This window comes from Phyllostomus discolor, chromosome 3, assembly GCF_004126475.2.
Source record: "Phyllostomus discolor isolate MPI-MPIP mPhyDis1 chromosome 3, mPhyDis1.pri.v3, whole genome shotgun sequence".
Classification (NCBI taxonomy): Eukaryota; Metazoa; Chordata; class Mammalia; order Chiroptera; family Phyllostomidae; genus Phyllostomus; species Phyllostomus discolor.
In genome coordinates, this window is record NC_040905.2 from 121,647,857 (window position 1) to 121,792,035 (window position 144,179).

The 144,179-nt window shown below is 38.9% G+C and overlaps 2 protein-coding genes and 1 long non-coding RNA gene across 3 annotated transcripts; 2 read left to right on the forward strand and 1 right to left on the reverse strand.

Moving 5' to 3' along the window:
* Positions 1-6,601: 6,601 nt before the first annotated feature.
* TNRC6A (trinucleotide repeat containing adaptor 6A) lies at positions 6,602-105,997 on the reverse strand. Its single transcript, XM_036021371.1, is given in 31 exon segments — positions 6,602-8,877; positions 8,880-9,142; positions 9,550-9,689; positions 10,457-10,527; positions 12,136-12,357; positions 13,154-13,261; positions 14,810-14,920; positions 14,923-14,952; positions 15,504-15,555; positions 15,557-15,595; positions 15,597-15,667; positions 20,661-20,729; positions 20,732-20,791; positions 24,030-24,240; positions 24,498-24,575; positions 24,917-25,045; positions 25,499-25,636; positions 25,789-25,935; positions 26,322-26,464; positions 29,237-29,288; positions 29,598-29,667; positions 31,233-31,270; positions 32,424-32,599; positions 33,506-33,682; positions 34,951-35,473; positions 35,475-37,540; positions 51,652-52,047; positions 72,201-72,222; positions 82,119-82,206; positions 105,179-105,226; positions 105,558-105,997. Coding segments are annotated over 31 exon segments (5,853 nt in total). The 5' UTR covers positions 105,563-105,997; the 3' UTR covers positions 6,602-8,767.
* Positions 54,626-56,204, forward strand: LOC118499623. Its single transcript, XR_004902127.1, has 2 exons — positions 54,626-55,064; positions 55,300-56,204. It is a non-coding gene; the product is annotated as an uncharacterized LOC118499623 (long non-coding RNA).
* Positions 105,998-124,599: 18,602 nt separating the features above from the next.
* LOC114505396 (serine/threonine-protein kinase PAK 1-like) lies at positions 124,600-128,226 on the forward strand. The gene is made up of 2 exons (XM_036021372.1): positions 124,600-125,274; positions 126,462-128,226. Exons 1-2 carry the CDS (start codon positions 124,639-124,641, stop codon positions 127,440-127,442), a joined length of 1,617 nt encoding a protein of 538 aa, XP_035877265.1. The 5' UTR covers positions 124,600-124,638; the 3' UTR covers positions 127,443-128,226.
* The last annotated feature ends 15,953 nt before the right edge of the window (positions 128,227-144,179 follow it).

Below are 144,179 nucleotides of genomic sequence, written 5' to 3' on the forward strand. Positions count from 1 at the left end.
AACTTATCATCTGACAGTTACCAAGTTCAGTTATTAGGACATAAAATGTTTATTTAGGATATCTTAAAGTAAGCTTTTTGCCACTCCTTCTCTTTCATTTACCTTCTTTAGTGCAGGACACTTGTGTTTCCAATATCCTGATACATGTTTTTTTTAACAGTATCTGCAAAAGTCTCTCTTGTCACTGGCTAGGATGTGACTGTGAGAGGGAGCTATCTTGGCCCACACAGATGAAGAGACAATTCAGGGATGGAAGGAGCCTGAGGTACCAGCCCCGGACTGTTGCAGCCAGATGGCTCAGTGAGAGAGCAGCCACAGCCACGTGGTTCTCTGTGGTTGAAGCTACTGCTCTTTGGTGTCTGGTCTAGCTGGTACACATGTTGTACTCCAACCAGCAGCAGCAGCCACACCCCAGACCTGGGAGAGCTGCCTCTGCATTTTAACAAGATCCCCAGGAGATTCCATGTACCTTCAAGTTTGAGGAGAGCTGCTTTGACACAACAATGAAAAGTATTCAGTTGTTTTCAGGTTTTCAATGACAAGCAAGGCTGCAGTGCACATGGCAGTCAGTGCACTCTCCTGCACTACAGCTTCTCCAGGTCACATCCTAGGTGGGGATTACTACCCCACGGAAGAGAGACCAAAGTTTCTGATGGTGGTTTGCTTGGCTGTTTTCAGTTTTGTTTTTTAAAACAAGTACAGTCCTGCAGGAAAGTCTGCTAATCTCATTCCTAGGTGACTTCTCCACACTTCTTCCAGAAAAAGGGAGTCACTGTGCGCCCTCAAGTGGTTGCTTTCTCCACTTACAAGCAAGTGAATCCAGAGCTAGCTCATCCATTCTCACCAGGGCTCACTGGGTGGTTTCAAGGCCACTTCCCACCAGAAATGGTACAACAAAGAGCTGTTTCCAAGAATACTTTTGTGGCAGGAAAAGAAACTGCTCTCTGTAACACTTGCAAGTTTTGTCAGGACAAAAGCTGAGTAAAACTTATTTTTAGGTAAGGAGCTGGCTAGTGGGGTTGCCAGGTAACGCTATCTCAAGGCCAAAATGCTGACCTTCGTTCCTGCTTCTGAATGCTTGCTTTCAGCAGCTGGTCCCCCTCCCTTTCTGCCTGTATAACTGGTATATAAAAAGGACCCCTAACCCAGCCTTTTCGGCTCAGGATTTGGGAATTGACTCCCTTGAGCCCCGTGCGCATAATAAAGTTTGTGCTTCATTATCTCCCCATGTGTGGGTGGATTTTCCACAACACTTTAACATTATAATGCAAGATTGACCAAAGGGATGGGACCTCATCAAATTAAAAAGCTTCTGCATGGCTAAAGGAAAGAGCATTAAAATGAAAAGAGAACCAACTCTATGGGAAAACATATTTGCCAATGATACCTCAGACAAGGGTTTGATCTCAAAAATATATAAAGAACTCACATGACTCCACTCCAGGAAGACAAACAACCCAATTAAAAATGGGCAAAGGACTTGAACAGACGCTTCTCCAAGGAAGACATACAGAGGGCCCAGTGACATATGAAAAGATGCTCAGCATCACTAGCCACCAGAGAGATGCAAATAAAACCACAGTGAGTTACCACTTCACACTGGTGAGAATGGCTATTATAAACGAATCAACAAACAACAAGTGTTGGAGAGGTTGTGGAGAAAAGGGAACCCTAGTGCACTGTTGGTGAGAATGCAGACTCATGCAGCCACTGTGGAAAACAGTATGGAATTTCCTCAGAAAACTAAAAATGGAACTGTCTTTTGACCTGGCAATTACACTGCTAGGATTATACCCTAAGACCCCTGGAACACCAATCCATAAGAACCTATACACCCCAATGTTCACAGCAACACAATTTACAATATCCAAGTGCTAGAAGCAACCTAAGTGCCCATCAGTAAATGAATGGATAAAAATACCATGGTACATTTACACAATGGAGGTCTATGCAGCAGAGAGAAAGAAGGATCTTCCACCCTTTGCATGGATGGAACTGGAGAGCATTATGCTAGGTGAAATAAGCCAGGCAGTGAGGGACAAATACCATATGGATCTCACTGTTCTGGAACCTAATCAACAAAAACACACAAACAAGAAAACTATAACCAGAGACATGGAAATGAAGAACAATCTGGCAGTAACCAGAGGGGAGGTGGGAGGGGATAATGAGGGAAGTGGGGAAGGGTTATCAGGAGCAACTATAAAGGACACATGGACGAAACCAATAGTGGGCAGCGTGGGAGCAGGGGAGGGATGTGGGGATGGCTGGGGTGGCAGGGGAGTGGTGGGGGTAAATACAGACAACTATAATTGAACAATAAAAAAAATATTGACCAAAGGTAGTTTTATGTTTCTTTTGAAAAATGGCAATATGGAATGACTGATGCACAACAAACCATGCTTATGAAAGCCTCAGCTTGCTTGTCTTATTTGTGGCTTTGTGTTGGGAACTCTAGTCCTAAACTCTTGCTGAGGCTCCCTGCCTGTGACTGACAGGAGCTTCTTTCACTCACAAGCGCTCACTGATTACAATAACGTCCACTCAAATTTTTTTTAATCCTCACCTGAAGACAATTTTTTCATTGCTTTCAGGGAAGAGGAAAAGAGAGAGAAAAATTGGTATGAGAGAAAAGCATCAATAGGTTGCTTCCCATACCCGCCCAGACCAGAGATTGTTATGTGTCCCGGCTGTGGATCAAACTTGAAACCTAGGTATGTGCCCTGACCAGAAATTGAACCTGAAATCTTTGATTACAGGATGATGTCCCAACCAACTGAGCCACACCAGCCAGGGCCAACAATGGCCACTCTACACAAGTGCTGCCTCCATGTCACTACATTGCCACCTCAGAGGTGGGCTTCATCCTTCTCCTAGACTCTTGGGGCTGGATCTGGAGAACTCAGCTTCATCTCCAGTCTGGAAAGATAATGTCTTTATCATTGGTGGTGGTGGCAGTGAGAATGCCACCCTAATTATTCTTCCTGTGTTTTACACAACACTCCAGTGGGGACTGGGACAGCTGTTGGCCACCAAACACATTTCTGTTTCCACAGTGAGGCCTGGAACTTTCCACATGGTGAATAAGACCTGTGAAGAATCTCAAGTCAGTTTTGTACCAGCCTGCTCTGCCACAAACTGACTAAAAAGTCAGTTTGGTTCTTTGAACTGTTTGGACTTTAGAACTGTAGACAAGGAGTGGTGGACTCTGGAGGTATCTCTGTTTCATAGCTGAGGAAGCAGACTTGGAACCAATAAATATCCTTTCAAGGCCACCCAGCTGTGCCTTCATTCAGATGAAGCCAGAGATCAATGGGTCCAATCATACAGGGTTTCACAGGCCACAGGAAACAAGGAACATGGGGTTTATGCTGAGTGCTATTGGAACCACTGAAAGCCTGGAAGCTGGAGGTGACCTGATGTGACTTCACAGCAGAAGGTGGGAGAACAACCCATTTACTCTGGTAGGAGATGAATGTGCTTGGGTGTGTTTGCATGAGGGATGCTGTGAACAGTGCACCATGTGCTAGATGCTAGAACAGGGTTTGTGCCTGGCACTGCTGGCACTTGGAGCTGGACAACTCTTTACTGCAACTGTCCTGTGCATCTAGGATGTCTACTAGCTGGCTTTTCTCTACGCATTAGATGCCAGGGGCAGTCGCCATCCTCCCAGCTGTAACAGCCAAAAACGGCTCCAGACATTGCCTGTGGTAGGGACCAAAATTGCTCCCAGCTGAGAACCACTGTCCAGAACAAAGTGGCTGTAGGTGAGAAGAGACTTTTGAAAGAGGGCTGGGAGTCTTTGTCCTGGAGGAGTGATAAAAGAGCAATTGGGGAAGAATGGCAGAGGGGCCAGGGGAGACCAGACTTGACAGCCTTGGGCATGCCAGTAAGGCAGGCAGTGTTAGGAAGGGTTTGGTTTTTGCCCAAGTGCTACAGAAAACCATTGCACAGTGGTCAAGACGGCAGTGCATTAGAGTTCAGGGGCACAATGGGTGAAGGACATGTGCTATATGCTCACAGCAGGAGGTCAGACAAAAAGTGGGAAGGTGAAAGAACGCTAGCGTATAACTTGTACAATAAAAAAATAAATGGTTTTAAAATATGCGGGTGTCCAGTGGAATTCAGCTCTGTGGTGGGGTCTTCTTAGGACTCCCAGGAATCCCAGCAGGTAGTCACTGTCCTACCTCCCTCACTGGCTGGTCCCCTGGATTGTGCCCTGGCCCGCCACATCCCAGACACCCTGATCCCCTTCAGCCTTTGGAATTGCTGTCTCCAGGTCTAGCTGTTGCTCTTCACTGAGGGTCTGCTCAATGCCACCTCCTCGGAAGGGTGCCTGGGCTTTATCCCATTGCTCAGGGTCATCGTGGGTGGCTAGCACTTGTCATTGATGCTTCTCTATGGAGACAGGGAGCCGTAGTTAAGAGAGGTACTTCCTGCCAAAGCCTCATAGCAGGACACATTTGGGGGGTGACCTCATTTCCCTGCACACACCTCGAGTCCCCTACAGGAGCAATTTCTAAAGTGTGGGTCCTGGACCTCTTGGAGTGGGGTGGCCTGACAGGGCGTTTAGCTGAAGGATGAGACACTGAGTCACAAGTGAAGACCATTTCCCTTGCAGTGCGATGTCCTACCCCCTCCAATGGTGTCTAATCTCCCCTCTTTAATTTCAACAGAGGTCTCCTCCACCCAGAATTGCATTTTGGTTTGTGTTTTATAGCTCTTTAATTTATGGCAAACAGGACTGATTTTCTGTATACCCTCAACTTTCATTTGTCAATAATTGATTTAAATTGACTTTAAACACCATGAAATCAATGAAAACCTAGATGGTTAGTGATGTTATATGTAACAGGGGCCTGTGAATTGGATTCCTGTGGACTGTTTAGGTCCTGGTATTACGAGTCTGTCCTCTTCCAGAAGTTGCATGGACTGTGGATATAACCACCCAAAGCCAGGTCCTGCTCTATCAGCAAGTTGGGTGACTCTATCTCATGGGTCAACAGCCAACTGGAGAGGAGCACCCTGGTCCCCAAGAGCCTAGACAGGGCCTGCTGATTTGGGGGGTGGTCAGCAAACTGAGGTCCCTATTTGGCTTTTCATTGGAGTTCAGTCCCCACAACAGAGGGAAGTTCCACAGCCCTGCTCCTTAAGGGGACGTAAGCTTTCTCACAACTTATTTTCGTGGAGCACCAGACTTCATGAAGAGCAGTTTAACTGGCTATTTCAACTATTTCGGGATGAAAACAGATGTGATAGAACAGAATGCAACATACTTCATCTTAACCTAAAATGCAAAGCTTAAAATTCTGCCCTGACATCCCAAGGGAGGCACAACACTTTATCCCTTAAACTTAGGGGTGTGTGTTGTACAATGTGAGAAAGAGCACTGTGAGAGTTTCCTGCCCTGGGGCTAAGTTAAGCAAGGAAACATGTACAAAACACTTGGTGTGTAAGCCCTTAACATGCCATCACTGTCACTCCTCCTTCCCCATGATTTTGGAAGTGCCTCCTCAGAGGAAGTTCCACCAGGGCCACATGCCTGGTCTCTGCAAGGGGCTCAAGACTCATTTGGGCTGCAGTTCTGGCTCTTCTTATTCAGCAACCCTGCTACTCACATCTGAAAACAAAGGATCCAAGGGAAAGATTTGAACTTTAGAGAAGAGGGTAAACTAGTCAAGTCCCAATGACAAATGATTTTTTAACCAGATATTAAGCCAACTTGCTCTGCAACCCCAATTTGTAGTTCTTGTCTTAATCAAAACATCTCCCTGTGCTATCTCAAACCCTATCTTCACAGTATTGAGGCTGAATTTGACTCCACCTGTCAAGAACTTCACCTGAACCTCTCCTTGTTCATCCACCCTCAGTTTAACAGTGGCACTACCACAATTTTTGGCAGCTTATTTTTTCTAGTATTTAGCAACTGCCATGCATCTGACCACGTGGATCACACAAATGAGGATAAGCTTACTTATCACCTGGTACAGGACCTCAAGATAATGAGACAGGACATTTTTGTAGTAAGCAGCAATGGGGGGAAACACCTCCTGCAAATGGGGAGAACACAATGATTGTGTCTCAGTGGGTGAGGGGTGTTGGACAGGCCTGCCGGAGAGAATAGAGCCAGAGCAACTCAAGGTATCCAGAATATGTCCAAGGCAGCAGAAGCCACATGGCCACTGTGAGCTCTCTTTGGAAATGCATGACTGGATGTGTTAAAACATTTAGGTTAGACTGATTCCTGCAGGCTCTCAGTGACTTGAAGCTATTATGCCAGGGAAATGTCAGTCAGACTAACAGCCTGAAGTAAGGGGCAGTTGGGAGAAATGAAGGTACACTTTGGTGAAACAGTGGCTTAGGGAATAGAGCTGTATTATTGAAGGACCAGGCAAAAATCAAACCACTTGTTAATTTTTAAAAATCAAACACTTTATTTCCACATAACGAGCGCAAAAAACTCCCAAACACTTGAATACAATTAACGCAGTTATGAAGTCAATTATATACTATTCAAAGCTCCAAAAGGTCAATCAGCTTAACGTTCCAAACATTTCCAAACGTGGTTTTTCAAAGCTACCTTTGGTTTTTGGAAAAACCAGTATGGAAGTCAATATACATCAAATGCACTGAACATTAGCTTACACCTGGCAAGGTGGAGCATGATTTAAGTCACACACTGAAATACACACACAGGTTTTGCCCCAGAGCTCCTGCAGTGAGAAAGTGGGGCACTGTGACGGGAGAAGGCGGCCAGTCCAGATGGCGGCATTTCTTGTTCTGTAACAGAGGTATGAGTTTAACACTAGAACACTGTCAAGTCATTAAGCTTCATGTTCCAAATGGTCTCTTGCTGAGGCTTGAGATGGGCACAAATGGTAAGGAAGATGAAGTCATAGAAGTTTTGAGCAACAAGATCCCAAAGGTGCTCAAAGAGGGCAGGAAGGAGCAAGTTACAGTTTCCCATTGTTCTCACATTATTTCAGGGCGAAATTGTGAATAAGTTCAGATAAAATGTTCAAATATTTGCTTAGATTTTTTATCGGTTGCTCTATGAGAACCCTCATAACAAGCAACCTGAAAACTTCCATTATAAAAAAGAGCGTACAAATAAATTCACAAAAAAGAGACAATTAATGTTGAGCAGCCAAAGAGTCATGGTTTATTATATTTGAAGAAATTTCATAATTAAACACAATGAAACTGTACATTTTACAATCACATTCTATTTGTAAACAGTTAAAAGCCACTGACTTCTTTTGCATCGTAGGACACAAACAGTTAAAATCAAGGCAATGAAATGATGGCAAATTCTGTACTGTTAAAATTTTTACCCTTGTTTAGTCTGTTCTTTGACTAAACAAGCTTTATAATATCATTTGTGGGCAAAAAAAGGGGGGAGAGAGAAAGAAATTGTAAAAACGGTGTAACTCGTTAGTTTGCAACAACATTTAAAATTCTCTATACAATGAACGATTCTGTAAGCCCAATATCTTGCTTACAGGATGCATAGTTACTGATTTCGGCTTTAAGGTACAACAGTTAAACATTAACACACTCACGAGAGCAGAAACATAGCCACTTTGATGGAATTACAAAAAGTATTACCTATTGATCATTAGCAAACCATCATCACTCGCTAATAAAAAGAGCATCTGAAAGCAGAATGTCAAACTCCAGCTTGAAGCGTTTTTTTTTGTTGTTGTTTTTTTCTTTTTCTTTTTTTTTGGCAGAGAAATTTCTTTAACAGAGCAATATGTAGTAGTATCAGTGCTAAAAGTTGGGGGTTTTCTTTTTTCCTATAAGAAACTACAAGGAAATTTTTTTTTTTAAACTGGGGAACTGGTTTTCCTGAGAACCATGCTCTTTGATTTAGGACAGGAATAGAAAACGAAAGAACATGGCCAAATGCTGCTCCTTTTTCCCAGAGATAGAAAGCATCTTTTAAATCATCCTCCATTTTTTTTGTCTTTTAAATTTTTTTTAAATGATGGAAGAGTAAACATTTTTTTCTCAAAAAACAAAAAAAAAAATCTGTAAACAAGAAGGTTCAACGTGGGAGCCTTCAAAACAAAATGGAAAGCCTATTCAAAGTGCAGGGCCCGTCCTGGGTGGCAGGTGGGCTGCAAGTCACAGCTGTGGCCACAGTTTTTCAAACTGCAGAGTGAATTCTTTAGTTTTATAACATGAAGAAACGGTGCAATACTTTCACTTATAGTCCTAAGTCAGCATCATAACGTGATCTCAAACTCCATGACACCACAGTAAGGTAGGCGTACATCAAGGCATAGTAGAGAGCGCACACCTTAAGAACATCCTTGAGTAAACATTACACCGGAACAGCTGCCCCCCCATATTGCCGATTAGACGGAGAGAACATCATTCAGTGCAAAGGTAAAAAGCTCATACATCATCAGCCCAAACAATGGTTTAGGGGGAGAAAAAGGTGAGAATAGGAAAAAAAAAAAACCAAAACAAACAAAGAAAAAACACCCAAAGGCTAAACATGATGAATACGTACAAGTGAGCTCACTATGTGGGTCAACACATACGGCGCCAGTGGGAGTGTAACTAGAGACACCTTCACATTATAAAATTGGCCTGCATGATTCAAGTATTCAAACTGATATGTTTTGGGGAAAACAAAGTGGAAAATGTGCAGAGAAGAGCTGTTCCCACAGGTGGCCCCGGCTGCAGGCGGCGAGCTCAACTTAGTGCCCCTTTCCTTCGCATCTTGAGGTCACGGTTGCAAGTCTACATCTACCTGTCACATGGACTCTCCAGCCCCACCCAGGTGATCAACAGAAAGAAAAGCATTAATGGGGGATGGGCTGCTCATTCCACGGGGGTCACTGCTGCTTGGAGGACCCCACAGCTTGTGGAATAGTGTGGGGTCCCCCAGAGGGAAGTGCCATGAAGGTCTCCACAGTTAGTTCCCGCCAGCCCAGCACCATTCCAGTGATTGAGATCAGTCCGGCTGGAGAACGAGTGGGAACAGTCAAGAGAGCCCAGCCGGCTCTGGGCAGACCCGAGGGACTGCCAGCCGGGAGAAGGGGTCAGAGACTGACTTTGTGCAAAGAAACGACTGATCTCCTCTTCACTGGCAAACTCAGCAAGAATAGTAGTGTTCCCCAATACACACCTGGGGAGAGAAGCAGGCATGATGAGGACTCAGTGACCTGAGGTTGTGATTCAAAAGTGAGGGTAACACTGGACTGTCCAGGACACACCAGATACCTGGCATGCCCTCCCACCCTCTCCTCTGTGAGAGCGTGCCTATAGAACGTCCCACTCCCCACCCCATGCAACTGTGCCTTGCATAGTCTCTTTGTCCCCTTTGGACAACTTAAGGGATTTTCTAGGGCCATCTGATCAGGGTGATACTTTCCCTTATGAGTATTAGCAACAAAATCCAAGGTACAGTGAAGCCACAGCTGTGAGGAAACACCCTCACTGGGAGACCGTGCTGCCTGCAGGTGATGCTCTCACATAAGTTCTCCCAATTGTGAGGGCACTTCCATTTGTCACACACACAACAACTTGACTTACATGTGCAGAGACTTCTGTGCCTTCACTACCTCTTCTTTTGAACTGTAACGGACCAAAGCATTTCCATGTGGGAGGTTCAGGTGGAATGTTATCAGTGGGCCATGCTGCATGCACAGGGTACGCAGAGTTGAGCCATCAATCTAGGACAGAGGAGGGAACAGTCAGTTAGATGTGCTGTCACAAGGACCACCCAGGGAGGTCGTCCCAGGGTGGGACTCTCGTACTCTCTCTCGTCCAAGGTTCTTCACTCCTGATGCCACTTTTCACTGGGACTCACTGCTATGATGGGGTACAGTGCCCCCCGCCCCACTTCCACTGGTCCCAGAGCCATACCTCTGTGGCCTCTAGACTCCTGGACATTCCCCAGATCCCCAATTCCTTAGTTAGCCATTGCCCCTGCTGTGGCTTCAAGTCTTCTCTCTTCCCTGCCCTGAGGACAGGATCCATCAAGGCACTGCTCCCTGGGGGAGGAGGAGTGGGCTCTTAACATCCAGCCTCCAAAGGGTTTGGTTCAGGGACTGAGAAAATGTTCTACCTAGAAAGGGCAGCCCAGGGCTTCTCAGAGTGCAATACGAGGGCTGCCTGCACCAAATTCATCTTAATGCCCCTAGTGAAAATGCAGAGCCCCAAGCCTACCCGCATCCACTACACCAGAGTCTTAGATCAGGGAATCTGTATTTTTGGTCAGCTCCCACGCAAATTATATAGGTAAGAATGGCTGGACCAGACTGTAGCCTGCCTGAGGATCTGAAGACCGTCTTCTTCCATCTCCTCTGCCCAGCTTTGACTTCTATTTAGCATGTCAGCAGGCCTGAGGAGCCTTCACTTCAACTCAAGCAAGTCTGGAAACCTTTGCTCCCATGCCACCTAGCGTATCTGTATGAACCAGGATACTTGGTATTCTTACCTGAGGTGTAAGGTTTTTTAGAACAAGCCAATTTGTTATTCTCCCTGAGCTGCTCTCACCCCAGCTGGACCCTAAACAAGGAAGAAAAAGGGCAAATCAGTTTTCTGAGACTGTGGCCTGAAAGATGGTGTTGGACAAACATATCCCAAATTACAGGTATGTGGGAGGGTCATGGGGCTCCTGGCTGATGACCTGATCCACAAAAGAAAGGTAGCCTTTGGAGCCTTTTCATTTATAAAGCTAAAATTATCTCACAATAGTACCATCTGGGGGAAGGCTTCGGCTGTGATTCTCTCAGGTGTCATTTGATGAATTGTCATGCATGTCCCACAGGGGTGAGACTTGGAGGGGACATTAAGAGCTGGCAATTATGCAGACACCCACAGGAGCTTGCCACCTGGCCTTCCTGCCTTCTCTCCCCACAGCAGATCTTGAGAATGTGGTAAGTCAGCCCCGTTTACAACTATTTAAAGGTGCTTCACATACACTTCAGTGTAGCTTAGGGAGGCAGCTCCATGACATAGCTCATGCCTATTCATTTCTCCCTGAACACTGGCCTCACCCCCAAAACCTCTTTTAAGTCAAACAGGGAGCCCTAGTGCTTCTCTAGGTTCTGTGCCTTGGCATGTACAGTTTCCTCATTTTGCTTGGCTACTCTTTCAGGCTTCCAGATACCACTCGACCCCACCAACCCTCCCTTATGGTGGGGGCTCTCAGGACATTTTTATTATATCCCCTTACTCTATACTACCAAGTCACCTGCACCCACCGTCTGTGGCTTGATAAAATGATTTATATGTAGCACTTGTGCATTCATTTAGTATTAGTAGCTAAAACAACTCAAGCATTTTTTTTCATGGAATTGGAAACTTCCCCACTAAAGGACACTCTTAAGTTTATTTCAGCCAATCACCTGTCTAAAAATCATAAATTGTTTAATGAGATGTTTACCTGGAGATAACCAAGTTTGGTACAGTTTGGGGGCAGGGCATAATGAAAATAAGACTGTATTTACTGGAAGAACTGGCAGACAGCTCTGAGTCAAACCTTGTGTGTTAGGAAGGTAGACAGGGACATGATACCTGTGCAAGTCCAGTGCCATAATTACAGGAGTAGAGGTAAGGGAACAACTGTCCCAGTTTCCTGAGACAGTCTACTATATACCAGATGGCCCTGCAGGGTTAACAGCACCTGTCACTCTCAAATATCCCTGTTTAAACAATGTTTTATGTTGCCCTATGTCTAGGCCAAGGGTTCACCCAAACAGGCCTTGCTCTTCAAGGCCCAGATAAGTTATTCACACCTTTCCTGTCATCACGTAACAGCTTCCACTCTGTGTGATGTGGTATATTCTGAAAATCTGCCATGAGCAGGAAGTGACTACACATTTTAAAATGAGCAGTTGTGGAACTTCTGAAAGAAAGGAGATTCTATTCCATTCATTTACAACTGCGGAGTATCTTTTAGGTAAGTATTCTTAGAAAAACTGGGCAAAGTGTAAAATAAAACTCAAGACTGTCATAGACATTAAGGCAATGCACTAGGAGTAGCATGTTTATTTAAGTTCTAATCCTACTTTATAGTGGGTACTGCTTAAGTCTCTGTTACACCAGACTGCTGGTGCTGGTCAGCAGTTAACAAAGAAACCGTAAGAAACCATCTCACATCCCTCATCTTACCTGGGGTATACCTGGCATCAGAATTTCCCCATCCTCCACCTACACGAAGGGGAGAATTATCCCACGTAGACAAGGGTGGCTTCTGACCAGTGAGCCCCGGGGGTGGGCGGGACGGAGCAGTGATGTTTTTAGGTGGCAGAGGGACCTTCCACAGCTCATGGGCCAGAGAGGTGTTTGTGACTGAACCCGGAGACCACGTCAATTTGGAATCACTATTTCTGGCTACTTGGAGGGGAAAAAAAAGTGGGAGGGGGAGACAGTGCTTTAGAAAACAGAAATTTAAATAATGGTAACACCTACTCTCCCACTGAAACCAAATCAAACTAACAAAAAACTCTACTATAAATCCCTAAATCAAACCAAAGTGCCAAAGGAAGGCAAAAAGCTGAAAGGAAAGTGCTCTTTCACCTCAAAACTCTCAGACCACTTGTCTATTATGCAGTTTTAAGATCTGTGAGATTCTTCTTAGCCCAGTGTACAAAGCTTACTTTAACTGAAATCAAAACAAAGCAAAAAACACTGCTTTGAATTGCTCTAAAATAGCAATTGGGGTGTTACTCAAGATTGTCACATAGGCCATTAAACAGATCTCAGAGCTTTGTTGTTTACCCATGGAAAAATGGACTACAAAGGTAGCCCCTACTCATGAAGCCATCACAGCAGGTATCATTAGGTGGCCCCCTGTGCCAAGGGAACCTGGCATCTACTCTCTACCAAGTAGAATGGTTAAACCACATACTGAGGGTCAGAATAGGACCCACTTGCTTATGGGTTCAGAGCCAGGATTCAAACCTAGGCCTGTCTTTAAACAAACAAACAAACAAACAGACAGACAGCCAGCAAGCACGAGAGAGGGAGTGTGCCAGTCCATTTCCTGATGTGTGCTGTCACACAGAAACAGGTAGGGGTGATCAGGCACACAGTAAGCACTTAACAGTGGAGCTGAGAGCTCTCAGTAAAAGCTGGTTATTTTAGCAGATAAGGAAGATGAATTATGCAACTGCCCAGCTCAGCCCACCTGAAGTGCTTTGTGCTGTACTGCTGAGGGGAACGTTGTAGTTGGAGGCACGAATGGATGACCAGGCACTAGTTGAAGGCAGCGTGGTGTTCAAGGATGAGGATGACCCTATGTGGGGGAAGAGCCCGATTAGTCATCCCCAGAACAAGAGACATGGCATTTGAGGATAAGCAAAAGCATCCAGTAAAACTGCAACTTCACAGCACGCCACAAGAAAGGAAAGAGGTAAGCTCAGGGTCACAGACAGTGTCCAAGACTATACCTTCTTTCTTGCCCTCAAAATTGCATGCTAAGAGCTGGCTCACTGTTCTCACCATGACTCAGAGAGGTGCTTTCTCTTGTACTCCTGTTTTCTCACAACAGTCTGTGAGAATGTGCTCCAACAGTTGAGTATGGCCCGAGACACCCCTGGCTTTACCCCCTCAGAATTGGGCTCCAAAAAGAAGGCCATTCTGACCGCTCCCACCTCCTGTCTTTAGACCCCAATGACTTCTTACTGGACAGTTCACCAAGGCTCCGAGGCACTACCAGTTAACCAGGCCTTTTCCTCCTCTACCATGCCCCATATTCAGCCTCTAAAACCTAGCCTCTTTCCCTGTTCTTTCTAGTTTAGCTCCAGACTTGACCATTATCTGATCACTCTAAAAGATCCTAACTGGTCTCCCACTTCAATTCATCTGTTCACCACTGTCAGGTTACCCACCTTAAATGTCAATTCTTCTACTCAAAACCTTCGGTGGTTTGTTTCTCTTAATATGAAAACTGAATTCCTCTCCTGACTTTGAGAATTTTCTACTGACAAGAAACCCACATCCTGCGAGCACTAGAATCTTTCATGAACTACCAGGACGTGAGTGAGAGTGTCTGCTGGGTTCTGTCCCCCACTCCTTTCTCCTGTGACAGTAGTGGATTTCCCTACTTCTACATAGCTGTCTGCTAAACCCAGTCATGTTAGAATGATGGCAATTCTTTCATACCCACTGTGATATGACAGACACTAACTGGTGGACATTTTATTATAACTTGTTTTAAAGGATAGATGGAAGTATAGATGTTACAGAAACAGAAAATTCTCATTCATCTCACTCTCCTTTCTTACACTGCACATATGAAATATTTGCAAATGCCTGCAGTGAAATATAACCACATGGTAGATAGTAGGATGATTTTATTTGATAATCCATTAAGAAGTGCATCTGGAGTACAGGGACCCTTAAAATTTGTATTATTTTCACTCTCTGAGAGACAGAGAAAGCCAAATTGATTTTCCAGAGTATAAACAAATAATAACAAAACATCTCTTACAAAAAACACCCATGTCTTAATAACCTCAATATTGCAAGTTGTTATAAAGTAGGAAACAAGCTACAGTTGCTAATACAATTACTATAAAGCAAATTTTGTTGGTCCTCTGTTAACTTTATTAAGTTAATATGCATGTTTACCATATCAAGTGATAATAATCTTCTATCATTTAAAAGGTAGCTAAGTCACCGATGGGGGAAATTAACAATTCTGTTCTCACTGTTATGACTCGTTTTAGATGTCAGGTGCCATGAGGTGCTAGAAATGACTTTTGCTGCTGAAGGTTTCACACCTACTTTGAGCCACTCTTAAACCAGGTTGTCCAGAAATTGTGTGTACCCGCCTACATACCACTGTTCCTGTCCCTGAGGTGGTCAACTTCCCCGCACAGTATTAATTGAAAGATTTGTTTATTGACACTGCCAGGAGTGACGTAAGGGTCAGTTTCAGGGTCAATGTTTGATAACCTTTCCATGGTTCACCAGGGCGAAATTCTGGAAATGAAATTTAAAATCAGTTAAGGCTTAATCACATTTAAAATTCAGTATTAAACATGTAAAATTTCAGTACTAAAGTCTGTAATTCTCAACTATTTTGATTCATAATGACTATACATAAGCTGTTTATTATGAATAACTCCCAAGTTTTTACAATAGAAATCAATGCTTTAGTTTATGTATTTTGAACAATAACAGCTTAAATACTTTCTAACAAGTCCACAAAGACAACAGCAACTTAAGTAGAATAAGACAGACATGGGAGCATCTCTGCTAATTCCTCAGCACAACTGACACACTCTCAAGGTGGTTCCCTGACACAGCTGAAGAGGGACAATGAATGAAGGGTTTCACATTATCCTTCACACCAGTCCATGGGGCCAGTCCCACTTTCACTGCTGGGAGCATAGAAATAAGAGGGCAGACTGATGCTCAATTTTCATTGTCCCCTCTGCATCCTTCGTATCCTGAGCGCAGTCAGACCAATCAGATAGGACTGGGTTAAATGCACTACTAAGTCATGAAGGGAAAGCTGTGCATGTTACCACCCCCTGTTGGCCAATTAACACTGCTAGAGCCATTGGGCGATTTGGCACGTGGGCCAGCCATCTCCCACTGAACCTGGAGGACTGGCTGGTGATAGTACTGCTGTTCATGAAGTCATAGAGGAACAAACGGAGACTCTTCCAGCCTAAACCACTTGAAATAGCACCTACAAGGGAAAAAATGACCATGAGATGGGAGCAAATATATATGATCAGTGCACTCCGCTGTCTCGGTGGTTGTGAGAAGATGCAGAGAGGAAGAAAGGCCTCTTTTCTCTTGCAGACCTTCACTACCACTTGACTCTCTTATGTTGCGACCTGATATTATCATGGCTCATTTAACTTCAGAAGGATGTAGAGTGACCAGAATAAGAGTACAAATTATTTCCAAATCATGAAGACACTTGTATTGTGGCCTAAATTGAAAACAAGCACAGTGTGCACCCTTTTGGTGGGCAGATTCACTGAAGAGCACTGGGTTTAGGAAGCAAGAGCTGTGAGTGAGAACATCCTGAGAAGTGCCTGGAAACTGAAGATGCTGCTACGCCCACAAGATAAATGTGCAAGAAATGAGACAATGAAAATCTTTCCCATCAGAACATTTACATTTCTACTCCTATAACCTCACTTTATGGGACTACAACAGTATTGATAAAGAATATCTGTTAACAGAATTGATGAGAAAGCCCATAAAAAATGCAACTTACACTTAGAAGTGATCATCTGTTGTGATTTATTCTCTGTACCCATCACTGAGTGCATCTTAGAATAACGCACGCTTTACATAAGTGGTAAAAACAAGCATGTTCTTATTGGCACAGTCCAGCCACTGTGTTAAATGCTGGACACAGAAACCTGAATGAGATGAATGGGGTCCTTGCCCTTAATGATATTATATCCTAACAAAAAGGTCACAGATGGACAGAGATGGAACAGACCGAGTGTAAGGCAAGGAGGGGCCAAGCTAGCACACAAAGAAAGGGTTGGGGAAGGATTCTCGGTGGTGCTCATGGCCTCCAAAGACCTAAGGGAGAGAAACAGTTTGGCATGTCTGAGAAAATGAAACACACCATTTGTGAACAACATGAAGGATGGCGTCCTGATCTTGAAAGGAGGAATAACCAAGTATGTTTTCTTTTAAATGTTTGGAATCAAAGGCTGAAGGTATGGTGTGTATACTCTAGCTGCCCCAGGTCTCGCTGCTGCAGACCAGCCAATTCCTAGAAAGCACCAGAATCTGGCAACACTCTCAGGCAGGACTCTGTAGGACACAGCAAGGAAGACTTTATATCAAAGGGTTTTTAAGAGAAGTAATACTGCTGGATTTTTTTTGAGATCACTTTGCTGTGTTGTAAAATTGAAACAAAGGTGAGTGTGGAAGCAGGGGAGACACTAGAAGGCTATACAGGCAATAAAACACAATGGATACATGCACCATGCATTGGGAAATGGAAGGGGCACTAATCTCAGGGGGGGACTGGATATGGGAGGTAGGAGAAAGGAAGAACTCAAGAATATCTTCCAGACTTGAACTGCCATCAACTGCTGAATGGATAAACAATAAATAGTAAAAAGGAATGAAGTGCTAAGGAATATTATAACATGGTGAACCTTGAAACACTATGCTAAGCCAAAATGCTAGTCACAAAGGACCAAATAATACCTGTTGCCATTTATATAGAACAGCTAGTACAGATGAATCTACTGAACACAGAAAGATGAGCTCTTATGGCCAAGAGAGATGGAAAAGTGGAGACAGGCGGACTGTGCAACATTTTGAATAAGAAAATGTTTAAAAATTGATTGTTGTGACAGATACATAACTCTGAGAATATACTAAAAGCCACTGAATTATACTTTAAAAAGAAGTTACATTATATATCTAAAAATCATCTCAAAAAATCTTATTACACAGAGAATGCCTCTAAGTTTCCAGCTTCAATAACTTAATGGAAGGAAGTACAATTAATTGAAATGGGAGGATATGAAAAGAAGAACCAAGTATTTAGTCCACTCACATCAAATTTAAAATAGGTAGGGAAAAGTCTTGGCTCATGGACTCAAGGCCACTCTAGCTTGAGTCTAGTAAAAGAAAGCAGGACTGCCCGGCCTGGTGTGACACAGTGGATTGAGCACTGGCCTGCAAACCAAAGGGTCCCCAGAGGGGGCGCTCAAGAGGCAACCACATATTGAAGTTTCTCTCCCTTTCTCTCTCTAAAAATAAATAAATAAAATCTTAAAAAAGAAAGAAAGAAAAAAAAAAAGGCAGCAGAATCATGAATGTTCCTTTAGTCTTGTGAACCTATAACACAGGTTCTCCTACAGACAGGTCACAATTATCTAAACTTTTGTATCAGTCACTCAGGGATGGCAGAGCAAGATCACAACAGACCCTCATGCTATTTGCCAGTGGGCACTTACCTACCCCTGACCTGATGTAGCGATTCCACCAAATCCTTTCCCTCTCTTCTCTGGCTTCCTCATCTAGCTACTTTTATCTGAGTAAACCATGTTTCTTCTTTGCAAGCAGAATTAAAACCATTTGGGAGTGAAGTGGGATATAAATAAAGTAGCAGGTACAAGTAACATAGCAAGTAAGCATAGCTGCCAAATTTCAAGTAATTAATTCATATGCAGGAACTTAGATGATAGCAGGTTCAATTCCTGGTCAGCACACATATGAGAATCAACCAGTGAATGCATAAATAAGCGGAACAAACAAACTGATGTATCTCTCTCTCTCTAATCCTCCCTTCCTATCTCTCAAATCAATAAATAAAAATCTAATAATAAAGCAACTGCAGTCCAATTATATTCTACTACTCACTGAATGAGAGAACACCAGAAAAATGAAATGTAAAATGTATGCATGAGGTTTAGCTTAAGCAAACAGAGCTGGGTTTACCCTGGAAAAATACCACTGTGTTAGAGGCATGCATCTCCTGAGGTAGCAATTAAGCCAGTAACAAGAACGAGACTGTCCCAGGTAAGTGTACTGAACACCTGAGAATATAGCTGACACTGGAACATGAATTTGAACTGTGAGGGTCCACTTACATGGGGATATTTTTCAAATAAATAATGTGAAATGTATTTTCCCCTCCTTATGATTTTATTAATAACGTTTTCTTTTCACTAGCTTACTTCATTTTAAGAATACAGTAACACACAAAATATGTGTTAATCAACTGTTACTGGTAAGGCTTCCAGTTAACTGCAGCCTATCAGTAATCTTGGAGGAGTCAAAAGTTATAAGTGGATTTTCAAATGCACTGGCAGAGGGAGGCACAGGGTTGGGGTTGGAGAACCATGGAGAACAACCCCATGTTGTTCAAGGGTCAACAGTAGGTGATATACATTACATCTGCAACAGTAGTTAAAGGAAGGAATTACTTCTTTCTTATAAAGAAGCTAAGGTTCAGATATACAAAATAGGCATGGAAAATTATTTTAACCTGAGAAGACAGAAAACCATATGATAGAAACATTGTCTGGGTCTCTACATCCTATTTTCCTAGACATTGCCTTTCAGGTTTCTTCAGTTACCTCTAAGGTTGTCCTAGTTATTTTCTCCCTATGCTCCCTCCTTCTGGGCAACCTCATCCATGGTCATAACCTGAATATTCTGATGAACGCCAAATCTTATTTAGCCCAGATTTCCCTTCTGAGTAATAGGTCACTACTTCAACCTCTTACTGGGCTTTTCCATACTGAGCTCTCCCCCTAAACACCACACTCAACAAGTCTCACATCAATTCGTTATCTGTTACACCAGACCTACTTTCCTTTCTGCATTTACTCTGCCATTAAATGCACTACCATCCACTCACCCTCTCACCAGCAAATGTCCACGAGTGCTGAACTGTGCTCAGTGGGGCTACAGAATAAGCAAAGTTAGGCACTCTCCCCCAGGAATTAATGTCCTGTGAAGGAGACAGGCCTAAATGGACACATACAAGATAGAGACATATAAGGAGCACAGAGCCTGGAGGAGGCTTCCTGAAAATGACTTTTGAGCCGCGTCTTAAAGATCCAGGGGTTACACTGAAGGGGTCTAGATGCATAAGAGGCACATTATAGACACATTAATGTGTGCAGAAGGAGTTCAGTTAGTCCTGAATTCTAACACTTTCTTTGATGCACTCCCTTGTGCCCATCACCCCCTTCCTCTCACTTAGACTTCATTAAATCATATATGCCTCTAGACAAGCCACCCTTTTCATGTTTACAATGATCTGTGGCATAAAAGTTCCCCATTATTTGTTCTATACCTGCTATAATTCCATCTTTATCTTCCTTCTTTCTCTCACTGATCTTCACCTCCAGATGCACCCACATAGAACACTTACCACACTGCCCTGCCTGTCTTTGACCTTTTCATGTGATATACTTTCTTTATTGTCTTCTCTCTCCTCATTCATTTGGTAAACTTGAAGCCTCTACTCATGATTGCTCATTATGAATCTCTCTAAAGCCTCTGCATACCTGCCACACCCATCGTTGTTATTCCCAACTCAATCCTCCAATGGGTTTCACATTATTATACTATTTATACTATTACATGCATTGACTTTTTTACTTGTTTACATACACTTAATTGTGTGTATATACACATACACCTATGCATTCCAGGTACTTAGAACAGTCCTGGGAAAGCAGAAGATACTCCATTAACACTGCCTAGATGAATGGACAATATTAAGTAAAATTAAAACATTTTAAAATGTAACTGATGAAAATATTGAATCTATGTGATTTACATATATCAACCAAGTATATAAAGAAAATGTATCGCTATATAAGAAACTGATAGGAATCAACTGTGGTGAAAGTTTTGAATACCCTACATCAGATTAAATTGCATAAATATTAACAAGTAAAAACATTAGAACAATAAATCAATTGCAAAACCCTGGAAGGCCATCAAAAGGGAAATGTTTTTTTTAAATATATAATCTGATATATATTTTGTACAATAACATAAGAAAGGTTAATTTTGCTTTTTGGGGGTTTAACTTTTACTAATAAAGCATTTTTAAAAATGAGAAAAAGGTGCTAAGAGAATTTGGCTTTTTAAAACATATATTTAAAATAAAAGCCTAAATTGGGTATTCCCACAGTTTTTTGTGTTTTTTTTTAAATAAAGAATGTATTTTATACCATGTTTGCTGGAGTTTTGATCCAAAGATGTGTTCACTGAAATGCTGTCCACTGTAGTCCACTTCCTTATCTTGACTGTGGCTCTTTAATACTGTTCATATCCATATTTACATTCAAGTTTGAGTTGAAGCCTTAAAAATAAAATAATTTTAAAAACTTTATAAAATATAGCACATTCTTCTTCAGATATAACTGCCACTTCCTAGAAAAATGTATGTAATAATCTAACATCTTCAGTCCTGCCTAAGTCCCTTAATAAATGTGGCCCAGCCAAATGAACAGACACCTGAGACTCTTCCATGCAAGCTTATGCAGAAAGAGAGTGGGGAGAAACAGTCATAGCTTGGTTACCAGACAGCAACACAGAGAAATCCCAAGTAGCTACTCTGATACTCATATGATGTTTTCAAACCACAAAACTGTTACTATTATAAAACTGCCTTAACTGTGGGAAACTATTTCTCCACATAATTTTATTTTTAAATTCCTTGGAAAAGTAAGAGAAAAAGTTTAAGAAGGCTAAATATTAAAGTTTGTAAGTTCATCTCTAATAAGATATATCTCTTCACCTATTTCCTAAGAATATCATTCATGAAGAATTATCTTTTGGTCACTTCCAGTTGCTATCTTTTGCTTGCAAACCAAACCATTTTCAACTGGCTGGCCAGCCAATGAAGACTGTCATTTAAAAGTAAAACTGTCCTGCTCTAACAATTGTACCTTAGGATCAGACTCACATACCCTAAGGTACAACTTATTCCAATTCTGATGACATGTCAGACTTAGATATTCCCATGGAACAAAAATGGAAATTTCTATCTTCAGTACTATGGTGAGAAAACTGACCCATTACTCCAGTGTTTCTTGAAATGTGATCCAGGGAAAATCAACATCAGAATCATTTGGCATGCTTGTTAAAAATAAAGCCAAAATCTTCTAAAGTTTAAAAAAAATGGTTTTAAATATTTTAATCTGACAACAGTCCACAGGATATTAAGTCCAACTTAAGAATTTTAAAAATACAAACTCTCTAATATCAAACCTATTAAAAAATGTTTATTGATTTTAAAGAGAGAGGAAGGGGGAGAGAGAGATGGAGAAAATATCTATGTGAGAGAAACATTGACTGGTGCCTCCCATACACACCCCAACTGGGAATCCAACTTACAACTTAGGTAGGTGCCCTGACTGGGAACTCAAACCCCCAAACTTGCAGGGGTGTCCAAACTGAGACGTGCAGGCTGCATGTAAGCCAGGATGGCTGTGAATGTGGCCCAATGCAAAATTGTAATATACTTAAAACATTATGAGATTTTTTTGTGTGATTACGTGTCACAATGTATTTAATGTGTGGCCCAAGACAACTCTTCTCCCAATGTGGCGCAGAGACGTTAAAAGGGTGGAAACCCCTAGATGAAGCTCCAAATAAGCCACACCAGCCAGAGTTCCTACCTATTTTTGAAGAGATCAATTACAGTTGCTAGTCTCTGGACCCACCATTAAATCCAAGAGTTGACAAATCTTTTCTTTAATGGTTCAGAGAATAAATATCTTAGGCTCTGCAGACCATAAGGTCTCAGTGTTTCTATGTGCCTCTATTTTTAGAAGACAGAAGCATGCATAGAAAATACATTAACAAAAGATCATGGCTAGCCCTGGCCAATGTGACTCAGTTGGTTGGAGTGTCATCTTGTTGTGGGTTCAGTTCCCAGACACAGCACATGCCTGGGTCTCGAGTTTGATTCCCTGGGTTGATTCCCTGTCCAGGCGTGTACAATTCCCAGTCTGGGCGTGTACAGGAGGCAACTGATCAATGCTTCTCTTTCACATTGATGTCTCTCCCCATTCCTCTCTCTAAAAACAATAAAAAAAAATGCCCTACTGTGAGGATTAAAAAGAGCGTGGCTATATTCCAATACATCTTTATTTACAAAAATCAGGCAGCTGGCCAAATTCGGGCAACAGGCTGTAGTTTTCCAATGGCTAACTTAGAGAATACTGGTGTTTGCACAGATTAAAATTTATTTTGATCAGGAAAAAGTAGCTATTGCTGTAAAGCCATCCCAGATAGGAAATCCATATACAGAAAATTATCTCATTGGGTCCTATATACATGTTAGGCATGCAATCAACCAGTGAATCATTTCTCTTCACTAGTGAGACCAAAAACTCTCAATGTCCTTGGGTATTATTCTCTTGCTACTACTACATATACTGCTGTCTCTGGGATCACCTAGTCCAGGGGTGTCAAACTCATTTCCACCAGGGGCCACATAAGCCTTGCAGTTGCCTTCAAAGAGCCGAATGTAATTTCAGCTCCTTAACTGTTAAGGAGTAGTTACATTTATACAGTCCTAAAATTATTTCAGCCCTTTGAAGGCAACCACAAGCTAATGTGGCCCTGGTGAAAATGAGTTTGACACCCTTGATCTAGTCACTACCAAATGGCTTCTACAATATTCACCTGTAGTGGTAATTGACAAGGAAACTGATTCTGGGACTGTAAAAAGATAGCTAAAGTCCCAAGGACTCAAAATGCAATTTAGGTCCCAGCTGAGAGTCCATGGCAGTACCAGCCTGGCCAGAGTCAAACAGCAGCAGGGCCCATGGCAGGTTCCAGTCTTGCCCATAGCCAGGACACGCTAGGTAGCTAACCATCTTCAACACAGCTGGGCTAGCAACAAACAGAGCTGCTTTACAAGAAACATTGTAAGGGAAAAGGGAAAGAAAAAGCAAAATGAACAGGATGTGAACAAACAAGGTCAGATAGGATCAAAAGGCACTACAAGAAAAGGGATCTAAGGAAGGGGAACACATATAAGCCTCAAATTTCCAGAAGGAATCAAATTCTGAAGACACAGTGAAAAAAGGGCAAGGGAAAACTATAGCAAATGTGATAAAGGCAACCCCTTCTCCCATCCCCATTATCTACATTTATTTCAATAATCATTTATAAATATTTAGATAATAATCAAATTTTCAGGTTCTGAAAATTATAATGTTACTGTTCTCAGTTGTTTCACCAGAGTAGTGCTGTTCAAAATTTCTCTGGTGTGCTTTTAAAATAATAGTAACTTTGGCCTGCCCCTTCATATCCTATCATTAAAATATCTGGATCTTAAAAAGAAATAATATCTTTATTCTAACCCACTTTAAATATGAGTGTGGGATTTTTGAAATAGTATGGTTTTCTTGAATGGAAAGCATGAAGCATGTTCCCTGAAGCACAAAGACAGGCTAAACCTAGGAGAGAGAAAAGCTAAAGGGCCACTGTAGCCTTCACAGGAGAACAGACCTGTCATGTAGGAGAAGGATTTAAGCTTGTGAGACACACAGATCGGCTGAGTGACTGGCCAAAGAGACACCAACCTATAGGAAAGTTGCTGAAAGCATTTATTGGTGATGGCCCTTTTTGCAGCTCAGGTGTAGTGTGGGGCATGACATTTTCAAGGAAAGATTTCATGGCTGGCTGATGGAGTGACTGCTGCTGAGATGGTGGCGTCTGCTGCTTCACCAACAGGTTTGGATCAAGTTGACGAGACTGTTGCATCATCTGCTGCTGTACACTAAGAGGCCGACCCTTAAAATGACAAAACAATTGGGAAAAATTGTGAAGAGTCTTTCCAGATACCCACATATTCTTCTTCATTTTTTCATTCCCCTTCCTCTGCTCAGCAAGGTGAACAGTCACCATGTACCAGTTGGTATAACTTCAGGCAAACAGGACTTAATAAACAACATATTTCATTGTTCTGATAAAGGCACTTTGAGTCTTGTTACAAGGGAAGTGATATGTGAGATGAGTTTCAGCACAGCAAGGAGAAGGTTCTGTTCTACCTGCTGGTCTTGCTGCTGCCGGTTCCCAGAAGGCACGCTTCTCTGACTCTGCGTCCTCTGCTGCTGTGCTAACAACCGCTGTAGGAAGATTGCAGAAAGGTTGTCAGTGTCATGCCACAGCAGATTAGCAATCTTCAGAGTGCCTATGGTAAATGTGCCTCCGACCAGTCTGTTGAATTCAGGCTTTTATTCAACCCAAACTTCCAGGGAAACTGTTCCTGACCATCCTACCATCAATGCAACCCCACACTCAGCTGGGCTTGCTCTCATAGCCTCCTGCCCTCTGGGTTCACCACCTTCTTCACTGACAAGACTGGAAGTTCCATGAGGGTCATGACTGCAATACTTCCTGTACAGCTCAGCAAACCAGTGGACACTCACTGAATGTATACCAAATAAGAGGCTATCAGTCTACTTACCTGTAACTGGGAGATCTGAGAAAGCTGGTTTAGTTGGGATAGCTGGTTCAGCACGGCTACCTGTTGAGGGCCAAAGAGCGGATTCAGGCCACCGTTGTTTGGTGCATACTTCAGCAATGAAACTGGAACCTTAGGATCACAATGGTTAAGTTAACAGTGTGGTAAGATAACTCAAACTAGCTAAATGCACTGTGTATTTTAAATTATCAACAGAGTCATTAAACCTGTGGGCTATTATTTGGGAAGTTATGTACCTTCTGTTTTATTTACTTTACTAATTTATTGTTCACAAATTCTTTCATGAGTTAATTAAAACATGAATCTTTTAACCAGGAAATGTACTTTGGTATTACTCTCCTCAAGATGCTTTATGAAAGATAATGGTAAATTTTAAATTACCTCTGACTCATTTTCTTCCCTTCCTCTACATCCTTTTGTAATAACAGTGAATTCTGAATTAGGTGCAGTTTAAAGATGCCAATACAAATTATAATGACCAACCAGTCATCTCATTCAAATATAAAATTATTCATGGTTCTTTTTTAGGTAAATAGAAGGTAATTATCATGGAAGTTTATTAACCTGAGGGGAAAGTAATGGAGGAGGCACTTGAGCACGGAGATTAGGCTGCGATGAACTGAGAGGTTGTGCTGGAGGCTGCTGCAGGCCCCGGGGTTGTGCTGCTGTGTTTCCAACACCAAACATACTGGGATTGCCATTCTATAAAAACAAAGAGCCAGGTGTTCTTCAGGGACCAACAGCTCATTACCACATCACACTACTGATTTAAACACAGTTACTACACGTGAGAGAGAGTTTACTGCTTCTACAAATCATTCAACAGAGAGCCTAAAATATACATGTGGACTTACCTGTCTAACAGAATTCAAGTTTTGCATACCCAGCCCTGCTATGGAGCCGAGGGCCTGGTTAGGTAGTGCACTATTTGAAGGGGGGAGCTTCATGCTCTGACTGGACATAAACTGCAAGTTTTGGGATTCATCTGCTACAATGCCATCCTGATTGGACAGACAGAAAGATGCGCAACACCAGCCAAGCAAACAAGTGGAAGGGAGAAATCATTGCAGGAACAGAAGAGAAGTCACATGACATTCCAGCATCAACAGGAAACAGGTAGAAAACAGAAGAGATCAGATTAGTGTTAATTCTAGAGCACATAAAAAGAAACCAAACATATTTTATGGGATTAAGAAGAAAATATAAATGCAATCCCTATGATAAACTAACACATTGAGAGGACAAAGAACTACAAATCCCATACGAGGATTAGGCATGGATTATAACACTTTGTATTATATTAACATTTTAAAACAGTAATGAGAAAATTATGCTATTACATGTATTGGTTTATTAGCCAAAGGGGTAAAACAAACAAACAAATTACCTTATCAAAATAAGGACTGCGCTCCATGGAAGACTCTTTGGAAATCTGAGGCCGAGAACCAGGGCCTTTCCCGACCGTTCGATTGTAATCACCAATATTTAGGCTATGTTTGTCTATGTCCATTCGTTTGTCTTGTAACATTCCTAATAAATGCAAGAAACTATGTCATCAAGTAGGAAGATAATTAACCTATTTGGTTTCACATAAATTTGCAATAGAAATCAAAATACTCCCTTCCTAGACTTAAATGACTTTTGCCTTGACAAGGACACAAGAAACGCACTTGCCTCTAGTCCATCTTCAATTCCTCAAAACTAAAGCTGGGCTTAGCAAATACTGTCTTTTTTACTGAACCTATGAACTTGAAAATAGACCAGTAAAGAGCAGGTTAAGTCATCTTTGGTCATCTATAATCTGGCTAATTTTACAATAACACAGTTTCCAGTAACCAGTAAGAACAGCAGTGGCACAAATGACTACTACACTACCTAGTGTGCCAGACACCCCTCCATGTGCTCCATGCATTCCAGTGTAGTGCCTGCAACTCCTACTATCACCCCTGCCAGCATATGTTGAGGCTGGAGGCCAAATAGGCCTTGCTTTGTCCATTAATTTCCTCATTCTGATTTCTCTGCAACAAATATGACCTCCTCTTATGGAAACCCCATCCTGCAAAAATCACCTTTGCTTGAAACAGCCAGCCCCCCGGCTACCATCATACTTCAACAAATTTTTAAACATGGACACTACTCTCTGCCTCCAGGCCCTTACCATATGCCCATCCTGGTTTCTTTCCTCCTCTCCACAGCTGGGTCTACTTCCATCTGTTTCTTCAATGCTGGGATATATCAAGGCTGACTCAGTCAAAACAGAGACACTGAGTATACTCTCTCCCTAAAAACGTACTTCCTTAGACTTAGACTACCAAGGTGTTGACAGTCACTCCCATTCACATGCTCATCAAATACAAACATTGCTTTGACTTCATGCAGGAGCTCAGTCCATCATCTTTGCCTGCCTGCTAATAAGCACAGCCATTTGAATGCCGCACTGTCACTCTAACAGGTGACACCAAGCACCCTTCCCCATAGGATCTGATCTTCCTTCACGGGACCTGAGAGTGGCATCTTTCTTCTTCTAGTCACATAGACTTGAAAATCTTTCTCCATCTCCATGGCCCTCGTTTTCCATATTTTCTGTTCTCCAGCTTCGTCTATCACTTTGTGGCAATTGCTGTCCTTTGAGATGTCTGTTACTGCCATCACCATCACAATACTTATTACCCTTATTCCAGGCAAGTGCAAAAGAAAAACTTTCAACAAAATGAAAATATTCTTAGAATAGGTTCATTTTAGAAATGTGATTGGTTTCCTGAATGAAGTACTTTATATATTTTTTCCTTTCCCAGGTGATATGAACCTCTGTCAGTAGAGGGTACAAGAGAAACACTGTAGGAAAAAAGTTTGTCTCCTGGTTCCAGTGCTCTCTCCTACAGCATAGGCAGTGCTCCTGGCACCTGGGGCTCCTGCCATACTTGCTCACCATGGGCTAGCAGCTCCCATCAGCAGCCCTAGGTAGTTCTGTAGCAGAACGGCTCCAGTGAGGTATCTCTCCTAGAAGGTGGATTTTCTATAATCCCATGGGTGGCACCTCAGTGAATTCTCTGTCATGCACTGAGCTGAGGCCATGTCCAAGAGTCTAGATCACAGCTCTGGGATGAGGTGGGGTAGGGGCAGGGGCTCTTCCTTGGGCATGCTATCACAGGCCTAAGATAGTGACTTCTCCTTTTATCTGCGCTTCATATATTCTGTAGAATATCCACATATTCTTTCCCTTACCTCTTATTGACCAAACCATCATTACTCTAATACTACTCAATAATTCTTAATACATTTTTTTAAGTCATCACCCAAGGATATGTTTACTGATTTTAGAGAGATGGGGGTGGGGGGGCATCAATTGGCTGCTGCCTATACGTGCCCTGACCAGGGACTGAACCCACAACCTGGGCATGTGCCTTGACCAGGAATCAAACCTGTAACCTTTAGGTGTACAGGACAATGCTCTCAACCAACTGAGCCACTGGGTCAGGGTTCTAATACTAATTCTTTATATTTATATTAAACTTTTCCTGTTCACATTACTCTGTAGTTTCTCTCTCTTGCCTAGACTCAGACTAAATACAACAATTGCTAAACTGCCCAGGCAAGCACACATGGTACGACCTTTTATCAAATTTACTCCCTCACCTCCACAATAAACTGGTTCAACTTTTGTTGATTCTAATCGCCACATCTCCACTGAATTAGATTTTTTAAAAGATTTTATTTATTTATTTTTTAGAGAGGGAAGGGAGGAAGAAAGAGAGAAACATCAATGTGTGGTTGCTGGGGGCCGTGGCCTGCAACCCAGGCATGTGTCCTGACTGGGACGAACCTGCGACACTTCGGTTCGTAGCCTGCACTCAATCCACTGAGCTACGCCAGCCAGGGCGATGAATTAGATTCTTGACACCTACTGTCTTCACTTGGAGTTCAGAAAATTCTTACTGGCTATTGCAACAAATCTCTAACTGGTTTTGCTATGTGTAGTATCTTTCTGTCTGTTCTCTGCTTCCAATGTTTTCTGTCCTAAAATACCTTCAATCTACAGCCAAGATTATTTTTCTAAAACACAAATCCAAATGATGTCATTTTCCTGCCTAAAATTCTTAATTCCATGCTTCAGACTAATGTTACCACTACCTTAGCTTTTACAGTGATTCATACTTTAAAGGCACACCAATTCTGCAGCGGGAACCTAGTTTCCTCTTTCATGGCCTAGGTAGATAGGTACTCTTTCAGTAGAATCATGTCACAGACATGTCCATGCATCAAGGACAAATATAAATTCAAACTGATCTATTTTCTTTTTACCTCCAGGAAGGTCCATCTTATTGCTCTGCACATTCTCTTCTGGTGAGTCTCTCTGAAGTTAAGAAAAAGCAGCAGGTTAGCAGACTTTAATTTATCAATGGAAATAAATAAAAAATGAAGAATTTTACTTTTATTTCATTGTGAAAATTCAAGTGAAATGTAAAACCTCATTTTCACTGTCTAATAAAATTCTTTTTAAATAAGATATGTGCTCATATTTTTTTTAGCTCAAACTAGAACAGCAAAGGCTTGGTGGCCAATTTTACTCTAATTTGAAAACAAACAAACAAACAAAAAAGAAATTAGGGTAAATTTACAGACCATTATTAAAGGAGGAGGAGGCTGTTAGGAAAACACTTAACGAAAAACTGATATTTGAAAACTGTTTAACAAATGGGTTTATCCATGCTTCTTCTTGTTTGTTTCCCACCCTTCATCATTCCCTTTGCAAAATAAAAGAGTAGAAAGATGCCATAGCTATTTCTATTTATCTGGTATAGTGACGGATTAATAAACTTTAAGACAATTCCCAACTCTCATTTTAGCCAATTTCTTTTCCAATCAACTCTTAACAGAGCTGTTAATAATTTAAAATCAACTTATTTGACTTTCAACTTCCTTTGCTCCAGTCCTCTGGTATAGCTGTAATGTACAGAGAAATCCCTAAAGGCAAGCAGTCAGAAGGAAAAGACAGAAGCAAAGGGCTTCAGTGACCCATTAAAAAGGTCTTCTGAATAGAGAACTGTTCATTAGACAGTTTCCAATTTACAAATGGACTGTGTTCTGAAGGAAAAATTATAATTTGGATTTGTAGAACTCTCATACCAAACCAAAGTTAAAAGAGTCATTAGGTTCTCAGGTTAGTCCAAAGAATTTAACTTAATTCATAAGTTAATTATACTATGTGCTCTATACTAAAAAAATTACATTTCCATATAATATTTTAAAATTTCAATTTGTGTTGCTAATAACACACTATCCTCAGCAGCAGCTAAAGCTGGGTTTCCTCCCACTTGGTGTTGGCTTTCTGAGGCTAGTTGGGCTAGTAGTTCATACAGAACTACACTGGAACATTAGTTGAGAGAATGGTCCATGATTAGCAGGGCAGTATACAGGGAGGCTGAAAGCCACAGAGACCAACATCTCCCACTTATGTGAAGCTCACAGGACCATTCTCAGTCTGCTACCTTAATTTCCCTTCCTCATTGCTACCCACCTGTTCCTTCTGACTGTGGAATAGAACATAGCTTAATCTCCCCTCTAAAGGCAGGTCTCTGAAGCAAGCACCTAACTCTTTATGAGGTTCTGAAGTTGTCTTTGATTCCTTTCCTCTTTTATACCCACCCCCACACTAACTGGTTGCCAAGGCCTTCTGTCCTTCTATTATAAATGTCTCTCAAATCAGTCCTTTCTGCTATGGATCCATTCTTGTTTCTCAATCCAGGTCCTCCTCTCTAAACAGTGAATGTGGAAGCTTCTCAACTTAGATCCCTAACTCTGATCTTTTCCTCTCTTCCAATTTAATCTTTCATTCTATCACTGGTTAACATTCTTTAAAGAAATTAATCTTAAAAATCAAACCTGATGTTACCTTCTATTCAATTTCATTGGCTCCATATTTATACAACCTAAAAGTGCAAATTCTTGGGCATGGTACTGAAAACCCCTTTACAATCTGCCCTTAATCTAACTACAGAGCCTGATCTCCTGACTTTCCAGAAACTCTCTATTTCAGTGATATCAGGGTACTATTTTGCTTAACATGTCCCAACCCCCAGGCATGTTCCTAATTAAAGCCGACAGTGCTTAGAGTGCTTCTAAGACCCGAACTAGGTAAACTCAGAGCTCCTTGAAGGTGCTGCTCGTATCTTAGTGTTTTGAACCCCCAGCACCAAGCACAGTACCTGGCACACAGCAGAAGCTAAAGAAATGTTTGCAGTTGCTTTCTAAAAGATTTTTACTAGCAGAAACAAAGGAGAAAGAGTAAAAAGGCTACACACCCTTTCCCTTCTCCTTTTTTTTGCCACTCAGACCCTGTAAGGAAAGACAAAGTCACAAAACAGCATGGTCCAGTGGGAAGAACACGGGGTTTGGACTTGGAAGACCTAAACTAAGTCCTTGCTCTATCTTTACTAGTTATGCAACTTTGGCAAGGTCACCCACTTTTTCCAGTCTCGAATTCATCCAGTATTGTACCTCAGAAGGTTAAAAAGATCAAATGATTTATGTAAAAATATGGGAAAGCACTTCATAAACCACATGGTGAGGCAATAGGCAAATTCAGCCAAATAAAAAAAAATTTTTTAAATGAAATGGCAGGTCCTAGACTTAGAATCTCCAGGATTACGGAGAGGTACCCTGGCATCAGCTGATCTTAAGGCTTCTCAGGAAGGAACAGTTTTCAAACAGTGTGGAGAGGATGCATTAGAATCACCTGGGAGACTGGCACATATTTTGAAAATGGTCTCCAGGAGAGGAAGACACCAGCATCCAACACTACCTTGTAATAACCAGTACCCCACAAACTTGTGGTTCTTCAGCCTAGCTCTGCAGCAGAAGCATTGGGAAGCTTGTCTAGGACAAGAAATGTGGTTCAATTTCCCAACTACAGCAGATTCTGGGATGTAGAAAGCTGTACTTTTAACAAATCCCACATGATTCTGAATGTACAGTCAGGTCTGGGAATAAGATTATCCACATATAAAAGCAAAACGAGCTTGGCTCATTCCTAGGAATTTTTGTCACAGGACCTTTGGGGATGGGAAACGGGACAAAGATAATGGGTGGATAAGGAGGATAATGACTCTGGGTACAGGGGAGGTTGGGACTCCAGGTGAGATGGAATGGGAGATGAACTGGCAGTGGGATGGCAAGAGTCAACATGGAGATTTGCCCTCTTCTCTTCCTCTTCACGACTGCAGGCACCACCCTAGAGTGAAGGGTTGTCCCAGGCAGCACTGGTGGAGGGGAGGAGGAGAGAAATCCCAAGCTGTAGCAGTGGGGAGAAAGGAAGTTCCTGTGGTCTTATGTTTTCCTAGGTGGCTGCCCATACAAGAGGCTATACCTAAGTTGGGGACTGCCCTGGACTATACTGAATGCCATAAATGGCAAGCAGAACATTAAATTTCTGTGGGCAAACTACCTTTGGAATTTAAAGTTTCAAGGGCAATGCCCCTTGAATGTTTACCTTTGATGACATCTTCTTTGTATATGGTGGCCAATTTAAAGATGAGTTAAGCTCTTGAGAAGCATTACTATTCCACATTCCAATCTCCACATCCTCTTCCTCTTCCCAGCCAGTGGGGCGATTTCCAGGCAGTGGCATATCTTCACCACACCAGCCATCTTGCATAGATTTTGGCCCTGGTTATGGATTTGTAATACAAAGAAAAACATGCTTTAATAAAACAATTCTTTCTGGAGGATGAGCATACATTAACAGGGTAAGGTGCAGGAACAACCTAAAAACCCCACTTGTTTTTCCCTTCCCAGATTTGCATAGCAGGAATGTATGTTATATACCAAGTTGAAAGTTTCATTAAACAAGAATTTATTTTTGTTTAAAATTCCAAAAAAATATCTTCCATGCTTCACGAATCAGTGTGTTCCTAAACACAGGTCGATGGTGGCATTCTTGTTCCCAATCACTTAATCTGGATGGTGATGCACAGGGCAAAGAGAATGGATGAAATTTAGAAGAGTTCTTTTCATACATATTTTCAGGAAGAGTGATCAAAAGTGTTACAAGCATTATGCACAAAGTATCCTGTGTCTACACTCAGCCTTTGGAATTTCTATGGGATGTTTCATACACAATCTATGGCACAGTGACAATGTTCATCTGAATGATGAGCTACTTCCTGAACTTTGCTCATTTTCTGTATAATGTTCAGGGAATCGTCTGGAATCTGAGCCAGACAGTTTGCATGTGTGTCCCCATAACTACTATATTCGGTTTCTCACGTTGGATAGCCTGAAAGCTGCTTGACTATTTCCAGAGAATCTAATTTGGTAAAATATAATTGAGATTTGGTGAAGTATTATACAAATCATTAATAGTTGCAGTTCTAAGGAAAATTAGAAAAGATAGGGAAATTCGGAAAGATAAAAGAGCAAACCATGTTACACATTCAAAGAGTCAAATAGTATCATCTAGTATACTAGATACATGGATATCTTAACAATGACATAAACATTATCCAATTAATTACATTCAATGAGAGTTCGCCACTGCTACAAAAGAGCTACCAGGGGTTATCAATAACTTACCAGATTTGCTTAACGCTTGTGGACCAACAGAGCTGGAGCCCCACGTGGATGTGTTGGATGCCACAGCAATGGGTTCCCCCCAGCTGGGACCACTGTCTATGGGTTTACCCCATGCTGAAGTACCATTATCCACAGTTGTGGCTGGAGTAGAAGGCTCCCCCCAGGGCTCACCCCAGCCTTTAGAAAGTGTGGGAAAAGAAGTCATCAGCACATGGTAGGGAGGTACAGTGGAATCAGAGGCAATAAGGAATACTTTGGGAACAAAAGATGAAGAACTTCACATTTATGTACTAAATAGTGATGTTGTGATGGGCAAAAAGATGGCATCTGTTTTACATAAAGATGACAAATCATTTCCCCTTGTTTAATTTAACTGTAATGTGTGAATATTTTTTTCACCTTTTCTTTCATATCTGCCCTCTGGATATAGAACAGATTCTTTTGAATAACCCTTAATTATGGCAAGTCATCCTCCTTTGAAGATAAATAGAATTTCCTGGAAAGTCAAGTAAATCTGAACCAAACGCAGTGAATTAAAGCAGATGATCAAGCTGGGGAATAGTGAGTGTACAAAATTTTTACTGTGAGTGCAACCTTTCAACATCACCAGCCTGGATATCTTATATTTATAGGTGCTGAACAATGCTTCTTGAAAATTTTGCAGTACTATTAAGTTGTCCAAAGCAAAGACAAAGCCATAAACATGTTTTAAAAAAACCCAAACAGCTTTCCTCTTAGATATGCAGCTGTTTCTTCAAAAAATTAAACTAATTAATAAACTATACTCAGGGAAAAAAATAGGCGCTGAAAGGTTAGTTCATGAAAACACTCCTACTCCACATCCAGTTAACTAAGACAACACATTCCAATGACACTTAATGAAAATGTCATTATCCAGATCATCACAGGGACAGAAATCAGTTCCTTGTGATAAGGGGAAGGTGGGAATATATTCAAAAGGTACTGTCAAATGTGTTAGGCACACACATACACACTGTATCTAAGACTTGGATTTCATGCCTACTCAAATAAATCCTTTCTGAGGCCAAATACAGTACAATACTTCATATTTAGAGTATTATTGTTAATACCTGTTTTATTTCTGAGGATACTTTAGTCAAATAAAAAACAGAAAGTTCAGCTTGACTGAAAAACTGAGAAGAGTGTCCAGCACCCCCACTTGACACCATCTTCCCTACTCTACCTTCTGTAGCTTTCCTAATAGAGAACAGAGTATGCAGGATTCACACCTAATACTGCTGAAGGCAGAGCTGCTCCCTGATGGTGAACACCTTCCCTTTAATGTATAAGCTTCTCCTGGATTAGAGTAAAACAGGCCCCTGTATGCAGAGCAAATACTCTGTTTAAACACATTTTATTATAAAGTAAACTGAAACAAGGCTCACAGTTCTGTGAAATAACAACTCCACAAAGTAACAACTCACCAGAGCCACTGCCTGTCTCTGGGGTTGAGATGGCACTTGCAGACGGCAGCAGCTGGTGCACCTGTGCTTGCTGGTCTGAGCGGCTGCCTCCACTTGGGACATTTTTGTTCCACATGTTCACATTCTTGTAGTTGTATTTGCTGGGATCTCCCCAAGCTGAGGTTCCATCATCAATTTCCATTTTGCGCCGTATGGATTCTGGAGATGGTTCCTCCCAGCCTGTGGGTTCTTCTTCTTTTGTTGGGGCTGGAATAGGTCCTCCCAGCCAGCCTGTACCAGAGGGTTTGCCTGAAGCTGAAGGGACTCCCCAAGACCCAACAATGTCTGGTTGCTTGTTCCAGTCTGGAGAGCTGACTGGCTTTGCCAAATCTCCCCAACCCAGCGAATGACTAGCCTTTGGAGGATCTCCCCATCCCTGGGAAGAGTTAGGTTTAGAAGATTCATCCCATCCTGATGAATTATTTGGATTTATATTATTTCCCCAAGTAAAAGAACTAGTTTTACCAAGTTCATTCCAACCAGAAAACAGACCTGTCACTGTCACTACCTCCTGAGCTAGACTTCTTATTAGCCTCACCCCAATGGTCACTCCTTGATGTATCTCCCCAGTTATCACTGGCAGAAACAGACCACCCTTGGTTTGACTTTTGTCCATCACCCCAGCCTTGTTTGTTCTTTTGCGACTCATTCCACATGGACTTTTCTTCTTTGCAATTCCCCCATAGATTGCTCTTGACCATTCCTGTAGCAGCAGAATCATCTTCCCATCCCCCCTGGCAGTTTGAGCCTTTGGAATCTCCCCACCTCAGAGCAGGCTTGGGATCTCCCCACCCCGATACAGATGAGGTATCATTACTGTTAGGGCTAGTCTTGTCTATGCATGCCCCTGAGTTAAAAGTCTGTGTTGCAGAGCTCCCCCAGGCCTCTGTCCCATTGTCAGTCTTTCTTTCCCCTCTAGGTGACATCTCGGTATCCCAGGCAGTATTCTGCTTAATAGGAGTCTGTCCCCAACCAGAATTGGATAGGACACGTGGATCTAAGTCAGTTCTGTTAACAATGCTTTGGAGTAATGTGTGCTGATCAATTTTTCTTCTATCTCTATTCTGAGTCTCCCCAGTGACTTTTTCCTCGAGGCGTCCAGTGCTTTCTGTACTACCTTCACTGTCCACTGTACCTCCTGTTTTGGCCCACACACTGTTTTGCTCATTTGTCTGAGATGTGGCAGAACCCTGATCCTCTTCCTCAGTAGAATTCCATCCATTTGTAAACTTCTTACCATTGCCATTTGCACTGTCACTGGAATGCTGATTGCCAGGCAGTTTGCTCCACTCCACGCTGGGTACATTAGTGCCAGTGTTTTGTGCAGGAGTTCCCCAGCCTCTTCGACTTCCTCCAGAGTTTGCACCATTTCCACTTCCCCAGGATGGACTCCGGGAATTTGTGGCCCCAGACTCCCACACACCTCCTCCTTTATTTGTGTTAACTTGAAAATTAGTGCCCACAGGTCCATTTATGCCAGGCTGCATTAGAGTTGCATTCACAGTGTCACCATTAGCTTGGCCGTTAGGACTTGAACATTTGTCTCCAGAGTAGTTAGAACCATAGGCACCCCATGTAGTACCATAAGAGCCTGCACTTTTTGACTCCCCATTGCTAAGGTGAGAAAGGGAAGTGCCATTCATAACCGATGGAGCCTGTATCTGAGGATGATTCATTGTGCTCACACGCCAGGCCCCCGCGTTACTAGGCAGTTCATTATTCTGTACTGAACCGGAGTTTGGTAAACTAGAGGTCATAAAGTTAGTAGTGTTATTTGGTCCAGTTATTTCAGTGGTGATATTCTGAGGTTGACCACTGAATGAAATCTTCTGTGTACCACTTACTTCAGATTCACAAGTTTCCTGAAGGCTTGCCCAGGTACCATGGGTAGAAGAACCACCCACTTTAGAGTTAATACTCTGATTGTTAGACATCTGGCCTATGGTACTGCACTGAGTATTGATGCTAGAGCTACCACTCCCTACAGGCCCTTTTAGGGCAAGTCCGCTGTTCTCTAATACTGGCCAGGCACCATGGTTGCTAACTGAAGTCAAAGTGCTTGGATTTACCCCTCCATTTGATGAAGAGCTTACAGTGCCCCAAGCATTCACTCTATTGTTGCTACTTTCTGACTTGTTTTCAGGAGCATCCACAGAGACCTGACATGTGCTTGTTACAACTCCATGGGAGAAACCCCAGGGCCCAGTACTGCTTCCACGGCCCACACTATTGCTGCTGCCACCACCAACCACAAATTTGTTTTGGGAGCCAAGTCCAATACTGTTCCGAAGACCATCTTTTTCACCACCTGTGCTCCCTGAAGCCATGATAGTGATGTTTCTTTCTGATTCAGAAATGGAGGCGGAATCAGCATCCATACATTCTGAAGCCAACTCTGGATCACTGCCAGGGACCAAGGGCCATGCTTCTTTTTCAGGGGAGTCGTTTACAACAGCATCCTGACAGTCTGTGCTAGAGTCACTTGTAGAAGACACAGGTCCCTGCTGCGAATTTTCATAATGAGATCCGCAAGTATTATTATGGTTTGTATCTAGAATAAAAGAAAAACACAAAATTTTATGAAGTGTTTGCAAAACTGATGACTACATGATAAATGTGTGTGGCTACTCAACGTCAACAAGAATATTTGGGAGTATGGTTGCAAGTGTACCGGTTACATCCCAGCCACTTTCCACATCCAATAATCAGTTCCGCACAGGGAGGGAGTTCTACACTTTGTTCAAGCCTACAGCATTACATGGAACTTAAGAGTTCCTCAATAAATATTTGCTAAATAAATGAACTGCTAACTTATCAGCAAGTAAAAGAATGTGGGAGTCAGGAAGGAGGAAGTGATAGTAATGTATTAGTATGTATGTATAAAGTAACCCAGGCTTAGAGACCTGACATGGGAAAAAGGGGCTGAGATGTTGAAGAGTAAGGACAAGTGAACAGGACAAACTTGTAGAAATACAGAAATGGGCAAAGTAGATTTACAGTTGTAATACAAATAAATAATACAATAATTAATAAATAATAATACAAGAATAAACTCCGTGCTTTGTATACTCACAACTGTAAAACCTACTTTTGCCCACCCTCTGTATATTAGGAATCCTTTTCTAGCCTTTCTTTCTTAGAATAGCTTTTTCACATATCTCTTTGGGTACTATGACAAGTTTATAAAAACTACAAAGTCTTTTCCATATGTTCCCATTTATTAGTGTTCATATACAAATATGAAATGCTACAGACAAGTTTACAAAGTCTTTGCTATTATATTACATATCATTAGTGTTCATAGTCACCCTGGGATAGTAGACATAAGAATATTTTTAATTCTTCCCTTTTTCATAAAAATTTCTTAATTTACCTACATGTTTATTGAAAGACAATAGAAAAATTGTTAATTGCTATATTCAAGATCACAGGATTACTGTAATTAAAATTTAACTGCTGACACTGAAGGCAATTAATGACCAATCTTATAATTTTAGACTTACTACTATATATTATCATATCGTTATTTTACAGCAGACAGAGCAGGCAGTAGTGCTTCTGATTCAGTTTAAGGATCTGGTATACTTAGAAATTCTCACAGGTATTAAGCTACAGAAGATGGTTGCATTTAGACTGTCCTTAGTGGTTGCCTATATTGTCGATTGCTTTGGAGGGATAATCAGAATTATGTGCAGTGCTTTTAAATAACATACACACTCAAGTCATGCCCCAGACCTAAGGAACCCACAACTGGGTTGTAGGCCTAGAAAACGAATGTAATTCACTATTAGAGTATTGCTAACAGGAAAATACAGGTTCATCTCACATCATTTTCTTTCAAAGCAAAATTGTTAAGCAGCAAAAGGTAATGGAACTAGGAAGAATAGCAGGAAAAAGGACTGGAGAGACACCAAAAATGTATATATAATTCAAATATAAGTATTTTAAAGTATAGTAACTATTTTCAATCCCTGTTTAAGAACCATTTTTTTAGGCTGACACAAAGTTAGTCATCTTTCAGTGCCCAGAAGGAAATAAAAGAATATCAAAAAGCAGTTAATCTTACTGGATAAAAACAAATCAATATGCCAGCACCTAAACTACCAGCAACATGTATGGGCCATGTACTTCATGTGTACTTTGTCACTGAAACCTTGGAACAATCATAGGGTACAGGTATATCCTCAAAAGTACCTCCTGCCAAAGGGAAAAACAATCCCACTTATTTGTTAATTTTTCTCATCTCAGTAAACTTCTTAAAACCTAAGATTTATCCCTGATTCCTTCCTGTACATACATACACACACAAAATCCAAACATTATAAGCCCCAAATCCATCCACTTTCCTCCATATCTAAAACAATGAAGCTACGTTGCCATTATTTTCTTGTTCATGTGTGTGTGTGCACACTGCCACCTCCACACAGCAGAAATAAGATTTTAAGATTGGGAATGTTAGACTAAATTAGCTGAGTTGAAAACAAAAAGAAGAACTTGGAATTTAACAATGAAACATCAGAAGTATTACCATAACAGGAAAAAGGTGGGATATTTGTCATCAACAACCTTGTGCTGAAAGTATTAACCAATGAAATATGACCTTGAAATGAGGTAAAGATAGCAGGTAAGAAACAGAAAAGGGTAACATGTAATAAGCAATAGTTTTCTATACTACAGGAAAAAACAAGTGCAAGGGAAAAAAGATTCTCACTACAACAGCCACAAAAAAACTAAAAAGCAACTTGGAAAAAAGCTATATACAAACCCTAAAGTCATATATGATTAAACTTTTATTTGTAGGCCATAGAAGAGAAATTATGTATGGAAATTTTCTGAATAGGAAACCATGACAATGTTTGAAGTTTAATCCAATTACAGGAAATTGCTAACAAGAGTCTATAAATTGATTAAAGTGTTTTAAAAAATTCATATAAAATAAATGAAAATTTTAAAAATCTCATAAAGAGAAGTGGACAGCATGTAAAGGGGAAGGAAGAACTGCATTATCATGCAGTTAATAGCACTGTACTAACAGAGTATATAAGCATTTCAGTTGAGCAGAAAAAGTAATACAAAAATAGACCTAAGTATATGTCAAAGGCTGTATGTTAAAAGTTAGCATTTTAAATCAGTAGGAGAAAAAGAATATATGATACTTTTTAAAATGTATTTTTTAGTCAGATAATTGTCACCCTGACCACTGTGGATTAGTGGTTAGGCATCACCCTGCAAAGCATAGGCTGCCAGTTCAATTCCCGGTCAGGGCACATCCCTGGGTTGCAGATTTGGTCCCTGGTTGAAGAGTGGACGAGAGGCAAATGAATCGATGTTTCTCTCACATCATTATTCTCTCCTTCTTTCTCCTTCCTTCCCCTCTCTCAAAAATTAATTAATTAAGTGTAAATAAGACAATTTTCCAAATAATTCCAACTGTTAAAAGATGAAAATATGAAGTTATCAGTGAATGAGACCTTTTTATACACAAAGCAAAGAAAGACACCATTAAAAAAAGACAGACTTGACCACAAAAAAAGTGAAGTTTTTTATGTCAGAATACACACATATACAAAAGCCAGCAAAACCAACACATTTTGCAAACTAACTCTATCACCTTTAACATTAGTGAAAATTTCTCTCAGAATCTTGTCTGAACCTCATTTGGAGATGGTTGGTGGTCTAAATTTGTCTTCTGCTATATATTCCTATTTTTAGAAAAATAAGGAGAAATGCCCACAGTAATTATTTGATAAAATTCCATTTTTAATCTGGTACTTGATACTTCCAAAAAAAACTAAAATTAAAAGGCTATTTCTTTTTCTAAAAGATTTCATTTATTTTTAGAGAGAGGGGAAGGGGGGAAGAAAGAAAGGGAGAGAAACATGGATGGGGAGAGAAAACACTGATCAGTTGCCACTCACAACCTGGGACCTGACCTGCAACCCAGACATGTGCCCTGACTGGTAATTGAACTGGTGACCTTCCGGTATGTGGAATGATGCCCAAACCAACCAAGCCACACCAGTCAGGACAAAAAAGACTATTCCAAAATTGCATTTACCAAGGGTGGATCACAAAGACCTTTTTAGTTATGAAAAACATTATAGCTTAGAAAAATGAGGGGTTGTGGTGTGTGTGTAGATATTAGTCTAACAAAAGGTGTAAAAGAATGAGACTCCTCAACAATGACAGCTAAAAAGTTTCATAGCCTATTTCAGAATTGAAAAAGAAGACAGATCATCTATTTCCCTTACAGACAAGGAAGCCAAAACCATCATTACAAATGATCTGGAGAATAAACACATGGAAAAAATGATTAAGTAGAAGATGATCGTTGAGCTTTTACAGGAAATAGTAAGAAAACACTTAAGATTGTAAGTCCTTGAGCAGGTGGGAGCAAAGGGACAGTTGGGTTTTATTGAGTGTACGCAAAATACAAATTTTTATACACTTGCACTGTTGACAGTTTGGATGACTGCACTTCACTGAGAATTATCTGAAGTCCAAAGCATCAGCAGCATCCTGCTTTCATACATAATTACCTTAGGAGAGCAGGAACAGCTCAAGCATCACACCTGAGAAGGGATATAATAGTGCATTACACTATTAGGGATGTAACAGCACCTGCTCAGGAAGACCAAAGAGCATGTGTGGGGGTAGAACAAAGACTGGTCAGAAGTCAAGTTGATTTATTCAGGAAGAATTTAAATCCAGGAAAATTCATATATTTTTCATATTAAATTTTAGCACATAACAAATAGTGAACATGTGCTGTCTGCCTTAAAGACTTTCATCTCTCCAGAAAGGAAAAGACCTTCAGAAATAAACAATACTTGGGTTTTATAGTATTTCCAGAAAGTATGAAATGGTACCATTGGAAATGAGAGAATCTTAGACGCACAATTTCAAATATCACCTAATTGAGAAAAATACAAAATGTTTCTTTCAGTTATTCTAGCTTCTAGCCCAGGGGTTGGTAAACTTCTATAAAAGTCCAATTAATAAACAATTTAGGTTTTGCTTGCAAGATGGTCATTGTGGCAACTACTCTGTCAATGGATACCTATCAATGTAACTTGAAAGCAGCCACAGACAACATGCAAAGGAATGAGAGTGGTGACCAGCAGGCTACAAGCCAATCTGTTCTAGATATAAGACAATGGCAATAAATACCACAATCAAATGTAACACATGGATCATGACTGGTTTCTGGTTTGAGAGCTGGGGTGAGGGTGGTGGGAAACAGCTATAAGACATTCTGGGCTGTTGCTCTAGACTAGATGGTGAGTGACTCAGCCAAGTCAAGTGATGGTGGCAGCAGTGCAGATGAGAAAGAAAAGCTCAAAGATATTTTAGAGTTAAAATCAGCACAGCATGGTAAACCAGTGGCCTGAGGTAGTAGGAAGAAAAGGGGAGAGGTTAAGCATGATTTAAAGATTTTCAGATGGCTGTTTGGATGAATGGGGGTGCCAACCTTTTAAGCAATGGAATCCAGAAGGAGAGATGGCATTTGGCAAGATAATGAGTTAAATTTTGGACATGGTGAGTTATGAGGGGCCCAAAATCATCTGAAGACATCCAGACCAAACACATGATCCTAAAAATGGGGAGTGATTTGAAACAAAACCATGGGAGGGAATAAAATCTGAAAACTGATGAAAAGGAAAATGAAAAAAACGAGAGCTTTAAGAAGGAGAAAGTGATCAACAATAGAACATGCAGACATCTATTAAGATAAAACAGAAAAGTCTGTTTTTGCTGTATTTAAAAATAAAACTGTTTGTGCTTGACATTCACAAGACCAGTGACCTAGTAAGAGCTATGTTAGTCAAGTGAGTAGGATTTAGATTACAGAGAACTGAATGAAGTAAGGTATTAGAGATTGCAAGTATAGACTATTCCTTTAAGAATTCAGAGACAAAGTGGAGGAAAGAAATTCTATAATAGCCTAAAGAGAATGGGGGCTGAAAGGAATGTAAAGGATGGTAAAGATTTGATTGAGCATGTTTACAGATTAAGGGGGAAGGTACAAGCTGAGAGCCTGCAGATGTTACAGGGCAGCAAGGATGTATACCACACTGAAAAGACAGTGAAGCGCACAGGTGGAAGGAGAGTACTTTAATCAATAGAAATTTTAATGTTAATTTTTTGTTCCATTAAAATAGCCCTAATTCTCAGTGTTTTACCATTATAGCTCAAAGGTACCTGAAGCTTCTTTTTAAAAAATTCTAAAGTAAGGCTGAATTCCTGGTCAAGATGGAGGCAAAGGTAGATATACACTTCACCTTCTCATACAACCTTAAGAAGGATCACAAGTAACCTCAAAACAAAAACCACCAAGAACTGCCAGAAAAATCACACTGTATGGAAGTCTGACAACAAAGGATTTAAAAAAATATTCATTCAGATGGGTAAGAGGAATGGAAAAGGAAAGCCAGGGCAGAGGACTGGTGTGGCAACAGTGAGGTGGCAGCAGCAAGGCGGTGGTCTCAACAGCCAACGGAATGGGCAGTCCCACATTCACATGTGATAAAATAAAAATTGGGGAGACTTCCGGCAAGATGGAGGAATAGGTGGACGCACCGTACCTCCTCGTACAACCAAGATTAGAAAACCAATAATTTACAACAATAATTTACTATCAGAATAACACCCAGATCCGGCAGAGGATTTATCTGAATGGAAGTCGGGCAGCCAAGAAGTTGAAGTAGATGCGTTCATCCGGACTGGTAGGAGAAGACAAGCCGGGCGGGCGCGAGGCTGGCTCGGGTCGGCAGCGCACGGAGGTCGGGGGAAGGTTTGGCGTGAAATCGGCGCAAAAGCCATCCGGGGGCGCAAGAAGGCAGCGGTGATCCCTGAGTACGAAAGCTGTGGCTGGCAGACCCAGAGGGGTAGCGATAGTAGACCAGGGCAGAACTCGCGGCCCAGAAGCCCAGACAAGGGTCTGAGTCCAGGGGAACGGAACTACCGCCATTGTTTTCTCCCGCCCTGCTCCCGCTCCCGCCCCCACCCCACCCCCACATATAACGTCACAATCTAGCGACTGGGGTGCCCAGCCCTGGTGAGCACCTAAGGCTCCGCCCCCCACCGTAACAAGAGCAACCAGACCGGAAAAAAAAAAGGAGAGACAGGGGAAAAAAATAATGTTTTCAACAGAGCAGATCAGTCCCCCAGGACTCATCCTTTTGAGCGACCAAGAATTAGCCAATCTATCAGATGCGCAGTTCAAAACACTGGTAATCAGAAAGCTCACGGAACTGGTTGATTTTGGACGAAATTTAGATGAAAGAATGCAGATTACCATAAAACAGATGCAGGAAGACACGCGGAGGAGAGCCAATAGTGAAAGGAAGGAATATGAGTCTCAAAACAATACAGTGGACCAGAAGGAAGATAGAATCAACCAAGCAGGAAAGCATGATGAAATAAGAATTCAAAAATTGAGGAAAAGATTAAGAGCATCCAAGACACCTTTAAACGTTCCAATATCCGAATTATAGGGGTACCAGAATCGGAAGGGGAAAAGCAACAGACTGAGCACGTATTTGAACAAATAATAAAGGAGAACTTCCCCAATCTGGCAAAGGGAACAGTCTTCCAAGAAATCCAAGAAGCTCAGAGAGCCCCAAAGAAGTTGGACCCAAGAAGAAACACACCAAGGCACATCATAATTACATTAGCCAAGGTAAAAACGAAGGAGAGAATCCTAGAAGCAGCAAGAGATAAGGAGACAGTAACCTACAAAGGAGTTCCCATCAGACTGTCAGCTGATTTCTCAAAAGAGACCTTACAGGCAAGAAGGGGCTGGAAAGAAATATTCCAAGTCATGAAAGACAAGGACCTACATCCCAGATTGCTCTATCCAGCAAAGCTCTCATTTAGAATGGAAGGGCAGATAAAGTGCTTCTCAGATAAGGTCAAGTTAAAGGAGTTCATCATCACCAAGCCCTTATTTTATGAAATGCTAAAGGGACTTATCTAAGAAAAGAAGATAAAGAAAAGACATGTATAGTAAAAGGACAGCAAACTCACAAATATTAACAACCACACCTAAAGCAAAACTAAAAGAAACTAAGTAAACAATTAGAACAGGAACAGAACCACAGAAATGGTGGGCACATGGAGGGTTAGCAGCAGGGGGGTTGGAGGAGGAGAGAGGGGGAAAAGGTATAGAGAATAAGTAGCATAGAATGTAGGTTGAAAATAGATAGGGGGAGGGCAAGAATAGTACGGGAAATGTAGAAGCTAAAGAACTCATAAGTATGACACATGGACATGAACTAAAGGGGGAAATGGGGGGGGGGAGGGGGGTACAGGGTGGAGGGGAGAGAAGGGGGGAAATCGGACAACTGTAATAGCATCATCAATAAAATATATTAAAAGTAAATAAAAATAAATAAAAATTGGGAAGGACACATTGGGAGCAAGCCATCCTAGACCCAGGCCATACTACACAGCCCAGGGTTCCAGTGCCAGGAAATAAAGCCTCATAACTTCAGGCTGTAAAAAACAGTGGAGGTTGGGACTGCAGAAGAAACTGCTCATCTCTCAGGAGAATCCATTTTAAGGGCCTGCACAGTCCTAAAGTGTACATAAACCACTCACTCTGGGAATCACCACTGGGGCAGCAGCTAGGGGAGCACCAGTTGTATATGGGAGGGGGGTGAAGTGACTGGAAACAGAGCAAGCTTCCAATAGCAAGGCAGTGGCAATGTCCCCTCTCCCAGCCCTCCTCCTACATAGAGCCACAAAGTGATGGGTTGCCCTGCTCTGATGAACATCCAAGGTTCTACCCCATACAATTTAACATGTGCACTAAGACAGAGAGTCAAAGCAGCTCTACCTAATACACAGAAGAACAAACAGAGGCAGGCTGCCAAATTGAGGAGACAAAGAAATATGGCTCAAATGAAAGAAACAGAACAAAATCCCAGAAAAGAACTAAGTGAAACAGAGATAGCCAACCCTAACAGATGCAGAGTTCTAAACACTAGTAAGGATGCTTCAAGATCTCACTGAGTATGGCAAAAGTTTAAGGGGAGAAATGAAGGCTACACTAAGTAAAATAAAGAAAAATCTGCAGGGAACTAATAGTGAAGGGAAGGAAGCTGGGGCTCAAATCTATTTGGAACATAAGGAATAAATAAACAATCAACCAAAACAGAATGAAGAAACAAGAATTAAAAAAAAACAAAAAAAGGAGGAGAGGTTAGGAAGCCTCTGGGGCATCTCCAAAACCACCAACATATGAATCATTGGGATGCCAGAAGAAGAAGAGGAAGAACAAGAAATTGAAAATTCGAAAAATAATGAAAGAAGGTTTCCCTAATTTGGTGAAGGAAATAGACATACAAGTCCAAGAAGCACACAGAGTCCCAAACAAGTTGGACACAAAGAGGACCACACCAAGACACATCATAATTAAAATGCCAAAGGTTAAAGATACAGAGAGAATCTTAAAAGCAGCAAGAAAAAGCTGAGTTACCTACAAGGGAGTTCCCAGAAGACTATCAGCAGATTACTCAAAAGAAACTTTGCAGGCTAGAAGGGACTGGCAAGAAGTGGTATTCAAAGTGATGAAACACAAGGACCTACATCCAAGATTACTCTATCCAGCAAAACTGTAATTTAGAATGGAAGGGCAGATAAAGTGCTTCCCAGAAAAGGTAAAGCTAATCAATAAAATAAGCTTAAAAAAAGTTTAAAAGAAAGGCTATAAATAGTAGTATGAAAAACACCCACATACTGATCACCTCAAGAAATATACTATTAATTATAGTATAAAACTGTAGCATAACCCTTCTGATTACATCTCCTCCTTTCCCCACTGGGTGACTGAGTGGTAACTTCCCAAAATGGGCTATTTTAACTCATCCCTAAGCAATACATAATGTTGTTTTGCATGTTTTATAGTTTCTACAAATGATACCATACTGTAAACAAAACGACATTCTTGGAACAATCAGTGGAACTGTGAGCACAAACTACATATTAGCAGGTATTGTTAAGTTATACCCCCTTTTGAGTGATCACAGTACCATGGTTGTATTGGAGACTGTTCTTATTAATATTACCTGTGGAAGTACTGAAGGTGAAGAAAAATAAATGTTTGTATATGTGTGCAAATGTATTGGCCTGGTGAAAAGGTTGGTTTGCTTTTTTCCATAAGATGGCTCTAGTAGCACTTAGATGTCCTTAACTTTATTTGAAACAATTTTGTTAGATTATACTGTGAGAGATGTCATATCAGCATGCATTTAAAAACATTTATCAAAATTGGTAAATTTTTGTGCAGCCATTTTAATATTGAAGAGGAAAAAAACACACAACTTTTTTTGGCATATTTTACTTTATTATTTCAAGAAAGGTAAAAATGTACCTGAAAACACACAAAAATATTCATGCAGTGTATGGAGAAGGTGCCGTGACTGATCGAACGTGTCAAAAGTGGTTTGGAAAGTTTCATGCTAGAGATTTCTAACTAGATGATGCTCTACAGTCAGGTAGAGCACCTGAGGTTGATAGCCATCAAACTGAGACATCGAGAACAATCAACATTATACCATGTGGGAGATGGCCGACATACTGAAAATATCCAAATGAATAGTTATTGGCAAAAATGAAAAAAAAATGTATCTTTTATTTTACAGAAAATACCACATGGATTTTTGACCAACTGTCACATTGAAAATGTTGCACCTACTCTTTCATCTTCAATATTAAAATGGCTGCACAAAAATTCACCACTTTTGGTAATTTTTTTAAATGCACACTGATATGACAGCCATCACCATACAATCTAACAAAATTGTATTGAATGACGTTAAAGACAACTAAGCACTAGAGCCATCGTACAGAAAAAATGTAACAGCTCTTTTGGCCAAGCCAATATGATGGAGGAAGGGCACTGTGCATGCGAAACAAGATGGGTAAGTATTAATAACCAATGGATTTGGGTTGGCTGGTAGTTGCTGTCCTATTTATGTGTCTATTTATTTATAATTGGATATAAAATGTGCATTGGAACCATTTGGCCCAACACATTTGGCTTAGAACAATATTGTTGCCAGCCCTGTTAAACATCAGTCTCTTCCAAATTTTAGTGTTATTTGTGCAGTAGCAGAGTCTGATACCTTATGGATCTAAAGAATCAACTGCAAGAGGATGTGGAACACCGACTAAAATCATCACTGAGTGTTTGAACTCATCCTGCAGAGTTGTCTGGTTTGACCAGCATGGGGTTCTAAAAAACCTTAACACACAAATGTGAAGGTATCTTAGGCAGGGTACAAAATCAATACATCTACTCCTGTTCCCATCACTCCTTTTCATCTTTTACTTCACTTACCTGCCGGCCCATGAAAGCATTCTAGTTTGTGACCTTTGGTTTCTAAAGTACCCAATCTTATGTAGGTACTATCCTTACTTCCTGGCTGCACTGAATAAATGAGGAATGTACTATAACGGGAAAAGGGAGACACATCCAGCATTCCTCATTATTACCACAAAAACTTTAAATACATTTCTATGTATGTATTGTATATATTAATTCAAATGTCAAGTCTACGCCATTAACAAGCTCTATTCAGGAATCAAAAAGCCAAATGTAAATACAAATAGAGAAAAATAAAAACAGATCTGTCCCCACAGTTTAAACTGCATGTAGTTCACAACAACAGAAGTCTATGTCTCTGGACTACTGCTCATGCTGTTGATGCTGGGCACAACCCTGCTCCTCAATGACCACCAGGCTAATCTCTTAATCTGTGAGGTGAAGGTAATTTCTCTAATCTGCAAAATGAGGATTAAAGGGATTAATACAGTAAGTGGGTCATAGTAAGCACCCCAAAAGAGTTAGTCACTATATTGTTGTATGAACTGTTCAGGAGCTGAGAAAGATGAACTGTTTAAGAAGTCTTCCCTGATTCACAGACACCCAGTGGTTATTCTGTGGCTAAAGTTTCTATTATCATTCCTAGTAGCATCTATGAAGAAATTTTAATGCAAATATGCGACATAGGCTGGTAGGTAGAAATTCATAAATGTTTAAAAAAAAGACAAAAGAACAAATCTGGTTCTTCTGCATAATACATTCCTTCAGTATCTATACTCTAGTTGTTTGAGGACTTAATTATAGACCTCAGACTGCTGCACTCTCCTGACTTCCATCTTACCCTCCACATTAATGCTGCTCTCCCTCATAATGTCCTTTTAGAACAGGTAGAATATTTTTTCCTTCTCAAACTTTTTTGAAGACTTCTTTTATGCCCACACCTTAGGCCTTCTTGTCATCTGACTGTACACCTGTAACACTTAAGGATTTTTGGACCTATATTCATTTTTGAGAAATAAGATTCTTACACTCCTGTTGTTTTCCATTTCAAAAATGGCTTTGGTCTTTCATTTCCCAAGTTGAAAAGCATATTCAACATATATAATTTCTAAATTTACCACCCACTTCCCTGTTTAATTAAAATACCTCCATTGCTTAGCTTATAGTGGGCACTCAAGCATTTGTTGTATGATAACCTCTTCTAAGGGTTTAGCTGCATATTTTATTATGCAGTATTCAATACAACTGCTTCAATCTGACTTCCCAGATGAACTTCAAACCACATTATTAGTTGTTTGGCATAAGATGGATTATGTCTAAAGCAGACTCATTCCTGAAAAGTAGAGGTTCTCTGTACAACTTTCAGGAAATCATTCAGTGCCAAAATGTTCGGCATTAAGCTATCTGCTTGAACATGTCACATAATTTAATCCCCTATAATCAACCATATAGGTTGGGTACTACTGTCCACACTTTACAGATTAGGAAAGAGGCTCAGGTAAATTGAGCTATTTGGCCAAACTCAATTAGCAATACGTGCCTGGAGGGGAGGGAGAATTAAATCAGGATAATAATCCAGGTCTTTATTCTTTTGAATAATAACATGCTGTTCTAATTACCTATGCTAGAAAAAGCACATTTCTATTCTTCTTTACCTATCACATCCAGTATGTTGCTACAGCACAGCAAGGTTGCTATGAGCATAGCTCTGGAGTCAGACAGATTTTGATGTAAGTCCAGGCTCTACCAGTTATTAGCTATGAAATATCACAATATGTACAGAGTAGCTCCTGCTTAATATAGAGAGCGTAGAGGTAGAAAGTGAGTAACTCTACCTGGGCTTTCTAACTCTGCCTGAGTTAGAATGGGCTGCTTGGATGAGAATCAGACACATTGAGCTAGGATTTAAAAACCAGGTCCATTTGGCTCCAGAGACTTTATTCATTACCAGTATACTAGTGTTTTCATGTGAAGAAACCTTAATTCTCCTCAATTCTCTGTCTGGCTTGTGATAAAAGCTTCAAAATATTGGGTTGGCCAAAATGTCTGTTATGTTTTTTCTATACGATGGCTCTAGTAGTGCTTACGCTTACTTGTCTTTAACTTCATTTGAAACAATTCTGTTAGATTGTATTATGATAGCCATCATATCAGTGCACACTTAAAAGAAACTTATTGAAACTGGTGAATTTTTCTGCAGCCATTTTAATACTGAAGATGGAAGAAAATGTAATATTTTCAGTATGCTTTCTTATTTCAAAAAGTTAAAACGCTACTGAAACACACACAAAAAGATTTCTGCAATGTTTCAAGATGCTCATCAAATGTGTCAAAAGTGGTTTAGTTTCTAGCCCTGGCTGGTGTAGCTCAGTGTATTGAGCGCGGGCTGCGAACCAAAGTGTTGCAAGTTCGATTCCCAGTCAGGGTACATGCCTGGGTTGCAGGCCATGACCCCCAGCAACCACACATTGATGTTTCTCTCTCTCTCTCTTTCTCCCTCCCTTCCCCCTCTAAAAACAAATAAATAAAATCTTAAATAAAAAAGTGGTTTAGTTTCTTGGCACTACTGACATTTTGCATTTTGGCCAAAAAAATTCTTTGCTATGGGGCTGTTTCATGAACTAAAAGATGTTTAGCAGCACCCCTGGCCTCCACCCACCAAAAGCCAATAGTGGGAGATAGTGGACATACACATAATATGCAAATCAATGAAGGTATTGGTGAAAATGTGTCCTTTACAGAAAAAATATGATGGACTTTTTGGCCAATCCAATATTTTGCTGAAGAATGGACAAACCAACCAACCATCAGAACCTATTAGAACACGTCAAAACACACTGGGCTCCGAGAAAATTGTAATCACATACTAGATGTACTTTCTGCCTCACAATCATTACTGAACTGAGAAAAGCCATTCTGAGGCAACAACTGAATGTACATGCTAACTGAATATAATTTTCTTGACTAGTAATCTTTTTATGGGTGATCTGTGCAAGTTATTTCATGTCGGTGCCTCAGTTTCCTCTATGAAATGTAGAGACAAGAACATCTTACACCCCACAGAGTTGTTCAATTTTAGCTATAAGCTGCTTATTAAAATAGGTGGAACCTGGAGAGAGCGAGTGATTAAAACGATCATTTTAAATGTAGGATGGCAGTGACCTTACAAGCAACATTTCAAGACTCCCTATTCATAACTCCCTGCACAGATTCTTATTTTTTAATCCAGATACTAATGAATACACATATATCACCCCAAAGCCATGGATTTATAAACCTGCTACACCGCTAGTGACAACAGCTCAAGTCTCATAAGAAATGCCTTCTCTCACCTGACTGGTTTTTGCTGTTCTGCACCTCTCCGTTATTTTGTGGCTGTTGATTTGTTAAAGCACTGCTTTCTGACTGGCTGCTTAACACTTTAATAGCAGATCCCAGGTTTGCTGCTATGACAGGAAAATGCTGACCCCTCTTTAGAAGCTGTTTATGTTCCTGGTGGCGAAACCGTGGTGGTACTTCACGAGGATACCGAGGCAAGGCCTGTGGTGGCTGCGGCTGCGGCTGCTGTAGCTGTGGCTGCTGTGGCTGCTGCTGTGGTGGCTGCGGCTGCTGCTGACTGTTGGCTGTGGCTCGCTTGGCATTATTATTAGTGCTGGTTGCTGTGGAAGTGCCGTTATTAGAGTTGGCAGGCTGAGGCTGGCTTACACTGGGCTTTATCTGTTCTGGCACTGATCCCAACAAAAGAAAAGGGGTGGAAAAGATTAGCCAGTAAAGTGTACCTCCATAGTTAGCTATCAAGTAAAAAGGCACTAAGAAAAACAATCCTAAAGGAAGAGAATTTTAAGTGTGTGGGGACACCCTCATTTATAGGCTCCTGTTTTCCTAGGAGAGATCATTGCCAAGAGTGAATTTGCCTTCTGCTAACTCCCTATCCAGTGAGGTCATGGAGACCACCAGCATACCAGGGCTCACGTGACAAATCACGTTCACCATCCCTATCCCATATTATTCCCTTACCAGAGAACAAGCACTGATTATACAACTATGGAAATCATAGTAACTAAAGAACAAATGTGGCAAATCAAGTTTTGGTAATCCTAAAATAATCCTCAATCCCTGGTAACTGTTCTTAATCTGCCTCATTTTTAATGTATTTGGTCCCTATTTTTCATCTTTGAAGGACAACACAAAAACAAGGGCAGAAAACAATCTGCCAGAAAAAAAGACCAAGTTAACAATGTTTTGTTGTTAAAATGTAAAATCTGAATTAAAAAAAACTAAGAGCAGGGAAGTAAATACAAAGATAACAGAATGAAATTGATGAGATGGATCAAAATTGGAGAAATAAATCTCAGAAATAGCTACTTTTGTATGAACAACCAGAAATTACAGATAGCAAGGGAATGTTTGAATTCCCAAAAGAGATTAAATACGTAAATAAACTGATAGAAATGCCTTAAATCAGTTAAGATATATCCAATCTCTAAGGCTACAGAGAGGCAAGCAGGTTTATCTGAATTTCTAGTACCATGTGGACCCAGGTTTCCAGCCCAGGTTTGCCTTTCCTAAGCTTTGTGTCTTTGGGCAAGTTGTATAAATCTAACTGAGCCTGTAGTCTCTTCTGTGAAATGGGGTAACGCTGAGCAGAGCTGTCCTAAGGTAAAAACAGATCAATGTTCACAGAGCAGCAAACACAATGCTATATAGATAGTGGCTATTTTTTAAATGAGTAGCACAATACCACCTTAAACTTCTGTAGCACATTAATGTTTCTAAGAGAGTTTGACTTCTCTTCACAGATGCCATTGTTACTTTCTCTTTGTCTATACAGTACAGTCTTATTCTAGTACTCAGCATGATATAAACACTCAGTAAACAGAAGCTATTACTGTGGCCCAAATAAAAAAAGTGTTTATTAAATGCTTACAATATATGTGATACTGTGATGAAGTGTTGATCACCTGTGTGATTTCTAATAGTCACACAATTTGCACTTAACACACCCTCAGTTCTACGGCCTCCTCACATTAAACAGTCTAGCCCCACTACTATTTCCTTTCTCTGAACTGATGGATTTAGATTATATCACTAATACTAATCATTTTTAACATATGATTTTAGATTCTTAATTTTGTATTGTAACTTTGATTTTTCTAGAGCAATACAAGCAAATTGTAGTTCAGGAAAAATGACAATGAAATTTACATTCTATTTCTCGGAATCCTTTCCATTCTTTTTAGAGGCAACTGAAAAGTTATTTTCATTAGTCATTTGAGCCAAGTACATTCTAGGTCTAATATCATTATGTATGAAAATTTTGTCTCCCGGGAAATTTAATGCTCCCAGAATGCAACAATAACATATATTCCTTTGTCATGAGGAAAACAGGGCGTCAGATATTTCCAAAGCACCTCTAACAGCGACCCCCCAAAAAAACCCAAACCAAAATGAAACAAAAAAATCTCCAAAGAAAACAAAACTTTAACTCAGTTCTTACATGCTTAGTACTGAGCTCAGCATGATACCTGGCACTTGCATACACCTTAAAGTAGTAAAGCTGCCCGCTGCTGAAGAACAGCCTTGTCTGATACTTTATTAAAAGAAAATGATAGTGACAGTACTTTAATTCCCACACAAGATGTTATTTGTGTGAGATAGTAACAGAATAATGTTCTTTAATGCATTCAAGGAATCAGATGACTATACAGTCATCTACATGAAACACTGAATGACCTACATGAAGACATGTATGAGAACACTAACACTACATCAAAAGTGACTAGAAATTCAAAAGCAGGATTTATATGCCACCCAGCAACCCACTCTTACTTTAAACAACTGCTTTTCTTATCAGGAAAGTGCCACAAGGAAAATAAGGCTGAGACAGGTACTCATTTCTGGAGCCTGAAAACTTTGCTAAAATCAGTAAAAAAAAAAAAAAAAACATTAAGATAATGTACTAATTAATTAATAAATGAAAATAAATAATCTGAACTAAAAACTCTGGTGTAAACATGGGACGCAGTAGCAGAGAGTAAAAAAGCTAACATAACAGTGCATGCAGGTGGAGGGCAAGGGTGGAATTGCTGACCAACAAATATAAATACTATATAATATTGGCCATTCTGCAATGTAGTTAATTTAGGTTAGTTATATCAATAAATACCCAAACCATTGGAAGAAGAAAAAAAATATGAAAACTTGATCCATTCAATGGATACATAAAATGCAATAAAAATTATTCCAAAATTGTGGTTAATATGTGCCACAAGATGAGATGCTGAACATAAATCTCAAAACATCTTAAGCACAATAAATGTTCATGAATTAAACTCACTTGTTTATAAAAACTCTTAAAATGGGTTAGGAAAAGAGAAATCAAACTTAAGGACCATACTTTGCAAAAACTGCTCCTGAAACAAAACAATACAGGAAAATTGGGGTGGGGTGGGGGGGAGGAATATAGAGACAGACACCAACAAGAAATGCTAATAAAATTTAAAGAAAGCAGTAGATTTTAAAAACAAGGAAAAAAGTATTTTAAAGGATAAGATATAGTCATATTCATAAAAGAAACCAATTAAAAAGACAGTTAAGAACCTTTATATACCAAATCTTAGACTGAAAACATGTAGAACCAAATGGAGAACAAAAGAGAAAACCTGAAAAAAAGCAAACAATATATTCTGATAACAAATACAACACCCTTTTAATAAGTACCCATGAAATGGTCATTAAAAATATAGTTTTTCTTTCCTTTTTTTTTAAAAGATTTTATTTATTTATTTTTAGAGAGGGGAGGGAGGGAGGGAGGGAGGGAGGGAGGGAGGGAGAGAGAGAGAGAGAGGGAGAGGGAGAGGGAGAGGGAGAGGGAGAGGGAGAGGGAGAGAAACATCAATGTGTGGTTGCTGGGGGTTACGGCCTGCAACCCAGGAATGTACCCTGGCTGGGAATTGAACCTGGGACACTTTGGTTCCCAGAAAAATATAGTCTTTCTGAAGAGAGCATCCACCAATTGCAAAAAGTAGAAATGCAAATATTTCTGGTCATAATCCAATCACACTAGAAACAACAAAACTAGCAAGTAAAATTGCTTTAAATTTTGAGTTGAGTAAATACATGCCAAAATGTCAGGGTTATCAAGAAAATAATAGTCAAAACAATATACATAATAAATTTTAAGATATGGCTAAGAGAAAAAGTTATAGCTTTAATTATTTTCAGGAAACAAGATTGAATATAATGCATCCAACTCAAGTTAAAAACAAACCCAAGAAGCAGAAAGAAGGAATTAATAAAGATAAAAGTAGAAATAAATGACTTTAAAAGTGAATCAATAAATCCAAGGCATGGTTCTATGAAAAAATAACAAACTACTAGTTAATCTAATTTTAAAAAATTTAAAATGGAAAAGAGAGATAATTTTCTAAAAAAATATTTCTTCAGGCTCAACTCTATAAATAATTTGGAAATCCAGAGGGAATTATTTAACACTGATCCCAGAAGAGGAAGGAAAAACACACAGATTAATTAGCACAGAAGAAATTTATAAAACCACCAATCAGGAATAGATAGTTTCAATGATCAATACAACCCATACATTCTTTTTTCTTACTAGTGTATTTTTAAGAAACACCATAAGATGGAACACTGACACTGTTACCAATAAGTCAGACAAAATTTTAGTGTTCCCAAATTATGGGGGTGGGGGGTAGAGGGGAAAAAAATAGAAATAGTACTAGGGATTTAAAAAAGACAATTTCAAATGCAGAGATCCTGGAAAGATAAGAAAATACAATGTACAATCTATGTCAATAAAACAAAGCCCAGATACACTGAACAGTGTTCTGTGACATGGCTGGGGAAATCTTTTTCGTAAAGAGCCTGATAGTAAACATTTTGGGCTTTGCAGGTCATACAGTCTGTGATGCAACTACTCAACTCTGCTGTTGTAGCACAAAAAACAGCTATAGACAACATGTAAAGGAATGGAAATGACTGTGTTCCAATAAAACTTCATATGAAAAAACAGGCAGTGGACTAGATTTGGCCTTCTTTAGGCTGTAGTTTTCTAGCCTCTGCTCTATAAAATATAATTTACCAAAGTGAGCTCACAGGAGTAGAAGATCCTATAGTAAAATAACAGAAGAAGACACTGAAAAAGTTCTCCAAGACTTACCTCTCTAAAAAGCACCAGGCCCAGATGACTTTATAGAGTATGAATATAAAATCCTTAAGAAACAAGTAATATAAATCTTACATAAACTGTTCCAGAACAAAGTACAGATCAAAACACTGGATGGATTCAAATCTTGGCTCTGTAACTTACTAGTTGCACGATCATGGGCAAGGTACCTAAACTGCTCTGTATCTTTGCCCCCTCACCTATAAAACTGGGGGTGGGGATAATTAGTACTTACACCATGTAGGGTTGCTGTGAGGTTTTAACAAGATAATTGATATAAAGCCCTAAGAATGGTACCTAACACAGTCAGTACTTAATAAATGTTAGTGATTACTATTACCATCTAGGTTAAGGAAAGAAGAGGAAACAAGGATGACCTCCAAGTTGCTGGCCTAGAATCTGGACAGACAGTGTGGTACTATTTACCAAGATATGAAACAGAAAACAAAAATTAAGTTTGAGAAGTATGTGAGAGACAATGAGTTTAGTTTTTAATGTTAGGTTTGTTGTTATTGAGAACACCAAAGATCTTTTATGTGGCTTACATCTATAGATATTTACCATACCAGAAATTTTAACAGAAACTTCAAAGTATTTATTTCATTTAAAAATAAACCCTTTACATATTAAAATAAATGCATTAAAAATAACTATTTCTTAAAACAAGAAGTTACTGAGAAGCTTGCACTGTTTTACATTTTGCAATCTTTTTCAATCTTCAACTGAGGATATGTTTCTTGATTTTACAGAGCAAGGCAGGGAAAGAGAAACATTGATGTGAGAGAGAAACACTGATTAGATGCCTTCCATACACACTCCAACCAGGGATTGAACCCGCCATTGAGGTATGTGCCCTGCCTGACTAGGAATCAAGCCAGCAACATTTTTTGGTGTATGGGATGATGCTTCAACCAACTGAGCCACCCAGCCAGGTCTGTATTTTTGCAGTCTCTTTAATATCTAGCTTAACAAAAGGCAGGTGGATTTCCATACTTCCTTCTGCATCCAGTTTATTGTGATATCCATATATCACAAGCCTCTAGAAAACTCCACTGTACACTGATGAAAGAATAAGAGTGAACAGAATAGCTTTCCTATTATGAAAATAATTTTAACCATGTAGATCTCGGGAAAGTTTAAAGCAGCCTCTCAGGGGGTCTCAAAACTGAAAAACATGCTATAGGTTACCATGTGTACAATGCAATTAAATAGACAGTGCTCGAGTTCAGTAAAAATGTGAACTAAAAGTATGGGTTTAGGATTCAGCATGTAGGTGGAAAAGAAGTTATTGGGTTGGGCAAAAAGTCTGTTACATTTTTCCCCGTACGATGGCTCTAGTAGTGCTTAGTTGTCTTTAACTTCATTCAAAACAATTTTGTTAGATTGTATTGTGACACCTGTCACATCAACATGCATTTAAAATGAATTTACCAAAATTGGTGAATTTTTGTGCAGCCATGTTAATACTGGAGATGGAAGAAGATATGCAACATTTTCGGGGTATTATGCTTTATTATTTCAAGAAAGGTAAAAACACAACTGAAACACAAAGATTTATGCAGTGTATGAAGAAGGTACTGCAACTGATCGAACATGTCAAAAGTGGTTTGTGAAGTTTCTTGGTACTACTGACATTTTGGCCAAATAATTCTTTGCTGTGGGGCTGTCTTATGCATTGGAAGATGTTGAGCAGCACCCCTGGCCTCTACCCACTAGAAGCCAATGGCAGGAGACGGTTGACATACTCAAAATATCCAAATCAATAAAGTTATTGGTGAAAATGAAAAATGTGTCTTTTATTTTACAGAAAAAACATAATGGACTTTTTGGCCAACCACATTACAGAAGAAGAAGAAATGACAAGACCTAAAGAACAGGTTTGTGTAATGAACAGAAGAAAAGAAATAAAGGCAAGAATACGCCACAATTGCCAGAGGGGTAGGAAAGAAGTTATTTATTTTGGTATATAGCCTTGTTACTCAAGCAGAGATATCTTCCTCCAATTCTCTCTATCCCACTAGATCTAGTCAGTCAACAGTCCAGTAGATACCTCCTTGAGATAATTCAAATGCATACTTCTATCTCCAATGGCACTGCTGTGATTTATGCCCAGAACAATTTACCCTTGCAAAAACCTAAGTGGTCTCCCTGGCTTATGGCTTGATTCCCACCAACTACTCCCTTCCCCCCCAACACACACACTTTCACCTTTCCCCACCATCTACCATCTCTCAGCCCCAAGTTATCTATATCACTTAAAAGTGCTTTCAGAATTTAATCTACAGTCCATGGCCTGCTACCTACCACTTTTCCCAGATTCATATCCAGCTACATTCATCACTACATTTCCTTCTCTTCCACACAAACACATGCAATTCTCTAAAAGGTTATCAGCTCTGTTCATTATATTCCCTTTTGCCTAAAATGCCCCCAATATCTTCATTGCAAATCTTATCCCGGCTTTCCTAGGAAAACAACTAATCACCCACCTCCCAGATTCAGCTACTCTTACAAGCATTTTATAGATCTTCAACTCTCTTAAAATTCTCATGCATTCCTTTAAACTGCATACCCTTCTAGCTCCTAAATGCCGGTGTCATATTTCTCCTCCCCTTTATTGTAGGAATTTCCAATCCTAAGCACAGCAAAATGCTGCAGAACTTTTGGATGAATGAAAAAAGGTAAGAATATATGAGGTGACTGAAATCCAAGATAACAAACAGGAAGGATGATTATTGAGGGTGAAACACTGTAGAAACACTAGACAATCAAGAATAAGTGCGAGTGAGGAAGATGTTAGAAGTAGAAAGGGTATAGGCAACTAATGGTAGGTGGATGTATGCTGAATAATAAATCTCTGCTCTAAAATAAGCCAGTCAAGAGAAAACACAGTTCAGTCAATGTGATCATTACTGTGAAAAGGTACCCTAAAATAGCCACAACACTGTACTGTCTATAATATCAGATGAATATTTTTGCAGGAATTTCCATTCAGCTACTATAAAATATATAAAGATCCAGTAAACTCTTTTCTATTATATGTTTCTTGCTCTACTGTGATTTAACTTGTCTTTGTAGAGTTTTTAAAGGAGGTAAGCAAATGTTATTCTCACATAAGAACATATAAGATTTGCCTCAGTACCTTTATTTTTATTTAGAAAAAAACTCCTACTTTCTCAAATGAGGATTAGGCATAATCAATAAGAAAAGGCAAAATTCTACACTGTTAATAATTAGGTCAAGCCCAAATATTCAACATTTAAAATGTCTTTATAATTGTTCAAGTGCTGTTTTAAAAACAAGGTGTCATCTATAAATAGTCTATAAAATCTTTATTATCTGGGAATTATTTTATGCTCTTAGCCACCAAAAAATAAATTGCAAGTTAACATGTAACAAACTAGTATATTTAAATTTTAACTGTTAATCAGGCCATACCACATATATTATTTATCTTTCTTCACTAGTGTTGATATTTCTATAATGTACTTATAACCTCTTAAGCCTAAACTTTCAAATCAATTATTTTAGCTACTGCACTAAAATAAGGTAGCTTTCCCATACTATTTCTTTTAAAGAATCTACTCAGGTCAGAAGAGGAGCAAACAAGAACGGGTGAAGTCAATTTTTCCAGCTTTTCTGAGGAATAGAAGCGGCATTATCACACTGGGACACAGATTTTTAAAAGGCACAAAACCTGATGAAAACTTTAAAATACATTAGAAAATTCTCTATGCCAAGAAATTCCAAAGAAGGTGTTTCCAACTTGGTTGGCTTTCCCACTCTGTGGCTTTCATTAAAAAATGGAGAAAAAGGCCAGTGTATTTTATTGCTATCAAGTACTGCTTGCCACCTTGCCTGTATTTGAGGCCTAATAACTTACTTGAATTTTGTTTCCTTATATTTTAAGGAAGGCAGGAGCAGAAGGAAGCCAACTGTTGAAACAATGTAAAAAGCAGTTCTATTCAATTAAAATTAGCTTATAAATAATATTTATTTTAAATAGGACCAAACATTATACCATTATAAAAATCCTCTCCTTACTCATCAATAGCATACTGGATGGTTTATAATATATTGTACTTCCCCTGTATACTATTCATTCCCTGCCCTGTACTAACTTCAATGATTTCTAGTATGCTGAAGGGCACAGAGGGGAAAATCTGGCTTTCAAGTTGATACATACAGATGCAGCACTAGAATTTCTGTCGTGGATAAATGGTTGAAGTTTAAGTGCCACTAGTCAACCTGAAACATACTGAAATGCTTGCCAATCCATTAACTTCTGCTAATCTTTAGGAAGGGATTGAACTATCTGTTTGAAAACATAAAAATTAAGACTTAAAACCCCAATAGAAAATATAAGAAACTATAAAGTCAACCTTCCATATCCTTGGGTTCCAACTCCATGGAGGTCAAACAAATTAGTTGCTGATGTGTTAGCAAATTAACAATTAGACCTATGATAGCTGAGTCTGTACTGCACTTTTTTGGGTCATTATTCCCTAAACAATAGAGTAAACAACTGTTTACACAGCACTTACACAGTATTAGGCATTATAAGTTATCTATGATATGATTTTAAGTCTATAAGAGGGCCTCTTTTCCTTCCTGGCTATCAGAGATTGGCTACCATTGTAAACAACCACATTCGCCATCCCGACCAGCAAGTTCATGACCAACCAACTACTTCCGCAGGAAACAACAGTCACTAACATCCTTCACAGATAGGCTATACCTAAGATAGAATTTGGGGAAAACTTGCAAAATGTTCAAGATCACACCAGATGTCATCTTGTATTTGGAATCAAAACGCATTTTGAGGTGGCCAGACAACTGGCTTTTGGGATGAGCTGTGATTCCTTGGATGATACAAAGGAACCAAACATGGCCGGTATTAGAAGGAAAAACACCTTAGGAAAATAGTGAAAGAAACACGAGAACGGAATGAAGAAAGTCAGGGGGACTGGAAAGGTCCATGCTGGTGCTGACAAAAAGGAGTAAAGATTCTTCAGTGACTTTACCCATCATGGTTGTGCAGATTTTTCATGAAAGGGTTAATAAACTAAAAACTTTTATGTGAAAAAAATAAAACAAAGTATATGGAAGGATGCATGTAGATTATATGCACACACTGTGCCATTTTATCTAAGAGACTTAAGCATCTGTGAACTTTAGTATCTGAGAGGGTCCTGGGAACCAATCCCCAAGTACACTGAGAAATGACTGTCTTTCTATTTTATACATGTACAAGCAAATCTTAACATTTCTGTTAAAAAGTCCCTAATGTATGGAATAACATCAAATAACAAGACATCACAAATAATCACTCAAAATTAGGAATCAAATTTAAAATAAGTATTAAGGTGAATTTATTAATTTTAATTCACTTCACAAATCCTAGAGAAATGCTCTCTCCTACTCAAACATCTTCACCTGAAATTCCCACACAGAGAAACAGTCAATTTGTCTCATATAACCCTCCAGGTTTACATCGAGTGAGTTATTTCCCTGCGCTTCATAACTGAAATTCAGGATGAAACCAATTAACAAATTCTAACTCTTCAGCAAAATATCTGAGTGAGGAACATCTGTTCTACAGTACAGAACTGTAAGAGCTGGAGGATACTGCGTAATATTCACAATAGTTAACCTGCACATCAAATACTGTCCAAACATGTGAGATTCAGACATGTGGATAATGAAAGAATTTTCAGGCAGAGGCACACGCTTTAAAAGAAAAAAAAAAGTCCAGGACTGCCCTTAAGTCTCTGTTTCATAACTTACAATTTTAGAAATGACCCCAAATTTATTTAATCAGACAGAACTGTATGGGTACTTATTAACAAAAATACATTCTACAATCTCATAGATTTAATAAATCAGAATCTGTATTTTTTTTAAAACAAGTATATCATGTGGTTCTCATGTCTGAGTAGACTTGGGAAACTCTTCTACTAGATTCTGTGGTATCATGGAGAGAGCTCCTGATAAGACCTAACAATCAACTACAAGTTTGTAACAGGACAAAAAAAAGTTCCAAACTTTTAAAAATTAAAAAAAAAGTTTTAGGAAGGGTCACAAAAGTTACCCAATAAAGGAACTGTCATAAATCACTAAAGATACAAGTTATTTAACAAATACACATGGTGATTTCTTAATAGAAAAAAGTCCCAAATATTTAGAAATAAAGTTTGGCTAAATTAAATACTTAATACTATAAAACTGCTTAAATTTTTAAGTTTTAGAATCAGGAAAAAATTCTTCTAGACCTGGAAAACATGGTAGGGTTTTAAGAGTTGAAAAATTAAGTTTGAACAAATAAAATTATGTGGTATATTTTATTTATTTTTAAAAGATTTTATTTATTTTTAGAGAAAGGGGAAGGGAAGGAGAAAGACAGGGAGAGAAACATCAGTGTGTAGTTGCCTCTCATGTGCTCCCCACTGGGGACCTGGCTCGTAACCCAGGCATGTGCCCCAAACTGGTAACCGAACCAGTGATCCTCTGATGCGCAGGCCAATACTCAATCCACTGGGCCACACTAGCCAGGGCCAGTATATTTTTTTTTCCCCAAGGGCAGTATATGTGGTTATTTCAAAGTAAAAGGCAAACTGAAAAATACTTGTTCTTTGGAACAAGTTAAAGGGATGCATTCTCTCCCTTCCATTGCCCAGCTATTTTCCCTAACTAAAGGAAATTAGGGACTGTTTTGGTTAAGGTGCTAAGCCTAACACAAGGGAAGCATTCAACAGTCACTAGAGTTCAGGAGTGGAGTTCAAACTAAGATTACAACATTAATTCTGCTTTATTTCTTCTGAACATATTTTTGCATCTTCTGTGCAGGTACTCCTTATGATGTCTTGTACTGGGCAAAAGTTAGATGTTTCTACCTGGTATCTCATCCTTAGAACAACTTCAAGCATATAATATAGACCATAGTTTAAAAATATTTGCACCATATACATCAGATGGAATGCTAATAAGCTTCTTATAACAAGAAACTCATATAAACTGGTAACAAGAACTCTAGGCCCAAGATGTAAATGGGGTAAAGAACAAGAATGGGTAATTCAAAAAGGAAAAAAGTATAAATAATTAAACATATAATATTCCATTTTACCAATATATAAACAGATATAAATCAAAGCAACAGGATACCACTTTGGGTCTACCAAAATCATAAAGATGATATATCCTATTCTCATGGTGTCATACTCCTTGCACTATGACAGAGACACTGCACTGTGATTCACTCATGCTAGAATGGGTTCTGCTTTAATGAGAGGAAAAGGCAAATCATTGTCTGGATGAGGAGAAACTCTGAAATAACTGGGAAAACTGCTAGTATGTTGTTTCAAGAGGATGAAAGGTTGCTAGGAGACTGTGAATCATAGTGGTAGAAATTAAAATGTACCCAGTATCAGTTCATTGTCAGAACAATATAACTAATATCTCTTTATCCTCATCATGATTCCATAAATTTGAAATATTATTTCCATTTTACAGATGGGGCAGCTAAGGCTCAGAAGACTACCCATGATCAAACATCTAGTAAATGGCAGAGATGAATGTAACACCAAACCTGACCATCAACCCAATGTTCCTTCTAGTAAAAATTAAGTTTCATCTTACTTGTAACAGCAAAATTAAACTCTTCAATAGGGGAATGACTATACATCTTAGTCACTTAGTATCTGTGAGATTAGATCTATCACATACTTAGCATCTACTACCCTCTGGGTCCTGTGATTTATGTTCTGTGTTATTTCATTCCCATAACTCTAACAGCCCAGATTATCTCCTTTTAACAAAATCAAAGTGAGGCTAAGAGGTTAAGGAATTTGCCCAAGTCATAGAAATAAGAACTACAAAGACAATATTCAAATTCAAGTCTGACTCAGAAACCTGGGCTTTAACTACTAGGCTAAATTTGTGCTAAAATTCCATGATGATCTTTAGTAGATAATTCAATGTTTTTTGCTTCTGGCCAAGTGCTGCCTTTGAGTACAGTAATCCCCTTCTCCCCTCCATCTTATCTGCAGTTTTGCTTTCCGTGGTTTCAGTTGCCTGCAATCAACCATAGTCCTAATAATATTAAATGGGAAATTCAAACATATTAGTAAGTTTTAAATTGTGTGTCGTCCTGAGTACCTTACTTCTCAACACGCAGGTATTGTATTATCTCATAACATGACAAGAAGCATGAATACAGTGAAATAAGATAGTTTGAGAGAAATCATATTTCACCTAACTTTTATTATGGTATATTGCTACAAAACTGTTCTATTTTATTGTTGTGGTTAATCTCTTACTATATCTAATTTATAAATTAAACTTTATCACAGGTACATATGTATAGGAACAAACATAGCGTATGAGGTCTGTCCAGAAAAAGTCCAGCCATTGTTAACATGATGAGAACAGTTTGTGAGACATCAATGTAACCTGGCAGCCAAATAAGAGTGAACTGGAATGTGCATGCGTGAATAATGACAACTTCACTGTGCTAGTCAGTGGGGGCGGTAGACGCCGTTGAGTGAGCATGTGTACTATGTGAGCATGTGTACTGTGTAGCCATAGCATTCAAAATGACCGAGCAAATAGAGTAACAAATCTGCATCAAATTTTGCATTAAGCTTGAACCTGCCTCTATGGAAACTATTCAGATGACTCAGAAGACCACAGCTATGGGCAACTGGTGATTGGAAGCTTTGTCAGAACAATGTGCCTGGCTCATGAATTGTGTCTCGGGCAGAGTTTTTTAGAGAAACATCAAATCACCCAGGTGACTCAGCCCCGCTGCAGCCCAGATTTAGTGTCCTGAGACCTATGGATTTTCCCTAAAACTAAAGTTACCTTTGAAAAGGAAGAGATTTCAGACCACCAATGAGATTCAGGAAGATACAATGGGGCAGCTGATGGTGATTGGTCCCAAGGTGCACTTACTTTGAAGGGGACTAAGGCACCACTGTCCTATGTACAATGTTTCTTGCATCTTCTTCAATAGATGCCTCTATTTTTAATAGTGCATGGCTGGATAGTTTCTGAACAGACTTCCTATACAGGGTTCAGTACTATCTGTCGTTTCAGGCATCCACTAGGGGTCTTGGAAAAAGCCTCCCCACCCCACCCCGCAGATAAGGGGGGATGACTGTACTGTTTTTAACAGGCACATTTTTGCTAAGGATACAGCCCTGACAGCTCTCAGGATGCATTCTGAGGCACAACTATTATTCTTGTTAGAACTAAACGAAAGTACAAATTATAACATATATAAGTGTTTTTTCCTAGTCTCGAGCTTTCTCTTACCTGGTTATAACTGATAAAGCTATTCTTGCTATTCTATCCTGTTTTGTACTCCAATATTTAAACTAGAAGACTCCTGACCTGTTTTCTTTGAAAGTGAAGACCTACTATGGTCAAGGTAGACTCTCAGGGCTCAGGACACAGCCCCAGGATGCTCCTACAAGCCTCCAACAACTGTGACATCTTTAATCCCTAGATCAGCGTTTAAACAATAATTTAAAACTATTTCTCATACCCTAACAGTCTCACAAACACCATTTTTTACACATGCCATGACGAGAACAAGATTAGGCAATGTGCTGCAAGTCACAACCAACCTGGGCCTTAGGTATCTCCTCTGAAAATCTATGTAGTACAGTAATCCTTTGTCAAGCTACCCAAGTTCCTGAATTTCCTTACTGTGAGAGGCTTTGTGATTAAGAAACTTAAGACTTTGTGGAGAAAATGGAGTGATAAGCTGAGATACATATATTTACCTTTACTAAACTAAAACAAAGGTAAGAAGTGGGGCAGTGGGGGCAAGGGCACACAATAAATACTTCATAAATGTTGAATGAAGAAAACAATGGCACATTCTGCATCATAAGTTCAGGATAATGTATTACTACAGAATAATTTTTCATTTTTCTTTGCTTCCCAAGATGACCTCATAAAATTATAAAACACAGCTGATACTGGCAGTGACTATTAAAAGAAAAAGTAAGTAAAGAAGCACATTTTTTTATTAGTAAGAGGGGGCAAATTAAACACTTTTCTTCCTTGACCTTCAATGGAGTCATCTCAGTAGTATTCTAAGAGTTACACTGTGTCCTATAACTTTTATGAAATTTATGTCAATAAGCATCTAGAAAGGGACTATTGCCCAAGCCCATTAGAAGGTGTTTTCTATTTTTTTTTTAATCATCACCAGAGGATACTTTTTCATTGCTTTCAGAGAGAGAGGAAGGGCAAGAAACATCAATGCAACCAACAGAGAGGTACAGACTGGTTGCCTCCCATATGCACCTGGACCAGCAATCATACACACTCCTCCTGTACTGGCGCCAGAGAATGAACCTGCAACCCAGACATGTGCCCTGACCAGGAATCAAACCCTCAACCCTTCAGTTTTAGGTTGACACTCCAACCAAGTGAGCCACATTGGCCAAAGCACAAGGTATTTTCCTATCCTTCTGAAGAATGCATGAAACTGAGGCTATGTGACTTTTTTTGTCAAAAGTCTTTTTACATCTTTCTTGAAGAGTTGGAGCAAGGATTTCACACTTAACTAGTAGTCAGGTTTTTTGCTCTACATGGTATCAATTTTTAGAGGAGGGGTCTGAAGCATGGAGGAAGCTTTTAGAATCAGCTTTTTGCTTGGTTCTCAAAACTCCAATTTTTTTTCATGAATATTCAAAGATAAAAGAAACAATTTAAAAGCTTGCTCTCATGATTCCTGAAAAGCCAATCACTTCACACATGGCAAAGATGTCAAATCCTCCCTGGTTCATAAAATTATGCTTGTGACAAGTTTTATTTATCTGTGCTTAATCAGAAGGGAAATACTACAAAATCTAAGATCTTTCTGAACTGTTTTTAAAAAACACATTATTTATTTCATTCCTTGAATATTATGAAAGCATGGGCAATAGTGTAACTTTCTTATTTTGCCTTTCATAAAACTACAGGGTTGTTTTCAAAGGTGAAGAAACAGTAGATCCCAGTTGAGTTAGTGACTTAACTTTTTCTTGACCTTGATTTTACCAATAAATGATGATGCTATTTCCAGGGGGCTACTGAAGGGGTTAAATGCAGACTTATATTGTGCTAGTATACGCTGATAAAGCCCCACTCGCACATGAGTTTTTGAATTATCAACTGCACAACATCTCAAGAATTCCTAGCCTGCTGCCATGGTCCTTCCCCTGGGTCCCAAACATTTCTCCAAATTCAATAAAAAGGGTTACTCTTAGGATGTTAAGCTTTTAGGACCCTGCTCCAGTAGTTGTTCGGGATCACTGTATACTCATCTGTTATTAGTAGTTAAATATTTAGAGTATTTTCCTTGACTAAATGGAGTATATAAAGCATAGTGGAAGGCATACGGTTAAGTATGAAGTTAGCTGTCAGTATGTCTCCAATATGATTTAACATGGAGCTAATTTAATAGTTCTCTAGTATTTTGATCACTCCCTAGATCAATGGATTTAAGCAATGAAATTGTGTTTAAAAAAAAATAAAGTAAGAATAATGGTTTCCAACTGTGACAGAAACAAAAATGTGTTTTAAATGTTGATTCAATTTTCATGAGTTTTTAATCCAGAACGAGAACAGCAGTAATAAACTATACTTTCCCATATAACCAGCAGAAAACAAAAAATTTTTTGTTTTCCTTTATTCTTGCTTCTATCCCTGGCTCCTCTCCCCTTCAGGGGCTCTGGGGTTTGTTAGTCTCTGGAAAATAGCTTGCTTATGAAGTCACCTGAAGAAAGTACTGGAATGATAAATAAATAGATACAAAGACAGACAGACAGAAAGATAAATATTACCTGTCAAAAATTATCAGTGCATATTCTTTTGCAAGGAATGTACAATTAGCATGCTTCCAAAATAAGCCAGTGTCAGAGCTAAACAGCTGTTTTTAAAAAAACGACCTTTATTCTTAACCAAGTTTCCAAGGACATTCTGAAGAGGGGACATTAATTCCTTCCCTGCCTTTACATTATACAGGCAATAGGGTACCTTAAAATTTATCCACCTATTCCTAAACTTCACAGTATATTTTTCAGCACTTCACTCCACTGCTATTTCAAGTAAACACATATTTCTAAAAAATATTTCAAATATTCAAACATACAACTATTCAAGTTTTTTACAGTTTTTCAAAGCTCAAGTCACAAGGTAAGAATAGAACCTTCAAAAATTTCATTGTCACTCATTATACTAGACCATGTTTTTATTAGGTGAATCATGCATCCATTGCATCAATAAACATCTAATCATCTGCACATAAGAGATCAAGAATTTAATTTATGATACTTTACAAAAACCCGAGCTTTCATATAAACAGTTGTAACACTGAGAGGCAGCAACATTAGTGGGTGTTACTTAACCGGAAATAGCAGCCTTAGAAACAGCTCATTAACACAGAATTCCACAAGGGTGCTACAGCCTAACTAGTTATGCTCAGTTTGAGCACTAAAATCTTGACTCTCAACAATCAAGAAGGCTCTAAGAGCTATGTGGTCCAATAAAATTAAAATTCTGCTATTGAATCACATTTCAAGGACTTGATAGCCACATGTGACTAAACTTTAGTTTAGTGTGTGTGTATACACACACACACACATATATATATATGGACTCTCTAATACGGAAAGACCAAAATAAGTTAACAGTACAAACTGCAAAAGAAACTGCAATTCTGGATTAGGTGGGTTCTCTTGATTTTTAAATCCTGACAATCAAAAATTTAAAGGATAATAATAATAAAAATACCATGTAGAGACCAGAGAAGACTGGGGAGATATTACAACTAAGAGCATCACATATCTTGTAGTGGAGCCTAAAACAGAAAGGTGTTAATGGAAGAGATGGTGAAATCTAAACAAAGTCTGGAGTTCAGTTAGTATCACTGTTGGCTTCTTAGTTTTGACAAATGTACCACAGAAATGTAAGATGTTAATAATAGAAAAACTGGGTGAGATATACATAGGAAACTCTCTGTAGTATCTTTTTAACTTTTCTATAAATCATTAAGTATTCCGAAATACAGAGTTTAGTAAACATAATCAACTGTGGGCTAAACCTGTCCCAGGAGCCACCAGTTTGTAATTTCTAATTCCTGTTAATCCAAACAAAGGCACCACACAGATATTACACACAGCACAAAGATAAGCGATATGCTTTCATGAATCAGAACAAACATGACCAATTATGAATGCAGCTGCCACCAAAGTAAGGATGGAGTGAGTGAAGTGCTGGCAAAACATATCATAATGCATTTTGAAGCGATTTTTGTATACTCAGCCTAACATTCTCAGAAGACTCAAATCTGTTCATATTTGATGTATGGATCTTAAAGGATGACATTTTTGGAAAGGATATAAGCCAACAGGTACTCAAAGGTTGTGTTGGAGAAACAAATATCCATTGGATACTCAGTCAAAACTCTATAAAAGAATATAATCAAGTACCCCAAATTAAGACATATCATCACATCCGAAGAAATCGAAGAGGGTGGGGTCAATGGCAGTTGGGGTGATCCATTAGAAGATAAGCTCTAAGAGGGTTGGAAATGCTGAAAGGCATCCTTGGCTGAGAAGTTGAATTGGAAAAAAAAAAACAACAAAAAACAAAAACAGAAACAGAAGTGAACATGAAAGAGAGAAGACTCTGAAAAGTATAAGGGAGTGATGGAAAAAAGGTTGGTTAGACCATGGGAGCCAACTAGAGGAATCTGGTCTTGAAGCATAAAGCAAGGGACAACTTAACATTCTTATATAGGGGAGTGGTATGAGGAAAGTAGAGTTTTAAGAAAATTTGCTCACACTCCTACTAAATTAATGTGACAACATTCTTTCAGACATCATTTCACATCCCTGTAACATTCTTAGACATCCAAGGTCAAATGCATATATATATGACCTTCAATCCCTCTTCTAATCTCACCCGTTCTTGATTATCTCATGTATCTGTCATCCATCTTCTACCTTTACATGACCAATTATGAAGACAGCTGCCACCAAAGGAAGGATGAAGTGAGTAAAGGAGCTGGCAAAACAACATAATGCATTTTGAAGTGACTTCTGTATATGTAACTCAAATCTTAATCACCCTCTCTACTCCTTCTCTACTGTCTCTGGTACTGCTTCTATTGGTGACACTGATAACTACTGACAAAGAAATGTTCCTAAAGCACAGCTTATAACTACCTCTAAGTGCAGTAACCTTTGCTGGCTCTCTACTCTCTCATCAGAATAAGTCCTCCAATCTGTCTACCTTCAGGCCTATATTCTGCCACTTTCCCCAATACCTCTATAGTCACTCTAAATATTCCCTCATCTCATCTACCTGACTCCTATGCTCAGAGTGCCTTGCTTTTCTCAGCTCCATCTTTCAGCCATATACACTGATTGATAGTTTTAAAAAAGGAATAAAAACCAAACCACACCACTCCTCTACTTACACTCTTCAGTGGCTCCTAATTGTCTATAAAAATAAAAGTCCCATCTCCTTAGTACATACAGGATATGAGGCCTTCTTTGACCTGACTGCTACCTATCTCATCAGAGAAACCCTTCTACCTGTCTACCTGTCAATGAGTATTTAATGTTCTAGAAATTCCACCAGCACATACAACATCACATTATTTCCCATCTCTGTGCCTTCACCATGCTGATCCCTCTGCCATTGCATTCTCTTTTTGGGGGGACTGGCTGTTTCACCATTTAAGATTCATAATCTCAAGGTTTTCCTCAAGAGGCCTTCTTTACCTCGTGTTAATGTAATTATCACCCCTCTAGTCTCCAACACAATGTCTTGACAATTTTTACTTTAACTAAATCACATCATATTATACTGTGCTTGGGCATGTCCTTCTATTGCCGTTTTCTCTAGTAAAACATAAGTTACAAATGTTCTTGTTCATTCTTATACAATTGTTACCTTTGCCAATGCTGACCAAATTAAAATAGGCACAAATGACTATTTTTATCAAGCCAGTGCAGAGATTGCACTTTTGATACAGCTCAAAATAAAAATCTTTAGGTCTAACAAGTTCAGCATCTGAGAGCCCTACACGTTTCATTACCAGGTAGTGAACTCCTAGAAGGGTGAATAATTCCTGATTTAGGATCTGAGAGGAATTCAGTTCCTCCTACCTTACCTCCCTGAAGTCTTTTGCTTGCTATGTAGTGGGAGCTATTCAACCTGGTGCAATGACTATAGGTTAGTAATCTACTATCTTCAGTGATAATATAGAGTGGTTGTCACTCTCTGCCTACAGGAAAGAGTGGGGGAGTAACAGTATACAGAGAACAAGGAATAAAGCAAGGAATGGGATGAATCCTAGAGGTAACCCCAGATAAGACTTTTGATGGAAGACTGAAGGAAAGGTACCTATGCTCAAACATTTAAATCAAGGGAGTTTGTTAAGGGGTGGTGTTCCTCTTCAGAGACAACAGTTGTAAAATAGGTCCTGAGGCAGTATATTCTAAAAGTGTAATATACACCACGGTAAGAGCATGAACCCCAAAGGATGACTCCAATGTGGTGTCACTGAAGAAGTCTCTCCACCCCTTTCCTTTTATTCTCATTTCTCTCCCACCCTAGAGGTGAATAAAAATGCATATCAACAACCTTGCTTTAATGAAAAAATAAAATAAAAAGTAGCTTTAAACAACGTACCTTTGATTTTTTGTTCAGGGGCCTAAAAACAAACAAACAAACAAAAAACAATGTAAATATGAAACTGAAAGAAATGGGTTGTTATGATAAAATGCTCATAGATTACTATTACATAATACATATACACTTCTATTAAATAAAAAATTTGTCATTTAGATGAACTATATAGGAAAAGATATGCAAAGAAAGCATACTTTTCCCATAGGTGTGCCCAACTGTCCCTGTTACAATGTTTAGTAATAATTTTTTTTTAATTTTTTTTTAAAAGATTTTATTTATTTATTTTTAGGGAGGGAAGGAAGGGGGGGAGAGAGAGAGAGAGAGAGGGAGGGAGAAACAGAGAGAGAGAGAGACATCAATGTGCGGTTGCTGGGGGTTATGGCCTGCAACCCAGGAATGTACCCTGGCTGGGAATCGAACCTGGGACACTTTGGTTCCCAGCCCGCGCTCAATCCACTGAGCTACGCCAGCCAGGGCTTAGTAATAATTTTTTTAAATGCTTTTGTAGATACAGTGCAGAGAAGACACTGCATGACAATGTACAATAAAAAAATTGGACTATAGTTTCTCATAATTTAGTTTTTAAATGATTTGTATGTAATTGTCACCTGTCCATTACTGGATCTAATGAGTTTTGCACATGTTTAAATGGCTTCAAAAGTTCCTGTTTCAAATGATAAAAAAATTAATTAAGTTTTCTGGAAGAAAAGCTGCAGACAGCCACTATAGCCAAATTAGTAATAATTAGGCTGCTGTTACAGTTAAATATAGTTAAATTTAAGTATTTGTGATTAGGAAAAATTATCAAACATACACAACTTCTGACACATCTGATAATTTATCAAAATTACCACATTCAGAAGGTAAACTCACATGGTCATGAGCCCTGCCCTCCATGCCAGTCCCTATTTCCACTGTCTGTGACACAACAGGGAGAAGGGCCTAGGACAGTAGAGCTGCCTCGTGGGGTCTCAAAAGGAGAAACTGATTACAGACAGAGACCACAGCAAAAATTAACTTTTTAATTAAAACCAACTGTATGAGAGTTCTATAAATAAAAGATACAGAGACAGGCAGGGGGTCAAGGAAAGACTAAATAATTGTATTTGATAACCAGGAATTGTTTCCACTGAAGATAAAGCATTTCTTAACGGTCTGACATGAGCCCTGATAATTCATTTTGCTTAGTCACATAAAATTATTGTTACTGAAAACACCAATGTTTAATTATATCCTTATAGAGCTATATGGTAAAGAGCTATGTGGCAATTACCCTAATACTGAAGGTACACCAAGCGATCTTTCCCCAGAAAGCCAGAGTCAATGTAAGCACTGAAGTGCTTTACCAACTTTTAGAGCACTAATGGTATGTTAAACAATGGAGGCCCATCTTTTCTTTTATGTGGCAAGTGTTTTTAAGAAATTGATGGAAGGACTAGTCAAATAGCTTGAACACTTAATTTATTTCTGGAGAAATTGTTCTAAAAATCTAATAGTAGTAAAACAATCTTATTAGAATGTGATATATGGGGGGGGGCCCAAAAAAACAAAAATGGAATTATCTTCTGGAGGACAGGCCTCTTGTAGTACAGGCTCCCCTGACTAGGTGAGTGTTCTAGGAACCTATCTGTATCAGTGTACCAGCTGGTGGTGTTGTGAGAGGCTGTGTTCAGCTTCAGTGAATTTTTCCTGAAGACTCTTTCAATGCATTTGCCCACTTCACCATGGGTGATTAATGAGCACACCTGCCCATACTGTGCAGAGTGTTCAACAGTTTTTGGACAAAAAACTGGAATGACCCCCGCTCTCCCTATTCACCGAATTTTGCCCCAAACAACTTTTTTTGTTTTCCTGGATGAAAAAGAATCCTCAAAGAGAAACATTTTGCTGATGTGGAAGAGGTGAAACCAACCAACCAACAAAAAAGGCAGAAGCACTAAAAGGCATCAAAATCAATGAGCTCAAAAACTGTTTGGAGCAGTGGGGGAAAAAAAGTGAAAAAAAAAAAAAGTACTCACCACCAAATGGAGAGTACTCTGAAGGTGACTTCACTTTAAACATATAAGAATACACAATTTTTTTATAATAAACTCCTGCTTTTTTGGATCCCCCCTCATATGAATACTTTGAAATATTAGAAGTGTCACATCAGATAATAACATATGTAATTTTCTGAAACAAAAACAGCATAAAATTTATTTTACAAGTTAAAAATCTTTTTTTTAAACTCTACTGTGTCTTCCAAAGAAAACTAAGTTACAATACATAGAACCATGTCCATATTACTAAATTCCTACTCTGCAACATCTTTGAGAAAACTTCATTTTGTTCAATCTCATCCAGTCTGCTGTCACGTAAAGAGAATGGCACTAAAGAGACACCTGAAGATGTTTGCCCATCAGATCACTAATACAGTGAATAAATGTAATAGAATCCAGAAGCTCCTAACTGACTAGGAGAAATAGAACTGACAGAGTTCCATTTCATTAAAATAGGTTTTTGTGGGTTGGTCCAGGACCTAGCACATTACTCAAACTAAATTTAAGAGTGTTTGTCTGCACTGTTCAAATTGGTAGCCACTATTTGTATGTGGCTGCTGACCACTGAAAAATATAGCTAGTCCAAATCAATACCTATAAAATACACAGATTTCTATTATTTAGTATTAAAAAGGGAAATATTAATATTTTATACTGATTAGACATTAAAACAGTAATGTTTTAGTTATATAGTGGGTTACATAAAATATATTAACTTCAAGTCTTTCTTGTTTTGCTTTTAAATGACCCTGTTATTTAAACTTTCTGATCTCAGTTTCCTAATTCCTCAAATGTACAGGAAAAAATCTGTACTGCTTACCTTTTGGGGCTATTGTGAGGCTCAAGTAAAATATAAAAACATCTTTTGTGGAAAAATGCACAATTCTATTAAATGTGAGATATTGTTCTATAGATCCTCTTGTGTCATAGAATTAAAGAATTCTGAGAAGTCTAGAAGCAGAATGATTTCCATTTTGAGTACATTTTTTCCTTGAACAAACAAACCTAAGCTGTGATTTCACAAGCAATTATCACAATCATCTCAATTCATTAGTGAAGGCATCGAACAGGTGGCAGACATAGCATGCTAGGAACTTACTTTCTGTCGGGCTCTGCACCGAGTGTCCCAATTCCTCCACCCCTATGCACACTTAGTGGTTAATAGGTGAGAGCCTGAAGCTAGACTGGTTTTGAGTCCTGACACCATTGCCTACACTGTGTGACCTTGGTCAAAATCAGTTAACTTCTCTAAAGCTTGGTCTCCTCATCTATAAGGCAAGAACAAAAACACCTACCTACTGTGGTAGTCAGGGTAAAATGATTTAACTCATATAATACATGCTCAGGACAGTATCTGGCATAGAGAGAACATTCAAAAGATAATCAGTACTACTGCTGCTATCACCTCACCAGCCTGGACTTTGGCTCATTTGCAAATAACCTGACTCAAACTCCCTTCCAGTTCCCCAAATCTTGCTTTTTTTTTTTTCCTTTTTCTATTATTTACAATGTCTTAACAGTGCTAGGTATTAGAATAAGGAATTAATAGTTAAATTCACCTGTTTTAAATTATGGCCAGGAAGGCTTTTTCATGATTTCTTAATAAGCAACAACCAGTTTAGAACCCAGGTCTGCTGCATAAAAATGAGTTTAAAAAGAAAAAATAGAATACAGTCAGGGTACTATAGTCTGCTTAACAATGGGGATCCATTCTGAGACCTGTGCTACAGAAGTGTCCAACCTGTGGCCCATAGGCTGCGTGCAGCCCAGGATGGCTATGACTATGGCCCAACACAAAATTGTAAATTTACTTAAAACCTTTTTTTTGCTCATCAGTTTTCATTAGTGTTTGTGTATTTAATGTGTGGCCCAAGACAACTCTCCTTTTTCCAGTATGGCTCAGAGATGCCAAAAGGTTGGACACACCTGTGTGTACTGTGAGGTGATAGGGTTGTGTGATCAGAGTCACTAATACACACCTAGATGGTACAGCCTATTGCACACTTAGGTTGTATGGTATTAGGTTGGCCAAAAAGTCCATTGTTTTTTCTGTAAAATAAAAGACACATTTTTCATTTTCACCAATAACTTTATTGATTTGGATATTTTGAGTATGTCAGCTATCTCCTGCCATTCGCTTCCAGTGGGTAGAGGGCAGGGGTGCTGTTAAATACCTTCCAGTGCATACGATAGCCCCACAGCAAAGAAATATTTGACCAAAATGTCTGTAGTACCAAGAAACTCTGCAGACCACTTTTAAAAAAAGATTTTATTTATTTATTTTTAGACAGAGGGGAAGGGTGGGAGAAAGGTAGAGAAACATCCATGTGTGATTGCCTCTCACGCGATCCCTACTGAAGACCTGGCCCACAACCCAGGCATGTGCCCTGAGTGGGAACCAAACCAGCAACCCTTTGGTTAGCAGGTCGGTGCTCAATCCACTGAGCAACACTAGAAAGGGCTCAAACCACTTTTGACCCGTTCGATCAGTCACAGCACCTTCTCCACACACTGCATAAATCTCTGTTTGCATTTCAGTTGTGTTTTTACCTTTCTTGAAATAATAAAGCATGATACGCCAAAAACATTGCTTATCTTCTTACGTCTTCAATATTAAAATGGCTGTACAAATATTTACCAATTTTGGTAAGTGTTTTTAAGTGCATGCTAATATGACAGCTGTCACAATACAATCTAACAAAACTGTTTCGAATGAAGTTAAAGACAACTAAGCACTACCAGAGCCATCGTAGGGAAAAAAAGTAATGGACTTTTTTGGCCAACTCAATATAATCTACTACTCCATAGGAGAGGAAAAATAACTTTCCCTCTACTATTCTGGGTTCTTAACCAAGACATCCCTGTAATAAAAGACAGATTAACAGAAGGAAAACAAAAAGGTTTAATAACACATACTTTCTATATATATGGGAGACACTCAAGAAAACTAGGTAACTCACCAAAGTAGCTAAACACACAACCTGAGAAACCACCTTCAGCTGAAGATGGAAGATGTTGGGGTTGGCAGGATTCAGTTATGGAGGCTCCCAGGAAAAGCAAAGTAAGCCAGGGTAATGTGGTTCTACAGACAGAAGTCATTATCTTCTGCACTGATAAGGATTTCTAGAGATAAGATCATCCCCTCTTCCTGGTACAGGGAGGAAGACACCCTGACAGATGAAAATTTCCCTTATAATGTAAATGTCTTTTACAGAGGGTAGCTTTTACTTGGTTTTCAGAGTTTCTCCCACATCTGCTGTTTCTTAAAATTAACCAGCCCAAAAGAATCCTTATGCCAAAGAGACATATTTGGGGGTGACAAATTCTGTTCCCCAATAGCTCGCAGACTACAAACCTGTATGTAGCACATGCTACTTGTAGTGAGGTACTGGAGGAAATTGTAACACAATGGTAGTAGTGTAACACATTGTGCTATAAATCATACCATCTCACTAGGTAAAAGGAATTTTTCAACAGTCTTACAGGACCACTGTTGTATATGCAGTCAGTTGTTGACCCAAATGTCATTATATGGCACATGACTGTAGGAAGCTGAAATAAGGGGCAGGACTGTAAGGGGACACACTAAATGAGTGCAACACTCCAGACCTGGTTATATTATCATCTATCTTACTGGCAAAACAAAAAACAAAAACCAAAAACTGCTACTGCTGACTATGATCTCTAGTCTTAGAACAAAATTGTCTTCAGGAGGCAAGAAAGGTAAACTGAAATTTCCAAAAGAGAATGAAGTAGGGGGTTTTCTACAACTTAAGTCTCATTTAAACTCAAACTTAGCACATCTGAATCCACAAAACCCATAAAAGTCCCTTTGGCTCAACACAGTAACGAAACTGTCTCAATAAAAAAAAAGATCCCAATTTGTACTGCTGCTTCCCTCATGCTTTCTAGGAACTACAATTACAAGCTTAAAATAAAGGCTACACTAAATTATACCCTCTATAATTAACCTATTTCTCAACCTCCTTTTTTCTCCTCAGTGGATTCCCTCAAGACTCCTTCTAAAAATTTCTTCTAAAAACAGAACTTAGATATAAATCTATGGCAACAATCTCTTGCTACTATATTATTCCCCCTTTTTAAGTATAGAAACTATATTCCCAATTTTATGTCAAATTATTTTCTAAGTCTTTCTAAGTCTAAGTTTTCTAAATCAGAAGGTAAGTTAATAGTCACGCTTCATAGATGTGAAATAAAAGGCTTTTGAAAAAAAAAAATTTAAACAAAGCCATCCAGTTACTGACCTCAATCATTAGAGATGTATGGGCTGAAACATAATAAAAATCATGTAATTTTTGTATAATATTTCCTTAAAGAGGAATTTAAATAAATTAATATTTAAATAAGACAAAAATAAAAAGAATCAAATAAAAACACTGTAGTGAGCCTTGTTGATATCTGATTGTTTATGCAAGGAGTTGTGTTACTTAGTTTTTTATTTAAAATAAAAATATAGCCTGAAGTTAAATTTCTTAAAAGACTACAGTGGCTACTAGAGACTGTTTTCTGAATTCATGGCAAAAAGACCCTTTACATCCCTTATAAAATTACCATAATATATTATTTACAGCTTTACTGTTCACCTTTAGATTGTGAAAAATAAAGCAAAAGTATAAGAAGGTTCTGTATCAGAAGAAGAGAGCCATGGCACTAAACTCTGGAAAAGCACCAGCTGAGGGAATTACAAGATTTCAATTCGATTCCTAGTTTTGTCATCTTGATGAAACCATGGTTAGTCACTTAACTAATTTTAATGTGTGGGTGTCACACACACACACACACATACACACACACACACAATGAATGGGTTGGAACATGTAGTATTTTGAGTCTTTATCCAGACATGAAATACACAGATTTTTAAAAAGTATAGATTACATAAAACAAGCAGATTGTTTTTCCTTTAGTGAGTTTCCTTTAGTGTTTTCCATTTATAGAATAGGCCTGCCTACCTGGCTTATGTAGATGTCTGTCACCTACTAAATACACCTGCTTGCTCCTACAATAGACAAGCTCTAGGAAACTTGTCTTAAAACTCCTGTGACTCAAACCTTTCATATGGGCTGTAAGTGTGCCACCTTGAGAGTTGTTGTTTTTTTTTTTAAGCTTTTTGGTAACAGCCTATAAAAATACTAGCTGCCTTCACTTCACCAATGGGTTGTATTTAAATTCAGTTGTAAGCTGGTTATTTAGAATTTGAAGAAAAGTCTTATAGCAAGTGGCAGTCTACCCTGCTAAATTTAACATCAGAAGTATTAAGCTGCCCTTTATGTTGTGTTCTTACTGTTCTTATGTTAGATCTTACTGTGTCTATAGGACACACAGAATACCCAACCAATGCAAAAGAAAACACTTCCCGTATCTTAAGCCTCTGATGATGGTTCTAGGACACGGCTGAGCTAAGTAAGAGACTAGAACCGTAATACAGCGAGGCAGGGATGTAGTGGGAAAGAATAAGAAAAGCTGTCACTTAAGATCTGGTGAGAAGTCAAATGGCACAAAAATCATCATTCACGTGTTAAAAGACACTGACTTGTTGATTTAGAAATTGGATATGAAAAATATAAACTTCAACAACTACAGCCATAATTTGTAATGTTATGACCTAAAAATTATACTTACTTTACATATTTTAAAGACACAAGATTTGAAGAAATTCCAGTGAATCCTCCTTTCTTAGAATTTCCTCAGTAAACAGGGTCAATTCCAAATAAATGTTTCATTGTATTATACCTTAGACCTCTTCTCTAACCATTTTATATACATCCTGACTTACCAGCTAAATCTTAGAAGCAGGGATCAATAGGGCCTAATGCAACACTCAGATGCGTGCCAAACTACTGATTCTTCGTCAAGTATACCCAAGTATCTTCCTCAGTAAATCTCCCAAGTTTCTTATAGATTCTTTTCATTAAATAAATGGCCTTCACACCATGGAAGAGAGTCTGATAAGCCTTTCTCCAACCTTAAGACTTAGAGAGGACACAACATTTTCGTAACAAATCCTGAGCAAAGACTGATCATATTGCAAAGATCATCCCGTATCAACAAGCCTCTGACAGAGAGGCCTAAGGCACTGTCAAATGTTGGTGCCAAAACTCTAGTACTAAGGTAGGTCTTTCACAGAAGCCAAGGGGTACAATGTGAACTTTCAAAAGCAAGGATACCTGGACCAGAAACCTATTCCAAACCCTAACTATGACAATTAACTGATGCTTCTCTTTCTAGTCACTCCTGAGATCAACCAACAGGTCTAAGACTGGAGTCAATCTTCCCCAGCGCTTTGTCCTCTGCCCTCCCCAGGATTTGATGTTCACACCCTAAACTCAGCACATCCAGAACCAAATTACAGTAAATCTTCACTTAATGTCCTGGATAGGTTCTGGGAACTCTGGGATTTACCATGGGCTAATTGACATAACCATGAATTAATTAAGTTTCCACATCTCATCAACGCATTATTTGAGGACCAGGTATACATCTCTTCTCACCACTCTGTGTATCCCCTAACCTGGTTAACTGCTCCCAAAATGTACTGAGTCATTCAGTCTAGAACCTAACAGTCAATCTAGGTTCCTCTCCCTTCATATCCTTTTAAAAACTTCTGTGGATTTTTAAAAATAGTCCTTTCACCAATATTCCAGCTTCTAGTTTCTACCCCTTCCAATCCAGTTTTACAATTTGCCAAGGTAAACCCAATGACCCAAACCCCTATAAGAGCTGACAACCTCCCCAGTCTCATCTGCTGAAATTTCTACCCTTGGCCCTCTCCCCATCAAAACCCATACTTTACCACAAGGCTATGGATGCTTACCTCTGAGGTTATTCTCTTGGAATCCTTTTGTATTCTGCTCCTCCTTCACTTGGTTAATTTCTGTTCTAAAAAAATTTTCCTGTCTCCTGCCCTGTCTCAGGCAGAGTTGAGCACTTCTGTCTGTGCTTTAACAGTTCCCTACCTACAACAGTTTTGTATTTTATGTTTTTTCCTATTAAGAAATGTTAAAGTCATTAGAATACAAAAATGGCACAGTAATTTCACTGGGTCTTTTGGAACACATTAAGCACCTTGAAACCTTGATACTGGAAATGGGAGCCAGCTTAGTTAATCCATCTTAAGTCTTTAGTTTTAATTTGTAAAAAATTTTATAATTATGGACATAATCTTTTATTTTTCTGCAATTAGGTTACAGTTTCTGGCAATGTACTGGCTAGAGATCTTTTGCAACAAATTATGTCTTAGATTTATTTAAAATATCCTAATGTAAATGGCAAATTTTAAAAATCAGTTCAGATACTACATAAAAAGTGAAAAGGAAATTAATAGTTTATTTCCTATCACGTGCATTACTATTTCCTTTATTAGTATATTCCTGTATTACTTTATTTCCAATTCTGTATTATTGTGTTTTGTACTACATTATCTCACTTAATTCTCATTTTACATCACATAAAAAACTTCTGAGGCCTAGAGAGGCTAAATAAAGTTTACAGCCATACCATCCTGCATGCCATGGGGGAGAGCCAGATTTCAAATCCCCTCTATGCAGCTACCAATTCCATGCTCTTCTCACTTACAGAATGACGAATTATGAAAACCTAGCAACAGCTAATAGAAAGATAAAGACCTACACAAAGCACTTACCTTTGAAAAAACTACTGGCATGATTAAATAACTATACATTAAATTAAATTGTATGCATTTGACAAGTTACTATATACACATAGTCTAAGACATAAAATGTTAATGAAACTCCATTAAAGTTAAAACATTAAATCAAATTTTTAAAAATTCAGTAAGAATACTTTTTTAAAGTTTATGTTTAAACTACTTAATATAAATAGTTTATACATATACTACCTTCTTTTGAGCAGCTTCCTTCTTTTTCTTGTCGTCTTTTTTCTTTTTCTTTTCTTCCATCAACTGTTCTTCTTCTTGCACTAAATCCCTGAACCATACAGTTGCAATTAACTTTCCCAAAATGTATTAAGAAATAAAAATAATGTTGCATACAGATTAATTTTCACTCTATTAGAAGACATGGCAAATTATTCTTTTATCATTCACTGTGAAATAAGCACAAATTTCAACCTAAATCTAACTATATAGCCACTGATAGTACTTTTCTTTAGTAAGCCACAAGTAGTAGAGCTTTTATCTTAATGTCATATCAAGGAAGACAACCTAAAATTAGCAAATGTTACATCAGGAAACAACTCTACAATACAAACAACATCATGTGAGCCAGAGTTACCTTGCTTCTGGCCCCAATCATCAATTATTGGCAATAAATACTGGCAAATGGCAATACCTGGAACCACCTCACAATACTCTTGAGTATCTTTTGCTGTCCTTGCTCTATAAAGCTTTACACCTATTTTTAGAACACAAGTTATTCATATACAGATGGTGTATTTCAGCATTACAATTAATTTCACATTCTATAAGTGTTCCAAACTAGTCTATAAATACTTGGGAAACAATAATGCGCTCATTAAATAAGTTTGTTTCAATTCCTAAAATCGCAAATACTTAAAGTTGTCAAAAGAACCTCTGGCTCAGGATTTCAAAATGATGGGACTGGGCAAATGTGTTTGCCTCTCCGTTTCCACTCTACCATAATGAAATAATACAAAAAAAAAAAGGTAATAAATCTTTTCAGAGCTGAGGAATAAATAAGAGCAAAGGAAGCTCCAACACAAGAACAAAAAGTACTAAAGGAACGTATGTGTCATCTCCTGGTGGAGCTCTAGAGAGGCTCCAAGATCAGGGGTGGAAGAGCAGAAATTGGAATGGAGCAGAGAGACTGCCTAAGAATTAGAAAGGTCACTACTAAACTCTTTCCATACACTTTTCATCCCCATGACTCTGTGGCTAAAGATGTAACTGCACTGGAGCCCAGCCTAAAACCAAACACACACTTTCTTAAAGACCCAGACCTTTAAATTTTAAACAAATTAAATTTAGAGGTTACTGAGTAAAGATGTGTTCCCAGCTCCCAGTGTGGCATCTGGTAAATAAAAGGTGTTTAACAATTCAGAGAGAGAGAAAAAAAAAAAAAGAAAGAAACCTTTGGCAGGAGGCAGGTTTGGTGCCCCAGGTCAAACCCCTTCTTATTAGAAACTACTGCCACGCCCCTTCCTCACACCCTAAAGTGAACCCTGCCAACCACACCCTTCACACACGGCCTCACAGGAGGAGCCTAATGGATAATAACAGCTAAACAAAGTTAAGGGGAGCCCACTCCAGTTACCTACATATCTAGGCTCTATCACTCTAGAGCCTAGAACCTCAATCTTCATTTGTAACATCAACAGACAACCAGAAGTCATCAGATACTTGAAGAAAATCAACAACAAAGAGAAAGTAACTAAATTCTGCCTTGAGGAAGCTTTCCAGAAGGGACATTATGAGTATCAGGCAGACAGAGAGAGATTCAAGGGATATGAACTATAAGATGAGAGAGCCAAACAAGTGCATAAGAAACTGTAAGGGGTGCTGTGGGTATGCCGCAGTGCTATTACGCAAAACTCAAGTTGGCTCTGCTAATGGAGGTGGACAGTGGGCAAGCAGACAGTGAAAAAGCTAAATGCATGACACTATGTATGACTGATGATAATTTGGTAAAGTATGACTACTAAAATCAGAAGTTGGAGCCCTGGCTGGCATAGCTCGGTGGATTGAGCACGGGCTGGGAACCAAAGTGTCCCAGGTTCGATTCCCAGCTAGGGTACATTCCTGGGTTGCAGGCCATAACCCCCAGCAACCGCACATTGATGTTTCTCTGTTTCTCTGTTTCTCTCTCTCTCTCTCTCCCCCCTTCCCTCCCTAAAAATAAATAAATAAAATGTTAAAAAAAGAAGTTGGAAGGAATGTATGACAACTTATCATATTTCACTGTCATTTGTCCTAAGTAGAACTGTCATGTGGCTAACAGAGTAGCAGAACATATCGGTGCCTACTGTAACCATGAGTCACTCACTCTCACTATTATCCTGGAAAGTCAAAGATCAAGCATGCCATAGCTTATGAAAGGAGGAGAGTATGGTTAGCAAACAAATGTAATTAAGTTATATCATTGTCATGTTACCCATTAAAAGCTAATTATAGCTCTAAATAAGTAACCATCTTCAGACTCAGTTTCTTCATTAAAATTGGGGATAAATCACTGTATACATCTACTTCATTACATTTTTATAAGGATTAAATGAGGAATGGTTACTTAACACAGTGCCTCTAGGAAGCATTCAAATGCCTTGTCATGAATCTCACCACTTCTCAGTGGCACCCAAAAGACTGCAATTATTCTACTTTTCTCAAGATACTCTGGGCATTTATTATGTAGAAAGGTCAGGAATATTCAGCATCTGCTCTTTGTGTTCTGGGAGTCATAGGCACATCTGTCTGTAATCTTGTTCTGTGTCACTAATTTTACTCCATAAAATGTGCCCTTTACTATCTAGCTGGAATTTTTTCTCCCTTCTCAAACTTTATTTTGAAGGTTTTTTGATGAGGTTAGTCAAAAACGGTCTCTTTAGTACTAAAAGAAGTACTACCATTTCCTCTCAAGGAAATACTAGAGTATCAGGTGATACCGTAAGCCTACGGGGAAAAGTTTTGCCCTTCAACACTATCATCAAAGCCAACTAACCACTCTTCCCACATCTCCTCCTTCAGAAAGCCAAATGGAAAAAATATATAAATATGCCACCTGTGCCCAAATACTTCAGCTTTCAGGATTTAAATGCTAGCAGACATTCATTTAAAACATCTGGCTATATCCTTTAGGCTTTATCATTTACCAAAAATGATATCAAAATGGAGTAAGGCTGATAGACCTCATAGGTCTAAGTGGTTATCATATTTGACACATGCTTCGCACAGATAACATTCCAGTCAGCAATCATTCATCCCCTGAAGGTTTGTAGCAAGATACCTAAATCTGCAAGTTACAGACCTAAGAATGAGAGGAAACCTCTCAGTGATTAAGTGTTAGTGACTATGCTGGGTACTTCTGTATACTTTCTCATTTAATTACTACTTTTTTAAAAAGTTAAGAAAATACATTTCCCTTTTATAGATAAAGAAAATGAAGTTCAAAAGGTTAAATGACTTGTCCAAAGTCATATAGCTAGTAAAGGGTGAAGTCAGGATTCAAGTCTGATTTTCAAAGTCATGGTCTTTCCTTTCCCCTCCCAAGCAAAGTACTTGCTCTTTTCAGGAGCCACAGAAAACAAATCTTTTGCATTAAGTGATACACTTTATAATAAACCTTTGACCCAGACTGTACCTCCCAATACTTATTTCCTCCCATCTTTACAAGAACACATAACAGAATGCACTGCAAAAACCACAAAGTATTACAGTTCCAAGAAGCATGAGGTGGTGATCAGGGGCAAGAACATCGAGACAATCAAAGACAAAGGCTGAATAGCTACTGGTTTTAACAAGAAACAGGCACTGGTAGTCTTTAGTACAGCAATTCCAGTATTTTTTTTATTTTGTGAATGTCTGTGGGAGAAATAACTAGACTACAACTAATGAACAGCTAAGTTGTCAGGTCCCACATTTGAAGAATTCAATAGTTTTTTTTTTTTAATTTAATGAGAGAAATAGGAAACCCTCAGAAATGAGCAAAAACGTCCCTTTTAAAAAATTCATCAGGAAAAATGGAAGGTACACGACAGATTACACAGTGCTACCATTTGTGTAAAATGTAAGAAAGAGCTGCCTGTATGTGTATAAAAATGATCCTGAAACAACACCAAAGAAATTAATAGTAATTGGGGTCTGGGGGGAAGCAGGAGGAAAAAGGCACACTGGAGAAAAACAGATGATCTCACTGTATAAATCACATTGGTTATAAGATTTCTGACATTTGATTGCTGATATAATTAAGTCTATCAAATGATTTTCTAGTTAAATTGTGGGGCTTTTTTCTAATAAAGACAAATTCAGGCTATAATGCTATACCATTTTTTTACTAATTTTAATTGGCAAAAATATATTTAAGAGTAATAATATCCAGTGCTAGAAAGAATGAAAGTTAAGGGGTTCTGCCCTGGCTGGTGTAGCTCAGTGGATTGGGCGCGGGCTGCGAACCAAAGCATCACAGGTTCAATTCCCAGTCAGGACACATGCCTGGGTTGCAAGCCACAGCCCCCAGCAACCGCACATTGATGTGTGTGTGTGTGTGTGTGTGTGTCTCTCTATCTCTCTCTCTCTCTCTCCCTCCCTCCCTTCCCTCTCAATAAATCAATAAATCAATAAATAAAGTTAAGGGGCTCTCTCTTATATTGCTGGCAGAAAAATTTTTACAACTTCTAGGAAAGTATTGTGGTAATAACTTCAACAATTACAGCTAAACATTCTAACCAGCCACCTCATTCTTCAGCATGTTACCTTACAATAATAAAGTGCTAATGCATGAGACCATATGTATATGAAATTTTACTCCAAGTTCCACAAGTTCTGAAAAGCAGAAAAACACAATGACCATCAATATAGAAATGGCTATCATATAAATGGCTGTCATATAATGCACATTGTATTGAAAAGGAGTTGATCTGTTTATTAATTTGAAGGAATGGCCCTTATACATGGTTAAATGAAAAAAGCAAGTTACAGAACTATAAACAATGCTATTCATATTAAGTTGTATAACTTTATACAAGACATGAGGAAATACCCTTCTGAGCTAAAAACACCCAAGTAACATGCTTCAACTGGACTAAGTATTAGGGAAATCAAGTCCTTTTAAAAGTACACCTATATTTAATATGTACGGTAACTATGCATTATTTTTGTAAATTAGTACAAAAAAATTTAAACACCATAATGTCTAGGATCTGCTTTCATTACTCCAGTGTGAAAAAATCCATCCCCCCACACCATCCCCCCCAAAAAAGAAAAAAATAAAACAAGATTGACAAAATGTTAGCAATTGCTGAAGATGGGTAATGAGAAGTAGGTTCCTTATTCTGTTCTGTTCTATTTTTGTGTATTTTTAAAATAACATAATGAAAGACAAAAACAACACAAGCCTCTAGACCAATAAGTAAGGGGAACAAGGAGGGAAATTAGAGACAAAGAAGAGTAGACGGGTGTCAGAACCAAGGGTCTTGGGACCAGGAAGAGAATGGGTAAGCCAAGTGTCCAAATGGCAGCAGAACACACCCAGGATCAAGACTGTCCTTCCTGGTCCTGCTCTTCTTGATGTTTGCTGGTCAGTTTTTCCAAATCCCCGATATGAATAGCATTAAAAGCAATCACTTCCAGTGGTACTCTTGTAAACTGCTGTTGGAAGTCTAGACCTCTGGTGAGCCATTTGAAAGCATCTATTAACACTAAATTTTTAAATGTCACTATGTAATGACCCATCAATTCCAATCTAAGGATAGAAAATGAATTGTACAAAAATAAATACTGTAAAATAATAGCCTAAAAGCCAATCAGTAAGGGAAAATGAAACAAAGCAGAATGTGTTCATACCGTGGAGTACTACTTAGTAGCTAAAGAAAAGGAGAGGGGTAGTAGATTCCTATGGTATACAGAACAGTTAATACAACAGGTCTGAGACTGATCCTTAGAGAGGGCTCTGAAGTTGGTCCTTGGCTGGTGTCAAGAAACTTGGATTTCAGGGAGGTCCCCACCATTCCCTAATTGGTAAGGGGTAACTGTAAAAGCAATTTGGTTTATGCTGAAAACCTGCTTTCCTTCTGGGAGTCTGGGATTTTGGCACATGGTAGGCAGAGGGTGCCTACATGACCAGCCCCCTAATAGAAACCTTGGGCAATGAATCTATAATCAGCATTTCCATAGACATTTTACACATGTTGTCATAATGTGATGCTAGAGAAATTAAGAACGTCTTGTGTGACAGACACCACCGGGAGGGAACTCTTAGAAGCTTGTCCCTAGTTATCTCTGGATTTTGTCTCATGTGCCTGTCCCTCTGCTGATTTTGGTTTGCACTATGCTGAGTCTTATGATTATGAGTCTTACTAGTAAATAATTAAATCTGAAGGTGGTCTTGGGACCCCAGACAAATATGGCTTTATAAAGAAAGATCTCTAGGACACACCACTGAGTCAAAAAGGTCAAGGACCGGATCTCAGTATATCATCTGTCAGAAAAACAAAGAGCAAATCCCATTAAAAAGGACACATTTTCCACAGTAGAGTATGGAAACAGAGGATAGCAGACCCTCAAGGTACCGAATGAGTTAGCTGACCCTCTGTATCCAAATGATTTAATAATAACCTACACAATGTTTAATGAATAAACCAGTAAGAATGTGCTTAGGGATTCCTATAAACCAAGCAGTCTGCTGTGCACTGGGAAAATCCAAGTAGAAAACAATTCTATAGAAACAACAGACTTCCGGCCAAGATGGATGTGTAGGTAGATACTTTTTGCTTCCTCACACAACCAAAAGGAGGACAACCACCAATTTAAAAACCAATACCACAGAAACTGCCAGAAAATTTAACTGTATGGAAGTCTGACAACCAAGGAGTTTAAAAAAAAAAACAACATTCATCCAGACTGGCAGGAGGGGCAGTGATGGGCAGCTAGGGCAGAGAGGATGCACAACAAGGTGGCAGCTGGCTGATCGGGTGGTCCCACATTTGCGTGTGGATAAACCAGGAGGAAAAACTTGGGAGGGAGACAGACTGCACAACCCAAGGTTTCAGTGTGGGGAAATTAAGCCTCAGAATCTCTTACTGTAAAAACCTATGAGGGTTGCAGCAATGGGAGAAACTCCCAGACTCACAGGAGAGTTTGCTAGAGAGACCCATGGGGTTCTAGAACATACACATACCTACTCACCTGGGAATCAGCACCAGAAGGACCTAATTTGCTTGTGGGTAGTGGGGAGGTACTGAAAGTGGGGTGAGAGCAAGCGACATTGTTTCCTTTCTGGCCCCCTCATCCACATACAGTACCACAATGCAGCGACGTGGGTTGCCCTGTCCTGGTGAATACCTAAGGTTCTGCCCTTACAGCATAACAAATGCACCATGACAAAGAAATATGGCCCAAATAAAAGAACAGATCAAAACTCCAGAAAAAGAACTAAGCAACGGGGAGATAGCCAACCTATCAGATGCATAGTTCAAAACACTAGTAATCAGGATGTTCACAGAAATGATCGAGTATGAACACAAAACAGAGGAAGAAGTAAAGGCTATATAAAGTGAAATAAGACAACTTTAAATGTTTGCAACACCCAAATCATAGGGATGCTGGAAGGAGAAGAACAGTAGCAAGAAACTGAAAACTTATTTGAACAAATAATGAAGGAGAACCTCCCCAATCTGGCAAAGGAAATAAGACTTCCAGGAAGTCCAAGAAGCTCAGAGAGTCCCAAACAAGTTGGACCCAAGAAGGAACACACCAAGGCACATCACAATTACATTACCCAAGATTAAAGATAAGGAAAGAATCTTAAAAGCAGCAAGACAAAATGAGAGTTACCTACAAAGGAGCACCCATGAGACTATCAGATGATTTCCCAAAACAAACCTTACAGGCAAGAAGCGGCTGGAAAGAACTATTCCAACTCATGAAAGGCAAGGACCTACAGCCAAAATTACTCTATCTAGCAAAGCTATCAGTTAGAATGGAAGGGCAGATAAAATGCTTCCCAGATAAGGTCAAGTTCAAGGAGTTATTCATCACCAAACCTTTATTATATGAAATGTTAAAGGGACTTATGTAAGAAAAAGAAGATAAAAACTATGAACAGTAAAATGACAACACTCACAACTATCAACGACTGAATGTAAAAAACACACACAAAAAAACTAAGCAAACAACTAAAACTAGAACAGAATCACAGAAATGGAATTTACATGGAGGTTAATCAGTGGGGAGGATGAGTGGGAGAATGAGGGCAAAGGTATAGGGAATAAGTAGCATAAATTGTAGGTAGAAAATAGACAGGGGGGAGTTAAGAATAGTATAGGGAATGCAGAAGCCAAAGAACTTATATGTATGACCCATGGACATGAACTAAGAGGAGGGGAACACTGGTGGGTAGGGGAATGCAGAGCAGAGGGGGATAAAGGGAAGTAAAAAAAAATGGGACAACTGTAATAGCATAATCAATAAAATATACTTAAAAAAATAGAAACAACAAATGATCACACCTGACATAAGGAAGAAAACAATCATTTGGTAGAGACTGTAACCAAGTTTAGGAGAATAAGACATGCATATGAGCTGTTACAGCTATGGAAGGCTTTGTAGAACCCGAAGAAGTTGATCTGGGTCTTAAAAAAGAGGCAGGATTTCTACAGAGAGGTGGGCCTTTTTAGGCAAGGGAGCACAGAAGGTCATGGACACCAGCAAAGCACTGACACTTGTCAGCATGACAATTTTCAGAAACTAGTATGATGGGGATGACAAAGGGGAGGAAAAGTACTGAATAACAGTAGGAAATCAATTTGCTAAATAGGGTGAGAAGACTGTTGCAGTAATGCAAATCAATGTGTAAGGTCCTGAACTATGATGGTGGCAGCAGAAATGAAAAGCAAAGGATAAATCCAAGATAATTTTAAGAAATTTAAATAGTTGACATTAAAACAAGAAAAGACAACTCCAAATTCTGAAAGCAAAGATGGGAGGCTCCGCTGTAAGAAATGATAATAATAGGACAAAAAGGTTAGATGTTTCTATCCTGCTTTAGGAAAGAAAAAATAAGGGCCACTTTCCAGAAGGCCCAACTAGCCTATCAGTCAGCAACTTTGCCATAAGCAAGCTCATCTTTACACAGAAGTCAGTTGTATGTTACAAGCTAGTTATAAAAATACATTTCACACCTTCCAGCCTTCCTCCTCCCGCTTTTTCCACTTGCCAATCTCCCCCTTTTTCTCCTCTTGTCTTCCTACCCCAAATGAATCACCAAAGCCAGCCTAGCACTACACAACAGGAAGTCATTAGTAAACTTCAAAACTATAAATTTCACCAGATAGAAATAGAAACTGAATTACAACAAAAATAGGTTACAGTGAAGTCACAGGTTTGGATCCATTTTTAAAAACTTTTGTCAGTGGTATAAAGAGAATAGCATAAAAATGAAGTTTTTTTGGATTGTTTTAAAAATGAGGAAGACTCATACTTACTTGGAGTTAGAAAAGGGGTTAAGGAATAAAGGTATCAGAGAAGGTTATAACAGATGGTGTAACACGAGACAGGCTAGTTTACAGTCACAGGTAGTTTGTATCTGCAAAACCGAAGTACTTAAATAAAATTGGTACATCCATAAAATGGAGTAATATGCAGCTATAAAACAGATAAAGAACATTTCCATGTTCTGGTATGACAGAATCTAGAAAGTGTATAGTTAATTGGGGAAAAAGCTAAGGTTTAGTATACTATCTTTTATGTTAAGAGGCGGGGAAGAAGTAAGAATATATATTTCCATGTGCTTATATTTGCATAAAGAAATTCTGGAAGCACACACACAGAGACTAATAAAAATAACTATTTGTGACAGGAATATGGGAAGAAAAGAGGAAGAGACAGGATGGTAGCACTATTGTAGCTTTCTAGACAATATCTCATTTTGAACCATAAAGCACAGGCAGAAAGCTTGGTTTTGGAGGCACATAGATGGGAATGAATAGTCAAGGTAGCTTCCTCTTAAAAATGAAGGGAAAACAGGATAGGAAGAGGTAGCAGTGAGGATCCAGACGATACATAATCTGCATCTCTTCAAAAAGTAGGTTGGATTTGAAGGGGATTTCCACTAGCCCCCTTTATTGCTCACAATCTGAATAATAAAATATATACGGTAAGTCCAAACATCATTGAGAGGTTCTGCAACTTTAAACAAAATAGCGTGTAAGAAAACCAATTTCATCATAGGCTACTTAATATGAACATGAATGATGTTACGTTCCTATGGCATCTCATCAACATTATAATGAAATGACATTGTTTTAGGATTTCCTGTAATGCTAGTAAATGATTACAACCCACTGAATAAAATAAGAATCCATGAGTCCTTACTGATACTAATAAATGAATGATGGATAAATAATTAGGGTAAAGGGAAAGATCTTACAGTAGAATGTCAACTAATAGAGAAAGAAAAATAGAGTTAGAAAATCACTATTTGGCAACCCATTGGTTCATGCAAGAATCTTGAGAAACCAGATATCCACATAGCCTCAAAGGTCTCCCAACAATATAACTATGACCATATTTTGCCGAGTATAAAGTGCTTCCGTGTATAACATGCACCCACATTTTTGTGCACATTATACACAGAATTATCATACCCATGGTATGTAATCATTATACCCATATGTAATACACATCCTTATTTTTCTCTCAAAAATTTGGGCAAAAAAGTGTGTATTATACATGGCAAAATATGGTAATTACAAAGGGAAAAATACTAACTTTACAGAGATGAAACCTCACATACACCACCTTAACCAAGTATAGTTGAAGTTACCATGACCAGTAATGGAATAAATAGACATCATGAACCTCCTGATACAATGTACTAAGCAAAACACGATATCAGTTCTGTGCTATCCCTGCCGAAAAATGTACAACCTGAATCTGATCAAGAGGAAACATCAGACAATTACAGATTTAAGGGACCTTCTATCAAATAACTAGCCTGGCCCTGGCTGTTATAGCTCAATAAATTGAGCATGAGCCTGTGAACCAAAGGGTCACTGGTTTGATTCCCAGTCAGGGCACATGCCTGGGTTGCAGGCCAGGTCCCCAGTTGGGGGTATATGAGGGGCAACCACACACTGATGTTTCTCTCCCTTTCTTTCTCTTTCCCTCTCTCTAAAAAATACATAAAATCTTAAAAAAAAAAATAACTAGCCTGTACTTTTTAAAAAAATCAAGGTCTTCAAAACCAAAGACTAGGAAACTGTTCCAAAATACAGATAACTACACAAACATGAAAAGTAGATGCAACCTGTGTTCCTGCATTGAATCTCCAAACAGAAAAAAAATTTTTGATTTGCTCTAAAAGGCATTATTGAGCGAACTGGCAAAATTTGAGTAACATCTGCAGATTCATTTGAAGATTGTACCAGTATCACTTTCTTGATTTTGATAATGATAACATAATTTTAAAATGTCTTTGATTTTTGAAAATAAATACTTAAACCTTTAGGGGTAAACAGTCATCATATTTCCAAGTTACTCTCAAGTGATTCAGAAAAAAACATGTGTGTGTAAAAAGAGAGAATGACAAAGCACGTGTGGTTAAGTGTTAATAGTTGAGGAATAAAGGTGAAAGACATTCAGGAATTCTTTGCTCTAGTCTTACAAAATTTCTCTAAATCTATAATTACTTTAAAATAAAAAGCTCAGGTAGATGGCAGTTGGTGACATTAGAAATTACCCCCACCATAATGATAGAAGCATTCTATAGTTTACAAAATGAGATATTATTTGGACCCACAACCCTGAAACACAGACTGATATTATTCCCATTTGACACAAAGAAACTAAAGATCAGAAAGTCTAAGTTACTAGTATGGTACAAGGAAATGGTAAGGCTGACCCAAAATCTGGTTTGCTAAACTACTCTTCTAAATTCTATTCCTCTTTTGAGGCTTAACTTAATTACTGGTTCCTTTCCAAGTCATACAAACCTCAACTCTGACCTCTAATTAAACGATGCTCACTTTATAATTTTTTCAGATGTTAATCTCATTCTTCCAAATAAGACTAATTACAGCACTGAGGTAAAAAAAACACTTCTATTTGTATTGTTCACTCCAATAAATGCCAATTTCTGTTCTTTGCTTTTACTAACCCTCTAGCCCTATCACCACCAACTGACCATGAACTCTTCACTCTTTATTTTCTTTCTTTTTTTTTAAGTTTTGTTTGTGATTATCTGAATTAGTTTTTTTATAAAGATTTTATTTATTTATTTTTAGAGAGGGAAGGGAGGGAGAAAGAGAGCGAGAGAGACAGAGAGCGAAATATCAGTGTGTGGTTGCTGGGGGTCATGGCCTGCAACCTAGGCATGTACCCTGACTGGGAATCGAACCTGCAACACTTTGGTTTGCAGCCTGTGTTCAATCCACTGAGCTATGCCAGCCAGGGCTTCACTCTTATTTTCACACACATTCTACTTCTTTTGAGGACCAGTTCAAATCCAATCTACTATTTAAACAAGCATTTCCTTTTAGCATAGCATGCAGTTCAGAGCTCTGGCTCCAGTGACAAAAAGCAGTAGGCTTAACTCTCAACTCCACTGCCTGCTGTTAGTGAATTGTTCATTTTCTCTGAAGTTGCTACCCCCTTAGTTATGGGAGGTCTCAAACTGTACCTCCCTCAAAGGGTTGTTGTAAAGATTAAATTTGGTAATGCAGAGCAACGGCTTAACAGGTACGCATAATAACTGTACACTAAATGTTATGTAGAAGACACCAAATACAAAACACTGCACTAGGCTCAAGTTGCAACCAAAAAAGGGTGATCATACAGTAGAAAATGGAATTGCCAACTCTTACAAGAAGATGAGGTCAGAAGTATTCATGAGGACATGGAGAAGAAGGAAGCCCCTGTGCACTGTTGGTGGGAATGTAAATTGGTATACCTACTATTGAAAACAATATGGAAGGTCCTCAAAAAATTAAAAAGACAACTATCAATGACCCAGCAAACCCACTACTGTGTATATATCTAAAGGAAACAAAAATAGGATGTCAGAAAGATATCTGCACTCTCATGTTTATTGCAACATTATGCATGATGGTCAAGATAGGGAAATAATCTCAGTATCTGTCAAAGGATGAAGTAGAATTGAGATATATACACACGCATACACACAACAGAATACTATTCAACCATGAGAAAGAAGGAAATTCCTCTATTGCAGTAACTTGGATGGACCTTAAGGGCATTATGCTAAGTGAAGTAAGTCAGACAGAGAAAGACAAATATTGTATATCACTTATATGTGAAATCTACTAAAGCTGAACTTGCAGAAACAGGTGGTTACCAGGAAGTGAGGGAATTAGTAAAGGGTACAAACTTGCAAGTAGAAGAGGCATAGTAAGTTCTAGAAATCTAACTCATAGAATAGTGATGACAGACAATGAAGTATTATGTATTTCAAAGTTGCAAAGAGACTAGGTCTTAAATGTTCTCACCACAAAAAAGAAATGTTAACTATGTGACATGATAGAGGTGTTGGCTAATGATAAGTGGTAATCATACTGAACTATGTAAATGTGTAACATTACCATGTTGTACACCTTAAACTTACACTAAGTTAGACATTGACTATTTCTCAAATGAAAACAAACAAACAAAAAAACACCATGTCGCACAAAGGCAGTGCACTAACTGCTGGAGGGAAGAAATGGAATTGATTTTGTTAATCACACCTTAAAAAGCTGACCAAATTTTAGAAAAAATCAGGCCTTGGCTGGTATGGGTCAGTGGATTGAGTGCCAGCCTGCAAACCAAAGGGTCGCCGGTTCCATTCCCAGTCAGGGCACATGCCTGGGTTGCAGGCGAGGTTCCCATTTCGGGGCACTTGAGAGGCAACCACACGCTGATGTTTCTCTCCCTCTCTTTCTCCCTCCCTTCCCCTCTCTCTAAAAATAAATACATAAAATCTGTTTTAAAAAAAGAAAATGGAACTCAATGTATAAAAGCAATTATTATCATCAGAATGAGGTCGATACCAAACCAAGAGCTCAAGGCCCCATATTCAATTCCAAACCAGACCAAACCAAAAGAAGACAAAGATCACAAAAGAAAACAAAGACCAAAGGGTTACAGATCAATAACCCTTGTGTGTACAGACACAAAAATCCTCAACAAAGACTAACAAATCAAATCTAGCAATATATATATGACAATACACTATGTCCAAGTAGGATTTATCCCAAGAATGTAAGTTGGTTTAATATGAAAACCAACCCATGTAATGCAACATGTTAATAGAATAAAAGACAAAAACTACATGATGATCTCAATAAACAAAATCCAACACCCTTTCATGACAAAACACTCAAAGCATGAACAGAAAGAAAGCGTCTTAACTTAATAAAAGGCTCACATCATACTTATATTTAAGACTGAGTGCTTTCCCCCTAAAATTAGAAACAAGACAAGGATGTCTGCTTTTGCCACTTCTATTTGACACTGTACTGTATGTAAGTTCCAGTCACAAATTTAACAAGAAAATGAAGTAAAAGGCACCAAGATTAGAAAGAAAGCTAGAAAATTATCTCTTCACAAATGACAAAATGTTATATATAGAAAGTCCTAAGGAACACACATTACTGGAAACAATAAAGGACACAGGATCGACTGTCTAATGTGTTACAACATGGATGATCCTTGAGGATATTATGCTAAGTGAAAGAAGCCATTCGCAAAAGTACAAATACTGTGTGATCCCAGTCATATGCGGTATGTAGAAGAAATTTAGAGACACAAAGCAGAATGTGGTTGTCAGGGGTTGAAGGGAGGGAAGAATGGGGAGTTAATGTTTAATAGGTACCTAGTTTCAGTTTTGCAATGAAAAGAGTTGAGATGAATAGTGATGACAGTTGCACAACACTGTGAATGTGTTTGATATCTCTGAAATGTACACTCAAAAATGGTTAAGATGGTAAACTGGACATACCAAAATTTAAAACTTCTGTGCTTCAAGGGACAACATCAAGAAAAAGTAGAAAGGCAACCCACATAATGGGAGAAAATATTTATAAATCACCTATCTAATACAGGACTTGTATCTAGAATATGTAAATGATTCTTAAAACTCAATAATAAAAACATAACCAAATTTTAAAATGGGCATATTTGAATAGCCACTTCTCCAAAGATACACAGTAGCTAATAAGCACACAAAAAGGTGCTCATCATTAGTCAATAAATAAATACAAATCAAAACCATAATGAGATTCCACTTCACGTTCACTAAGATGGCTACAATCAACAAGAATAAAAACAAGTGTGGTGAGAATGAGGAGAGAATGAAACAGTCACACATAGCTGGTGGGAATGTGAAAAGGTACAGTTGCTTTAGAAACAGTCCAGGAGCTCCTCAAAAAGTAAAACACAGAATTACCACATGCCCCAGCAATTCCACTCCTAGGTACATGACCAAGAGAAGAGAAAACATGTCAACACAAACACTTGTATACTAATATTTATGGCATTATTTATAATGTCAAAAATAAAACCAACCCTAATGCCTGTGAGCTGATGAACAAATAGATAGCTATACAATGAACTATCTTTCACCCATAAAAAGAATGAAGTACTGACACACACTACACATGGATGAACCTTAAAAACATGTTGAGTGAAACAAGACACAAAAGTCCACATGTTGTATGATTCTATTTACATGAAAAACACAGAATAGGCAAATCCATAGAGACAGAGTATAGATTTGTGGTTGCCAGGGGTTGGGGTACGGGGTGAAATGGGGAGTGAATGCTAATGGGTACAGGGTTTTTTGTTTGTTTGTTTCAGGGCTGGAGAGGGGATGATTAAAATGTTCTAAAATTAGAGAGTTGGGATAATCACACAACTCTGCCAACATACAAGGTCTGTCCAGAAAGTATCCAGCCATGTATTACGATAAACAGATATTTACTGAAGAAGATACAAGAAATACTGTACACAGGATGATGATCCCTTAGTCCTCTTCAAAGCTATGACCTTCTTGAGGCAATCTGGTTCATTGGTAGCAGTTTGCATCAAATCATTAGTAACTGCAGTATGATGTTCCTTCAGCTCTGGTAGCAGAAGCTGCAGGATGAATTTTGCCAGAACACATTTCATGCAAAGACCCTGTGTCAAAATCTCAGACACAGTAATTTTTGGAATCCCCAGATCAGCTTCTAGTTCTCGCACTGTTAGTTGTTTACCTTTGTTGGTTGCAGACCATATACGTTCAACATTCTCAAGTGTTCCGCTTGTTGCAGGCCTTCCAGAACGTGGATCACTTTCAATAGATTCTCAACAATCTTTGCAGCGTTTGTGCCACACTTTTATTTGTGCTGCACTCACTGGATTGTCCCCAAAGGCCTTCTGAATCATCCAAATAATTTCCATAGAGGAATGTTCAAGCTTAATGCAAAATTTGATATGCAGATTTGTTGCTCTCCTGGCTCAGTCATTTTGAATGTGATGGCCACAGAGTACACACGCTCACTCAGTGCGTCTGCCACTCCCACTAACTAGTACAGTGAAGTCACCACTGTTAATGCATGTCTGTACCACTCCACTGTCCTTGGTTGCCAGGTTACATGATGTTGCACAAACTGTTTTGGTTATATTAACAATAGCTGGACTTATTCTGGACAGACTCCATACTAAAAGCCATTGAATTGTATTTTTTAAAGGGTTAATTTTACCTCAATAACACTGCTATTAAAAAAATTGAGGGGGACACTGAAGGGAACATTCAGAGGAAGAGGAGTTGAGGATAGAACAAGAGGTAGAGGGGATGAAGCTAAAGAGGTAAGTTGAGTAGAAAGTAGAGCTTGGGCTTAAATGCCACAGTCACTAGGGAGCAAGTACAGCTTTCTAAAAAAGTGACAGGCTAAGAACTAGTTGCTTGAAGATAACTAACTTGTGGAAGGGTAAAGAATGCATACTTTATGTCCCTTCCTATCTTTACATGGTTAAGAGTCTCAACTGTATGCCTCACATTACCTAGGAGTTCACAAGTAGAATATTAAGTAAAACTTATTCTCTAACATCCGTTGTATGGCCAAAAGTAAAGTAATGCTTAAATATGCACTAATTTTAAGTGCATATTTAAGCACCACACAGAACTATTTCCTTGTGTTTTTAGGGGAATATTTCAAAAAAGGGAAAGAAGGGACCAAAGTTAACAAAACACAGATGTCAAAATGTTAAAATATTCAGTATCATCATGGCAGCAAGCTGCTCAATATATGCTAGCTGACTTTAAACTACTAGTAAGAACAACAAACAAGCAACTTGGTGTAATCTTGTTTGTTATTATACAAAATCCAATCAATCACTGTTTGCAGAAAATATCTTGTAAGGTTCAAAGTATAAATTCCGTAACCAGGTTATCTGTTTTGAACATTCCACTACAACAGAAAAGTCAGCTGAGTCATTGTCATATACTACTGCTGCAAATTCAAAATGCTGTTCCCTATTTACAAAAGTAGAAATGCTAGAATTCTGCTTTATAACCAACTCACGCAGTATAGTGTATGGAAATCACTTGAAAAAATAAGACTGCCTTAATAAGAAATTTAAACTATATTTATTTTCATGTTTGCTTGAAAAGAGATACTATGCCTTAGTAAGATGTTACTTTCTCTCTTTTGAATCTTAAAAATTTCCCTTTTACTGACACTATTCAGTTCCTGTGACATCCTCCCTATTACACAATGTTTCTTAATCTCTGGGGAGCCCATGACCCTTTGCCATCTGGTCTCTTTGTGGAATTTGGGATGAGAAACCCTGTTCTGGTGGCACAATGCCACTAACTTCAATAAAGCATCCTTTTCAAGAATGCATATCACAAGCCCAGGCCCTATGTGTCTTGTTGTTCTCTTACCAGGATTATAAGTTTATCACTAGTGAAAGCTGAAAACAGATAACTCTTCTGTTCAATAGCCCACTTCCCAACAACCCTTCAACAAGGCTGTAATCGTTACAACTTATCAACTTAAACCTGAAGACCTGTAATTACTGTAACCTCAACAATTTAAATTATAACTCAATTTAAACTAATTGACATGCTGTAAAATAATAGAAACAGTGGGTAAGTGTAAAGGTAAACATACTGGTAAACTTTGTTAATTTGCTTTAAAATGGTGTGGGGCAGGACGGGGGTAAGGGGTGATGCACTGAGAACAGGCACACTGCCTATATGATATTCCTGCCAAAAAGGTCTACCTGAATCTAAACACACAGAAACAAACAGACAAATCTCAACTGAAACCTGCAAACATAACTAGCCTTAACTATTCCAAAATGTCAGCATCATAAAAAGGGGAGAAAAGGACAAGGAACTGCACCTGATGTAAAAAACTTCAGACAAGGCAACTAAATGCAGTCCCAGATTAAAGAATTGAAGGAAAGTAAATGCATTTAAAAAGATGCTGTTGCGACAACTAGGGAAACCTGAATGAGGACCCAATAGTAACAAAGTTAGCTGACTTTCCTGTGCATGGTAATTATTTGTTGTTATGCAGAATGCCCTTGTTCCTGGGAGGTACATGTTGTTTATTTAGGAGTAACATGGCACAACAAAACTAATGTGGCAAATAGTAATAATCAGTAAATCCAGGTAGAGATACAGGTGTTCACTGCAACATTCTTGCGTCTTTACTTAAGGTTAGAATGACTTTTTTGTAAATTGTAAATGGGAGGACATTTTTTTTTATTTTGCATGAGAGACATGTCTTAAGTCCATCTGAGCAGACTGCATACAGCACACCTACTTTATAGTCTTTGCAATCACGGGCCAGACTTTTGAGGTTCTCATAAAACACATCATACTTGCAGACTGACATCAGATGCCAAAGGTTACAGAACGGCACTCAGATTTTTTCATGACATTTATATTTAAATTTTCCAGAGGGTTGTTGCACATTTTAAAGTTAAACTCAGAATTTGTGATTCATTTATTCAATCCACTGACTTACTGCATACCTGCCAAAGTAAGCTAGAAAGAAAGCTATCAATATGAATTTGGTGGCCTACAAAACATATCACAAGAAAGCAATGGAAAAGCTCAACCAAATCAGGTGATTTTTTTTTTCCAGATAGAAGTTGACGAATTGCAGGAGCAGGGTCCACCCTATCTAAGGGAGACATAATGCCCTAGTTTATGTCTGTTGTTCCTCATCATTTCTCATTCAGTATTTGTCGCAAACGTGTCACATATAAAAATGTCCTAGTTTAGATGCTTATGACATGGTACTACAACAACACTAACAATTTTTCTTACATGATGGTATTTAATGGTTGGTTTAGGAAAAAACAGTCTAACATGAAGCACCTAGCTTCTACTTAAACAATATACCCTACATTATGGTAAATTCATTATTACGATGGGCACAAAATATAGAGAAAAATTGTTCTTAAATTTTTAAAAAGAAAGGAGAAACCAAAGTTATCTTATTTTCTATTGTACAAAGTAAAATAAAACACTGCATAGCTGGAAGAACCCTAAAGTGAGAATCAAAAAGCCTGTCACTTGTTAAGAGAATGCAACCCTAAGTTACTGGCTTTTTCTCATTTGTTAAATGAAGGGATCAGAATGCTGACTGGTCTCTACCTAATGTCATGGTCCAGCTCTAAATACTCAGTTAATTCCATGGCTTTGATTTTTTTACAACTAGAAAATGTAACTTACTATCTTCTCTCCCCAAACTCCTATTTGTGTTCTGGCCTCTATTCTGTTCAGAGACTGGGTCAATTTCCCACTCACTCAAATTGGAGAGCCATGTGTACTTAAAACTCCTCTCATAAGTGATACCAAATTCCACTTCCTCAGTACATGACACTCCCACCTTTTCTATCACCACTTCAAGTCTTCACTCTCTTTCCTGGATTACTAGTTATCATTATTCTATCATCTCACTACTTTGCTGAAAAGCATATAATAGCTCCCCACTATCTAAAGTTTTATGCAAAAAGTCCTTGATCTGATGATATTCAAGAATCTCTCCATCTGCCCCCACCCTTATATGCCAATCCAGCTGAACTACTCACTGCTATTTCAAAATTCCATGTACTTTCTGGATTATATGATTTTACTCTTACCCTTACACACTGTCCTTTTCTCTGCCTTTCAAAATCAATTCCACTCTTTAAAATTCAGCTCCAATGATGCTTATCCCACCTAGACATTACAGTTTCCTCTTTTGAATGTCCATGATACTGATGTAAAGAGGACAATTTTAATGGAGAACGGTAAAGATAGTTTACCTAGGGTAGTAAACTAAGTTTATCTCTTGTGCCAATTTTGTTGATCTGGCACTGGCTACCTGGCACACTGTCTTAAAGACTTGCAACTTAGCAAAGGAAAAGGAGAATGGCAATACAACTTTGACACTCAGCGACTACAGCTGCCAAACCAGGGGGCCACACAACAGAATTTGTACCCCCCTGGTATTAAAAGATGTTTAAGTTAATTGAAATTAATTTAATGTTTAAAGATTTAACATTAACGTGGTTATCTTCAGTAAATACAAAGGCCTAGATAGAATAGCAGGTATCAACTGTGGGTGATCTGGGGATGACCCCCCAGGAGGCATTTGGTAGTAACTGAAGACATTTCGGATTGTCACAATTGGGTGGAGAGTGTTACTGGCAGATGTGCATAGGGCAGACATTACAATAAAAAATAATCTGGTCCAATGTCAATAGTGCCAAGGTTCAAATTTCTCAAGGTGAAGAAGCATGTCTCTAATCAGAGGTGACATAGTCTGAGGCCTGACAGCTCCCCAAATTACCAGTGGTGTGGCCTCCTGAAAGTTACTTAACCTTTTTATGCCTCTAAATTCTCATCTGCAAAACATGATGATAATCAGAGCACCCACCTCACTGAGTGTTCCAAGAATCAGATGAATCCATTTAAAGTCTTTGGAAAAGTATACCAGGCAGACATAAGCATTCAATAAATTTTGCAACTTTTATTCCTCTCCTCTCCAGGTCCTAGTCTTGCATTTGGAACATAAAAGATGCTAAAGAAATGTTTTCTAAATGAATAATGCCTTAACTTCCTGTGGAGGGCACAAATGGGTAAAGACAGATATGTGCTCCTTATTTGGGAATAAGCATAAAGCTAAAGATGAAGTTGAAAGGAAGCATTTGCCCACCTAATCACATCTCTCCCTCCATGGAACATTTTTAATCTTTAGGAAATGTCCCTCTGTCTCAGTCCTTAGGACACACTCTCCTGTAACCTCCTTGATGTTTGGTTTTCCTTTTTGTCCCTTCTGACCAACTTAAGATTGTCAAGTATATAAATGAGTTGGTATGTTCCTTGGACCCCTACCATCATCTACCCTATGTTAGTTATTTATGTACTTATAAGAGTCTTCCTACTAGATTGTACAGGCTTTCCATGGCCAGAAACAACACTTGACTCCTTTTTATATAATCCAAGGGGCCCAGAGACATCAGTAATTATCTAGCCCATGCTTGTCGTTTTATAGATTAGGCACAGAGGCAAAGTGAATTGACAAGAGTCAAGGTCATATTTAACAGGCACAGCTGGGATTCAAACTCTGATTCACAGTGGATACAGAGACTCCAAGTTCTATCTCAGTGTAATCACATATGAAAATTATACCTGTGGTAGAGACCATTTTTTAAATTAAATCCCAGAAAAAATCTGCAAGAATTATACTGAATCAGTTATTTGACAAAGCAAAAATGGAGGGAAAGCTCAGGCTGGCACAGCTCAGTGGACTGAGCGCAGGCTGCGAACCAAAGCATCACAGGTTCGATTCCCAGTCAGGGCACATGCCTGGGTTGCAGGCCACAGCCCCCAGCAACCGCACATTGATGTTTCTCTTCCTCTCTCTTTGTTCCTCCCTTCCCTCTCTAAAAATAAATAAATAAAAATCGTAAAAAAAAAACATGGAGGGAGAAATAGGCCCAAACTTCAAGCTCCTTTTTTTGTTGAAATTACACCTTAAACACTCCATCTGCTTTGTATCTTAATATTTCTTAATACCTTTTGACAACAAAACTTACTGAAATGGTCAACTAACTGTTAAGCCAGTGATATCAGGCTTAACTTCCTTTAAATGGTCCCATAATTGTTTTGAGTAACAGAAAATCTCTTATTTGGTAATCTAAATAGGCCCACCATTCACCAACTGAACGGAATCTTTGATGATCACCTTAACAAATTCATATCTTAAAAACTCAAAGACCAGCAATTTCAAACTACTCTATGAAGCCAAAAAAAAAAAAAGTGGGGGCACAATTTGGATTGTGTGTAAACAACTTACTGCAAACCAAAAGCTTAAAATCTTCAAGTACTAACTACATTAAGACCTGAGAGGAGAAATTTTATTTTATTCTGTTCAAGTGAGAGAAAGCTGCTCACTGATTAGGTTAATCTAGAAGTTTCTCTGAATGTTCCAAGTTGATGCAAAAAAAAGCAGCGAATAAGAAAGGAAAAGAGTGTAACGCAGGCAATGTGAAAAAGTGTTTAGTGCAATGCCTTGATGCTGCCTTGATGCTTAAGTAATTACAGTTCAATAAACCTAAACACATCCATAAAGTAACGTTTAAAAAACAAAGAACTTCCTTTGTGGTGATTTAAGTTACCAGTGCAAAAGCACTCTGGCCCAGTAAGAATAATAAACACTTAGTGGGAACGTATTTTTAATTATTTTACCAGCCTATTAAAGAACCGTAGACTTGAATGTAGTCCTAAAAGAAAACAAAACGCAGTTTCTGCTTCGTCAAGTTCAAGGGCAAAACTATTCCCAGTGCAACAGAATCCTCTTGACTGCAGTGTTGGAAAAAATGCGAGCACATAGTATCTTTTTATAAAGGCAACAATTTGAGTTGCAAAGTAATAACGGGGAAGCCAAAACAGTTTGACAGCCCGCCATAAGGGCCGCCTCAATCATGAGTCACACAATGCCTGCACCACTTATAATAGTAATTAATGCACAAGTCCCCTAATTAAATTCTGAAAGGGTGAGAATGCTTTAACTAAGTTTACAAGAATTGCTTTCAGCTGGTTCCCCACCCCCCAAAGAAAGGCACACACGCGTAATTACGCATCTCCCTGCAATCCCTCCTTCCAAGATTCCCTGCGGCCTCATCTACCGCGAAAGAAAATGACACGGGGGAACTTGTGAACCCAGAGAGAGCTAGCCAAAGTGGGAGCACACGATTAAAAGGCTGAGAGACGGCAAACGCACCCATCTTACCTGCTAAGATTCCTCTCTACGTCTTTGGTAGCTTTAGCTTCCAATTCTCTGAAAAAGAAAAGGAGGGATGCGCGTGAAACGGAGCGGCTGCCGCAGAGACTAGCGCCGCGGCCGGTGCGGGGGGAGGGGGGGAGGGTCTGGGGTCCCCGAAGCTGCGGGGTTGCCGCCTGCCGGCGGTCAAGAGGGGCCGGCGACCTCCGGCTCGGCCCCAGCACCCCTCGGCTCGCGTCCGCGTCAGCAGCGGAGCAGCCCGCGCCCCAGCCCAGGCCCGTGTTCTCGGGGACGCCCAGCCCGCCCAGCCCGCCGCCACCCGCGATTGCTGGCCCTGCAGCAGCGCCCAAGGCTCCTCCCGCCGGAGGGAGGCCCCAGTGTCGCTCACCTCATGTGTGTAAAGTGCACGAGCGAGTAGGGCGCGGCGAGTGAGGCCGCGAGCCTCAATCCCTCAGCAGCGCCGCGGGGACAGGCCCAAGCCGCCGCGCCAACGCCATTTTCTACACCGACCCGCCGCCGCCGCCGCCGCCGCCGCCGCCGCCGCCGCAGGCCCCAGGCCGGAAATGAATGCTCCGTTCTACAACCTTTTCCGGGGCGCAGCGGTCAGCGGCCTCAAGATGGACGCCCTAGTAACTGGGCCAGCAGACCAGGCAAACCCGTGGCAACCGCCCGGGCGCTGGCGCTGCCCCTCCTCTGGGCTTCCCCAGGATGGAGAGGGGTGGCAGCCACCGAGACGGCTCGCAGGATACTGGGGGTCCCCGAAACCCTGAGTCCAACTTGTGTCGTGGCGCCGGTTCCGATCCGACTTGAATCCTTCCCTCCTCCTCCACCTCCTTAGCTGCGACACCAGTTCCCTTTCCTGCCGCTCGGCCCCTCCCCCAACGAATCTCTCTCGCTCTCTCTCACACACACACACACACACACACACACACACACACCCGCTCGGCCCCTCCCCCAACGAATCTCTCTCGCTCTCTCTCTCTCTCTCTCACACACACACACACACACACACACACACACCCGCCCCCCATCTCTTAAACAGCAAATTCTGACCCTGCAGCAGCCAGACGAACCCGTGCGGCTGTGATTATGTTTGACCTTGAGCCTTGAGCTGGTTATTTAATCTCTGCTCCTCTGCTCCGTCTTAGGGCAAGCAATGCATACCCGCGTGGGACTGGCAGGTTTAAAAAAGGTTCTTTTCCACCAAATCTGACAGACTCTTGTACTCAGCCATTGCACTTGCACGGGTTTCTGCCTAGAAGATAATCCTGGATATCTGCAAATATTTCACCATCCAAATATGAAGTCCTGGCATTGAGGATGGTAGTGAAACATTGTAAACGGCCGCAATGTCCAACATGATGAGGGGGCAGTAAAAACTGAACGCTGGTATTCCTTAGGACCCTGATTTTTAACCTTTTTCATTTCCCTTGGCACACATAAATGAATTGCTAAAATTCTGTGGCACACTTCCAAAATGTTTTTGCCCGTTTGACCAAAAAAAAAGTATAATTTTGATTGATTCACCCGGCATAGCTGTTGTCATTTTTTGTTATTTGACAATCCGAGGGAAAATAGGTCAGTGCCCCTGACTAAACAGTCAGGTATTGCACGTTTTAAAAATTCTGGCACACCAGTGTACCTGTTACAGCAGGAAGTTACTGCCTGGAGAAAATAGTTACAATAAATGAAAAGTCAGATTCCAAGGTGGCTCACACCTAAGAAACATACAGATACTTAAGATGATACATATTTAGACATAGTAAGATACACAAGTGTAGATAAAGTGAGAAAATATACACACATGTAGATAAACAAGGTAGCAACAAATCAACAGATTGGTAGATATACAATATACACACAGGTAAATACTATTAGATACATATATTCATGTGCATTCTTTCCATCCTCTGACAATGCTTATTTTCCTAATCTGAATATGATTTTTCCTCTGTGCTTAGAATCCATTTTTCATTCTCAGAAAGAATGGATTTCTTTTTCATCCCATTTTCCTCATTCTGAACTAGGTCCTTCCACTGGCTTTAAAACATGCCCAAATATCTTCCATTAAAAAGAAACAAAACCATCTGACTGTCCAGTTCCTATCTTCTCTCAGGGAGATGTACAATAAAAACTTAAAGAATAAATGAATGAATGAATGCACAGAAAGCCCTAAAGCATGTATACCAAAACGTTTTCTTCTCTTAATGCATCTGGCTTTTTCCTGTTTGTTTTCTCATACAATTAGAATGTAAAAAAAAAACCCTAAAAAAATCAAGTTTATAAAATGTAAAATATAGGGGGCACCGAATAAATGCTAGTGAATTTCCTTTTCCTGTTATCATCCCTACTCTCAATTCATCCATACATATATTTGGCTTAGTTTTCTTTTATGTTTTTTTCTCCTTAAATTTAAAAATTATATCACCATATTTCTTTAGGAATTAAAAAATATGAATCACAGACAGTATGCTTTCATATCAGGTTTATGAATAATTTCCCACAATTATTTGCTATAATTGAAATTATTATGCTATAATTTCCTTATAGCACAAGGCAATAAAAGCAGTAATACTTATCAACATTTGAATAGCTGTCAAGATTAGCTGACTTTTTAAGAAAAAAACTAGACTTTCTTAGTTTTTTTTAAATAACTCAGTGGTTTTTAACTAGTGCAACATGCCCCTCCTTCTCCTAAGGGACATTTAGAAATGTTCAGGGTTCTTTTGTCACAACTGGATGCTACTGGTATCTAGTGTGTAGAGGCCAGAGATTCTGCTAAACATCCTACAAGGCACAGGACAGTCCCTATTATACAAGAGTATTTGAATCAAAATGCCAATAGCATACAAGACTGAGAAACCCTGAAACTAATTCCCAGCCTCAGGGAAGCCAAGAAGATATGATCTCTTGAAGATTTTTCCAGAGTAGTTTGCCATGTCCCATATGACACTTCCAAGGTTACATAATGAAGTCTTGCTAATCAGTTTTTAATTATCTCTTACTTAAACTGGGTGCATAGGAGTAGGTCAAAGAACCATGACAACACAATATAAGGCCAGAAATGATTCCTTAGCAGGAGCCTACTAAGGGATCTTCTCTTGTTATCCTTTTTCTTTACTAAGTAGTCTCTTCTATTGAATATTTTTATCATTATACAAACATGTTCTTGTGATTTCCACTAAAACACACACAAAACAAAACAAAATTTGTTAGTGTCCCATTCCTCTCCAGCTCCGTTTCTCTGCTTTCCTTCCCGGCAAATTGAAAAAAAGTGTTATACACAAGCTGCTTGCATTTGCTCATCTCCCTTTTCAATCTACTCTAACCTGACATCCCCACTCCTGCTCCAAAATTCCTTTTATCAAGATCAAAAATGACCTTGAAGCTGCCAAACTCGATGGTAACACTTTTGTCCTGATCTTGATTTCCTTTTTAGCTGTATTCGCCATAACTGACATTCCACCTTCTTAAGAGAGACTCTTTCCCTGGCCTTCTTGACAGCACATTCTCCTGAATGTCCGTCCCCCTTTCTACCCATTCCTTTTTTTTTTTTTTTTTTGTATCTTCTACGTAATAAATGTTGGAGATCCCTCAGGCTCTATTCCAGACTCTTCCCTTTTTCTCTCTACAGTCTCTTTGGGACGGGTGATCTCATTCATTCTTTCATATTTAAATACTATTTAAATGCAGATGACTCAAATTCATATCTTTAGCCCACATTCACCTGTGTACTCCAGAATGCCAAAATGACAATTCACCCATGCAACAAATATTTACTGAGCACCTACTATGTGCCAGATAATGTTCTGGGTAGGGCCTTGTTCTCTGGCACCTGTGAGGAACTATTTAGATGAATTAAGTCTAAGGGGGCAAACAGGTTGTTGTTTTTTTTTAAAGCAAACTGTAAAGTGTAATTAAAACCTAAAGTGTACAGAAGAAATGAATGTTGTTTTAAGAAAGTGTAGAACAAAGGAACAGATTACAAAGATTGTGTGGTCAAAAAAGGTTTCTTTGAAAATGTAAAGCATTAGGTTGAGGGGCAGCCAACCTGAGACACTGCAGCAGAGGTGAGGTCTCAGGCTGGAGGTTTCAATTGGTGGGTCCTCCTTGTTGACAAAAACAGACACTTTAGATGCGCTGGAACCACCATTTTTTGTTTACTTGCATAAATTTGGGGAAAAGAACAGAAACAGAGTTCTCTGTAGAGTAATGGGTTTCACTAACACGCTTCATTTAAGTAAGCAAATACCATGTTCTACAAAAAAGCATATACACTAGATTAAATAAATATTAGAATTTTTGCAGGCCTCATGGTTGAAGTCTACAGTTAGAGAATTTAATGTACTTGACATTAAATGCTTTTTCAACAATAACTTTTTATGGAATAGTTCAGGAAGAACTTATAACCATCTCAAGATTAAGTTCTTACTTCTTCATAGTAAGCATAATAAGAAATATAGGTTGTACAAATTTAAATAATAATTTTTCTCCATTTGTCTTCTTTCTTGAATTCTTCGTTCCTTTGCTTTCTGAAGTCACCCGAAAATACATGTTCTTCAATCCTCTCTTTATTTTACTGAGAAGAGTAAATGACTAACCTAATACCTAGGAAATTATGTACTTGAAAGAAGATGATTTCTCCTCCTCCCAAAGTACTATAATGAAATATGTATGTAACTTTTAGGTAAAGCTCACTAAAAATATTTTTAAATTTAGAAGAATCTGCACAATAATCTTTACAATAATGTAAAAATGGAAATTGAGACATGAACATGAACAAAATTTCTTGGAGAATGTTATTTGTTTTAACTAAAATTTATTTGGTACTTAACACATGCCAGTTATGCACATATTAAGTACTTTACAAATATTAACTAATCTTTATTATTGTCCTCACATAGTTCTATGAGGTAGGAATTCTATCTCCATTTTAAAGATGAGGATAATTAACTTTCCCAAAGTTAGATAAATAGTACAGTAAAGCTAGGGTTTTGGTTCCCAAGCCCAGGTCACTAACTACTACATTGTAAACCTCTTTTTTCAATCATATTGGACCCTGCAGCTTCTTTGATAAATGTTTTATAATACCATCCCTTACTATTCCCAAATGATAAACAGATAACATAATCTACCTAACATATAATTTCAAAATATATGTATAATGATTTATGTCTGATATAAAGGAGAAATGAGAGGAAAAAATTAAAAAATAAAATGTCTTTCACTAGGTAAGTGCTTGGGGATGGGCTACACTGAAAGACTCAGTCAGGTAGATGCTGGCCCCTAGGTGTAGAATCACTACTACAAATGCAGATTGACACAGCAATGTCACATTGATTATTCACATACTAAGACCTGTGGAGATGTAATTTTTCTGAAATATAGAACAATTCCCAATCAAGTTCTGAATAACTAGGAAACAATTCTTCGTCAATTTATGTTGAAGTTTTATCACTGGAAATTTCAGGGTATATTACAACTGCAAAACTAAGGTGTTAGGTCCTCAGATAATTATAAGCACACCTTTTATCTATGTAAATATCCAGTGAGAGGGGGAATTCTCCATTTTGTGGAACTATTCCTATCCATCAACCATGGTTAGCACTGCCCCACACATACTTCTTTGTGACAACCAAAAACATTTCAATGGCTTTCCCAACCCCTCTGAAGAGTAGTGGTAAAGTATTACTTTATTGACAGCCATTGCTGTGGAGTGAGAAGAGTGAAGGAATGAGTCCTAAGAAGTCTGATACTCCAGTGAAGAATCTAGCAAGACAAGAAAAAAACATGGTAAGGCTAGTATAATGGAGCCAAATTATGCCTCCCAGACCGACATGTCAAAACTTCGCCTCCTTATTCCTTCTCTCCTCCCACCATATACAAATGTCCCCAAAGGGACCATTTCCCCGAGGTCAGGAATAACACTACCAGTCACTAAGCTGCCCCAGCCAGAAGACTAAGGGTGAATTTCAATTCTGCCTTCCACCTCATCCGATCCATCAATAAGTTATTTGTCTCCAGAATTCTTATTTATTCTTTCTTTCCTCTATTTTTCTACTGTACACCCTGAAAGCTCCACAGTTTCTCTTATCTTCCTCTTTTTTATTGTTGTGGTATAGTTTACATACAATAAAATGCACACATTTGAAGTGAAAAATTCAATGAGTTTTGACAGATAAATAAACCCATGCAATGACTGCTGCCATCAATATATAGAACACCCCCATCATCTCAGAGAATGCCTTTATGTCCCTTTCAATCACTCACTTGCTCTCCTCAATGCACATACCTGATACCCAGAAACCACTTTTCTGATTGATATTCCTATAAATTACCAGTCTGTTTAGAACCTTATACAGGGTGGGGCAAAAGTAGGTTTGCAGTTGTGAGTATACAACACAGAGTTTCTTCTTATATTATTTATTAATTATTATATTATTTTTCCATGTGAACAACTATAAACCTACTTTTGCCCCACCCTGTCTAAATAGAGTCATACAGTATCTATCCTTTCATGCCTGGCTTCTCTTGCTGAACATAGTGTCTGTGAGAGTCATTCATGTATCAAAAGTTCATTCTTTTTTAATACTGAAAAGTATTCCATTGAATGAATGTACAATAATGTGATTCCCATCCTCTGGTTGATTGACATTTGAATTATTTCCAGTTTTGTGTATAAATAAAGCTGCTATAAACATTATTATACATGTCTATTTTTTGTGAATAGCAAACACATATTTCTATTCCTCTTGGATAAATAGCTAGGAATAGAATTACTGAATCACATCATAAGTGTATTTTTAAAAAACTCTATGAGAAACTATAAAATGTTTCTAAAATGGTTATACCAGGTTACATGTCCAAACCCAGGAAGAATCCTGTTTGCTCCATGTCCTCACCAGTGTTGCCCAATCCACTCTTAGCCTCTTAAAATCACTCCCCAAATAAAAGCCTGAGAGATTCGTCTTAAAATAAAAATTTGATCATCTTACTCTTCAGCTTAAAACAATTCAAAGACTTTCCAGGGCTCTTGCTTCAAGGCCTAATGTCTTTAACATGGTCTGCAGTGTCTTTCCAATGTTATCACCAGTCACTCCCCTCAAGCTCCAGACAATCTAAGGTTTTTCTTTCATTTTTCTAAAAGGTGCCCCACTTCTTCACCCAACCTGTTTGTAACCATTCTTTAGCTCTTAATCCTCATCATCTGCGTTGACTTTATTAGGTCTCCCATTGACATATTCTAAACGCATCTTCTACTTCATCATAGCATGATCACATCTGTGGAAAGTACCTGCCGTTATTTGTTTAATCTTTGATTATCCAGATTCTTTGTAAGCTCCAGGACAGCATGGACCATGTCTACCTTGTCCTCACTGCATTTTTATCACCTAGCACAATACCTAGCATGTCTGGGCCCTTAGTAATATTTATGAAATGAAAAAATGATTTTTCCACGCTGTGCTTAACTTCCTCTATTCAAATATTCACATTGACACAAAAATGGTCTTAATCTATTCAGGTTCTCTTGATGCTTAAAATATGCCCTGGCTGGTGTGGCTCAGTGGATTGAGTGCTGGCCTGCAAACCAAAGAGTTGTTGGTTCAATTCCCAGTCAGGGCATATGCCTGGATTGTGAGCCAGTTCCCCAGCTGGGGGCACATAAGAGGCAACCACATATTGATGTTTCTCTTCCTGTCTTTCTCTAAAAATAAATAAATAAAATCTTTTTAAAAATCTTGAATGATTCTTGATATTCTATAGAATATTATCTAAACCCTTACTACCTATCTGCCCTATTTCCCAGAATTCCTATTTTGTGCCCCAGTGATACTGAATTATTAATACTTTCTTGTGTTTTCAATGCCTCTATGACTCAAACATGTTATTTCACTGAGTGGAACACCTCCCTTATTATGTCTACCTAACAAACTCCGACTTGAAAGATAATCTCAAATGTTTCCTCCTTCGACAAATTTTCCCTGAGATTCTCTGGACCTCATAATAATAGAGATGGGTAAAAAGATCATACACCATGATCAAATGGGATTCATCCCAGGGATGCAAGGATGGTACAATATTCACAAATCAATAAATGTAATACATCACATAAACAAAAGCAAAGACAAAAATCACATAATCATGGCAATAGATGCAGAAAAAGCATTTGATAAGGTACAGCACCCATTATGATAAAAACACCTAGCAAACTGGGACTAGAGGGAGCATTCCTCAAAATAATAAAGGCCATATACAAGAGGCCTACAGTCAACATCATACTCAATGGGCAAAACCTTAGAGCTTTCCCACTAAGATCAGGAACAAGACAGGATGTCTGCTTTCACCACTCCTATTCAACATAGTATTGGAAGTCCTAGCCACAGCAATCAGACAAGAAAAAGAAATAAAAGGCATCCAAATTGGGAAGGAGGAAGCAAAACTGTCACTGTTTGCAGAAGACATGATAGTGTACATAGAAAATTCTATAGACTCCACCAAAAAAACTACTTAACCTAATAGGTGAATTTGGCAAAAAAGCAGTATACAAAGTCAATATTCAGAAATCAAAGGTATTTTTGTACATCAACAATGAACTATCAGAAACAGAAATCAGGAAAAAAATCCCTTTTGACATAGCAACAAGAAAAATAAAATACCTAGGAATAAACCTAACCAAGGAGGTAAAAGATCTGTACTCAGAAAGCTACACAACACTGAAGAAAGAAATTAAGGAAGACATAAACAAGTAGAAACATATACCGTGTTCATGGATTGTTAAGAATTAACATCATTGAAATGTCCATGCAACCCAAAGCAATGTATAGATTCAATGCAATACCTATTAAAATGCCAATGACGTATTTCACAGATATAGAACAAACATTTCAGAAATTTATATGGAACCATAAACAACCCAAGTAGCTGCAGCAATTTTCAGAAAGGAGAACAAAGCAGGAGGCATCACAATACCTGATATCAAAGTGTATTACAAGTCCACTGTAATCAAAACAGCCTGTTACTGGCATAAGAACAGACACATAGACCAATGAAACAGAAAAGAAAGGCCAGAAATAAACCCAAGTTTCTATGGTCAATTAATATTTGACAAAGGGGGCAGAAGCATAAAATGGGATAAAAATATCCTCTTCAACAAATGGTGTTGGGAGATCTGGACTGCTACTAGCAAAAAAATGAAACTCAATCACCAACTTACACCATACACAAAAATAACTTCAAGGTGGATAAAAGACTTAAACATAAGCTGTGACACCTTAAAAGTCCTAGAGGAAAACATAGGCAGGAAAATCTCAGACATTCCATGAGGCAACATTTTCACCAATATGTCCCCTAGAGCAAGGGACAACAGGAAAGAATACACAAATGGAAACTCATCAAATTAAAAAACGTCTGCATGGCTAAAAAAAAAAGAGCATTAAAACGAAAAGAGAACCAACTCTATGGGAAAACATATTTGCCAATGATATCGTGGACAAGGGTTTGATTTTCCAAAACATATAAAGAACTTACATGACTCCACTCCAGGAAGACAAACAACCCAATAAAAAATGGTCAAAGGATTTGAACAGACACCTTTCCAAAGAGGACATACAGAGGATCCACAAACACATGAAACGATGTTCAATATTGCTAGCTATCAGAGAGATGCAAATTAAAACCACAATGAGATACCACTTCACACCAGTGAGAATGATCATCATAAATGAATCAACAAACAAGTGCTGGAGAGGATGTGGAGAAAAGGGAACCCTAGTGCACTGTTGGTGGCAATGCAGACTGGTACAACCACTGTGGAAAACAGTATGGAATTTCCTCAGAAAACTAAAAATGGAACTGTCTTTTGACCCAGCAAGTCCACTGCTGCGATTATATCCTAAGAACCCTAAAACACCAGTCCAAAAGAACCTATGAACCCCAATGTTCATAGCCACACAATTCACAATAGCCAAGTGCTAGAAGCAACCTAAGCACCCATCAGTAAATGAGTGGATCAAAAACTGTGGTACATTTACACGAAGGAATACTGTGCAGCAGAAAGACGGAGCTCCTACCCTTTGCGACATCATGGATGGAACTGGAGAGAGAGCATTATGCTAAATGAAATAAGCCATGTGGTGAGGGACAAAAATATAATCTCACCTTTAACTGGAACCTAATCAACAAAACAAAGAAGCAAGCAAAATATAACCAGAGACATTGAAATGAAGAACAATTTGACAGTAACCAGAGGGGAGATGAGAAGGGATAATGGGGGAAAAGGTTTTCAGAAACCCATAGGACACATAGACAAAACCAAGGTGGGGCGGGTAAAAGCAAGGGATGGAGGTGGGTTTGGCTGGGGTGGGGGGGATAGGGGGGTAAATGCAGACAACTGTAATTGAAAAGCAATAAAATAATTAGAAAATAAAATAAATAATATAGATGGGATTCAAATACTGATACTAAAACTTGATTGACTGTTTTTCCCTCCTATTAAGGTAGGAACGCAGCCATCTCACTAGAACAAACTGAGTATTTAGTGCTGGATCTCTCATGTTCTCATGAGACAACTCACTTTCACCCAGGCACTTCTGGCATGTAAATCCCCTGAGAGCAGGGACTTGTTGTGTTCAGTGTTACATTTTCCAGTACTTAGAGCAGTGCCCAGGAGGTATTAAACATTGAATTAATATTTGTTGAATGATAAAGAATGAATGTTGTTTTTTTTTTTTCAAGTAGTTTTATAATGTGTGTCAAGGAGCATCATTGTTCTCCCAGGTACTTGCTTGTTACCATCTTGACTTCTACCAAGACCTGTCTAGATTCTTTTAGACATCTGCTTGGTTTCTTAAAACTGCTGGGTTTTGCTTTCTTATGGAGGCAAATAATTTTCTTTTGGTAATGCTTTTGTTGGCCGTCCGATCTATCAGGCAGCTTTATTGTTTTGTTGAGGGTAAAGTGGGCATTTCTACCTCTTACTAGGTTCCTCAACATTCATTGCTAAAATAATTAGTTACTGTTTCCTTATTTTTTTCCCTGAATGGAACAAGCAATAATCACACCCTGCTTTTTCTTAAGGGCCAACCTCCTTCATTCTCGGTCCACTAATTTTGGTGGAGAAATGTGACAGTGAGCATTTTTATATTAAAATGTTTTATCCCCACTGACCAAATTTATGATAATTTGAACATTAAAATAAATAATTATAGTAAGGGATTATAACCCATTCAAAAAAGTAGAAAACTATATTTCTGTATAGCATACATGTTCATCATTCACTCATTCATTAAACATTAAATGAGGAACAAGGACTTCTACTTCTAACCAAAATACAGCAACAAAAACTCTATTACCCTCCCTCCAAAACAACAACAACAATAAAGACAAAATTTATGAAACAACAGTTTTCAAGACATTGAACATCAAATAATAAAAGATGGTGATCTCAGAGAGATGGGAAACAAAGTAGGTGAACCCTATGATTTCTCTAGATTACTGCTTGAGGAGAGTTTCCAGGCAATGGGGCAGTGGTATGGAAGGGGAAACCGAAGCAGGGTAGACTTCCTGAGTAGAGGCAATATAGCTGAGAGTCTGGAGAGATCAAGGTGGCTAGAGTTCATGAATAAGAGTCCCAGACATGAGAAAACCACACAGATGGAAAGTTCCAGAAGTATGTTGAGGGTCATATGTTGGATCTTTTTTTTAAAAGATTTTATTTATTTATTTTTAGAGAGGGAAGGGAGGGAGAAAGAGAGAGAGAGAAAAACATCAATGTGTGGTTGCTGGGGGCCATGGCCTGCAACCCAGGCATGTGCCCTGACTGGGAATCAAACCTGTAATGCTTTGGTTCACAGCCTGCGCTCAATCCACTGAGCTACGCCAGCCAGGGCCACATGTTGGATCTTTAGCTGAGAACTCAGTAGTGCATGCATATCATAAAACTACATATCCAGATTGAGACTTCCAGCTAAGATGGAGGCATAGATAAACACTCTTTGCTCACAACTACAGCAAAAATTACAACTAGACTGCAAAACAAATTTCACCCAGATTCATCAGAAAAATGAGCTGTAATGGAAGTCTGACAACCAAGGATTTTAAAAAGCCACATTCATCCAGACTGGAAGGGGTAGAGATGCAGAGGCGTGGAGAGGTCCAGAGGTGCAAGGAGGCAGCAGAACAGGTGGTCCCACATTCATGCATGATGGATAAAAATGGGGAGGGATACCTCAGGAGTGAATAATCCTAGCCCCAGACCAGACCACACAGCCCAGGGTTCCAGCACCAGGAAGATAAGTCCCCGTAACTTCTGGCTGCAAAAACCAGTGGAGGGGGGTGCAGCAGAAGAAACTGTAGGATGTTCAAGAGACTGCTCTTAAAGGGCCTGCAATGAACTTAGAAATCATTAGACCCAACTTCTTTGGGATTCAGCACCAGGGCAACAGCTGGAAGTGCTCAAGTGGCATATGGGGAGAACGGTAGAAAGTGAAGTGACTGGCAAGGGTGTGACTTCTGGGGAAACAACTTCCTCTCTGGCAATCTCCAGAGGCCAGGTGGTGGCATTGTGCCCTCTCTGAGCCCTCCCCAACACAGAGCCACAAAGCAGTGAACTGGGTTGTCCCCCTCCCCCTGCGACTACCTAAGACTCTGTCCCACACAATTTACAGGTGCTTTTTCTACAACTGACCACACTACTAAGACAGGAAATCAAAGCCGCTCTACCTAATACACAAAAACAAACAGAGGGAGACTGCCAAATTGAGGAGACCAAGAAATATGGCCCAAATGAAAGGATGGAGAAACTCCAGGAAAAGAACTAAGTGAAATGAGATAAACAACCTATCAGCTGCAGGGTTCAAAACAGTGCTTATCAGGGTGCTTGAAGAAATCACTGGGTACTGTAACAGCATAAAAGACTCAGGCAGAAATCATGGTTATATTAAATGAAATAAAGAAAAATCCACAGGGAACCAATAGTGGAAGGGATGAAGCCAAGATTCAAATCAACAATTTTAAACATAAGGAAGAGAAAAGCATTCAATCAGAACAGCAAGAAGAAGAAAAAAAAACAAGAATAGAATAAGGAGCCTATGGAACATCTCCAAACATACCAACATCCAAATCATAGGGATGCCAGAAGGAGAAGAGGAAGAGCAAGAAATTGAAAACTTCTTTGAAAAAATAATGAAAACTTCCCTAATTTGGTGAAGGAAATAGATATACAAGTCTGGGAAGCTCAGAGAGTCCCAAATAAGGAACCCAAAGAGGACTGACCACACCAATCCACATCATAATTAATGCTAAGAGTTAAAGATCAAGAGAGAGTCTTAAAAATAGCAAGAGAGTCTTAAAGAGAGAGTCTTAAAAGCACCCTGGCTGGTGTGGCTCAGCAGATTGAGTATGGGCCTGTGAACCAAAAGGTTGCTAGTTTGATTCCCAGTCAGGACACATGCTTGGGTTGTGGGCCAGGTCCCCAGCTGATGGCATATGAGAGGCAACCACACATGATGTTTTTCTCCCTCTCTTTCTCCCTCCCTTCCCCCTCTCTAAAAATAAATAAAATCCTTTTTAAAAAGCAGCAAGAGAAAAGCAGAGAGTTGTCTACAAAGGAGTTGCCATAAGACTGTCAGCTGATTTCTCAAAAGAAACTTTGCAGGCAGAAAGGAACTAGTGAGAAGTATTCAAAGTGATGAAAAGTAAGGACCTACAACCTAGCTTACTCTACCCAGAAAAGCTATTATTTAGAATTAAAAAAGCAGATAAAGTGCTCCCCAGACAAGGTAAAACTAAAGGAATTCATCATCACTAAGACATTATTATATGAAATATTAAAAAGAAATATATAAGAAAAAGAAGGTCAAAATTATGAACATTAAAATGGCAACAAATGCACAACTATCAAAAACTGAATCTAAAAAATTAAGCAAACAAGAAGAACAGAAACAGAATCATAGACATGGAGATCATCTGGAGGGTTATCAGCTGGAAATGGGAAGGGGGGAATAAGGGGAAAGGTGCACGGATTAAGTAGTACAAATCAGTAGGTACAAAATACACATGGGGATATTAAGAAGAGTATAGGTAATGAAGTAGTCAAATAACTTATATGTGTGAACCATGGACATGAATTAAGGGAGAGGATTACTTGGGCGAATGGTGGTCCCAGGTGGAGGAGTGCAAAGGGGGAAATATTGGGACAACTGAAGTAGCAAAATCAATAAAATATATTTAAAAAAAGATTGAGGAAGAACAACACAAAACGATTGGAAGGAACAATATCTGGAGCTCAGAGAGAACTTAGAATCGTTTCTGTTCCCATCAACAGGAGTAGAAAACCTGGGGCATCAGGTGAAATACCCAGGAGGATTTTGCATCACTATTGGGCTGAAGTTAGCTGTAAACAAATGCTGCTTTGGTACTACCCACAAAGCTTAAAAGAAACATTTAAAAAGCTTCCAACTGGTAGGTAGAAACCCTTCGCTTTCTCACACAACCAAAAGGAGGAGAACAAATAATCTAAAATCAATAAACAACCAGAAGCACCAGAAAATCAAACTGCATGGGACTCTGACAATCAAGGAATCAAGCAAAAAAAAAAAAAAAAAATCAAGCAGAACCACCAGTAAGAACTCACGGTGAGGCCATGAGGGTGGGGCCAGCTCAGATAAAGCCTAGAGAGGCCTAGGAACTCACGGATAGGGCTGGCTGAAGGCAGAACTGAGACTCAGAGCTGACTGGCCTGTGGCAATTGCCATGATGAGAAAAATTCCCAGTCTCACACTAGAGTTCATTGGAAAGCGGGCTAGAGACTAGCAAGTGAGCTGCACTGTTCCCTCTCTGGCCCCTCCCTGACAGGCAGCGCAGCAGTGCAGCAAAGAAGGTTGCTCTGCCCTGGCAAATACCTAAGGCCCTGCCCTCTTACAACTTATCAGGTGCACCAAGAAAAAGAAATATGTCCCAAATAAAACAATAGAGCAAAACTTCAGACAGAGAGCTAAGTGATGAGGAAATAGCCGACATATCTGTTGGAGAATTTAAAGACCTGGTAATCAAAATGCTTACAGAACTGATTGAGCTTGGTCAAAAAATGAAAAAACAAATGAAAGATACCCAAAATGAAATAAAACAAAAATATTCAGGGACCAACAGCGACAGAAGGAAACCAGGACTCAAAGCAATGAATTTGGAACAAAAGGGAGAACATCTAACCAGACCAGAATGAAGAAACAAGAATTCAAAAAAGCAAAGCGAGACTTATGAACCTCTGGAACAACCTGAAACTTTCCAATATCTGAATTATAGGGGTGCCAGAAGGAAAAGAACAAGAGCAAGAAATTGAAAGACTTATTTAAAACAAATAATGAAGGAAAACTTCCCCAACCTGGCAAAGGAAATAGACTTCCAGGAAGTCCAGGAAGCTCAGAGAGTCCCAAAGAAGTTGGACCCAAGAAGAAACACACCAAGGCACATCATAATTACATTACCCAAGATGAAAAGGAAGGAGAGAACCCTAGAAGCAGCAAGAGATAAAGAGACAGTAACCTACAAAGGAGTTCCCATCAGACTGTCAGCCGATTTCTCAAAAGAGACCTTACAGGCAAGAAGGGGCTGGAAAGAAGTATTCCAGGTCATGAAAAGCAAGGAACTACATCCAAGGTTACTCTATCCAGCAAAGCTTTCATTTAAAATGGAAGGGCAGATAAAGTGCTTCCCAGATAAGGTCAGGTTAAAGGGGTTTATCATCACCAAGCCATTATTATATAAAATGTTAAAGGGACTTATGTAAGAAAAAGAGGATCAAAAATATGAACAGTAAAATGACAACAAACTCACAACTATCAACAAGTGAACCTAAAAGAAAAGAAAAACAATGAAAATAAAAACTAAGCAAATAACCAGGACAGGAACAGAATCAAAGAAATGGACAGCACATGGAGGGTTTTCAGTGGGGAGGGAGAAGGGAGGAATAGGGGGAAATGTACGGGGAAGAAGAAGCATAATTAGTAGGCATAAAATAGATGGGGAAAGATAAAAATGGTACAGGAAACAGAGGACTGAAAGAACTGATATGTACAACCCATGGGCATGAACTAAGGGGGGCAGGAATGCTGGAGGGTTGAAGGAGCAGGGCAGAGGGAGGATAAAGAGGAAAAAATTGGGAAAACTGTAATAGCATAATCAATAAAAATACTTTAAAAAAACAAAAAACAAACATAAAAAGTTTCAAACTACTTTCAGGTAACTTAACTACATCCCAATACAAAACCTAAGAACATTTATATGAATACAAAAATATTCAACACCAAAAAAGATAAAATTCACAATTGCAGAAGAAAAGACTAATGAACTTGAATACATAACAATAGAAAGTATTTTAAATGAAACATAAGAAAAACACCTAAAAAATAAATCAATTATCAGTGAGCAGTAAAACAACTTAAAAGCCTAATATATAGCAATGGCCAGTGTTTCTCAGTTGGTTGGGTGTCATCCCACTAAGCAAAAAATCACAGGTTTGTTTCCAGATCAGAGCACATGCCTGAGTTGCCAGTTTGTCCCAGTTGGGGTGTATATGAGAGACAACCGATCTATGTTTCTCTCCCTTTTTATCTCACTCCCTTTGCCTTTTCAAAAAGATGAAAAAAAGAAAGGAAGAAAGGGAGAGAGAGAGAGAGAGGAAGGGAGGGAGGGAAGGAGGGAGGGAGGGGAGGAGAGAGAGGGAAGGAAAGGGAAGGAAGGAAGGAAGGAAGGAAGGAAGGAAGGAAGGAAGGGAGGGAGGGAGGGAGGGAGGGAGGGAGGGAGGGAAGAAGGAAGGAAGAGAAAGAAAGGCTAATATGTATTCTATTGGAGTCCTTGAAAGAGATAACTGGGGAATAAAACAACTTCTTGTAGAAATAATACTAAAAATGTGTTCCAAATTTGATGAAAACTATAAGCCACAGATCCAAGAATATCAACAAGCCCCAAACACACATATACACATCCCGTGGAGAAAATGACAACAAATATAATTAAATTATTTAAATACAATGATTAAGAGAAACATCTTAAAATCAGCCAGAGAGGAAAACATGTTATAGACCACAGAATAAAGAGTCAGATGATAACAGACTTCTTGTTAGAAAGGGCAAGCAAGACTTAGGAATAATATACTTCAAGGACTTAAGGGGGGAAAAGCACCTAGAATTCTATTACTTGCAAAAATAATGTCAAAATTAAAGATGAAGTAAAGACTTTTCAGAATTAGGTAATTTAAAAGAACTGTCACCAGCAGACCTGTACTACAAAAATAAATGATAAAATGAAGTCCTTCAGACAGGACAATGAGATGAAAATCTAGTTATATAAAAGAATGAGGGACACTGCAAAAATGGTACCTAAATAGGTAAATCATAGATAAATATAAAAAATATTTTCCTATTAATTAAATGTCATTAAAATATAATTGTTTAAAATGAAAATGAGAAAAATGTGTATTGTGGCATTTACAACATATGTAGACATAAAATATAAGGCAACAATAGCTCAAAATCTGGGAGAGGAAAAATGGATGTATTGTTGTAACATCTATTTACCAAGCTGTATATACTATTGCTTAAAGGTAGGCTATGAGTTAAAGTAGATGCTAACTATAATTTTAAAATATGTATGTAAACCTTGCAGCAACCACTCAAATAACACAATAAAGAGTTAGGTATATCTTATAAGCCAACAAAGGAGTAAAATGGTATAAGGTAAGGGTCCAACTTTGTTTTTTTGCATGTGGATATTTAATTTTCTTATTACCATTCGTCAAAAGACTGTCCTCCAACTAATGAATGGTTCTGATACCCTAAAAAGCAATAAAATAGGATCATAAAAATTACTCAGTTAAATGCCTTTGGGGAAGAAAAGCGGAAAAAGATACAAATAGAAAATAGTCAAATATAAATTTAAAATCTACTGAGTCACATCTAATGTGAGCAGTCTAAGCTTCCCAATTTACAGTCAGAGAAAGACTGGATAAAAAGAAAGGTCTAACTGCATGCTGCCTATAAGAAACTTCTTTTAAATACTAAGACGGAAATAGGTTAAAAGCAAAGGATGGAAAAAATAAACTAAGCCAACACTAATAAAAAGAAAGTTAAAGTGGTTATATTAATATCAGACAAAATTGATTTTTGAACAAAGACTATTTCCAGGGAAAAAAGTTTCAATTCATCAACAAGGCATAACAATCCTAAGTTTATGCAGCTACTGGAAGAGATTTAAAATACAGCAAAAGTGGTATAACTGCAAGAAGAAATGGACAAATCCACATTTGTAGTGAAAAAGATTTCAACTCTTCTCTCAATATTTGCTAGAACAAGTAGACAATAAATCAGTAAGAACATAGAATATATGAACAACATTGTCAACCAACTTAATTGACACTCCATACATTAACTGCAGAATACACATTCTTTTCATTCACATGCACGTTTACCAAGATAAACAATGTTCTGAGTCATAAAACACATTTCAATAAGTTAAAAAGAAATCTCATCATACACAATATATTCTCATACCTCAGATTAATAAAATTAGAACTTAAAATCAGAAAGAGATCTGTGAAGTCCTTAACAATTTAGAAACAAAATAGCACACTTTTAAATAACTTGAAGGTCAAAGAGAAATCAAAAGGGTAATTAGAGTGTACGAATAAATGAAAATGAAATCATGACATGCTGAAATGTGTAGAATGTAGCTAATGCAGTACTTAAGGAGATATTAACGGCACTCCAAATATCTATATTAGAAAAGATTTCAAATCAATGATCTCAGTTTCTATCTTAAGACACTAGGAAAAGCAAATGAAACCCTAAGTAAAGGGAAGAAAGGAAATAGTAAAGACCAGAGTGAAAATAAGTGAAACAGAAAATAAAGAAAAACCAGTGAAACCAAAATTGGAGATTAACAAAATTTATAAATTTTTAACCAGGAAAAGAAAATGGAAAACACGAAGCAGTAATATCAGATATGAATGAGGTGATATCACTGCAAATTTTGTAGATACTAAAGAGGCAATAAAGGAATATCATAAACCAGTCTATGTCAAAAAAATTTAGTAACTTACGTAAAGTGGAAAAATTCTTTGAAAGACACAAATTACAAAAAACCACTCAAGAAGAAATAGATTACCTGAATAAGCCTATATCTATGTAAAATTTTAACTTTGAAGTTATAAACTTTTCCCTGAAGAAAACTCCAGGTCCAGATGGCTTCATTTATTCTACCAAATATTTAAGAAATAAATAATACTGGGGAGAAAGTGAGGCGGCCCCTCGCGCACCCGCCCGGGCTCGGCCGCCGCCACCGTGGTGCAGGTGCAGGAGCAGGAGCAGGAGCAGGAGCTGCCGAATCCAGCCGAGCGAGCGCGGAAGTAGCTGCTGGTGGTGGTGACTACGTCAAATAACGGCCTGGACGTTCAAGACAAACCCCCAGCCCCTCCCATGGGAAACACCAGTACTATGATTGGAGCTGGTAGCAAAGATGCTGGAACCCTAAACCATGGTTCCAAATCTCTGGCTCCGAATCCAGAGAAGAAGAAAAAGAAGCACCGATTTTACAGATCCATCTTACCTGCCGATAAAACAAATAAAAAGAAGGAGAAGGAACGGCCAGAGATTTCACTCCCTTCAGATTTTGAGCACATGATTCACGTTGGGTTTGATGCTGTCACAGGGGAGTTTACTGGGATGCCAGAGCAGTGGGCCCGCTTGCTTCAGACATCAAATATCACTAAGTCGGAGCAAAAGAAAAACCCTCAGGCTGTCTTGGATGTATTGGAATTCTATAACTCAAAGAAGACCTCCAACAGCCAGAAGTACATGAGCTTTACAGATAAATTATCTGAGGATTATAACTCTTCTAACACTTTGAATGTGAAGACTGTGTCTGAGATCCCTGCAGTGCAACTGGTTTCAGAAGATGAAGATGACGATGATGATGCTACACCCCCTCCCGTGATTGCTCCACACCCAGAGCACACAAAATCTGTATACACATGGTCTATGATTGAACCAATTCCTGTTACTCCAACTCGGGATGTGGCCACATCTCCCATTTCACCTACTGAGAGCAATACTGTTACAGGGTGCAGCCAAGAGGGGGGGCCCCAAATGGGCATTTGAAATGGCGTCCAGAACTTAAGGTGTCCAGGAGGTTTTAAGATGTCTCTATCCACCACCCCCCCCCTGCCCCAGGGTGTGGGTTGGGGGAAGGGACAAATGGAGCAGGGCCATGGAGAGCTATTTAGCATAGCAACAGCCATGCAGCTAAGCTCTGGTGTGGTCGTTTGGCATATCTATAACCTTTGACTGGTTGCATAGATATGTTAAGTAGCTGTGATCAGCTCTAAGCCAGGGGAATGGAAGTAACTTCCCCACCCAGATGTAACTGGGGGGGCGGGTCCCCTGAGTTACAGTGCCTGCGTGGGAGCTCAGAGAGGACTGGCTCCAGGACATGGGGCCATGCCTGCCCAGACTCAGGATGGCAGCCCGGTAAAACTGGAAGGATATGAGTTCTGGCATGTGAAACCGAGTGTGGGAGGAGTCAGAAATGAGGCTGCAGAGGAGGATTGGCCTCGGGGATTTAAAACCCAGATTTGGCGGCCATTGAGAGGGAGAACCATGCTGCTTTAGGAGGGAGAACCATGCTTCTTTAGGAAGGAGAGCCATGTGCAGCCCTGAGGAGGACAACCATGCGCAGCCCTGAGAGGAGAACCATGCTGATTTAAAGAGGAGAGCCATGCGCAGCCCTGAGAGGAGAACCACGCGGCCTTGATGGAGTGGAGACTCCTGCAGCCCTGAGAGAGAGGGAACCACGCGGCTGCCCTGGAGGAGAGAACCACGCGGCCTGGCAGAGTGGGGACCCCCACAGCTTTAGAAGGGGGAACCACCACCTGATTTTAGCAGAGATCCCGGCCACTCAGTCGAGGGTGCCGGGAACCCAGGGAGGTCTCCCAGTCGAGATGGAGTTCTAACTGGGAAGAACCAGAGGACTGCCTGAGCCATGGACTTCTATTTCCTTTCCTGAGATACAGTACTCTGGACTAAGCAAAGGGGGAAGGAAGGAAGGACTGTGTCTGTTTGTGGGTGTTTTAAGGGACTTTGGGATTTTGGTGAAGACATTAGGCCACTACTTTAAGTTAGTATAGCATTAAATAAACATTTCCTTTCCTTTTCACGAATCTCTGGCATTGAGAGACGTCTTTCCTCTGGCGGCAGACATAACGGACCCGGGGCCTTCTTTCAATAATAGTATATCATCCCAGGCCCCCCTTGTTGTGTTCTGTAACAATACCACTCCTCCAGATGCTCTGGCCCGGAATACTGAGAAGCAGAAGAAGAAGCCTAAAATGCCTGACGAAGAGATCTTGGAGAAATTACGGAGCATAGTGAGTGTGGGCGATCCTAAGAAGAAATATACACGGTTTGAGGAGATTGGACAAGGTGCTTCAGGCACCGTGTACACTGCAATGGATGTGGCCACTGGACAGGAGGTAGCCATTAAGCAGATGAACCTTCAGCATCAGCCGAAGAAAGAGCTGATTATTAATGAGATCCTGGTCATGAGGGAAAATAAGAACCCAAATATTGTGAACTACTTGGACAGTTACCTCGTGGGAGATGAGCTGTGGGTTGTCATGGAATACTTGGCTGGAGGCTCTTTGACAGATGTGGTGACGGAAACCTGCATGGACAAAGGCCAGATCACAGCTGTTTGCTGTGAGTGCCTGCAGGCTTTGGAGTTTCTGCATTCCAACCAGGTCATTCACAAAGGTATCAAGAGTGGCAACATCCTGTTGGGAATGGATGGCTCTGTCAAGCTCACTGATTTTGGGTTCTGTGCCCAGATCACCCCAGAGCAGAGCAAATGGAGCACCATGGTGGGGACTCCATACTGGATGGCTCTGGAGGTGGTGACACGGAAAGCCTACGGGCCCAAGGTTGACATCTGGTCCCTGGGCATCATGGCCATCGGAATGATTGAAGGGGAGCCCCCATACCTCGATGAAAACCCTCTGAGAGCCTTGTACCTCATTGCCACCAATGGAACGCTGGAGCTTCAGAACCCAGAGAAGCTGTCAGCTATTTTCCGAGACTTTCTGAACCGTTGTCTTGAAATGTATGTAAAGAAGAGAGGTTCTGCTAAAGAGTTGCTACAGCATCAGTTCCTGAAGATTGCCAAGCCCCTCTCCAGCCTCACTCCACTCGTTGCTGCAGCAAAGGAGGCAACTAAGAACAATCACTAAAACCATGCTCACCCCAGCCTCATTGTGCCAAGCCTTCTGTGAAATTAATCCTCATTTCAGAAATTCCAGCCCCTGATGCTCTCTCCTCCTTGCCTTGCTCCTCCCATTTTCTGGTCTAGTGCTCTCAAGACTTTGATCTTTGAAAATCATGTGCCCAGCATTGAAGACAATTGAAACTGACTGATCAGATGATGGCCCTCTGAATAAGGAATTTTCTCCCAATTTGTGGATGTGAAGGTGGTCTATGATCAGGGCTTATATGAATAAACTCTTGGACTCCTATTTCTACATAGCAAAATCTTCTCTACGCACCACCTCCCCAAGACCCCAGCCAATCAGTTTTTGGCTATATAAATTTTTGGCTTTATAACATCAATTTGTAATTGATTGAAGTTTCTTTAGTGCTTTATTTTCTGTGATGGAACTGCCCAAACACCTCATTGTACTTGAAAGTTGGAGCAGCTTGAGGAATGACATGGTGGTTGAAAATCTATCAGGGATATGAAATGGCTCCATTTCCTGGACCGTGACTATGGCACAGCTGATCCTAACATGGGAGAGAGAGCTACCATGTTTTTCTTTGTGTGTATTTCTAGCAGCTTTTTGGGAGGATCTTGACCCAGTAGTTTCCCCGTGCTATTTCTTGTGAAATGGTCTTGGCTATGTAGCAGCTTTTGACTCCCTGTATCCCTTAGGCTGCTGCCCCCATTCTGTCCTTGTTTAGAACTTTGAGAAGTTTCCTAGGGCATATCCTGGGTGATAACATTGTGAGAAGTCAGGAAAACAACTTAGCTGCTTTTAGAACAAGCCTGGACATCACCACCTGTCCACCTATACCTATAGGATATTTTAATAACTCAGTCTCTTTTTCCTCTTGAAGTAAGGAGCTCAAAGATGAACTGAGATCTCCTGATGGCCTGAATCTTTGGGTCAAAGGAAAGGATCTCCAAATCTGAGACTACATGTTAGTTTTGGATGGATCTGGTGGCTTGAGATGATACCTGCCAACTATGAGGGGACCCTGTTTTTACAATGCATGGCCAAGCTCTCTGCAAATGGAAATTCTTGCACTGGGTGTTTGGGATGTTTGCTACCTCCTGCTATCTTTGTGTTTTTTGGTCCTCCCACTGTGGTGGGACCCCTGGCCAGCATTGTGGCTTGTCATGTCAGCCCCACTGGCGACCTTGTCATGCTCTGAGGTATCTCTGCCTCTGCAGCACAAGTTTATTTCCTTCAATAAAAGGACATGAAAAAAAAAAGAAATAAATAATACAAATTCTACCAAACTCTTCCATAAAATTAAAGAGACAGCATTTTCCCCAATTACTTCTATGAGATTAACATTAGTCCAGTACCAAAGACTACAACATTGTTTTTTTAAAAAAGGAAAACCACACATCAACATCTCTAATAAACACAAACGCACAAATTTAAAAATTTTGCAGAAAGACCCCAATCATATATAAGCATGGTGATATTTCACAACCAGGTGGTGTTCTCCCAGAAATGGAATCAATGTAATTTATCATATAAAACTAAAGAGGAAAAACTATATGGTCATCTCAATACATGCAAAGAAAGCTTTTGACAAAATATTCATTTCTGATTTAAAAAACAAAATGCCATAGCAAGCTAGGAAAAGAAGGAAACTTCCTCAACATGATGAAGGCATCTACCAAAGTTCTAAAACTAACACCATACTCAGTGATGGAATGTTGGATATTTTCCCTCTAATATCAGGAACAAGACAAACATGTCTGCTCAGACCTTTTCTATCCATCATGGTTCTGGAAGTTCTAGCCAGTGCAAAAGCATGGAAAAAAAGAAGTACAACTGTCTTTATTCAACAATAGCATTTCATCTATGCAGAAAATTCTATGGCATCTACAAATCAACACTACTAGATTTAATAAGTGAGTTTTGCAAAGTTGTAGGATATAAAAGAAATATGCAAAAATCATTTGCCTTTCTATTCAATAGCAATGATCAATTGAATAAAAGCATTAAAAATCATAACCATTGTCAATGGCATAAAATTAAAATACTTATAAAGATAAATTTGACAAAAATGTGCAAAACCTAAATGTACACTGAGAATTATAAAATATTGCTGAGAAATTTAAAGAATAACTAATCAACTGAGCGACATATAATGTTTATGGATTGGAAGACTCAGTATTGTTAAGATGTCAGCTCTTTCCAAACTGATGTATAGAGTAAGTGCAATAATAATCAAAATCCCAGAGGGCTTTTTTTTTGTTTGGTAAAAATTGATTCTCAATGTCATATAGGACTTCAGGGGACATAAAACAGCCAAAACAATTTTGAGAAAGACCCAAATTGGAGGATGTAGACAATTTGACTTCAAGATGTTATAAAGCTGTAGTAGTCAAGACAGCATGGCACTGGCATGAAGATAGACAAATAGGTCAATGTAGCAGAACAAATTCCAGAAATAAACCTATATACATATGGTCAATTTTATTTTCAGGAAAGAGTGCAGAGGCTATTTAGTGAATCAAAGATAGTCTTTTCAATAAAATTAGCTGAATATCCATATGTAAAAAAATAGTACCTCAAACCATACCTCACATAATGTACAAAAATTAACTCCAACCGAATCTAAAACCTAAATATGAAAACCCAAACTATAAAACTTCTAGAAGAAAATATAGGAGAAACCTTTGTAACCTTGAATTAGGCAATGATTTCATAGTAACCAAAAGCATAATACATAAAATATCAAATTTAAGAGCTCCAGCTTTTCAAAAAACCCTATTCAGAGAATAAAAGGACAAGCCACAGACTGGGAGAAAATATTAGCAAAGCACATATTCGATAAAGAATTTGCATCCAGTATATATAAGGGAACCACAAAATTCAATAATAAGAAAACCTATTCTTTAAATGGGCCAAAGACTTGAACAGACACATCGGTAAATAAGATATATACATGCTTAACATCTCTAGTAATTAGGAAAATGCAAACTAAAACCATAGTAAGCTACTACTACTACACACCTATAAGGATGTCGTTCATTGGTAAGGATGTGAAGGATGTAAGGATCATACACTGGTGGTGGGAATGTAAAAATCATTCCATTATTTTGGAAAGCCATTTTGATAGTTTCCTAAAAAAGTAAGCACACACCTGCCGTATGATCCAGCCATTACATGCCTAGATACTTACCCAAGAGATATGAAAGTATTTGTCCATACAAAGACTTACGTATGAATATTCAGAGATGCCTCATTTGTAATACCCCAGAACTAGCAAATTATCCATCAAGAGAAAAATAAATAGACAAATTGGCCTATATCCAAATCATGGAATATTCTTCAGCACATAAAAGAAAGGACCTGTACAGGACATGGGATGAATTTCAAAATAATTATGCTGATAAAAAGAACTCAGACCAAGAAAATGTACAAAGTGTATGATCCAATTTATATAAAATTCTAGAAAATGCAACTTATTCTATAGCAATAGAAAGTAGATTGGTGCTTGCTTGGAGTTGGGGAAGATTCAGGGAAATGCAGGAGGAAAAGATTACAAAAAAGCAGGAGAAAACTTTTGGGGATGATAGCTAGGTTTATTATCTTGATGTGGTTATGGTTTCACAGTTACATATTTATGTCAAAACTTACCAAACTATACACTTTAAATAGTGAATTAATAAGACTGTTTCAAAAAAAGTTTGATGAGGAACAAAATATTTACATAATTCAAAATACTTCCTACAAATACTTATAAATTAAAAAGGAAAAAAAGTAACTTTCTATCAGAGAAGCCTGACAGGAACCCTCTTAATGGAGTGGTCAAAGTGATCATCAGGACTGAGACACTTGAAACCTCAAACCAACTAAACTGTAGGGCACTCTTCAAAATAACTGGCTGGTTATTTTTTTAAAGTGTTAAGATTCTGAAAGTCAAGGAAAGACTGAGTAACTGTGCCTGGTTGAAGGAGACTAAAGAGGCATGATAACTAAAAGCAATGCTTGATTCTGAACTGGATCCCTTTGCTAAAAAGACATTATTATGATAATTATGAAGCTCAAAGGGGTCTGAAGAGTAGATGATATCAATGTTAATTTCCTGATTTCAATCATTATATTGAGACTTACCTGGCTTGTAGGAAATATTTACTAATTTACTATTTACTAATAATATTCTAGTGTGATGTGGCATGTATTTGGGTCTGTTTCCAGAACAAGTTTGTAATTTACTCTTAATCGGCTCAGGAAAAAAGTTATTTTTCTGTATTTCCAACTTTTCTGTTAGCTTATGATTGTTAAAAAAATGTTCTGTTTACCCATTTGTTCATGTGTTTGAGAGATCTGTGACATAGATTCCTAGAAGCAGACTACCTGGTCAAAAGACATAAACATTTAAAAACGTGATAAATTTCACCAAATTGCTGTTCAAAGAGGTTATGCCAATTTATACCCTTGTCAGGAATTTCTAAAATCATCTATTTTCTCTTGTTCATTTTGGGCACTATTATACACTTTCTCTTTTCCAACCTGTTATTTTAATTTGTATTTCTTCAGACACTAGTGAAGTTGAGAAACTTTTAATAATTGTTTATAAGCAATTTATATTTCTCTTTCTGAACTACATCTTTATATTCTTTGTCCAGTTTTAAAGTATTCATAATTTCTTTTTTTTCAGGTTTTATTTATTTATCTCCAGACAGAGGGGAAGGGAGGGAGAAAGAGGGGAAGAGAAATATCAATATGTGGTTGCCTCTCCTGCAACCCCCCACTGGGGACCCGGCCTGCAACCCAGGCATGTGCCCCAACCAGAAACCAAACCGGTGACCCTTTGGTTCGCAGGCCAGAGCTCAATCCACTAGCCTCACCAGCTGGGGCATTCTTTTTTTATTTATAAGTACTCTTTGTATGTGTAGAAATGGTGTTTTTGTTTTTGTTTTTGTTTTTGTTTTTGTTTTTGGTCTGTAGTCTGGATTGTTAAACACTTTTTTTCTAACTTGCTACCTTTTAACTTAGTATATGATATTTTTATTCTGTGAAGCTATTTTAAATTTTATGTAGCCAATTTTTCCTTTTTAGTTTCTGAGTTTTGTGTCTTGCTTAGAAATATTTTCTCCTATTCAAAATTATGTGTATGTATACACTTTCATGTTTCCTTTTTTTTGTTTTGTTTATTTACATTTATATTGTTTATCCATCTGGAATTTACTTGGTGTAAGGAATCAGATAGGCATCCAGCTATAACTTATGTTCTTCCAAATGGTTAGCTAATTAACCCAACACTGTACTGTATAAGTTTACTCTTTTTATCTTATTTGAAATGTGGTTTTACCATATACAGACATACCTCAGGGACATTGCGGGTTTGGTTCTAGATGATGCAATAAAGCAAGTATAGCATTAATGTGAGTCACATAGATTTTTTTGTTTCCCAGTGCATATAAATGTTATGTTTACATGACACTCTCATGTATTAAGTGGGCAATAGCATTATGTCTAAAAAACAATGTATATATCTTAATTAAAAATATTTTATTCCTAAAAAATGCTAACCATCATCTGAGATGTCTGCAAGGTATAATCTCTTCTCTGGTGGAAAGTGTTGCCTCAATATCGGTAGCTGCTGGCTGATTAGAGTGGTAGTTGCTGCATGCTGGGGTGGCTATGGCAATTTCTTAAAATAAGTGTACCACATTGATGGACTCTTCCTTTCATAAATTTTGTAGCTTACAATGCTGTTTGATAGTATTTTACTCACAGTGGAACTTCTTTCAAAATTGGAGTCAATCCTCCCAAACCCTGCCGCTGCTTTATCAACTAAGTTTATGTCATATTCTAAATCCTTTGTTGTCATTTCAATAATCTTCACAGCATCTTTACTGACAGTAAATTTCATCTCAAGACACCACTCTGCTCATCCATAGGAAGCAACTTCTCATCCATTCAGTTTTGATCATGAGTACTCAATTCAATCATGTCTTCAGGCTCCACTTCTAATTGTAGTTCTTCTATTTTTTTACCACATCTGTAGTTACTTCCTCCAGTGAAGCCTTAAACCCCTCAGTCATCCATGAGGGCTGGAATCAATTTTTTCCCAACTTCTGTTAACGTTGACATTTTGACCTCTTCCCATGAATCACAAATGTTCTCAATGGCATCTAGAATAGTGAATTCTTTCCAGAAGGTTTTCAATTTACTTTGGCCAGATCCAACAGAGGAATTACTGTCTATAGCAGTTATAGTTCTACAAAATGTATTTCTTAAATAATAAGACTTGAGAGTTGAAATTACTATTTGATCTATGGGCTTCAGAATAAATGTTGTGTTAGCAGTCATGGAAAAAAACCCATTAATTTCATTGTGCATCTCCACTAAGTTTTTAGGTGGATGGGTGTTTTGCCAATGAGTGGTAATATTTTGAAAGGGATTTACTTTGAAAGGGATTTTTTTTTCAGAGCAGTAAGTAAGTCTCAAAAGTGGGCATAAAATATTCGGCAAACCAGGTTGTAAACAGGTGTGCCATTATCCAGGCTTTGTTGTTCCATTTACAGAGGACAGGTGGAGTAGACTTAACATAATTCCTTAGGACCTAGGACTTCTGGAATGGTAAATGGGCATTGGCTTCAACTTAAGTCACCAGCTGCATTAGCCCCTAATGAGAGAATCAGCCTATCGTCTAAAGTGCTAAAGACAGGCACTGACTTCTCTCTAACCATCAAAGTCCTAGATACAATCTTCTTCCAATATAAGGCTGTTCCATCTACATTGAAATTCTGTTACTTAATGTAACCACCTTCATTAATTATCTCAGCTAGATCTTCTGGATAACTTGCTACAGCTTCTACACCAGCATTTGCTGCTTCATCTTGCATTTTATGTTATGATGATGGCTTCTTTCCTTGTGAACCAACTTCTGCTAGCTTCAAACTTTTCTTCTGCAGCTTCCTCACCTCTCTCAGGCCTTCTAGAATTGAAGAGTTAGGACCTTGCTGTGGACTAGGCTTTGGCTTAAAGCAATATTGTAGTTGGTTTGATCTTCTATCCAGACCACTAAAACTTTCTCCGTATCAGCAATAAGGGCATTTGCTTTCTTATCATTTGTGTGTTCATTTCAGTAGCACTTTTATTTTCCTTCAAGAACTTTTCCTATGCATTCATAACTTAGGTGTTTGGTACAACAGGCCTGGCTGTCAGCCTATCATGGCTTTTGACATACTTTCTTTACTAAGCTTAATCACTTCTTGCTTTTAATTTAAAGTGAGAGATGTAGTCACATGTACTCACTTAGGGGACACTGTAGGGTTATTAACTGGCCTACTTTCAATATTCAGAAGGAATAAGGAGACCCTAGGAGAGGGAGAGAAAAGAAGGAAAGCCAGTTGGTGGAACAAACACACACATTTTTAAAATTGTTATAATCGTATATTGCATATTGAAGAAGTAGGCATTTCAAAGAAACTTTAAGCAACATGTTTTGATTTTTCAATGGAAATAAATCTCAAAGCAGAATGAAGTGCACTCACAAAGAGGAAGAGGTGCTACCCTTTCGCAGAGAGCTTGAGGTTAAAACTTATCTTCCTAGGCAACAAGACAATTATTTGGAATACAAAAGGGAACAACTTTCTGTTTATCTAATTTTTTTCTCTTTTTTAAAAAATTGTTGTTCACCCTGGCTGGCATAGCTCAGTGGTTTGAGCACGGGCTGTGAACCAAAGGGTCGTAGGTTTGATTCCAAGTCAGGGCACATGCCTGGGTTGCAGGCCAGGTCCACAGTGGGGGCCACACGAGAGGCAACCACACATTGATGTTTCTCTCTCTCTCTCTCTTCCTCTCTCCCTTACCCTCTCTAAAAATAAATAAATAAAATCTTTAAAAAATTGTTGTTCAAGTACAGTTGTCTCCATTTTCCCCTTACCACTCTTCCCCACACCAGCCATCCCCACCACCCACCCTTGATCCTAACCCCCTTTGGCTTTGTGCATGGGTCCTTTATACATGTTCCTTGATGACCCTTTCCCCTTTTATTCCCTCCCACCTCCCCTCTGGTCACTGCAAGTTTGTTCTTAATTTCAATGTCTTTGATTATACTTTGCTTGCTCATTTGTTTTGTTAATTAGGTTCCATTTATAGGTGAGATCATATGGTATTTGTCTTTCACTGCCTGGCTTATTTCACTTAGCATAATGCTATCCAGATCTATCCATGTGTTGCAAAGGGTAGGAGCTCCTTCTTTCTTTATGGAATACTGCTTCATAGTATTCCATTGAGAACATACTCATTTATTGAATAGGTTCACCATTTTATATGGCTATAGTCTGTGGCCCCCTAAAACAACTGCAATAGTAACATCAAAAATAACTGAGCACAAGTCACCATAACAAATATAGTACTAATGGAAAAAGTTTGAAATATTGTGATAATTACTAAAATATGACACAGAAGCATAAAGTGAGCAGATGCTGTTGGAAAGAAGATGACAATAGACTTACTCAATGCAGGGTTGCTGCAAACCTTTAATTTGTTAAAAACAGGGTATCTGTGAAGCACAACAAAACAAAGTGCAGTAAAACGAGGACTGCTTGTGCGAGCTCCTCAAATGTATTTGGGTTTATTTCTAAATCCTAATCTGTTTCTTTGGTATGCCTTTCTCTTCATGTACCAGGACAAAACTTTATTTATCAGTGTAGCTTTATAAGATGCTTCAATACATCTTAGGGTTAACCCCTCTTTATTACTTTCTTTTTTCACAATTTCCTTGCTAGCCTCACTCATTTATTTTTCCATGTGAATTTTAGGCTCAGTGAGTCTACTTCCAAGAAAACCTCATCATGTATTTTTATTGATGTAAAATTAAATGTAAAGTTTAATTTATGGACAATATACACATTTACACCATTAAATCTTCTTATCGATGAGCAAGGTATATACTTTCATTTGTTCTTTTGTTTTTTCACGTTCCTTTATTTTTGTTGTTGCTGATTTTGTCCAATGGGTATTGGTGCTTTTTAAAATAATTTATTTTCTATTTTGTTTTCAAAAATTAAAAATAAAGATGCTATTGATTTTGGATATTAGGTTTTTTTTAAAGATTTTATTTATTTATTTTTTTAAGGAGGGAAGGGAGGGAGATAGAGAGAGAGAGAGAGAAACATCAATGTGCGGTTGCTGGGGGTTATGGCCTGCAACCCAGGAGTGTACCCTGGCTGGGAATCAAACCTGGGACACTGTGGTTCCCAGCCCACGCTCAATCCACTGAGCTATGCCAGCCAGGGCTAATTTTGGATATTAGTTTTTTTTTCTAATCATATTCTTAGATTGTCTAGATATGCAATTATATTTCCTGCAAATAATCATCATATTGCCTCCACTTTACAATTTTTTTCTTTTTTTTAATATATTTTATTGGTTATGTTATTACAGGTGTCCCATTTCCCCCCCTTTATTCTCTTCTGTGTGTACAACCCCTCCCACCCACATTCCCCCCGTCTTTAGTTCATGTCCATGGGTCATACATATAAGTTCTTTGGCCTCTACAATTCTTATACTATTCTTAACCTCCTCTTGTCTATTTTGTACCTACCATTTATGCTACTTATTCTCTGTACTTTTCCCCCTTTCTCTTCCTCCCCCTTCCCACTGATAAACCTCCATGACATCTCCATTTCTGTGATTCTGTGCCCATTCTAGTTGTTTCCTTAGTTTGCTTTCATTTTTATTTTTAGGCTCAGTTGTTGATAGTTGTGAGTTTGTTGTTATTTTACTGTTCATATATTTGATCCTCTTTTTCTCTGATGAGCCCTTTTCACATGTCATAGAATAAGGGTTTGGTGATGATGAACTCCTTTAACTTGACCTTATCTGGGAAGCACTTTATCTGCCCTTCCATTCTAAATGAAATCTTTCCTGGGTAGAGTAATCTGGGGTGTAGGTCCTTGCCTTTCATGCTTTGAATACTTCTTTGCAGCCCCTTCTAGCCTCTATGGTTTCTTTTGAGAAATCATCTGATAGTCATATGGGTACTCCTTTGCAGGTAACTATCTCCTTTTCTCTTGCTGCTTTTAAGATTCTCTCCTTATCTTTAATCTTGGGTAATGCAATTACAATGTGCTTTGGTATGTGCTTCCTTGGGTCCAAACTCTTTGGGACTTTCTGAGCTTCCTGGACTTCCTGGAAGTCTATTTCCTTTGCCAGACTAGGGAAGTTCTCTTTCATTATTTTTGCAAGTAAGTTTTCAGTTTCTTACTCTTCCTCTTCACCTTGTGGCAGCCCTAAGATTCAGGTGTTGGAGCATTTAAAGTTGTCCTGGAGATTCCTAAGCCTCTCTTCATTTTTTTGAAATCTTGTTTCTTCATTCTGTTCTGGTTGAATCTTTATTTCTTCCTTCTGCTCCAAACCATTGATTTGAGTCCCATCACTGTTGGTTCCCTGTATATTTTCCTTTATTTCACTTGTCATAGCCTTCACTTTTTCCTCTGTTTTGTGACCATACTCAACCAATTCTGTGAGCATCCTGATTACCAGTGTTTTGAATTGTGCATCTAATAGGTTGGCTATCTCTTCATTACTTAGTTGTATTTTTTCCTGGAGCTTTGATCTGTCCTTTCATTTCACCTTTTTTTTTTTTTTTTTGGTCTTGGCGCACCTGTTATGTAGTAAGGGGTGGAACCTTAGGTATTCACCAGAGTGGGGAAACTCACTTAGCTGTGTTGTGGTGCTGTATGTGGGGGTGGGATCCGAGAGGGAACAATGACACTTGTTTAGCTCTCTTTTGGCTTTCAGTTACTTCTGCCACTACCCACAAGAAAATTGGGCCCTTCTGGTGCTAATTCATGAGTGGGTGGGTTTGTGTACATTCTAGGACTTTGTGGGTCTCTCCAATGAAGTCTCCTGTGAGGCTGGGACTTTTCTCCTGCTGCCTAAACCCTCACAGGTTTTTTTCAGAGGTTTTGAGGCTTCATTTCCCTGCATTGGAACTCTGGGTTGCCTAGTCTGTCTCAAACCCCAGTTGTTCCTCCTTGTTTATTTGCATGTAAATGTGTTACCACCTGCTCCACCAGCCACCACCTTGCCACATGAGTCATCTCTGCCCAGCTGACCATCTCTGCCTTTTTTACTGGTCTGGATGAATGTTTCTTCTTTAACTCTTTAGTTGTTGGACTTCCATACAGTTCAGTTTTCTGTCAGTGCTGGTTGTTTTTGTTTTTTTAATTTGTTATTTTTCTTTTGGTTGTGCAAGGAGGCACTGTATGTCTACCTATCCCTCCACCTTGGCTGAAGTCTCCACTTCACAATTCTTAAACTTATATTTTAACCCTGTATATCTTGAATAATGTTAAGTAATAGTGGCAATGTTATTTTGCTTATCTTGTCCTTGACTTTAATGGAAAATGCTTCTAGTGTTTCAACCTTAAATATAATGCATTTTAAACCTAAACATTTTTTTTATCATGCCAATATTGGATATTGAAGTTTATTAAATACCCAGTTAGTTTCTTAAAAGGGTTAGGTAGATATTCTCCTTTAACAAGCATTGAGTTCCTCTAATATCAGCACAGAGGTTGGATAACACAGAATTTGAACAGCCACATTGGATGGCTCAAATTGCAGATCACTGCACTTAGTATGGTGTGGCCTTGGCAAGTTTCTTAGCCTCTCTGTGCTCTAGTTGCCTCTTTTATAAAACAGAGTCAACAACAGCACATAGCTCAAAGAACTCTTGCAGGATATGAGTGAATAAATATGTATTAGGTCTTCAAACAAAGCCTGGTTCATAGTAAATGCTCTGTAAGTATTAGTCATTATAATTGCATTCTTGGAATAACCCCAACTGTACTGCTGAGCTTTTCTATTTGTTTAAATAAACTTAATTATTTATTTAAGGAAGTATAACATGCATTTAGAAAAGCGCAAAGCTGGATGAACTACTACAAGAACAATTACACATGCAACTAACTTCACCCCAGAAAAGCACTCTCCCCATAACCCTGCCCACTAAAACCCACCACTCTCATTGCTAACAGGTTGTGATGTATTATGATTTTAAGGTGCTACTGGTTTCTGGTTTCTGTATCAATATCATGCTGTAGAAATTGCATTAGAGAAGATTTAAATAAATGGAAGGATATCTGGAAGACTTTGTATTGTGAAGATGGTAATACTCCTCAAGTTGATCAAAAGATTTAACACAATTAGTATTGAATTCCAAGTTTATTCTTCATAGAAATTGACAAACCAACTATAACATTTACATAGAAATATAAAGAATCCAGAACAGACAAAACCATTTAGAAAAAGAACAAAGTTAGAGAATTTTTCTCGATTTCAAAAGTTACTACAAAATGTAGTATTTAAATAGTTTGATACAGACATAAGGATAAATATATAGATAAATGGAATAGAATTGAGAATCCACAAATAAAGCCTCACATTTATGATGAATTGATTTTTAACAAGGATGTTAAAATAATTCAGTGGCAGAAAGAGTAGTTTTTTCAACAGATGGTGGTGGGACAACAGGATACCCAAATGCAAAAGATTGAATTTTGACCCCTATCTCATGCCATGTACAAACATTACCTCAAGGTAGATCAAAGGCCTAAATGTAAGAGTTAAAACTGTAAAACTCTTAGAAGAAAACAAACATAGGAGTAAGTCTTTATAATCTTGGATTTGGCAATGGTTTCTTAGACGTGGCACCAAAATCACAAGCAACAGCAACAAAATAGGTAAATTAAATACATAAATTGAACTTCATCAAAATTAGAAACTTGAGTGCATCAAAGGACAATCCATATAATAAGAGAAAATATGTACAAATTATATATTTTATGAGGGATTTGTATCTAGAAAATAAACATAAGGAACTCTTACAATGCAATAATAAAAAGACCTGTGAGGTCTGTCCAGAAAGTATCAAGCCATGTACTATGAAAAATAGAGACAGTTTTTGAAGAACATACAATATAGAAAAGACATTGTACACAGGACAATGACACCTCAGGCCTTGTCAAAGAAGGAGTTTGGGACCTCACACAGCTCTCCTAATCACCATCAGCTGCTCCATTGTATTTTCTTGAATCTCTTCAGCAGTCTGAAATTTCTTCCTTTTCAAAGGTGATTTTAGCTTTGGGAAAAGCCAGAAGTCACAGGGTGCCAATTATGGGCTGTAGGGGGATTGGGCCACCTGGATGACTTGATGTTTTATCAAAAAACTCTGCATGAGACGTGATTCATGAGTGGGTGTATTGTTGTGATGAAGCTGTCAATCACCAGTTGCGCATAGCTGCAGCCTCCTGAATCATCCCAATAGTTTCCATGGAGGAATGTTCAAGCTTGACCCAAAATCTGATGCAGATTTATTGCTCTACTCCCTCAGTCATTTTGAATGTGACTGCCACACAGTACACATGCTCACTCAATGGTGTCTATCACCTGCATTGACCAGCACAGTGAAATCATCATTGTTAACATATACACATTCCAGTCCACTTTCCTTGGCTGCCAGGTTACATTGATGTTCCTCAAACTGTTCTCGTTATATTAATAATGACTGGACTTTTTCCAGACAGCCCTTGTATAACCCAAATAAGAAGTTGCAAATGACCCATATGGACATTTCTCCAAGGAAGAGTTTCAAGCTCATGAAAACATGTTCAACATCATTAATCATCAGGGAAATGCAAATGAAAACCAAAAGGAGGTATCACTTCACATGTATTAGGATGGATATGATGAAAAAGACAGCTAGTAACAAATGCTGAAAAGAATGTGTAGAAATAGGAATCCTCTTACATTGCTGGTGGGAATGTAAAATGGTATGACCACTTTGAAAAACAGTCAGGTGGTTTTTCAAAAAGTTAAACAGAGTTACCCTATGACCTATCAACTCCACTTCAAAATATATACCCAGGAGAAATGAAAATATGCTTACACAAAAACTTGTACATAAATATTTTTAGCAGTTCAACTCATAATAGTCAAAAGTAGAAATAACTCAAACATCCATCAATTGATGAATGCATAAGTAAATGTAATATATCCAATCAATGGAATGTTATTTGGTTATAAGAAGTAGCAAAGTAGTGACATCTACTATGATATAAATTAATTTTGAAAACATTATGCTAAGTGAAAGAAGCCAACCAGAAAAGATTGCCTATTCCATATTCCATTTATATGAAATACCCAGAATAGGCAAACCTATAGAGTCATAAATTAGAAGAGTGATTGCCTAGGGTTGGGATTGGGATCAGGAGATTGGGGGAATAGTTAAATGATAATTGGGTTTTCTTTGAGGGGTGATGAAAATGTTCTAGCATGGATTGTGGTGGTGTTTGCACAACTCTGTAAGTATACTAATTTACACTTTATGTGTATGAATTGTGGCATATGTGAATTTTATCTTGATAAAGCTATTTAAAAAACATGGCAATTTCACATGGTCAAATGTAATATTCTGTAATACATTAAATGGCAACAGCATACTATGGTATGACTTGAAGATCAGATAGAGTAAGTAAGTATAAAGCTGGGAAGAGGAGGGGAACTGGAAAGATTCACAGTGCATGAGAATATAGGAAAGGAGGCAATGATTGGTTTAGTGGGAAGCTTGCTTGTTTGTTTAGGACAGTAGACACTTGAGCCTCTTGCACAGGAGGACAAGAAAAAACCAGCAGAGTGGGAGACACTCAAGAAGTAGGAACAAAGTTAATGGATGGACTCCAGAGTCCGGGTAGAGGAAATCACCTTGGAAGGAGCCCAGGCTCTCTTCCATAAGACTAAAAGAAAGGAGGCAAGGATGAGTTCCAGCACTGATTAAGGTGATGGTGCAGATAATTTTTTTTCTTTCTGACCTCCATTTTCTCTGGAAAGAAGGCAAGATCATTTATGAAAATGGATGAAGAGAGAGTGGGACAGTGGGTCTGAGGAAAGGGGCAAAATTAGAAGAGCTTAGTAAGCAGAGTGAGGGATGAGGAACTGAGAGAGGAACTGAGGCTGTGAGGAGGAATAAATTTTGCAGTGTCAGGCAGCTAGATGGGACTCCTGAGGTTTCCCCTGCAGTCCCCTGTGGCCTTGTTTGGAAGCCACCTCCCCTTGAATCATCTCTGCTTCAGGCCACACAGCCCCAATCCTTTCAATGTTTCTCATACACTTTGGCTTTGAGCCTCTCACTCTGGACAGTCTCTCTGCACTGGCTGCCTTTTGGCAACCTTCCTCCCAGAACTGAATGTTCTTCCCCAATAAGGGCTGATTCCAGTCTGCCTCCAAGTTCTGTGACCTATGTTTTTATTAATTCTGCTCAGCCAGGGATGACCAGATTCTATTTGGCACCCTCCTGGCATTAGGTCAGTGACAAACAAATCCAAAGAGCACAGAGAAATCTGCCTGATAACATGTCAGCCCCCCTTGTTAGCTACTGGAGAACATGGGGTAGGACAGTGGCTTGTCGAAGAAACTAGAAAAGGTGTTTCACCTGTTGGTGAGTGGAAGACGTCTAAAGGTATGGGGTTGGGGGGTCAGAAATGGAAATGTATATGTGGGATACTCCCCACAGCCCACACCTCACTGGGGAAGGCTGGTTAGGTAGGCACATCACCCATCACCTTCAACTTAGTTACTGAGCACAGCCAGTCAAGACCCACAGCCCATTAGGGTTCAGGAGTATAGCAGGAAAAAGCAGAGTGTGAGGGAGCCTTCAGGGACACCTTTGACTCCAGCTATGACAAAATACTGGCATTACTTCTGGTCAAAGTTGCTGGACACCAGGAGGCATAGAGTCCCTTATTCTAGAAGGGGCAAGACAAAGTGAGGTAGATCTTGCATCTAGATAAAGACCTAAGCCTGTTTCTGCTACCTATTTGCTGTGTAACACTAACATCTGTCATATTGCTTAGCTTCTTGGTACCTCAGCTTCCACATCTGTAAAATGGGAATTAATAATATCTATCCCTCAGAGCTGGCTATTAAAGAAATGGTATGAGTGGCCCTCCAGTACATTGCTTTCTTGCTCATCTCTGGGCCTTTGTATTTGTTATTCCCTCAGAAGCACATTTGACAGAACCCAGCTGTGTCCGAATATCCTTGGTCACCCTCCAGGTTTCACTTGGCCTTTGTTTGCCTCCAGCCAGCCTCCCTGGATTGGGCGACCACTTCCTGTAGTCACACAGTGCTTACCACTGTCACAGGATTGCATCACAGCTCTTGACCTGTCCTCTTTCCCTCAAGTTGTGGAAGCAGGAGCAGTACCTTGCTCACCATTGAATCCCTAGTTCCAGGTCCACACCAGGCAATAAATACATGTTGATGAAATGAAGTTTTGAAGATAAAACAAGATAATAAATGTTTAGCCCCTGCCTCCCAAACCACATTAGCTAGAGAGTAAAAGTGGGACCATGGAAGAATACTTGTCCACCTTCCACCCTTTCTGTCTGTTCTTTGACTTCTCTTAAAATTCTCACCAAAGATTATGGGAAGACCCCAGGGAAGAGTGTAGACACTCTGGAAACAGAATGTATAGTTTCCAATCTTGGCTCTACCACCTACCAACTCCATGATTTACCTTATCGGTGCCTCAGTTTATTCATTCATGAAATGAGCCATAAAGGTGCTAAGGGGATTAAATAAACTACTATTGACTAAATGCTTGTAACAGTATGTGGACTACAGTAAACATCTGGTAAGTGTTTAGTAAGTCTCTGAAAAGTGCTCTACACACTAGTCCTCTTGGCTTCCCTGCTTGTTCTT

Excerpts from the sequence above, each read along its gene's own strand:
- LOC114505396 (XM_036021372.1), top strand. The coding sequence starts at position 124,639 with ATGGGAAACACCAGTACTATGATTGGAGCTGGTAGCAAAGATGCTGGA. Across the intron at positions 125,275-126,461 it reads CACCTACTGAGAGCAATACT|GCCCCCCTTGTTGTGTTCTG; the intron begins GTTACAGGGTGC and ends ATATCATCCCAG.